This window comes from Eublepharis macularius, chromosome 8, assembly GCF_028583425.1.
Source record: "Eublepharis macularius isolate TG4126 chromosome 8, MPM_Emac_v1.0, whole genome shotgun sequence".
Taxonomy (NCBI): Eukaryota; Metazoa; Chordata; class Lepidosauria; order Squamata; family Eublepharidae; genus Eublepharis; species Eublepharis macularius.
Window position 1 is genome coordinate 70,357,559 of NC_072797.1, and position 144,179 is coordinate 70,501,737.

The window sequence follows — 144,179 nt, forward strand, 5'->3', positions numbered from 1 at the left end:
GAAAGAGACCTTGGGGTCATAGTGGATAGCTCAATGGAAGTGACAACCCAATGTGCTGCAGCAGTAGAAAAAGCAAACTATGCAGGGGATTATTAAGAAAGGGACTGAAAATAAAGCAGCCAGTATTATAATGTCCTTAAGGTGTGGCCTCATTTGGAAAACTGTGTGCAGTTCTGGTCTTTTAAGGAGTTCATAAATTTAATTTAGGCTGCATTCACAAGGGCCAAGATATGTTTGCTATTTCTGTTAGGATTGTGCCCACAGTAAGTTTTCAAGGAGCTTAAGCCCATTCAACTGTTTGTTGGACTTCACTCTTTGAAATACTACTTACTTCATATATAAATTTGCTGAAGATTAATGTGACGCAGGTATGATATATAGAAGGTATATGCTGTTCATATGTTTGATTTCATTACAATAGCTCAGTCCTCCAGTCTGCTTCTAATTTGTGTAGGGAAGAATTTAGATATCAGGACAAACTTCAGGAATATTTCACTTCCTATAATTAATAACCTAGTTATACTGGGTATGTTTCAATATAACTTTTTTGTTTATGGAAGAAGCAATATTCCTCTAGGCAGCTATCTCATTCAAATAAGGTAGTGTTTTCTTCAAAAAGTTAGCTGCTTTTCTTTGTGAATTATAGTCTTCTGAAGAAACACTCTCTGGTCTTTGGGTTTCTGGGAATCTTCTGGGTATTCTCTTTTGTACTGCACGATTTAATGTCTAATGCCAGAACTATCCCGGTAGGCGATCATCTGAATGCCTGCCTAACTCCAAATTTTCATCAGAACACCACATCATGAGAAGCTGGGAGTGCAGATCTGCTGAAAACCTGATCTTACCGTATTATGTAACCTCACTGAACCTCTCCATAGAGTTTGTCCGCAGGTTACTTTAGAACAGCAGAATGGCTGTTTTCACAAGCTCCATTGGTTAAGGTTACTGTAGTAATACTGCTCCATATCCTTTCTTCAGGTTATCCCTGAAACAATATACTCTTTATTTTGCAGGAAACTGAGCACCCAAATAGATATCAAGGTCTTTTGTTACTAGATACTATGCACTTCCATCACATAATTCATTAGCTAAATAGCTTGTTGTTTGATCGCTATGCACCTCTCCTGGACTTTTTTTCAATGCTATGTTCTGTTTTTGTCATACAGGGTACAGATTAAAAACATGAGCCTAACCAGAAATGAGGGCTGTCATCAAGCTATGAAGCTGAGGTGATCTTCATAAAGGTGGTAACATTATGCTGCTCGATTTGAACGGCTCTCGACAGCAAAGCAGATCCTTGTTGCTCTTCTCCCTGTGGCTAATGAGGCCTTCCCTCTGCCAAAGTCCTATCACTTCTCTCCTGTGATAACACTCAGGGCCAATTGCCCAGTGCTGGATCCGTCATGCATTATTGAAACTGATCCTGCTCCTTTTGGGCCTGTAGCTCATAAGTAAGAGGAGGCAATGCGGGCAACAGCACTGAAGTGGATGCAGCAGCTGCAAGTGATACAAACCCTAGCCCCAAGGCAGATCACCCTAAAATAATGCTGCACAATTGACTGGATTGCTTCCCTTGCTTCCATGGACCTTTCTTTGTTCCTCCTTGCCCTTCTCATTCCCCTTTATGCAACAGCCACTCCCATGCCTTGTCCTGTTTAGTCTTCCCATGCATAGTTGTTTGCTTTCCTTTTTGCTACCTGCAATCTTCATCCTCTTGCATTAGGGTTGCCACTCCTGGTTGAGAAATTCCTGGAGATTTGGGGGATGGAGCCTGGATTAGGCAGGGTTTGGGAGGGAGAGGGACTTCAGCTGGCTATAATGCCATAGAGTCCATCTTCCAAGACAGCCATCTTCTCCAGGGGAAGTGATATCTGTCACCTGGAGACCAGTTGTAATTCTGGGAGATCTCCAGCCACCACCTGGAGGCTGGCTACCCTAGATCAACTAATTGTTGAAAATGTCTCATTTTTAGAGGATTCTTCTTCAGAGCAAAGATAAAGTAAGGTAAAATAAGCTCTTAGTTGTCCATGCTACAAACATCCTGAGGCAATTATGAAAGAGGTCATGTTGTTAGATATGAGTTGAAAAAAATGTAAGAAAATATAATGCAGTAGAAAGCAGTAGAGAGCTCATGGGGTGGAATGGATCAAAAGTTGGCCTTAGCTGGAAAAGCTTGAATAGAAATTTTTACTTAGCCAAAAAGTTCACCTGGGACTGGTCAATGTTTATCACCTTGCTACTTCCACTCAGGGTTGGCATGATAATAAAATAAGGGTAAAGTTCCATCTATGCCATCCTGAACTTTATAGAGAAAGAGTGGGATATAAAATTTAATAAACATTCAGTAAAAGCAAAAGAGATTTCTATAACCAAATTGTCTTATGGCAACACTAACTGTACAATACTGTACAAACTTTCTTCAATTTAAGCCCCTTGCTTTAAATGTTTTTAGATTGGAATAACCATGCCTAGGATTGCACCATCAACCAGTTAGACAAAAGGAGACAGGAAGGATAGATGTCCTTAGCCTTGCACTGCCTTAAAACAACTATGTAATTTCTGCATTATTTAATGTATCATGTTAATGCCTACGCTTTGTTTCAACTCTGTTTCAGATTTCTGCAATTCAAACCTTAGTGAATTATTTATTGTTTATTCTGTTGTTTATATTGGCTTACTCTGTGTAATCCGCCTTGAGTCTCAGTGAGAAAGACTATAAAAAATAAATAATAAGCATTGTGAATCAGGTTAAAACTCTATCTATCAACGTTTCACTCTGGAAAGAAATGGGAGCTGCTTTTATTCTTCAAATTGCACTAAGAGAAACACTTTACATTCCTGGACCCAAATTATTCAGAATGAGAGTGAATTCACATGAGCAGTTAATTAATTTTACATAAATTATTTTGCATCCGTAGAGAGGCCTTTGATGGAAACTGTCAGCAGCCACAGGGAAATCCTCCCCTTATTAGGCTCAGAAGGAAATTAATGAAAATGGGGGTGGGGGTGGGGGGAGGTGTTCCTCACTGGAAAATTTGCTGCTGTAATTGGTAGCACAATATTTTCCTTCTGCCTTTTGCCATTGGCACTGCAACCTGGCAAGATTACATTGCTGAATTTCACCTTCAATCCCTTGGCACACTTACCTGGGAGTAAGCCCAATTGATCACAATGGCACTTAACTTCTGAGTAAGCATGCTCAGGATTGTGCAGTATGTATTTCTAATCTACTGTAGGAGACATTCAGTATGGAGATAAGTTGTTTCTGTAGATGCAGGGGCAACTGAGACTATAGTGCAATGGCTTCGTAGCGCTTTGCTGTATGTAAAGAAAGCAGGTTGGGTATGACTGGGGTCTCTCCAGGTGATCTACCAGCCTCTCTATTTATTTATTTATTTGAGAATTTATCTCGTACATTCATGGGCACCATAAATCTGAAGTCCAAAAATAAAATAATTTTATTTATTTACTTAATTTATACTCCACCTTTCTCCTCAAAGGGGACCCAAGGTGCATTGTGTGTGACTGGCCCAAGCTGACCTAAGGAGAGGGGATTTGAATTGGGTCTCCCACATCCTAGGCCAACTGTCAGGCCCCCGTCTGGGCACATGGATGCTTGGCACCCTGCTGTCTGTAGGGGGCTTCCAGTAAGCAGACTCACCCCGCCTCGGCTGCAGCATAGCTACCCTTGGCCCCTTGGCATCTAGCTGGGGTTTCAGGTAAACGGCCTTGCCCCGCCTCAGCTGGGGCGCCGCTACACAGGGCACTCTCGTGCCTGGTGGGTGCTTCAGGTAGGCTGCCCTGAGGCTTGTTGCCAGTGTTGGGTTCGTGAGCAGAGGGGGGGGGTATACATCACCCACGCACCCTCTCGTCCACTCCATTGCCTTGACTGCCTGCTGCCTCCTTTTTCACTCCCTTCCATATGCAGCTCCCACCTCCCACGCTTCTTTCTCTATCCACTCCTCAACTCCTTTCCCTTGGCTCCCTACTGAGCCAGCTTATATAGGGCTTCCTGCTCTGCTCTTCATGCTTCCTCTTCTGGGCTGATTGTTCCTGATTTTGGACAGCTGGGGAGGCTTCCAGGTGTCCCTGCCTGCTCTCCACCCTTCTTCTCCTGGGCTGATTGCTTTTGATCTGGGCCAGCTGGGGAGGCTCCCAGGTGTCTCCCCTCAGCTCCAGCCTCTCCCTTTCCCCTTATTCTCTACTTGAAGGTTGGGGCTTGTGGGGTCTTTCCAGGCAAGGCGGCCTGGTAGCCTCCTCTCCAGGGATATCTGAGCGGCTAGACAGGTCCCCTGGGCAGGTGGCATTTCTGTGTGCCTGACGCCCAGCTTGCTAGCTCCACCCAATGTGTGCCTGGGTGGGGGGATTTCCTGCCTGTCTACTTGCTTGTTCAGGCGTGTGTTTTGCCCCTTGGTGCCTTGCACCCGGGGAGAGGATTTTCTGCGGCTGCTCCTGGGTCTCCTGGCATCCGCGGGCTGCCTTCTTGCCCATCTGTGGTTCGCCCAGGCACCGGCATTCCACTGCTCTCTGCCTGCTGTGGCGGTGGTACACCTTCCACAGGTGCCGTGGCTGTGGTAAGTTCAGGGGGTGCGAACAGCTCATCTAACCACTACACCACAACCCAGAGCAAACCCAGTCACGAACATAGTCATACTAAAAACTATTAAGACCACTTTGAGAACAACCCCAACAATCCATATAAAATTTATTTATGTTATTTATTGTCATTTATAGTCTGCCTTTCTCAATGAGACTCAAGGCGGATTACATAAGAGAATGTAAAAGCACTCAGAAAATTCACACATTAGGAGAACTTCCTTACAGTTTCAAAAGTTTTATTTCAAAATGCATAGTAAGGGCAAAGAATCACTAGAAAAATACTTGGATACATTTTTCTTTCTCCTTGATCTCTCCTGTTTAGATATTACTCAGCAACAGCTTCTTGCTGAACCTTTGTGTATAGATGAAATTAAGGTAGTGATGAAGAATATGGACTCAGGCAAATCTCCAGGACCAGATGGGTTGCCTATTGAATGGTATAAAACATTTTCAGTATTTATAATTCCAAAATTGTATCAACTGTACAATGAGATTTTTGAATCCATTTTATTGTCAGTGTTGCTACAGGATGCTTATATTACTGTCATCCCAAAGTCTGGCAAAACCCATACATACTCAATGTGCAAACCTGTGATCAATATCTTTTATAAATGTGGATAACTGCCATTCTTGCTGACAGACTTCAAAACATTATTAGAACTTTGGTACATGTAGATCAGGTATGATTTATAGGGGCAGGCAAGGTGCTGATAATCTGATGTGATTGCATTAAATGGAAAAGATCTGATCAATTTACTGTTCTTTCATTTGACACTGAAAACGCTTTTTAATAAAATATACTGGACATTTATTTTTGCCACATTGATTAAAGTTGGCTTGCCACGTGAATTTCTGAAATGGTTTAGAATTTTTTATTCATCTAGGATACAGACAATGGCATCTTTTCTGTGCCTCTTCCTCTTGAGAGGGATACTGTACCTGGAATTGTCTATGTTCTGCATGCAATTCCTTTCCATATACCTTGTAGATATACTTTGTAGAAAGTCTCTCTTCCCCCTTCTGGGGAGAGAGGGTTTAAAAAGTCTTCTCTGCCTTTTGTGGTGTGGTTCATTGAGGACAGATAAAGGAGAGTGCTAGAGGTGAAGTTGCCTCTATCTCCTCCCTCTCCAAACCTCGAACACCCATCTGGCAGGGATGTTCCAGGTACAGTTTGACAGTTTGTAACTCTCAAAGGATAGTTAGAAATCAGATCTTTTCCTTTTCTTTCTGTTAATCAGCTGCTTACCCATATATACTAGATCTTCCTATATATTACTGCACTTTCTGTATTTTATATTCTACTGTAGTACAATAACGATCTTTCTTTGGTTAAATCAAGCTTTGTCAATGGTTTCTCACTCATAAGCCTCCTGTACAGCCATTAGCTACAACTTTGCACATGCATAAAGGTTCACCAGCTTCCCAAACAGCTGGTGAGGGGTTAAACCTTTTCAGTTTGTGAAAGCTGCAGCTGGGCACCAGCTTAAACAGATGAAAGGTGTTTCATACCACTGTATCTTCAACTATAGATCCTGATGCAATAGCATATCCAAGCTGCAGACCTGCTCTTTCAGATGGAGTGATTCCATCCACAACTCCTTGACTCCTGATTAGTTCTATCATTGACCGTGAGCACCTCCATCTTGCTGGGACTGAGTTTCGGTATATTACTCCTTGCCCATTACTGCTTCAAAACAGAGATTTAGAACATGTGCCGCCTCACCTGAATCAGATGAAAAGGAGAAACAGAGCTGGGTGTCATCTGTGAGTTGGTGGAACTTCACTCAAAATCTTTGGATAATCTCACCAAGCAGTTTCATAGAGATATCAAAAAGCTTAAGGGATAAGATAGAATATGCAGGTCCTTACAACACAAGAGACATGGACTCAGATAGCATCCTGCAGAAGCACCCTTCGGGTACCAATGAGCCAGATAAGACTGAAATCACTGGGGCCAAGTGGCTCAAATTTCCAAATCTTCTGATCTGCCTAGAAGGATACCATGGCCGATGGAAATGAAGGCTGCTGAGAGACTCTGGAGAACCAACAGAGATTCTCTCCTCCTCTCTTCCCACCCACCCTCCCCTGGAACATGTTATTAACAAGTTGACCAAGGAAACATCAGTTCCAAAAATTGGCCCTGCAACTGGGCTGTAGTGGTTCTAATTAATCATTTTCATCTGCAAAAGCCTGAAGACACTCAGCTACCACTCACTTGAGCACCTTGCCCAAAGCAGGGAATATTAGCAATAAAGCAGTAATTATTCAGACTCTTTGGGATAAATTTTTCATGAGAGGCCTTATTCAAAGTATCTGGAACCACCCCTCCTTTAAGGATGCATTCCCCACCTCTAATATACAACTAGCTAGCCTTGCCCAGCTAGCTTTTATAAACTGGTTTCCTGGCTTATAAAACAGCTTGAATATGCTGTTCTACCAATTTACTGGTCAATATCCTTGATCTGTAATCACCAAACATTATTCAAGAAATTGCCGTTTGATTGAACACTGATAACATTCTGCAACAGCACTGTCAAAATATTGGAATCAAAGTCCTGGCAGTTGCAGGTGAATTTTATCTGCATACTACCTGGCAGTCATGTAAAAGCCTCCTCATTACTCAGAACAGCTCAGTTGGCTATCTGTGTGGAAATGAAACAGTAGCAAAATTAACCAACTTCACTGACATCTGAGCACTGACATCACAGCCACTCAGTAGGCCTAAAGATTATCTCCATTAATGTCAGTCATTAATTTTCCTCCACTTAGGCGGTTTGCCTTCACGTTTCATTTCTGGAAGCTCCAAAGTAAACTAAGGTCCTGGAGTGCTGTGGGAACAAAGAAGGTGCTCATCAGTCTGTCTTCAGTTTTTATTCTTTGTAATTCTATTTATAAATTTTAAAATAAATCTGTTTATGTATATGAATATTTTACACCAGAAGGCAAAACTCATAGGGATCTTTGTGTGGAATATAATAAAAATATTTTTTCCCAGTGCACCATTGTTTTTATGCTCTGCTTTGAACACGATGCATTATAACAGCCCTAGCTGCCACAGTGAAGTCCTGGACTGGCCTTGGTGTATATTTTGAAGTCATCGCTGTCAACTATCCTTGGGCCCTCATCATCAAATCTAGGGGCAGTCTAGGAAAGAAGATTGTTGAGTAGTGGGCTGGGTGGTATACCAACAAAGTCCCCATTCTTTCAGAAGATCCCAGCATCAGGTACATACACTGATTCTGTGTGAAGGAGTACTTGGTAAGGATGATGGTAATTCAAACTGCCCAACTACTGGATCTGGTTGGGACTGCATGAAGAAACCCGGTGGCTAGAGCAAAGAAGATCAGCCCCTTCCTACTCATGCAGCCCAACCTTGGTGATACTGAAAGGAATAACAACAACAACATCACCACCTGCCAGGGCAGTCTTATTAGGGCCAAACTAGGTGTTATGGAGTCCATAAGTCTAGCAGTATGGCAGGACCAGAAGATCTTGTCCATCCTCTGCCTTTTCAAGTGCCAAAACAGTCCTCCATAGTTGTTTTGGAATTTGAAAAGGTGGGGGGGGGATCAGGATCAGGCCCTTGTAGCATTTTTAAATGGCTGAGTTCAGCACTAAAATACTGTCAGCGTATACCAGTTGGACCTGTGGATGCCATAACATCTAGTGTAGCCCTTAGACTCAGTGATCTGCTGACTTGGGTATCAGGAAACTGTTGGCTGAGAGAGAGATCTGAATGAGAGATGTGACATGCTGGGTCTCTTCCCCTTTTCTGAGCTACCAGCATTGTATTTACTCTGCCTCTTACTACCACAACACTGACACCTCTATGTCCCCCCTACCAACCACCAGGTACATAACTTTACATGCGATCAAACTACATAACCAACACGATTTTAACCTATTGGGTCCTGTCAGGTCTGCTGTCCACAGTCCCTCCATCTTTGTGATTTATTGCAATCATCTCCTGTGTGTGTCTGTTTTTCACATAAGATGTCCAGCTCCTGGGAAGGCTGCGCTTTTATCTGAGATGGCTCACCGCAGCGGCCTTGGGACAGTTCCATCCTACTCTCCCACTGACTGTACCCAGCTGGTTGGGCACCAAGGGTGGGGGGCTTACGTAGAGGGACTGAAACTTTGTAGCAAGCACTCCATACGTCATTCTCAACTAAGGACCTGTGTACAGCCAGATGCTTTTACTTACCTCTGTGTAACCTATGGACACATATATGCTGAAGCTATGATATCTCATTAAAGAACCTTAACTCAAGAGAGCTTGGATTTCTTGTTGCAAGGGGTGGGAGTCAACTTCAATGTATCCTGTTCTCCATAGACTGACAGGTCCTCTAGGCCCTCTGGATCCATGACTGTTTGGTCATGGGAGTCATGGAGACATCAGTGTTTTTGCAATAAGAGGCAGAGTTGGAAAGTTTCTGATAGAATTACAGATGACCTGACAACAATTCTTTGGCTCTCAGGGCAAGCAGCGCTTCCCCCCACCCCCACCCCCACCCCACCACACACACAAAATGAGCAAAACCAAACCAACTGCTAATAGGAATCAGGTAAAGAAAAGATGTTCAGCATATTGAAACAATTATAATAAAATCCTACTAATTCCAGTGCATTTCTTTCCAAGAATGTGTCTAGAAGATAGGTGCCAAATTGTAACTGGAGAGATCTTTCTTAAGCATTTAATATCAAGGCTACAAAAAAGCAGAAGGCTTCTGAAATGAGAGGGCCATGGGTGTATAAGTTCAGGTACAGTAAAGAAAAGCCCATTCAGTACAAAGACTACCAAGTTACTGGCACAGAAACCACGTGTTTTGCATCTGATCTCTCTAGATACTCCCTGAGACAATCTCTTTCCATATATCAAATGCCCATGAGAGGGAGTTCATGGCAGAAATATGGGTCAACTATGTAGACCAACATAAATATTTCATGCAAAACTGTCAACTTACTATTACATATTTATAAACAACAATACAAAGTCTACACCATAAATATGAAAGGCCATTACAAACCTCTCTTGGTAGTGGCATTAACTAAAGGCTGTGTTTTAAGGCATAGTTACCCCACCACCACCCCAAAAAATCCCACAATGAACTCAGTGGCACTTACTTCTGAGTAAACATGCATGGGGAGGAGATGTGCATAGGTGCAAAACAGACAACTGCAGATATAGTAAGAGTTAAAATATTAACTGGTGCTAGATGGGTTGGCTGAGCATACTAATTTGGCTGAACAAACACAAATAATAACCAAAGATTTATGGAAATGGCAAGGAGAGGAGTACTGTTGGGCAATTAAGTTGTGCCCCAGAGCTAAGGAAAGGCTTCTTTGAAGGTTTTCCAGCTTAATCAATTCTGCTTTTAAGTGCACCAAACAGAAGATCTCTCTAGATCACTCCATAAAGAGTAAAGGAACATTTTAAAAAGCTATTTATTTACATGATTTCATTATACCCCCACTCCATTCTTTCTGTCTTACTTACTACTAACCTGGTGGTGATGGAGTGCCTTCAAGTCATAGCTAACTTATGGTCACTCCTAGCAGAGTTTTCACGGCAAGAGACTAACAGAGGTAGTTTACCGTTGCCTGCCTATGCAACTCTGGTCTTCATTGGAGGTCACCCATCCAATTACTAACCAAGGCCGATCCTGCTTAGCTTCTGAGATCTGACAAGATCAGGCTCACCTGGCAAGAAGCAGTAGAAATTATTTACCTGATTCAGAGCAACTGCATGGATACCTAGCAGTATATTCTTATGATTCCATGCAGCTAAGAGCTGCATGTTCCATTAGCATGGCATCTGCAGAAGATCACCTGGTACTCATGGGATACAACGTGTGCTGATGGAATGGATCACTCTTAGCTGTGTACAGTGGTAGGATGCAGTCCAATCACCACTTTGCATCCACGCATTGTTGGATATTGTGTTTCGATTACACTACAGCAAATATTTGCAACTGGATTTTCCTGAGTAGACAATTCAATCCAATTTTGAATGATTGCTATAGTACAATAATATATTTATTCATTTCCAACATTTTTATGCTGCCTTTCCATCCAGTTTAGAGTTACCAAGGCGGCAAGGACTTAAAATATTGATTTAAATGCATATATATATAAAACAATACAACAAAACAAACACATGGACATGTATACAAAAAGTAGGAAGGGGGGATCAGTGAGGGTCACTGAGGGAACAGCCAAGCAAAATAGAAGACACTGGTGGAAGACCATGACAGTGGGAGACAACAGAATCTCCCTGGGGAGGGAATTCCATAATTTCAGCACTTTGACTGAGAAGGACTGTTCTCAGGTTGCTACGTCTCTAACTTCAGATGGTGGAGGCACCTAAAGCAAGGCCTACGACTATGGCCAGAGTGGTCAGTAAACACAGTATCCAATGATGTGTGGATTGAGCCTATGTTCAACAGTAAACTGGTTGGTCCCTTTATGAATGGTAAAAACAGCACAACAGGTTATCCATGGCCCAACAGCCTTCTCTATATACTTGGGGCAGTAAGGTTTGCTCATATACAAAGAAGACTTGGTAAGCTAACCCAAAGAAAAAAGAAATATAACCTCAAATCCCAACCTGAGGAGGACTAAATATGCTCCATAAATATGAAGTGTCACTTAAAGGAGTTTGTGTTGGGTATGGAATGATTGAAGGGGAGATTGGAGTGAAGGATTTTTTGGTTATTGCCCCCTCTTCCTACAATGGTCCCTCAATTGGAAAGGGCCTTACAGAACATCTAGTCCAACTCCCTGCTCAATGCAGGAACAGCCTAAAGCATCCCCAACAAATATAAGTCCAGCTGCTCCTTGAAGACTGCCAATGAGGGGGATCCCAACACATCCCTAGGCAGTCAATTCCACTGCTGAATTACTCTTAAGGTGAATATCCAGCCAGTACCTTCTTTCCTATAGTTTAAACCCATTGTTTCAAGTCTCTGTTGCCACCAGGAACTGCTCCCTTCCCTCCCGTGACAGCCTTTTAAACTCTTTAAAGAGATCAGTCATGTCTCCCCACAACATCCTCTTCTCCAAACTGAACATCCCCAAGTCCCTCAGTCTTTTCTTTTAGGGCTTGGTGTCTAGGCCCCTGATAATCCCGGTTGCTTTTGTCTGCACACGGACAAGAAGGAATCATTCAGGAAATACAGCACTTCGTAAGTGGGGCAAGGCCATTTGATAATGGTTTGGTCCCAAAGTATGAATCTTACTTCATAGAAGAAAGAGTCTCGCTTATCAGAGGAATCCTTGGATCCAACCCTATGGGCCTTCAATTAAATGACATGGCAAGCAGTTTTCAGTGGGACAAAGGGCTTGGGGACAAAGGAAGCAACTGCCCTAAAGAATTTCTCTGTTTACCACACCGTGGTGTATATCCAACCATCCATGCATGGAAGTTTTCCACCAATCCTCTCTGTTCCTGCATCCCCTTCTAATCTCCAAAAAGATTATTCCTGGGGTTACAGAGTCCATGCAGAGGTGATCTGGAGTGAGGAGGATGAGGAGATGTGCTTGCAGAAGAGGGAAAGGAGCAATTTCACCCTCTTTGTCCTTCCTTGCTCTATCCCCACCTAACTAGCACAGGTTCCACAACCCTAGGAATGGTCTTTCCAGGGGTCAGAAGGCACTGTGGAAAGAGTAAGGAATTCAGGAAACCTCCACAAAAAGAGTAATAGATACAATCCTGTGTAACCTACCCATGAGGTAGTTTCTGACAAAAATTAGAATAATAAGAAACCAAGTATCAAAATTTTAAAAGGCCAACAATAAAATGTCCAGCAATTAAAAATGTCTTTTCTTTAAAAAATCTCCTCAGCAGGGAGGAACATATTACAATATCCAAATTCAACACAATATACAACAAATACAACAGCACATTACAACATCCCAAATATAAATGGTGGAGGAGGGAGAATAACTGAGCTAGCATCAAAGAGAAACATACACATAACAACAAAAGATATGAAAAGTATCATAAATTACTAATAAACGTCCTGGGAGAAGAGTTTCTGCATCCCAAACTGGAAGGCTTGGTTGTTTAGGGCTTTATAGGTAACAATAAGCACCTTGAATTGTGCCACAAAACAAATCTTTCGCAATCAGCTAGATATGTTCATATATAAAGTGCACTAAGCAGATGAGTTTGCTGCACCTTACTGCATAGGTTGACACTTCTGCACAGTCTTCAAAGGCAGTCCCACTTGGAGCATTCTGCAGGAATTCAACATGAATGCAACAAGAACATGGAAAACTCTGGGCAGTTATATCTGTTATGGAAAGGCAGCATCCGCCATAATTGGCTAAAGGTGTCACATGCCACAGAGGAGGTCTGTGCCTCCATGTGTAGGCGCAGATGTCACTGCACCCCCAAAGGCAGGCCTGCTCCTTCAGGAAGAGTGCCACCTTTACAGAACAGGCTTAGACTAGAATAACTCTGCTTAGGGTTTCGCTGCAAAAGAATGAACAAAGCCAAGCTTCAGTCACTGCCCTCATCAACCCCATGACCACCTCCTCCCTCTTAGTGCATCACAATCTCACAGCCCTCCAGATATAGATAAGCTTCTTGATAAAGCTCTCAAAGGGAACTCTGAGATTCCCTTCAGCTATAGCTTTGATGTCTTCTGCAAGTAATTTAAAAGCATTTTTAATTTGGCAGGTGTTTGATGATTAATCAGGCATGTAATTATTTTAGCTTTGTAAATGTGGGTTGAGTTCTGGGCACCCAAGGCGGCCACGGCTGCTTCAGCTACCTCCCTAACATTTGCACAGATTCACACCACACCCCCACGCTCAGCATGTACATGGATCCATTTAGTCTCTGCAAACCTTTCAGAAATAGTTCCGTTTGTAGCAGTATAAAACAGCCCCAAATAAAGAAAAAAGTATACACTAAATTCTAGCAGCAGGAATATCAAAGCATTTTACCCAGATTTCCAGATTTTAAAGATTCTGCTTGAGCTTGGCTTATTTCTACCCAGAATACGGCTGTACCCCACCCCTGATAAGGAGTCCCTTTGTTAGAATTTAGCTTGACTTACACAAAAAAACTCACCTATATGAAATTGGCTCCATCATTTGCATTAGAAACTTACAGTTATGATCTAACTTTCCTCCTGGGAGTTCAATGGTAGGTTAGGTTACAATATAGTGATTTGTCTAAAGTCACCTAGTAAGTCTCACAGCAGTAGAGGAATTGAAGTTTCTTTCATTGACTCTCAATTGCCTGGATCACCTCACTACACTGGCTTTTCAGCTCAGTAGTGACAGAGTTATTTGCAGATGCAGCAAGACTATTTCCTTTATTGCCAGTTCAAGATATACCACTGTTCAAGTTGCAACCATGCCACACATGCCATCTTTAACGTTTTAAAAGCAGACTAAGACAGGCATTAAAGAGTGAGAAGATTTATAAATGCTGTATGGGGGATGGTCCTTGCAGTTACAGTCAAACATAGCCAACTCTCTTCTTCTCTCATATCATGCTAATATGCAACCCATTCCCTGTACAACTTTATGTGTGCAGTAAAAGATTCATCACTGCCTGCTTGCTTCCACCTCAAAAACGTTTTGTTCCCTGGTAGAATGCAAAGCTGTGGCAGCTGCAGAGAGAGGGCACGGAGGAGTGAAAGGGAAAGCAAAAACAGAGGGAATCCGAGCCAGACTTGGTATCAGAATAACAGCTGTGGCAGAACTTTGTTGCCTTTTTTAGAAGGAAAGTCATGGGAACTGCTGGTCTCCAACTGCATTCCATAGTCTGCATCCGCTCTTGAGAGAGACATACAAGAGACCTACATTAAATGTATCCCAATTCCAAGGCATTATCCACTGTCAGAGCTAACATGACAGAATGAAGATTTATATGAAATTGTAAAACTGAAGGTTACTATTTTGGTACTCTAGAAAATCAGGCCAGACATTAAAACAAAAATTTCTGGTACATGCAAAGAAGGGCTGTCACTCTCTCATGTAAATTCAGCAGTCGGCCACTGGCATTCCGATCCCAGCGACACACATCAAGCTGCTTCAGTTGCCTGTCCCTTCCTGGCAAACAGCTCCAAGGCCGCTCAGGTCATTTGCATCTACAGAATCACATTCAAAAGGCCACGGCATACTGTCAGAGAAGAGGGCATTTAATTTCACACAGGATGTTCACAGTGCTCGGGTTCAAATTCTAAGACTTTAACACACGTCCACTATGGGTATGTGTGTTACGGAGCCTCCTATTGACTTCATCTCTCTTTGAGTTTCCCATACTGAGAAACTGTTGTGTCTACATAATTATCTGCTTGCAAAGAAGCAAACACACACTAAAGAATCACTGAAGCTATTAGGGAAGCAATTCCTGTCGGTCCCACATATGTATTTCCCAGTGTCCACTTCCTTCTTCCCCATAGTGTCTCTTCTTTAAAGCACAGCATCAGTCTTGACATTCCTCTCTCTCTTTAGAGCAGAAGGTGCTTCAGAAAAGCCCATGACACATCACCTTTGTCTAAAGGGAGCAACCATTCAAAAAAAAAAAGATGTTTCCATAATAGGATATGTTGGACTCAAAGCCACCTAACATTTTGTGATTATCCCCAGCACCCCGTGGCAGCTATTTTGTGAATGCACCTAATGCCTATTGTCACCTGTGTGCTATGCTCCGTCTGGGTTCTGGCAAATGATACACAGACACCTCTTGTTGGTTGGAATGGCCACAATTTTATTGATTACAGCCAGATTGGAGCATTGGCCAGGCATATGGGCAACGGATCCTCGTTGGCATCAAAAGGCCCCTTTGCTGTTCGATGCACACCACTCCAGCCCCGTGCTGGCCTGCAGATGGCTAGTGTTATTCTGTTGCCAGCCATGCTGGCCGGCCCCTTGCCTCCCAATCTGCCAGGGTGAGCTGCCCAAATGCATTACTCACCCCCCTCAGGATCTGGCCGAATGCCTAAAAATCACTCCAGGAGGAAGGCCAGAGGCCTGACTCCCACCAACGCTCCAACTGCTGTGGTAAAGTTGGAGCCACACACACATCCCGCAGGGGTTCCCAACTTTGATACCCAGAGGAAGGCAAAAACCCCAAAGAGGCTCCAGTCAATCTGGCCTTTGTAAGGAAAAATTCCTTCTTGGCCCCCTCAGGTGACCGGCCCAAGGCCCTGGGGATCTCTGCTGCAACCACTCAGGGGAGCCAGCAGCATCCCCCCCTTTTCTTCCATTGTCCATCACAATGCTACAACCTCATGCCAGCTCAGCTGACTCCAATGGGGGATAACAGGACCTGTAACTAAAGCAGAGAAGCATTAGATCGTCGTCGTCCTTCTGTGCAGCCCCACATTGGGACTGCGCAGGCGCAGGCCAGCCGCGGAGAAGATTCTTTTAGCTTCTAGAAATGTGACGGGGACGTTCGGGCCCACCGCGCATGCGCGCCGGTGTTCCCGCCAATTTTGAAGTACAAGTACCCGAACGTCCCCGGCATTCCCTCAGTTCCTTTTTCGCCGCCGTTCGAAAAGGTTCTTCAGCTGTCGCTTGTGTCTTCCAACTTTCTTCTAGCTGTGAGTTGCCGTTTCCTTCTGACTGGGAAACGCCTCCACTATGTCCCATTCCGCTTTATTTAAAAAATGCCAACAGTGTGGCACTAAAATGACCCACTCTGATGGTCATGACCTCTGCCTCATCTGTTTGGGCGAGGGGCACGTCGTGGAGCGCTGTAAGTTTTGCATGGCCTTCACTCCGAAAGCGCGGAACGACCGCAAGGCCAGGCTCCGGGCCTTTCTTTGGGACGCTAACCTTCTACCGCCCAAAGCCTCTGTGTCGTCCGGGAGCAAGCCCAGCTCTGTCGCCCCCTCGCCGGCTCCTCATCACTCGTCGGAACCGCTCGTCTCGGCTCCGACGGAGGCGTCCGCTCCGGACGGGTCGATCGCCTCCGGTTCCGTGACTGCTCCGTCCAGTCGAAAGGCGAAGAAACGTGCTTCTTCGAAGCCTTCTTCGAAACCTGTGGCCACCGAGGCTTCTTCGGAGCCCCCGCCGAAAAAGGCAAAGGCCAAGTCAAAGGCCAAGCGCCGTGCTCTGTCGCCGGCCCCGGCCTCGTTGGCTGGTTCCTCTCCTGGACCGGCCCCTCCTCCTGAGGACGTCCGGAGTCTCCTCCATACCCCGTCGCCTCCTCACACACCTCCTCCGGTGATTCCCGACGACTGCGAGTCGATCCGTGGATTTTCGGACGCGTTCCAGGAGTTTGAGCGCTCTCTGCCGTGTGCTCCGGTTCCGGCGGAGGTCTCCATTCCATCGCAGCCAGTCTTCTCGGTTCCAGCGCCGTTTCACCGGTCCGTTCCGTTGCCTGCTGCTCTGCCTCCTTGGCAGCCTGTCCCGGGCCTAGGGAACGTGGCCTCCTGGCAGGATTTTGTGGCTTGGATTCAGCAGTCCGCTTCCTTTCTGCCTGGTCCTTCGGTGCCCCTGGCCACGGTTCCGGCGCCCTCCACTCTGCCTCCAGCTCCGCCTGCCACTCAGCCGCGTCGCCATCTTTCGGCACCCCAGCCTTCTACCTCGGTTCCGGCTGACCGCCCGTCGGTTCCGACGCAGACCCCTGCAGCTTTCTCCGACTCCGAGGATGATGAGGGCTTGGCGTCTCCTTCTGAGTACTCGTCGGACGCGGCCTCTGACCCTTCCCCTGATGATGCTGTGGGGGAGCTCCGCTCATCGTCCCCTAATGACGATTACAGGGTGTTTGCAGAGCAGATGGTCCGAATGGCCGCAGCACTGGAGCTCGACGTCGCCTCCACGACCTCCAAACCCAAGAGTAAGCTGTTGGAGCCGTTGTATTCGGGCTCTCCTGCCTCGGTGGCGTTTCCTCCTGTCGAAGATCTCGTCGACAATGCCCTGGCACTCTGGCAGACCCCTGCTTCTGTACCGCCTACGGCCAAGAAGGTTGAGAAATATTATCGCCTCAAACAGGAAGATTGCCCTTACCTCTTTGCCCATCCGAAGCCCTCTTCCATCGTGGCCGAGGAGGGTCAGGCTCGGTTCCGACGGGGCTCCTCTTCGGCTCCATCGGATCGGGAGGGGAGAAAGCTGGATGGAATTGGTCGGAAGGTGTATTCTTCAGCTTCCCTGGGGTTCCGGATCGCCCATTTCCAAGTAATAATGGGCTCTTACAATCTTTTCTTGTGGAAGCGTCTGTCGTCCTACCTCTCTGACCTCCCCGACGATCGCCGTCACTTGGTCAAGGCTCTCCAGGCTGAGGCTTTCCGTTTGTCGAAGCAACAGATGACGGCTGGCAAGGACGCTGCCGACTCCGCGGCGTGTGCGATGGCATCCTCAGTGCTCTTGCGTCGGCACGCCTGGCTTCGATCTACTGCCCTGCCCCCCGAGAAGAAGGCCAAGGTCGAGGATTTTCCGTTTGAAGGTCCTCAACTCTTCTCAGAGAAAACGGATGAGTCCCTTTCTCTTATGAAGAAGAACCAGCAGACGGCCAAGTCGCTCGGGGTTGCGCCTTCGGTTCCACAGACGGGTCCGAGATATCGGTACGGCAGGTTCCGGTCCTATCAGTCCCCCTACCAGCAGTTCCACCAGCGCCAAGGACGGTTCCCCTCCGGTCAATCCTATGGCCACCGTTCCTACTCTGGCCAGCAGCGCCACTCTTCGAGACGCTCCGGCCGGTCCAAGGGACGACAGCAGCCTCCTTCGCCCAAGCCCTCGACTTCAGCGCAGAAGCCCACGGTCTTCTGACTAGACCAGGACGCTTCCCAGTTGGTCTCCAAGGACGCTGTTAATGTCCTGTTCTTGGACAGGCTACGGCCTTTCTTGCCCCGTTGGCAACTCATTACTACGGATACCTGGGTCCTCTCTGTTGTGGCCCGTGGTTATAAGTTGTCGTTTACCACTGCACCCCCTCTTTCGCACCCACCCCGTTGTGCTTCTTGTTGTAATGTTGTGTTACAAAATAATGTTTTGGAGTTGGTTGCCAAAGGTGCTGTCCGGGTGGTCAATGTCTCTACTTCCCCTTGGGGGTTTTACTCAAGATACTTTCTTGTGGATAAGAAAGATGGGGGGTCTCGTCCCATTTTGGACCTTCGGGCCCTTAATAACTACTTGAAGGTGGAGAAGTTTAGGATGCTTACCCTGTCCCGGGTGTTGGAACTCTTAGAGTCAGGCGTCTGGATGGCCATTTTGGATCTCAAAGACGCCTACTTCCACATTTCCATCTTTGAGGGCCACAGGAAATATCTCCGTTTTACCTGTGGAGGCGCTGTCTATGAGTACACGGCCTTGCCCTTTGGCCTGGCCTCGGCGCCCAGGGTGTTCACTAAATGTATGGCCACCGTGGTGGCACATCTACGATCTAGTGGCTGTTTTGTTTATCCCTATTTGGATGATTGGCTCCTGGTGGGTCCCTCCTCTGACTCCCTCCGGGCCTCTATCGCCCTCACCTTGTCCGTCCTAGACGGTCTGGGGCTAGTGGTCAATTTGGGGAAGTCGGTCCTGTCCCCTGGTACGAGCATTAGATTCATAGGGGTCCACTTTGACTCTCTGCTGGGCCGGGCTTATCTACCCCCGGACCGCTTGAGCAGGCTGTCCTCCCTGGCCCGCCACTTCGTGCATAACCGGTTCCAAACTGCCCTCCTGATTCAAACGTTGTTAGGCCTTATGGCCTCCTCCACAGGGGTGGTGTGTTTTGCACGCCTGCGCATGAGGCCTCTACAAAATTGGTTTGTTCGGGTTTTCAACCCCCTCACTATGAGTCAACACCGTGGGTTTTCCGTCCCGAGGGTGATACAGCGGACATTGGTGTGGTGGACTGACCCAGAGAATTTGTCCAAGGGTTGTCCTTTTGGTCCCTTCCTGCCGGAGGTCACCGTCTTCACGGACGCTTCCAATCTAGGCTGGGGAGGGCGTTGTGGACACCTGTCTGCTCAAGGTGTTTGGTCCTCCCTTGAAATGGGCATGCACATTAACCTGTTAGAGCTTAGAGCGATCCGTTACTCCCTTGCTTCTTTTGCAGATGTCATTCGGAACAGGAGGGTTCAGGTCCTGTCGGACAATACCACAGCCTGCTATTACCTCAACAAGCAGGGAGGAACGGTCTCGCTCAAGCTCTGCAAGGAGGCGACTACACTCTGGACTTGGGCCATTGCCAACAACGTCCTGCCCAGGGCCATTCATATTGCGGGGGAGAACAACACGGCAGCAGACACGCTGAGCAGGGTGTTTTTGCCCCAGCACGAGTGGTCCCTCAACACGGTTTATCTCCACAAGGTTTTCCGCACATGGGGCACGCCTTTGGTCGACCTCTTTGCCACAGCCCACAACAGACAAGCCCCGCTGTTTTGCTCCCGGGCCGGGATTGGCCATCGTTCACTGGGGGATGCCTTCCAGATACCCTGGTCTCCAGGGCTCTTTTACGCCTTCCCGCCCTTCCCGCTCCTTCACAAGGTCCTCTCCAGGGTCAGGGCCTTCCGAACCCATTGTATCCTGATTGCCCCTCGGTGGCCTCGCCAGGATTGGTTCCCCCTTTTACTTTCCCTGTCACAGGGGCGGTGTCTCCCGCTGCCACACGCCCCAGACCTGCTACTCAGGGACGGAGTGTGGCATCACGATGTGGCGGTGCTAAATCTGACTGCCTGGCTCCTCTGCGCCCCAGACTAGGCCTCTCTACTAGGGTGCTTAATGTGATTCTGAATGCCCGAAAACCGTCTACCAGGTTGTCCTACCAGAGGAAGTGGTCACGTTTCTCTAGGTGGTTAGCCCCCAAAGGGGTTTCCCCTTTCACTTGCCCGCTGCCTGTCATTCTGGAGTACCTCCTGGACCTGTGCTCCCAGGGCCTGGCGTTCTCCAGTGTTAAGGTGCACATGGCTGCTATCTCTGCCTTCCATGAGCAGATTGATGGGAGGACTGTGTTTGCACATTGGCTGTCCAAACAGTTCCTGAAGGGCCTACTAAAGTCCTTTCCTCCTAGGGCCCATCCTATTCCTCAGTGGAGCCTGACACTGGTGCTCTCCCGTCTGATGCTCTCCCCTTTTGAGCCCCTGTCTACCTGTCCCTTGCCTCTGCTCACACAGAAGGTGGCCTTTTTGGTTGCGGTCACTTCCTCCAGGCGGGTTGGGGAGTTGTCTGCTCTGAGGTGTGACCCCCCCTTCCTGCAATTTTTCCCCGGTACGGTCATGCTCCACACTAGTATGCAGTTCCTGCCCAAGGTGGTTTCAAAATTTCACCTGCGTCAAAAGGTGGTCCTTCCTTCCTTTTTTCCTACACCCTCTTCCCCAGAGGAACGTACTCTACACACATTGGATGTGAAACGTGCTTTATTGTTTTATTTACATCGCACCAAGTGTTTCAGGAAGTCTCCTGCCTTGTTTTTATGTTACTCTGGCCCTCGCAAGGGCTCGCCAGCTTCTGCCCAGTCCATTTCTCGCTGGATTGTGTCTGCAATTAAACTTTGTTATCAGCAAGCTGGAGTTGGGTGCCCGTTGTCGATTACTGCTCATTCTACTCGAGCACAAGCTGCCTCTGCTGCCTTCCTGCGAGGAGTGCCGCTCCAGGACGTCTGCCAAGCTGCAACGTGGTCTACCGCTGACACTTTCATTAAACATTATTCCATAGACGTGAATGCACGCCGTGAATCCGCTGTTGGCACGGCTGTTCTGCACTCTCTGTTCTCATAGACACTCACACCCGCCCCCATTGGTGAGATGCTAGCTATTCTCCCAATGTGGGGCTGCACAGAAGGACGACGACGATAAACAGGGTTTCTCACCTGTAACTGTTGATCGTCGAGTCTCTTCTGTGCAGACACACATTCCCTCCCGCCTGCCCCGCTGTGAGTGCTTGGTTTACTCCATTGTTTCTCCGGCGGCTCAGGTGAACTGAGGGAATGCCGGGGACGTTCGGGTACTTGTACTTCAAAATTGGCGGGAACACCGGCGCGCATGCGCGGTGGGCCCGAACGTCCCCGTCACATTTCTAGAAGCTAAAAGAATCTTCTCCGCGGCTGGCCTGCGCCTGCGCAGTCCCAATGTGTGTCTGCACAGAAGAGACTCGACGATCAACAGTTACAGGTGAGAAACCCTGTTTTTCCTTCCCTTTCTTGATGTATCCCAAGTAAGCCCAGGCGGCTCATCACCTGACTGCTTGTCTGCGGTCTGCGGGCAGCCCTGCCTCTGCTGCTGTGGTGGCTGCTTTGATCCTGAACGAGTGAGAACCAGACACCCCTGTCGTGGGCCCCACTGCCCATGGTCTGGCCCTTCAAGACCGCTGTGAACTGAAACCTGGTGAGCAATTACATATCAGCCTGCAACAAGAACTGACCCGAGGTTGGGGGGCATGGGCCAATAGTCCCTGGAGGCTTGAACCAGGCAGAGGGCTCCTGCCCATTGGTCCATTTTTGACTGCCACACTGTGGCTCTTAAACTGTTGCTGTTGAGTGTAATGTCCCCACTGCCAAGCCCCTGCCTGATTGGCCCCCAGTGGGCTGCCATGAGCTCCCTCACTCAGATGGCCCCATCGAATGCCAGGGCCTCCTCCTAAACAGTACCACTTTGCAGGTGGAATGGAAGACTCTGGGGAGGCACCCCAGTAAGCTCAGCAGCCCGTTCCCAGTGCTTAGTCACCTGGAGTCTTTGCGAGGTGGTTCCCTTTGTGCCCAACCTGCTATGGCTCAACAGGCCAAGGAACTGTACGTTGGATCCGCCTTCCCTGATGCTCTGTGGAAGAGGGAAATGACTACCCTGTCCATCTTTTTGGTCATGGGGGCACCCCTTTCACATCCAGACTGGCCAGATAAACAAGTAAAGCTTCCTCTGACACCGTGCCCTTTTCCAACTGGCCATTCCCAAAGAAAACATGAAGGTCATAATCTCCACGGAGTACGCTCACCTGGTGGTGCTGCTAGCAAATTCAATACTCCCTGTATGATGTGTTGTTCCCTAGCTCACGTAGCTCTTCTGGGAAGAGGGTCTGAGTGGGGCTCGGCACCTTGTGCCATAACATGAAATCTTTCTCCTGAAAGCGAGATAAGGTGTCTGCTGTGTCATCATCACTCCCACCATGTGGAAGGCCTCACTCATGCCGTTGTGTTGCAGGCAAAGAAAGCAAACCTCGGCAGCAACCACAAAACCTGCTCTAAGCTCAAAGACTGCCATTTCCTGCTCCTGCTGCACCAAAGCTGGAATGGCACCGACCCCACTGTCACCTTGTGTCAGGTCCAGTGTGTATTTAAACTGTACTGACTCCATTTTCTAATGTTTCTAGTTTCTAAGTGCTTTCCCCGCAGGTGCACCAGTTCCCAGGCAGCTTTCCCACCGGAGGAGACTGTTTTGTCTAACACCGTTCCACCAAGCATTGGCCTTGAAGGAGAGCAGCTTCCCAAGACTGAAAGATGTTGTTTTGAGAACTGTGGGGGGAGGCTGATGCAGATGGGAACTGTTACTCTGTACCTCATGCTTTGCCCTTCATTGGTAACAAAATGTCAAGGCAAAGCAGCAGACTGGTATGTAGAACTATACAATATCGGGGCCCCGGAACTCAATACTCTCCAGGGGTTGGTGGATGCTATTCGAGCGCAATATGAAGACCCCTTAGAGGAAACCAGGGCCCGAACAGAATTGCAAGCCATTAAACAGGGCAGCATGTCGGCGAGGGACTATATTACGAAATTCCGACAATTGGCTGCCAAATGCCCTAGGTGTGAGGAGTCCACCAAAATCATCCTGTTCAAGCAAGGGCTAAACCCGAGACTTCTGGACAGAGCCCTTATGCAGGACAATCCCCCTACGTTGTTAGGTTGGATCCAACTTGCATGCGAAGTTGAAAATCGCATTTTGGAAGTCCGTTTGGTTGAACAACAACAACAAACGGGACAAAGAAGACCCTTGACTTTACAGAAGGGAGGACGGGGAGCTGGGTATGCCACTCGTGGAGCGAGAGATGCTAGATGGCAACAAGGGCTGTGTTTGCAATGCGGACAAGCCGGTCACTTTGCAGCACAATGCCCCTACCGGCCTGTGCAGAGACCTCCGCTTCAACTACGGCGTCCAACCCTTGCTCCATTTCCTACTCTCCAACGCCCGATTCCCGCGCCACGCGCGAACAGAGGCCGCGGCGCTTCCCAAAGGCCCGCCTCAGAAAGAGGACTGGAAGCGGAAGAAGTTATGGAATACGACCCCGCTTCCCCAAACGCAGAGGTAAATCCAGAAAGCCCCCAGTCGGGAAACGAGATGGATCTGTCGTAAAAGGGCCCAAACGACAGATCCACCCCAAGCCCGTCCCTGCGCGGAACCGGCCACCTGGGTCCATTTTATTCATGCCAGTGACTTTAATTAACCCGGAGAGGAAGATGCACATCCGAGTGCAAGCCCTCATCGACTCGGGTTGCTCGAGAGACATCATCGCCCCAGCCCTAGTCAACGGACTAGTTCTACCAACTCGTGAATTGCAAAATCCAGTGATTTTTGAACAAATGGATGGCACCAATATGAACCCTGTTACCACTGAAACCATTCCAGTAATTACCGGCATGGGCCAACACTGGGAGAAAAGGTCTTTTGTCATCAGCTCCACTGCCAAATACCCGTTAATTCTAGGCAGCAAGTGGCTATGTGATCACAATCCCTACATAAATTGGGCAGAAGGATGCATCACTTTCAGTCACGCCAACTGTAAAAACCATCGCTGGAACCAAAACTGGGGTAGTGATCCAACTCACACCGAGAAGGCTCTCCTCACCCAAGAAGAAATAAACCAAATACCCGAACCGTACTGGCCCTTTCTGAATGCTTTCTCCGTAGAAGAAGCTGATACTCTACCCCCGCACCGACGAACTGACTGTGCGGTGGAAATTGTACCTGGAGCCTCATTGCCCAAAGGACGACTCTATCCCATGAGTCTCCATGAACGGGAGGAGCTCCGAAAATTCATCGACACCAATCTTCAAAGAGGGTTCATCCGCCCAGCCAATAGCCCCCATGCCGCTCCGGTACTCTTCGTGAAGAAAAAAGATGGGGGACTTCGGCTGTGCACGGACTTTAGAGGACTTAATGCTGTGTCTACCAACAACGCCTATCCCATCCCGCTCATCCGAGATCTTCTCACCGTCGTGGCCCAAGGTAAGATCTTTACAAAATTAGACTTAAAAGATGCTTACTTCCACGTCCGTATCAGGGCAGGGGATGAGTGGAAAACCGCATTTAATACACCCCTCGGACAATATGAATATTTAGTTATGCCCTTTGGATTGGCAGGAGCCCCGTCTGTATTCATGTCCATGATAAATGAAGTTCTACACGAATTCCTCTATAAAGGTGTGGTGGTGTACCTTGATGATGTATTAATTTATTCGGACTCGGAGGAGGAACACGTTCAAATGGTGCAAAAAGTCCTGTCCACTTTGATGAACAATAAACTTCCCATTAAGCTGTCCAAATGTGAATTCCACAAAACTGAACTCACTTACCTTGGGTACTGTATCTCCCAAGAGGGGTTAAAAATGGATCCAGCCAAAATACAAGCGATCCAAGAATGGCAAACTCCCACCACCCGCAAAGAAGTGCAGTCCTTCCTGGGCTTTGCCAACTTCTATAGAGACTTTATAGCAAACTTTGCTCAAATCACGCTCCCCTTAACCGAATTGTTAAGGACAAAAAATAAAGGGGACCAGGCTAAAAAACCCTCCTCCAAAATACAATGGACATCCGATTGCCAAACGGCTTTCGAATGCCTAAAAGAGCAATTTGTAACAGAACCCATCCTCTGCCACCCCAACGAAAATTACCCTTTCATAGTGCAAGTCGACGCCAGCGATGCGGCGATAGGAGGGGTATTATTGCAGAAGGGGGAGGATGAGAAACTACGGCCTTGTGCATTCCTGTCAAGGAAATTTTCAGAAGCAGAAAGGAATTGGAATGTGTGGGAGAAGGAAGCTTTTGCAGTAAAAGCGGCCCTCACTAACTGGAGACATTGGCTGGAGGGGGCGCGATATCCCTTCGAGGTCTGGACAGATCATAAAAATCTGGAGGCCCTTCGCAGCCCTCGCAGACTGAATGCCAAACAATTGCGATGGGCAGAATTCTTTTCCAAATTCAACTTCACTTTAAATTACCTCCCGGGCAAAACTAACTTTCTTGCAGACGCCCTATCGCGCATGCCCCAACACAAGAGCAAACGGGAGGAGACTGTAGACACGGTCTTCTCCCCTACGCAATTGGGAGGCGTGGTAACCACCCGCAGCCGCGCAAGACAGCCCCTCCCGCATAACCAGGAGTGGAAATCGAAACTTAAAGCTGAGGTGGAAAAGGAGGGGGATAAAGCACCTAAAAGCAAACTGGCTCAATCCCCACAGGGGGACTGGCTAGCTGGAAGCAAATTTTATGTCCCAGACAGCCTCCGACGGGAGGTATTACAACGATGTCACGATGCCCCCACTGCTGGTCATTATGGGTATCTGAAAACGTTGCATCTAATACAACGGCAATTCTGGTGGCCGGGCATGCGCAAAGACATTTCCCAATACGTTAGCTCCTGCCCCATTTGCCTCAGCGCCAAAACCCGGAAAGGGAAACCTCCAGGCCTCCTACAACCATTGGAAACGCCTAACAGACCGTGGGAAATAATATCTATGGACTTTATCACTGATTTACCCCTTTCGAAAGGACATAATTGCATTTTAGTCGTGGTAGATCTGTTCTCTAAACAAGCTCATTTTATTCCATGTACTGCTATACCCACCGCTCGAAAACTGGCAGATTTATTCTTAAAACACATCGTAAAATTACATTCTTTTCCGTCCAAGGTGATTTCGGATCGCGGCGGACAGTTCGTTGCCAACTTCTGGCGGGAGCTTTTGCGAATGTTGAATATTGAGCAAGGAATCAGTTCAAGCCACCACCCACAAACCGACGGGCAATCCGAAAAAACTAATCAGATTTTAGAACAGTTCCTTCGTTGCTACATTAATTTCCAACAAGATAATTGGGTGGACCTTCTTCCTTTAGCCGAGTTCTCATACAACAACAGTGTGCATGCTTCCACTGGGGAGGCCCCTTTCAAAATTGTATATGGAACTCACTTCAATCCCTTCCCGTTGGACACTCCCCCCCTCCGTTCCTCTAATTCGCCTGATGTATCTTCCTGGTGGGGGGAGGCCACGCAGCAATGGACTCTTATTAAAAAACACCTCGAGAAAGCCAAACTGGATTACAAAAAGTACGCAGATCGCCATCGTGTGGCCGAATGGGATTTACAACCTGGAGATCATGTTTATATTTCCACCAAGAACCTGAAATTAGCTCAGACAAGCCGCAAACTAGCATTAAAGTTCCTTGGGCCTTTCCCTGTGCGCAAAGTAATCAATAAAGTGACTGTTGGTATAAATTTACCCAAGAACTTGCGCCATGTTCATGATACATTTCATGTCAGTCTCCTTAAAAGAGCTCCCACCGACGACAAGTGGCACATCAAAGCTCCACCCATTCCAACTTTGATAGACGACCAAATACACTACGAAGTGCAACAAATTTTGGACTCTAAATTCAAACGGAATCAGCTTTTTTACCTCATTAGGTGGAAGGACTTTGATTCTGGATACGATGAGTGGGTGAACTCTGTACATGTTCATACTCCTAGATTGACCAAAGCTTTTCATACTCGTTACCCATATAAGCCAGGGGGGGATCTATTTTAAGGGGGGCAGAATGTCAGGTCCAGTGTGTATTTAAACTGTACTGACTCCATTTTCTAATGTTTCTAGTTTCTAAGTGCTTTCCCCGCAGGTGCACCAGTTCCCAGGCAGCTTTCCCACCGGAGGAGACTGTTTTGTCTAACACCGTTCCACCAAGCATTGGCCTTGAAGGAGAGCAGCTTCCCAAGACTGAAAGATGTTGTTTTGAGAACTGTGGGGGGAGGCTGATGCAGATGGGAACTGTTACTCTGTACCTCATGCTTTGCCCTTCATTGGTAACAATGACTGTGTACCATCCTGAGTCTTCTATTCAGGACAGTGGACTATAATGGACCTTTTCTGCAGTAAAGTTTCCTTATTCAATCAATGGACTCTTGTTTGCTTTTGAAAGGGAACCTGTAGGAAGAGCCTTATCTAGCCACAAGCTGACACCTTGGAGGAGGACCTCCTGCTACTTCTCCTCGTCCATCTCTGCCATGCCTACACCACAGCCCGTGGTGAGCCTACAAGCTTTCATTCTCAGAACTTCAGAAGTGATAGACTCAACAATGTTGGGGACATTTGCCTTAATTGAGAAGCAGGAGACAAAGGTCAAGACATGCATTCCAGTCTGGCATTTTATATATACCTTCAGGAGAGCTTCATATTTTCTAACTGCATTACTGATTACAAGATTTGGTCTTTCATTAAGCAGCATGTGTGTGTCAATTTGGAAAACACCCCTGCACTATATTTTAAGATTCTTTAAGCTACATTGCAACATTCATCTGTCACTAATATAACAGGACATCCTCAACATCATACTTGAAATCCCTATCCTACCAAATCCTTTTCCTTGTCAGCAGCATATTTTAAGGGCTGTTAAAAGGTTGCATGGAAAGCAACATACTGGGGCTGCTTGCAGTTGAATACTGGGAGGATTATATGCTGAGGGATCAGAGATCAAGTTATCATTTGATGAACTTTCAGAGCTTGCAGTTTGCTTAGCTGAATCCTCCTACAATTTTCATAATGACCTCTCTGCCTTTGATTTCTAAATATAAGCAACAGAAATTGAATCAACGGAACATTCAGAATAAACTATCCTAAATAAACTCTAAACATTAATATAAAATGTGCTTTTGAATTATTAATTTCATTATGCATGCAAAGGAGAAAAATGCATGCAAACACTTCTAAAGCTCCATTTTCTTCATAAAAAGGAAATAATGACAACAGGTAAGTAGTAATGTTATTCAGCACTTCAAGGGAAAACAATATTTTATTTAAATACCACGCCACTATTCACAGCTTCAACCTGTTCATATAGTTAACCATCCAAGCAGTCAAATGATGCATTAAGAACCATCTGCTTCTTTTCCTAGATTTAGACATAAAATCCTTTTATTGAGTTTTTAGCTCTTCCTTGTTCATATTACAAACATTAAATGGTCAATGTATTGTCGAAGGCTTTCACGGCCGGAGAACGATGGTTGTTGTGGGTTTTCCGGGCTGTATTGCCGTGGCCACGGCAATACAGCCCGGAAAACCCACAACAACCATTAAATGGTCACTTTGTATAAGAATACAAATGCACAGAAAGTGAAGCTCATTCAGACTGAGAGGCTAATAAGCTGGATGCAGAAAATATGCAGAGAGAAAAAGAAATGACTGCTTTATTCATATTCATGGTGCCCCATTAAATGAGTGTTCATTCTTGGTGGTTGCCTAAATTGCAGTTTTCACCATCTTAAACTTGCATAACATTAAGTTCACTGGACATTGTCCTCTTTGTATATACCGCGTGTACTTCTTTGGATGATAACAGTTTAGGAGAAAATGTTGTTAAGTTTGGGATGGAGATTGCCTTTGTTTTTCTACTGCTCCTATATACTACGGTAGACTTTTCATTTTTAAAAAAGGCCTTGAACACACAGCTGCACATTCCTGCCATATTTTATGTCAAACATTCTGCAGATTTGAGCCAGGCATAATCACCACCACAGCCTTTCTGAACAAGGCAAAAGACAGGCTCATATAGATATTCAATTGCCTTGCATGTCAAGTGGAAATGGGGAAGGGAGAGCCCACAGGCAGATCAAAGTGGCCTGCAGACATATGGTAGAGGAAACACAGAGTTACACAAATACACACAAGGTGTATCTTAGATCCAGAGTAGTGTTTCTTTGAGCACACCACAAAGACTTATTTCTATGGAGCATCATTTTCTTGCTGCCCCCTCCCACAAAAAGAGAAAAGAGTGCCAATGTGGTACAGTGGTTATGGTGTTGGACTGGGAGACTCAGGTTCAAATCCCCCACTTTATCATGAAAGCTCGCTGGATGACCTTGGAGCACTTACACATTCTCAGCCTACCCTACCTCACATGGCTGTTGTGAGGATATAATAGAGGAGAATATCGCGTGCCACTTTGTGTCCTCATAGGGAGAAGGACAGGGTAGAAAATAAACACTAGAGCCCCAAATACTGTTTTTGAGGGGCATTTGGGGTTGAGACAGGAGTGGGTAGGTGAAAAAATTATGCTTTGCATGCATGAGAAAGTCCTTGCACCCATGGAAACACTGGTCTGGATCCAAGCCTGTGCAAGACCATAAAACAGAGAACTATACTGAAAGCCTTTTCCAGAACTCATACAGACAAATGCTGTTTAAAAAACAGCTTTGAAGTGTCTTAAATTTATGCTAAGCTCCATTCTGAAAGAGATTTTTTAAATAAAGTAATGTATCAATAGTATATATCACCAGAGAAATTAGCTAAAATGTATGAAAATATCTCAAATGTATGTTGGAAATGTGAACAAAATGAAGGGACATTGTATCATTTATGGCGGACCTGTATTAAAGCCAAATTTTTTTGGATACAAATACATTAATCCAGAAGATTTTAAAGACTAATGTTCAAATAAAACCAGAGGCTTTTCTTTTGGGACTAATGGACAGCTAGAAAGTCATGGAACATTATTTTTATATATGACAAGAGCAATGAGATTATTATATGTGCAAAAAAGGAGAAAAATGGAGAAGTTTGACATTACCCACAACAGAAAAATGATTGGTGAAGATGATAGAAGTTGTAGAGATGGCTAAATTTACTTCTTTGAATAGAGAAAAGACATTAGGAATTGGATAACAGGAAAAGGAGGGCCTTACTTTTTGTAATTATAGAGTAAGCGTTAAGCTTGTGATTTTACTTGTGTTTGTTGTAGAGAAAACCAGAAGTCACTTTATATTTCTTTATATTTTAAAAAAATATTCTTGTTTTGTATTTCTATCTTTTTTAAAAAAAATTTTTTTTATCTTTTAGCTCTAAAAAATCTTAATAAAATTTAATTTAAAAAGACACCTTTGCCTAATATTCCAATGCAGCTGTTCTCCCTAGGATGAAGGGAACAAAGTGATACAAACTTACAAAGTAGGAGAGAGGTTATTGGGAAGGATCAAAGAAATTGGCTAATGTCCACAAGACACTGCTATGTCCATCCTTTCCACCTCACCTAGCAAGAAAAAGCTAGAAAAACAGTTCTCCTGGGAGCAGCACAGATTAAAACCACTTTCCCAAAACTAAGGACAATCATTGGTGACAACCTTCCATATTTCCTGGCAAATATTACAGAGTTCTTGCCAGAAGGTGAGGAGCTTCACCGCAGCTATCTCCTTCACCTCCTACAGCCTGTCATTATAAAGTTCTAAATATACAAGACTAGGGATGTGCATTTCGGCTTTCTGAAAGCCGAAAGAAAACCGAAACAAAAGTGTTTCGGCTTCTTTCAGGTTAGCCGAAACGTTTCGGGCTAAGCCGAAACGTTTCGGCTAGCCGAAAGAAAAAAAGCCGAAACGTTTCGGCTTTAGGCTTTTTCAATGGGAAAATGCCTCCGGCGTCTTCCCGGACGTCTGGGGGAGGCATTTTCCCACCGAATCAGCCCCAAATTGGTGGGGACCTTCCTCTAACCCCTCTCTACAAACCCCCCAAGTTTCAGACCGATTGGACTTTGGGGGGCCATGTTATGGCCCCCCAAAGCAGGTCCCCCTATCCTCCCATAAGAAAGCGAAGGAGCAGCATATTGTTAGCATGCTGCTGCTCATCTTCTTCATTATTTCCTATGGGGAAAAATGAAGAAGCAGGTTTCCTTTGCCAGGGGTGGCATTTTGCATGCAAAATGCCCCCCAACCCTCTGGGGCCCTTCTCCCACCCCCCACCAAGGCTCAGACTGCTCCCACTTGGGGGGGCCATTTCATGGCCTCCCCAAGTAGGTGCTCTCATCTCTACCACTGACAGCTGGGGGAGGCTTGTCTTGCCAGGGGTGGCATTTTGCATGCAAAATGCCCCCCAGCCCTCTGGGGCCCTTCTCCCACCCTTCCTCCCACCCCCCACCAAGGCTCAGACGGCTCCCACTTGGGGGGGGCATTTCATGGCCTCCCCAAGTAGGTGCTCTCAGCCCCCAAAGTCCACCCCCTACAGCCCCACACAAACCCAATTCCCCCCCAGCTGCCACACACAGACCCAAATCCCCACATTAGCCCCTCACAGACCCAAATCCACCCCCAGCAGCCCCACACCCATAACCCCAGGAACAGGCTGGCAAAGGCCAGCCCTCTCCCTTTGTTCCCTATGCTGGGAACTTCTAAACTCTCTTTCCCTGGGCAATTCTGCACAGCCCAGGGGTGCCACAATGGTGGGCACACCTCTGAGTGCCAGCTGGTCCCTGTGAAAGAGCACCTGAACCACAGACACCCTCCCTCAAATTCCCCCACCACCTACAGAGATGGCTGGCCAGCCAGCTCCATTGTTCCCTATGATGGGAACCAACTGCACAACAAAGAATAAAACAAGAACAACACAAAATAAAGTTTTTAAAAAAATATTTTCTCCCTTCCAAAGTACAAGTAGGCAAAGCATTATGACACATTACACCAGCAGTCCCCCACACAGAAAAATAACACAACTCACTTAACATCAGAGAATCACAAAGCACGATTCCTGTCAAAAACACTTTATTTCTTGAACAGCTTTAGGTTACACAGCAGGGGGGAACACCAAAGGGCATGGCAGCAGTATCTTACACAAAAATAACACAACTCACTTAACATCAGAGAATCACAAAGCATGATTCCTGTCAATAACACTTTATTTCTTGAACAGCTTTAGGTTACACAGCAGGGGGGAACACCAAAGGGCATGGCAGCACTATCTTACACAAAAATAACACAACTCACTTAACATCAGAGAATCACAAAAACACAATTCCTGGCAAAAACACTTTATTTCTTGAACAGCTTTAGGTTACACAGTAGGAGGGCACAACAGGGCATGATAGCAATGTACTACAAAAAATAATACAACCCACTTCACCGTTTTTGACAGCAATTGTGTTTGTGTGATTCTCTGATGTGAAGTGAGTTGTGTTATTTTTGTGTAGTACACTGCTTTCCTGCTCTGTTGTGCCTTCCTACTGTGTAACCTAAAGCAGTTACAGAAATAAAGTGCTTTTGACAGCAATTTTTGGGGTGATTCTTTAATGTGAAGTGAGTTGTGTTATTTTTGTGTAAGATACTGCTTCCATGCCCTTTGGTGTTCCCCCCCCCTGCTGTGTAACCTAAAGCTGTTCAAGAAATAAAGTGTTTTTGACAGGAATTGTGCTTTTGTGATTCTCTGATGTTAAGTGAGTTGTGTTATTTTTGTGTAAGATAGTGCTGCCATGCCCTTTGGTGTTCCCCCCTGCTGTGTAACCTAAAGCTGTTCAAGAAATAAAGTGTTTTTGACAGGAATCGTGCTTTGTGATTCTCTGATGTTGTGAGTTGTGTTATTTTTCTGTGTGGGGGACTGCTGGTGTAATGTGTCATAATGCTTTGCCTACTTGTACTTATTCTTTGTTGTGCAGTTGGTTCCCATCATAGGGAACAATGGGGCTGGCTGGCCAGCCATCTCTGTAGGTGGTGGGGGAATTTGAGGGAGAGTGTCTGTGGTTCAGGTGCTCTTTCACAGGGACCAGCTGGCACTCAGAAGTGTGCCCACCATTGTGGCACCCCTGGGCTGTGCAGAATTGCCCAGGGAAAGAGAGTTTAGAAGTTCCCAGCATAGGGAACAAAGGGAGAGGGCTGGCCTTTGCCAGCCTGTTCCTGGGGTTATGGGTGTGGGGCTGCTGGGGGTGGATTTGGGTCTGTGAGGGGCTAATGTGGGGATTTGGGTCTGTGTGTGGCAGCTGGGGGGGAATTGGGTTTGTGTGGGGCTGTAGGGGGTGGACTTTGGGGGCTGAGAGCACCTACTTGGGGAGGCCATGAAATGGCCCCCCCAAGTGGGAGCAGTCTGAGCCTTGGTGGGGGGTGGGAGGAAGGGTGGGAGAAGGGCCCCAGAGGGCTGGGGGGCATTTTGCATGCAAAATGCCACCCCTGGCAAGACAAGCCTCCCCCAGCTGTCAGTGGTAGAGAATGAGATTAGAGCACCTACTTGGGGAGGCCATGAAATGGCCCCCCCAAGTGGGAGCAGGCTGAGCCTTGGTGGGGGGTGGGAGGAGGGGTGGGAGAAGGGCCCCTGAGGGTGAGGGGGCATTTTGCATGCAAAATGCCACCCCTGGCAAAGGAAACCTGCTTCTTCATTTTTCCCCATAGGAAATAATGAAGAAGATGAGCAGCAGCATGCTAACAATATGCTGCTCCTTCGCTTTCTTATGGGAGGATAGGGGGACCTGCTTTGGGGGGCCATAACATGGCCCCCCAAAGTCCAATCGGTCTGAAACTTGGGGGGTTTGTAGAGAGGGGTTAGAGGAAGGTCCCCACCAATTTGGGGCTGATTCGGTGGGAAAATGCCTCCCCCAGACGTCCGGGAAGACGCCGGAGGCATTTTCCCATTGAAAAAGCCAAAAGCCGAAAGCCGAAAGTAAGCCGAAAACCGAAAGCCGAAACGGCTGGCCGTTTCGGCTTTCGGCTTATATGAAAGAGAATCCTCTTTCGGCTTTCGGCGAAAATTTTTGGCTTGCACACCCCTATACAAGACTAAATATGTAGTAACATTTTTATGACAAAAAGGCCCAGCAATGCTGCCACTAGGAAAGAGGGCTTAAGGACTGGTAGCTTCATAGATGTCTCCTCTGTAGCCTTAAAAGAAAATCTGGGTCACATTTTGAGAATTAACTTAAATGGAATCTTGAGCAATGAAGCCTCTCTGAGAAACTCCAGAATATATCCACAGCAGGGTATTACAAGTTTGATGGTTGTTGTGGGTTTTCCGAGCTGTATTGCCGTGGTCTTGGCATTGTAGTTCCTGACGTTTCGCCAGCAGCTGTGGCTGGCATCTTCAGAGGTGTAGCACCAAAAGACAGAGATCTCTCAGTGTCACAGTGTGGAAAAGATGTTGGCAGGTCATTTATATCTACTCAGGAGGGGTGGGGTTGAGCTGAGTCATCCTGTAAGAGTTTCCCAGGGCGTGGAATGCTAATGGCGGGAGGCTTCACTGTATCCTGAGGAGGTTCTTTTGCATATGGATTGGTGCTTGATGTGCGAATCTTCTCTGCAGGGCTATTGTCGGGTATAGAGTGTTTTGTTAGCCTAGTGTTTTTCAGAACTGGAAACCATGCTCTGTTCATTCTTAAGGTTTCTTCTTTCCTGTTGAAGTTTTGCTTATGCTTGTGAATTTCAATGGCTTCCCTGTGCAGTCTGACAAAGTAGTTGGAAGTGTTGTCCAGTATTTTGGTGTCCTGGAATAAGATACTGTGCCCTGTTTGAGTTAGGCTATGTTCAGCCACTGCTGATTTTTCAGGTTGTCCAAGTCTACAGTGTCTTTCATGTTCTTTTATTCTTGTCTGGATGCTACGCTTTGTGGTCCCGATGTAAACTTGTCCACAGCTGCAGGGTATACGGTATACTCCTGCAGAGGTGAGGGGGTCTCTACTGACTTTTGCTGATCGTAGCATCTGTTGTATTTTTGGGGTGGGTCTGAATACTGCTTGAAGGTTATGCTTTTTCATAAGCTTTCCCATCTGATCAGTAATTCCTTTGATACATGGCAAAAACACTTTTCCTGTAGGAGACTGTTTTTCCTTGGTTGTTTGATTCATCCTGGGTTTGATTGCTCTTCGGATTTCATTTCTGGAGTAGCCATTTGCCTGAAGTGTGTGGTTTAGATGATTAATTTCCTCATTGAGAAAGTGCAGCTCACATATCCGTCTTGCACAATCTACTAATGTTTTCATTATGCCTCTTTTCTCTCGGGGGTGGTGATTGGAGTTTTTGTGTAAGTACCGACATATGAATTAGCTAGACATCTGGCCGATCTCCTGCAGGACCACATCGGGAAAACCTCGTCTTACATCAAAGATTCAGCATCAACAAATCAGTTCTCTGAAATTCAATCCACAAGACATACTTGTCAGTTTTGATGTTGTATCCCTGTTTACCAAGGTTCCAGTAAAAGACACTATTGCACTTATTAATAAGATTTTCCCAGAGGATGGAACAGCCTTATTCCATCATTGTCTGACAACCAGTTACTTCCAATGGGATAACGAATTCTATGAACAGATGGATGGGGTGGCCATGGGGAGCCCTCTCAGCCCAGTTATAGCAAACTTCTACATGGAACATTTTGAAAAAAACAGCTCTAGAATCAGCACCCCACAAACCCAGTGTATGGTTCCGGTTTGTGGATGATACATTTATCATTTGGAGCCATGGGGAGGAAGAATTGATGGGGGTTTTGAATCATCTCAACAACATCCACCTGAACATACAGTTCACAATGGAGAAAGAAATTGAGGGAAAACTCCCATTTCTGGATACCTTGGTCATCCGCAAAGCAAACTTTCAGTTAGGTCACAAGGTCTACAGGAAACCAACTCACACTGATCGGTACTTACACAAAAACTCCAATCACCACCCCCGACAGAAAAGAGGCATAATGAAAACAGTGGATCGTGCAAGACGGATATGTGAGCCGCACTTTCTCAATGAGGAAATTAATCATCTAAACCACACACTTCAGGCAAATGGCTACTCCAGAAATGAAATCCGAAGAGCAATCAAACCCAGGATGAATCAAACAACCAAGGAAAAACAGTCTCCTACAGGAAAAGTGTTTTTGCCATGTATCAAAGGAATTACTGATCAGATGGGAAAGCTTATGAAAAAGCATAACCTTCAAGCAGTATTCAGAACCACCCCCAAAATACAACAGATGCTACGATCAGCAAAAGACAGTAGAGACCCCCTCACCTCTGCAGGAGTATACCGTATACCCTGCAGCTGTGGACAAGTTTACATCGGGACCACAAAGCGTAGCATCCAGACAAGAATAAAAGAACATGAAAGACACTGTAGACTTAGACAACCTGAAAAATCAGCAGTGGCTGAACATAGCCTAACGCAAACAGGGCACAGTATCTTATTCCAGGACACCAAAATACTGGACAACACTTCCAACTACTTTGTCAGACTGCACAGGGAAGCCATTGAAATTCACAAGCATAAGCAAAACTTCAACAGGAAAGAAGAAACCTTAAGAATGAACAGAGCATGGTTTCCAGTTCTGAAAAACACTAGGCTAACAAAACACTCTATACCCGACAATAGCCCTGCAGAGAAGATTCGCACATCAAGCACCAATCCATATGCAAAAGAACCTCCTCAGGATACAGTGAAGCCTCCCGCCATTAGCATTCCACGCCCTGGGAAACTCTTACAGGATGACTCAGCTCAACCCCACCCCTCCTGAGTAGATATAAATGACCTGCCAACATCTTTTCCACACTGTGACACTGAGAGATCTCTGTCTTTTGGTGCTACACCTCTGAAGATGCCAGCCACAGCTGCTGGCGAAACGTCAGGAACTACAATGCCAAGACCACGGCAATACAGCCCGGAAAACCCACAACAACCATCGTTCTCCGGCCGTGAAAGCCTTCGACAATACATATTACAAGTTCCTCAGATTTTAGCACTGAGGAAACACTTTGTAGGATATTGGTCCAAGTCCTCAATCTAGACTCTTGGAAGAAAGTCTTTGGTCCCATCACCCATAATACTGATGTGTTTATACCATCTCTAAAATACTTACCAGGAGAGCCAGTTTGGTGTAGACGTTAAGAGTAGAAGTTCTGTAATCTGGAGACAGGTTTGATTCCCCATTCCTCCACTTGCAGCCAGCTGGGTGACCTTGGGTCAGTTATAGCTTCTTGGAGCTCTCTCAGCCCCACCCACCTCACAGGGTGATTGTTGTGAGGATAATAACACCTTTTGTAAACTGCCCTGAGTGGGTAGTTTGTCCTGAAGGGTAGTATGTAAATCAAATGTTGTTATATTGACTTGTAGATGAGGTTGGTAAAGGGTGATACCAAGAGATTGTGGACAACCTCTGGTGAGTATACAAATTGTGAACATGTAAAGTAGTCCCTCTGGCCACATTGTAGTCAGTAAGACCAACTGCCTCCTAACTCCTAAAATGAGCTACAGATTTGTAGACTGTAATGTTCTTGAGAATAGTGTGTGTGTGTGGGGGGGTTTCCCCTGGACACTAGGAGTTTGAACCCCTTTCCCCCAGTCTACTTTCTGGAAGCTCAGCTAATCTGTTTTTGAGTTCAGTTATCCCTGCAGATGTTCTGCAAGATGGGAGGTTACATGTGCTTCCACCCATGAAAAGCAGAGAGATTTTCCTGTGTGGACATAAATGGAGATAGTCTTAACACCTGTGTGGATACATTGTGGGTTTTGTGCAGGATTGCCTCATTTTTCTTATGTTCAGAGCTCCCCTCTCCCCAATTCTGTTTGTTTTCAAAATCTCAACGATACAAACAACTTTTACAAAGATAGGTATCTATAAACAATTGTTACATTCAGTATGTTTTCTAAATTATACACACATTCATAAATAACATATATTTACAATTCACATTTGATCATATAACGATTATATTTTACTCTATTGAATATCCATCCTCTTATGTGCTGTTGTACATGAGCATGTGGAAGTGGATGTGTATAACTAGTAGTGAAGATATTGATAATAGTCATGTTTTGAGGTGATATAGAGGAATTATATAGAGCAATTATACAGTCCTGTTAATGCCCATGTGTTTAGGAGCAAGGTCTCTGGCTAAAAGGGAATATGCATGCCTGTGAGTGTTTTGATTTTGTTTAGAATTCCTTCCCAGAATGTTGCTACTTTGGGACAGTATAGCCAGCAGTGAAGGTAATCTCTTATCTCACCAGTTTCCAGCAAGCTAGGCTGATGGCTGACATCAGTTAATTTTGGGGTATCATGTACCAGTGCAAGATGATTTTGAATGCTTGTAAACTTTCAGTTACAATAGGATATTTAAATGGGGGTAGTTTCCAAATAGATATCCAGTCAATTTCTGTCAGTTGTGTGTCACAGATTTTTTGCCAGCGTGCTTGGTATGTGAACGTACGTGTTTTATTCAAGTCAGATAATAATATTGAATAAATATTTCAACCAAATAAATGGCTGAAATAAGGTGTTTTTTGACTTGTGCGCTTTTTAAATTATGACCTAAAGTCTGTTAAAGGTTGCCCAGGAATGTTTTGCAAATCTATTTGAGAGCACATATGCATTACCTGAAGATATTAGAACCATGGAACTGATGTACCTAATTTGTCCTCTAGGTAGGTAAAGGTAGTGAAAGCACTGAGTCATTACTGACCCATGGGGGGGGGGATGTCCATGCAATGTTTTCTTGGCAGACTTTTTGTTACAGGGTGGTTTGCCATTGCCTTCCCGTCATCTACTTTACCCCCAGAAACTGGGTACTCATTTTACCAACCTCAGAAGGATGAAAGGCTGAGTCAACCTTGAGCCAGCTATTTGAACCCGGCTTCCGCCAGGATCGAACTCAGGTCATGAGCAGAGCTTGGGCTGCAGTACTGCAGCTTACCACTCTGCGCCACGGGGCTCTCAATTTGTCCTCTAATGGTATCTTATTCATTAATTTATGACTGATTGCGAGATCCTGAAGTAGCAGGATCTTGACCCTTCTCCATTCTCAGGAGTTATTGCCCAACCCTGGTGAAAACCAGTGCCGATTTAGAAAGGTTTGTAATCTGGATTTGTTTGGTAGTAATTTTGTTCTAAATTCATCCCAGACCTCCAACATTGGGGTTAGAAGTGGGTAAGATTGTATTTTACTGGGTCTGTCAGCTGTTCTTTGCCATACAGCTTCATGTATTATGTTCAGAGCCTTTGAGATTTCTCCCCATCTTTGAGAATGACTGCTCCTGAGACCAGGGCTGCTCCTGAAGTATCCAGTAACAGTGTCTGAAACAGTTCCTTTGTTTGCTTAGACAAAAGATATTTTTTGGTAAAATTACAAGTTGGCTTTGTGGATTAACAGGTGGACGGCTCTTTTTTAAAATTAGAGGACTTATTCTCTCACTCACACTCACCCTTCAGAAAAACTTCTGCTGAGCCTTTAGACTTAGAGGAATTTACTCCTGCTGGCATGAAACAACTTCCTTGAAAGGGGATCAAGTTCACACCTTCTTTTCTTGATAACTTCACCTTCTACCTGTCAGAAACTTCACAGACCTATGAATATGCACCTGATCTAACAATCCTGTGAAGCCCAGTAGAATGTTCTGGGCCTCTGCATCCTAGAGGGAACAAGAACCAGCCAGGGTTCTTCCAGGACAGATTTGTTCCATCTATCTATGAAAAGACTGGTTTTCCTCCCTAGCTTGATTGGGGCTGTAGAGACAATGATGGCTGTTTGTTCATGTGCCACAAGAACAGATGCTGATGTGACTTGGGTGGGAGGGGCTATCTTGGAATGAAAGAACCACCCCTTGCACCTGGCCACTCTCCTGTGTTCAGCTGCAGTATCTTTTGTAAACTCCCTTCTGAGCATATCACTGATATACCACTAGAAAATCATTTTTCCCGTCCCTCATACAGAATTGTTCAGGGCAGAAAATACACATTTTGTAAGTGAAGTACAGAGACGTTTAACAGAATTCAGCATTTTTCCTTTCCAGGCATAACAGAGTATCTAGATAAGTATTCTTGTCACATTTCAGTTTACTTTTGTCCCTCACTATCCCAGAATTAACATTTGTGCAATTCTTGTACATGTGAATTACCTACTGCAAAAAATGTGGGATTGAATTTGTTTTTAAACAGAAGCTGGATTCATGCAATTGCATCTATGGGACTCTAAACTTCAAAGAGATATGATGTAATTTGCTAGAAAAAGGGGTAGATTTGATATGGGACAGCAGAAAGTGAAACCTAGCTGCTTTGCTAAAGGAACAGGCAAACAGTAGTAGATTTTGTGAAGAACAGCGTGGAAGCAATAGCATAATTCCATTGTTAAAGAGGGAAAAACCAGAAAATAAAGGGCCCATCAATAAAGGAGAAAGGGGAAGAGGACAATACTCAGCATGACAGGTGAGAGACTTGTGGCTTGGATCCTGCCTAGTATTTCCATGGGAGCAAGGAGGGGGACTCTTTTTGCCATTTTCTCCTTCTGCAGGAAAACTCTGATCCCCACAAAGATATTCCTGAGCATCCACATCACCCAGGAGCAGCATTTGGGGGAATGGTTGTGGCAAGCCCTGCCCCCCAGTACCTGCAAAAATCCCAGGTGGGATCAGAGCCTTCTCTCCATAGCACAGAAACATGCAGGGTTTTCATGAGATACAAGATACTGTTCAGCACAAAACAAGAGACTATGGTCTATTTATCTGTTGAAATTTGATTCTGCCTTTCTTCCAAGGAGCTGAGGGTGGTGTACAATTCTTCCCTCCTCCATTTTACTCTCATGACAATCCTATGTGGTAAGTTAGATCCAGAGAAACTAACCTGGTCAAGCTTATCCAATAAGCGTCCATGGAAGAGTAGGGATTTAAACCTGACCTTAGTCAGACATTGTAGCTTCGACATCACATTGGCTCACAGAAAGCACTACTGGTGATGCCAACTCCTATCTGCAGTTTTCTGCAGCAAAGTCCAGTAACTGCCATACCAGATAAATCCCCAAACCACCAGCAGCTTTCCTACTAGTTGTTTCTTTTTTATGATTGTAGTACATCTCACTGAAATTTCAATTTGAAATATTCCTTATTAAAATTTGCTTTAGACCATGTATGGTTGTTACCTTAAATTATTATAGTACTAACAAAATAGCAAAACACATTGGTTCAGTATATAATGAATAAAATAATTTTAATTTATTTTTTTACAAAGGTTATAGAGTTGTCATCTACCTTAAAAGGACATCCTTTAACAACCCAGACTTAATTTATAAGTTTTTATATGAAGGCTGTGTCAAATAATCTCAAAAGATTAAGTATGAAAATATGTAAATACATTTTGGATCTCCTTTTAATTATTATTATACTCTGCCATTGCACTGTTTGAAGTAACACAATATAACTAGTCATTAACTTTGCCTTGAAGAGTCTTAAAAACAGTAGTCTGTTGCAGTATTTGTAGGGGCAAGCAATTTCTTTTTAATCCATCCAGAATAATTGGCTAAAGGCCAGTTGCTGTCAAAATGATGCCAGTAATATGAATTTGATTGTATGATTCCAGCACTTTAAAAAGCACATTGGTTATACATGGCTTTAACCTTAGGCTACAACTATGCTACCAAGCTCAACTGGAGTCTGAATCAGTCATGTGGCTATGTGCATATTATCTGAACACTGTATAGAGTCCTTGGTTGCCCAGAGTTGATGAAGGTGCTGAAGGCGTTCTGAAGTTCTTGTGCTTACATTCAGCGCAGGATGAACCTTACGAATGCCAGACTCATCCATTAATGACAGGCCACAGATCCCAAAGTATGCATGCAGAGCATCTGGAATAGAAACCAATAATTTAGGTCACTTTCACATCATCAAGGTTCTGGTCACTTACACACAGGTTGTTTGTCCTGAGCCCTAACTTGGATGTACTGAGCAGATTTCCCCCGTTACCACACAGCAGTGTGATGTTTTCATGCATCTCCCAGGTTTTCCCCACCTTTCCTATGATGTTCTCCAAACCTGCTTCACTGCGATGCTTTGGAAAAGTTCACATTAAACCCACGGTGGCACCCACATGAATGGGAAATTCCAGATCTTTCCATTCCCTCCCACATCAGCACCATTTCCCCTGCACCAGTCCCCCACAGCAGCCACATGCTCCCATAGAAGGGCTTTTTTAAAAAATTAGCAATTGAGGTTTTCTGAATTTTCAGCTCTCATTTTTCAAATAAGACTTCAGCCCTTTTTGTTGCAAAGATGTAAGGGAAAACTTGTTTGAAAAATGAAAGGTGAGAATTCAGAGAACCTGACTGACAGATTGTTGCAATGTCACAATGCAGTAACAGTATTTTATTGTCATTTTTACAAAAAAAACACCAACAACTGGAAAAGCCTTGAGATGCCAGGAAGAAATGGCCACTGCCATGACGGAGAAATCTGCCACGTGGAAGTCTCATTGCCACTGTGCTGTACTGGCAGCTGCAAAAGCATTGGAGAAATCATATATGCCTATCGCCATATGTGGAAAACATCTTTTACTGAAAATCAATAGCTAATTCAAGTTAATCATGTTAAACAAGAAAAATTCATACTGTAGATATCAACTATCCAAGGCAGCATGAATGGCAGTGCAATCACCTGAATTCACTTGCAAATCTTTGTGGAAATAGCTCAATCTACTGTGGAAGATAATTTTAAGGGACTGCCTGGCGAATCCCCAATCTCTGCCTCGCAATTTTTTTCTTTTCTTACATTTATTCATATCCCTAATGGCAACATGCTCCACTCACATAATCCTGTAGAAGAACGTGCAAATATATTTTCAACTTTTCAGTGGAAAAGGGTATAAAGGGAAGCAGTTGTCTAAAACATTCAATTGCCATTCATTGTCACATATCTCTAGTCACAGATTCCCAACAGCAGGTATGTGCCAGGCGTTTTAAGTTCACATGAGGAAAATTGGAAGGAAAATCACAGCGCCAGAAGATTTAGAAAATGTTTCCCTAGCCCTAATTTCCTCATTACTCTCCTGAGGCAAATATATACATTGTCCTCATAGTTAAAAATCTGCACTAGCGCCTAAAGCCGATGCAACTTTACAGGAATTTGCATTAGCATCTACATGCCAGTATAATTCAGTGACATTGAGAAAGTATTGTCTGAATTGTCTGAATGCTACCATTTCTGGCCAGATGCTTCTGCATATGAAAATTTCTTCCTGCATAACTATGCCTACAACTTGCCATTTATACACAATGTTCACTAGGAAACCATCAGACCAGCCAGATTAGATCCCGCTGCAAGTCTCTACTTCTCAGTCTTACAAACACTTGAAAGCTGTTTCATTTTCCACGCAGCACTGCAGCCACAATATTTTTCAATAATCTCTCATCTACTCTAGCCAAATATCTGAGCCTTATTGAAAGCACAAGCCAACTCCCAATTACTGCACAAGCAGAAAACTTCTGACATATAAAGATCCTTCTACCTAACCCACCTAAGTATATCAGCCAAAGACTGCTCATGCATGCAACCCTCCCAAACCTACTAGGAGTACCAGAGAGACAATGCAAGCATATTCAAAAGTCTCTCCTACAAACCAATAGACATTAGAGTAGGTTAAGCTAACTGTGTGAACTGTAAAAACAAATTGACCAATATCAATGTCTGTGTTGTTCGCTTTGTACCTTGGTAACCTGAACTTTACATTGATTTTTATTTGTTCCAATTAAATCTTAAGGGGTTAAAAAAGATAGCAATTCTAAAGCCAGCTTGCTACAGGAGAGTGAAGGTAAAGTATTTACGACAACACTTTGGTCTTTCCTTATGGTACTAATTACTATGTAGTCGGGGTTTGGGTTGTAGTCTACAAGCCATGGGATTTGACCCAATGAATGAAAAAGTTCCATTTGGTTATATACATAGATCACTTCCTTAAAGCACTGCCTGCTTTTAAATTGTTCCCTGTGTGTTTATTTGAAGATTCTTCTCAATTTCTATGGCTTTTTATTAAAAAATGACAGCTCTATGCATTTAAACTTCTTTAACAATCTTACACAAGGCACATTAACTTCCATGGTGGTGGAAAGTGCTGTCAAGTCACAGTGGCTTATAGTGACCACACAGGATTTTCAATGCAAGAGATGAATAGAGGTGGTTCATCATTGCCTGCCTGGACTTCCTTGGTGGTCTCACATCCAAGTAATAACCAGGACTGGCTCTGCCTAGCTTCCACAGCCAACAGTATATATATGCCCAGATGCACACTGGATCAATTCAGATTTCCCTACCCAACAGACTAAGTTATTTACAGCTAGTCAACCAAGTGCAACTGTAATTTCCAACATCACGCATGTTGGCAAAGGTTTTAGCCATAGCTAGAAAAATGAGGGAACACTGGCGGCAGGGGGGGGGGGGCTTCAAATGCCACCATGCCTTTCATTCAGCTCAGAAAGTCAGTTACATTTTACAAGTAGCCAGCATTATGTACAAGGAAGATCACACATTGAACCTTCTGAAAAGTTCAGAAACCCCAGCCCCTAATGCTAAAAAAGGGGTTGCTGTAATTACTCAATGAAGGGAAATATACTGTTCATGCAGCTGCTTACTGCATAACTGAGGCATTGTCCTGTACAGAGGATACTGGTTCAAAGCATGACACCAGAGAACACTGGCTGAAACAGAAATGAAACTGACTATTGCTACTGTTTTCATTCTAAAAGCTAGCTATTTAAATTAACTTATTCAGAAGCTAATCTCTAGCAGCAGCAGATTCTATCCTACCTTCCTGTAGAATAGCAGATGTCTGGAAAAGACGCTACCTGGAACTGGCAGAATGTCCTTCTATAGTAGCAGAAGATATCAATACAGAGGCATTGATATCAGACTTTAGAGGCTCCAAAGCTCAGCCCTAGCAACTGAAACCACATTCCAGAGCTAAATTCTGGCACAAAGTAAGTCCTGCAAAAAAAAACTTTTCTAAGATTACAAGCCTTGGGCAGGTGGATCACAAAGCTTATCACAGCTAAATGAGGAAACATTAGAATCACACCCACCCTTTCATTTGATGTGTTCAACTTCATATGCTGGAGGTCTCATTTGCAAAGAAGTCTACACATATAAATCACAATGTACCTAAATACCAAATGTGCAATCCATGGCCTGGAAAAACAAGTCCCAGCTCTCACTTTGAGGACATTGGAACACTCAGAATTCTAAAAAGATATTTAACAGCAGCATTCAGAAAAGAACCAGGTCCTTGCAACTATCTTGAGGTTCAGAAATCTTCAAACTAAACTGACAATGCAACTGTAGTATATCCTGGAAACTGAGAACCAAGGGACATCCAACCATCTATTTCTAGAAGGTTAATTTTTGAGATTTTTTTAATTAATCAGATTTTTGAAGGCCACTCAAGGGCATTCCAGGTATGCCAAATGAAAGAGAACACAATGTACTTCTTACCCAGTCAAAATCAAAGTAAATAATTAATCTTTGGTCTTAGCAGACTCAAATCTTACTTAATGGAATAACTTTGGTTATTCCATATTGTTTAAATCCTTCCATACAGTTGAGTGTTTCTACAGCTTAACTGTGGGTGGGGGGAAATAAATCAAATACTCTATCAAGATTGAGAAAGAAAAAGAGCACATTTGTGACTACAGCTATACGTAGTATTCTACATTTTATATAATTCATAAAAGCAGCTATAAATCAGAATATGGTTATTTGCCAGGACAGCCTAACTGAGGGCTAAACTACACAAAGCAATGTACACAATTCTATCACGGGGACTCACAGTCATAGCGCGGCTGCAAGTTCCTGGTAGCACTCCACTTAAAAATGCCATGGGGTGCCAATTCAGATCAGGACTATGGTGCAGGGGTAGAAAGGGCCTCCTGCCTCCCCCTGTGTCATTTTCTCAAGGCAAAACAGCACTGGGGGGTATTTAACCCATCAGGGGGCTCCATCTATACTGAATACTTGCATGTGTAACCTCTCAATGGGCAACCAAGCACCCTGATGCCATTTTGGCTCAGGAAACCAGCACAGGGGAAGGTAGGAGCCCCTCCTGCTCTCCCCATACCACACTGTTTCCAATATCACCCAAGCAGAAACTTCCAGGAAATATACAGCAGGGCACAGATAACAATCCCCCCATCACTGTTTCCAGAAACTGGTATTTTATATACTCACAGAAGTTCTATTTTACCATTGTGGATAATAGTCACTGATAGATCTACCTTCTGTGGCTGACTCTAATCCCTTGTAAAGTCATCTATTGCAGTTACTACTTGAAAGTAATTATGCATTGTGTGAAGAAGGGGAAAAGTGTAAAAGGTATGGGGGTAGACATGGGCACGAAATGGAAAAAGCCCGAAATGAGAGTTTCGTGTTTCATCGCGATCCACGAATCGCAAATCACATAACTTCACGAAATTGACACATTTGCCAAAATGTTAGTTTTGTAATTCATCAGAACCTGGGGCATTTCAATGGTCCCCTTCATACCTAGAGATGCCAAATTTGCAGAGAGACTTCAGCAGGCTCTCCTCCACCCACCCTGTTTGCAATATGTTGATCAGGAAGGGTGGGAAGGGAAGTGCTGCTAGAATGCATGACTGAAACGGGTACTGGGAGTTGCTGGATCAGAGGAGGATGAAGGACTAGCCGTGGTGGAGCTGGGCCAGGAAAACATAGTGGGGGGGGAGGCACCCTCATCCAAAGACCTTCCCACAGCAAGGCCAAGAGCTGGAAATAAGAAGTTTCTTTCATTATCTTTAAAACAACAGCAGCCAAAAACACAATCCCAAATCCTTCCACACACACACTCCCATTCTAATCCCAGCAAAATGCTGACATAGATCAGAACAGGACGTCTGTGGTTGTCTGACAGACCTTCCTAACAGGGTATAGAGGGGTGAGATTGGTGTGCCCATGGCTACAGAAGGCCCACCTCCTTGGTTGCCTAGGGAATTGACTCCTGGCTGTATAGGTCAAAATGGAAGCTCTCCAGATGGCTAGGAGCGCTGCCAATCAAGGGTAAGTGGGCTATGATTGGGGTTTCCAATGGCAACAAAAGGTCTGGGCCCATTGTTGCCTAGGGAATCAATGGATCGGCGCCTGCCTGACAGCAATTACAAATCGTTTATGAAGCTAATGAAACAGGCCAAAAAGTTGTGAATTTCGTGATAACCGCGGCCCCACAAAAGGCTGTTTCGTGACACATGAAACGACCTGTTTCGTGACAAAATTTGCTTCGTATTTCGATTCATGCCCATGTCTAGTGGGGGGTGGGGTTGTGCCATTTTCTGTACGCTGTATATAATTTTATAGAGTGCGCTCTTCAAAAATCTGCTTGGGTTTTCACTATTCAGAATAATCTGTTATGATGCACAAATCTGGCCAACCTCACTGTTCCCTTGGACTCAATATCAAACATTCATACCCACCATTTCACCTCTTCCATTACTTTGTTGCATAGTTTCTGCTTTTGCTGCTTGCCATGTAAAAACAGTGTTTCTTACTTGTAACTGTTGTTCATCTAGGTCTTCCATGCAGGCACACATGGGGACTGCGCACGCGCAGGCCTGCCGACTTCAGAGACTTTTACAACTTAAAACCACTAGGGGGCGTCCCCGCCTCCTAACGCACATGCGCAGCCATCTTTCCCACCGAAAATGGCTCCTAAGAGGCAGGGCGCCCCCGACGTACCCTCAGTCCTCTTTCACCGCTGCACTACAAAGTAAGTACCAAGAGAATTAGCGGGGAAGGAGGGAGGGTATGTGTGCCTGCACAGAAGACCTAGATGAACAACAGTTACAGGTAAGAAACACTGTTTTTCATCTGCGGTCTTCCTGTGCAGTCCCACATGGGAGATTACAAAGCTTAAATACCTGGGTGGTAGGTACTGTTGCATCATAACAGGAAGATTGATTGAAGGACTGCTGTCCCCACTATGGTTTCTTTCCTGTCCAGGACATCCAGAGCGTAATGTCTGACAAATGTGTCCGCTGAGGCCCAAGTCGCAGCTTTACACATGTCTTGCAGAGGGACACCTCTCAGGAGCATCGCGGAAGATGCCTGTGACCTAGTAGAGTGAGCATGCACCTCCAAAGGACAAGGTAAGTTAGCACATTTATAACATAACAAAATTGCTTGAACCACCCAGCGAGCCACAGTCTGGGAGCTGGCAGCTCTCCCCTTCTTTGGGCCCGCAAAACAAATGAAAAGATGGGAATCCTTCTGAAAGGGTTTCACACTATCTAAATAAAAAAGGAGGGCCCTGCGAACATCTAGGGCATGAAGGGATCTTTCTGCTTCTGAAGAATGATCCTTAAAAAATACTGGTAAGGAAATCTCTTGAGCCAGGTGGAACTTAGAGACCACCTTGGGCAAAAATTCCAGTTTAGTCCTAAGCACCACCTTTTCAGGATGAATACTCAGGTAAGGGGCTTCACAGGATAGAGCTGCCAGTTCGCCTACTCTCCTGGCCGAAGTGACAGCGACTAAAAACACTACTTTGAAGGTAAGTAAGTTCAGCGGACAGGTGGCCAAAGGCTCAAAGGGATTGGAAATGAGCCTAGTCAAAACCAGAGGCAAGGACCACTGAGGTACTAGTACCCTAACCGGAGGAAACAAATTGTTGAGCCCCTTCAAAAACAACTTCGACGTGTAATGGGAAAACACCGTCCTGCGATCAACTGGGGGGTGAAAGGCTGAAATAGCAGCCAGATAAACTTTAACAGAGGAGTTGGATAGGCCAGACTGCTTCAGTCCCCATAAAAAATCTAAAACATCAGAAAGGGAGGAGGGTCAAAGGGTCTAACTCCCGCCCCCTACACCAGTCAATAAACTTGTTCCACTTCAAAGAATAGGATTGCCGGGTCGATAGGCGACGGGCATTTTGAAGCACATGCATCATTCCGTCTAGGGATGTGCGTTTCGGCATTCAGAATGCCGAAAGAATGCCGAAACAAAAGTGTTTCGGCTTCTTTCAGGGAATGCCGAAACGTTTCGGGGAATCCCGAAACGTTTCGGGTAGCCGAAAGAAAAAAGCCGAAACGTTTCGGGATTCTTTCGTCTTTCATTCGGCTTTTCAATGGGAAAATGCCTCCGTCTTCCCGGACGTCTGGGGGAGGCATCTTCCCACCGAATAAGCCCAAAATTGGTGGGGACCTTCCTCTAACCCTTCTCTAACAACCACCCAAGTTTCAGACAGATTGGACTTTGGGGGGCCATGTTATGGCCCCCCAAAGCAGGTCCCCCCATCCTCCCATAAAGGAGCATCTTCTTCATTATTTCCTATGGGGAAAAAATGAAGAAGCAGGCTTCCTTTGCCAGGGGTGGCATTTTGCATGCAAAATGCCCCCTTACCCTCAGGGGCCCTTCTCCCACCCCTCCTCCCACCCCCCACCAAGGCTCAGCCTGCTCCCACTTGGGGGGGGGCATTTCATGGCCTCCCCAAGTAGGTGCTCTAATCTCTACCACTGACAGCTGGGGGAGGCTTGTGTTGCCAGGGGTGGCATTTTGCATGCAAAATGCCCCCCAACCCTCTGGGGCCCTTCTCCCACCCCTCCTCCCACCCCCCACCAAGGCTCAGCCTGCTCCCACTTGGGGGGGCCATTTCATGGCCTCCCCAAGTAGGTCCTCTCAGCCCCTAAATTCCACCCCTTACAGCTCCACACAAACCCAATTCCCCCCAGCTGCCACACACAGACCCAAATCCCCACATTAGCCCCTCACAGACCCAAATCCACCCCCACCTGCCCCACACCCATAACCCCAGGAACAGGCTGGCAAAGGCCAGCCCTCTCCCTTTGTTCCCTATGCTGGGAACTTCTAAACTCTCTTTCCCTGGGCAATTCTGCACAGCCCAGGGGTGCCACAATGGTGGGCACACTTCTGAGTGCCAGCTGGTCCCTGTGAAAGAGCACCTGAACCACAGACACCCTCCCTCAAATTCCCCCACCACCTACAGAGATGGCTGGCCAGCCAGCCCCATTGTTCCCTATGATGGGAACCAACTGCACAACAAAGAATAAAACAAGAACAACACAAAATAAAGTTTTTTAAAAATTATTTTCTCCCTTCCAAAGTACAAGTAGGCAAAGCATTATGACACATAACACCAGCAGTCCCCCACACAGAAAAATAACACAACTCACTTAACATCAGAGAATCACAAAGCACGATTCCTGTCAAAAACACTTTATTTCTTGAACAGCTTTAGGCTACACAGCAGGGGGGGAACACCAAAGGGCATGGCAGCAGTATCTTACACAAAAATAACACAACTCACTTAACATCAGAGAATCACAAAAGCACAATTCCTGTCAAAAACACTTTATTTCTTGAACAGCTTTAGGCTACACAGCAGGGGGGGAACACCAAAGGGCATGGAAGCAGTATCTTACACAAAAATAACACAACTCACTTAACATCAGAGAATCACAAAAACACAATTCCTGGCAAAAACACTTTATTTCTTGAACAGCTTTAGGCTACACAGCAGGGGGGGAACACCAAAGGGCATGGAAGCAGTATCTTACACAAAAATAACACAACTCACTTAACATCAGAGAATCACAAAAACACAATTCCTGGCAAAAACACTTTATTTCTTGAACAGCTTTAGGTTACACAGTAGGAGGGCACAAAAGGGCATGATAGCAATGTACTACAAAAAATAATACAACCCACTTCACCGTTTTTGACAGCAATTGTGTTTGTGTGATTCTCTGATGTGAAGTGAGTTGTGTTATTTTTGTGTAGTACACTGCTTTCCTGCTCTGTGGTGCCTTCCTACTGTGTAACCTAAAGCAGTTACAGAAATAAAGTGCTTTTGACAGCAATTTTTTGGGGTGATTCTTTAATGTGAAGTGAGTTGTGTTATTTTTGTGTAAGATACTGCTTCCATGCCCTTTGGTGTCCCCCCCCTGCTGTGTAGCCTAAAGCTGTTCAAGAAATAAAGTGTTTTTGACAGGAATTGTGCTTTTGTGATTCTCTGATGTTAAGTGAGTTGTGTTATTTTTGTGTAAGATACTGCTGCCAAGCCCTTTGGTGTTCCCCCCTGCTGTGTAACCTAAAGCTGTTCAAGAAATAAAGTGTTTTTGACAGGAATCGTGCTTTGTGATTCTCTGATGTTAAGTGAGTTGTGTTATTTTTCTGTGTGGGGGACTGCTGGTGTAATGTGTCATAATGCTTTGCCTACTTGTACTTTGGAAGGGAGAAAATAATTTTTTAAAAACTTTATTTTGTGTTGTTCTTGTTTTATTCTTTGTTGTGCAGTTGGTTCCCATCATAGGGAACAATGGGGCTGGCTGGCCAGCTATCTCTGTAGGTGGTGGGGGAATTTGAGGGAGGGTGTCTGTGGTTCAGGTGTTCTTTCACAGGGACCAGCTGGCACTCAGAAGTGTGCCCACCATTGTGGCACCCCTGGGCTGTGCAGAATTGCCCAGGGAAAGAGAGTTTAGAAGTTCCCAGCATAGGGAACAAAGGGAGAGGGCTGGCCTTTGCCAGCCTGTTCCTGGGGTTATGGGTGTGGGGCAGGTGGGGGTGGATTTGGGTCTGTGAGGGGCTAATGTGGGGATTTGGGTCTGTGTGCGGCAGCTGGGGGGGAATTGGGTTTGTGTGGGGCTGTAAGGGGTGGACTTTAGGGGCTGAGAGGACCTACTTGGGGAGGCCATGAAATGGCCCCCCCAAGTGGGAGCAGGCTGAGCCTTGGTGGGGGGTGGGAGGAGGGGTGGGAGAAGGGCCCCAGAGGGTTGGGGGGCATTTTGCATGCAAAATGCCACCCCTGGCAACACAAGCCTCCCCCAGCTGTCAGTGGTAGAGATTAGAGCACCTACTTGGGGAGGCCATGAAATGGCCCCCCCAAGTGGGAGCAGGCTGAGCCTTGGTGGGGGGTGGGAGGAGGGGTGGGAGAAGGGCCCCTGAGGGTAAGGGGGCATTTTGCATGCAAAATGCCACCCCTGGCAAAGGAAGCCTGCTTCTTCATTTTTTCCCCATAGGAAATAATGAAGAAGATGCTCCTTTATGGGAGGATGGGGGGACCTGCTTTGGGGGGCCATAACATGGCCCCCCAAAGTCCAATCTGTCTGAAACTTGGGTGGTTGTTAGAGAAGGGTTAGAGGAAGGTCCCCACCAATTTTGGGCTTATTCGGTGGGAAAATGCCTCCTCCAGGCGTCCTGGAAGACGGAGGCATTTTCCCATAGAAAAAAGCCGAAAGAATGCCGAAATAATGCCGAAAGAATCCCGAATCCCGAAAGAGATTCTTGTTTCGGCTTTCAGCTTTAACGATAGAGAATTTTCTTTCGGCTTTCTACTTTCGGCTATAGCCGAAAATTTTTGGCTTGCACACCCCTAATTCCGTCAGAAAAATCCTGTCTTGAAGGATTAGCCACGCCGTCAGTTTGAGTGTATGTACTCAAACTGAAACACCCCCCAGAAAGACAGTAAGTCCACTTGGTTGGGGAAGTGATGCATCTGACTGTGGAGTCTCAGGAGTGAGTGGAACCATGGTTGCCTCAGCCAATAAGGTGTCACTAGGATGGCTGATGTTTTGTCCATCTGAATGTTGGAAAGTACCCTGGCTAACAGGGGAAACTGGGGAAAAATATAATGAAGGCGACCGGACCAATTTAACTGAAATGCGTCCCCAAGAGACTCGAGGCCGACGTCTCCTCTGGAGCAATAGCGGGGAGTCTTGCAGTTCTCTTCTGAAGCGAAAAGGTCTACGTCTGGGAATCCCCATTCTGAAAAGACAGGACGTAAATACTTGTCGGGAAGGGACCACTCATGGTTGTCACCCCCTAGTCTGCTAAGGTGGTCAGCCATAACATTGTCAACACCTGGTATATGGACTGCCAAAAGCCATACTGAATGATCAATGGCCCAATTCCAAATCTTCACTGTCTACTCGCATAACGCTAGAGACATTGTGCCCCCTTGTTTATTCAGATAAAACATCATGGCGGTGTTATCCGTTAGGATCTGGACTACCTTATCCTGAGCCAAATCAGAAAACGAGATTAGGGCATAATAAACAGCTTGTAACTCGAGAAGGTTAATGTGTTCTTCACTCTCTGACTCATCCCACATACCATGGGCATACGAACCCTGACAGTGAGCACCCCACCCCGGCTGCCTAAGGCCAAAACTGATCCCTCTGAAGAGGTTGGAGTCTTGCAACCACCAGTCCAGGGACAGGAGGACCCTCCGTGGAATACTAAGTTTCCTTTTTTGGGAGTCCCTGTCAGGGAAATTTTTTTTAAAAAACCAAAGTTGTAACGGACACATTCGAACTCTCGCCAAAGATACTACAGCCGTAGTGGCAGCCATATAGCCCAAAAGCACTTGGATGAGCCTAGCTGGTTGGAACCTGCACTTTTAAAATCTTTTTATGAGTGCCTTAATTTTATGTGCTCTATCCATGGGTAAAAACCCTGCATCCCGGGATCCATCAATAATGGCCCCTATAAATTGGGTAACCTTAGAGGTGAAAAGCTTCGACTTCTTTTGGTTGACAAACAACCCCAACTTCAAACAGGTGGACAAGGTAGTGGAAATCTGGGTGTTCACATCCTCCTCTGACTGACCAACAATCAGCCAGTCTTCAAAGTAAGGAAAGATACAACAGCCTTGCATTCTCAGGAAGGCAATCACCACTGCCACACATTTAGTAAACACCCTGGGGGCAGTGGATAGACCAAAAGGAAGGACATGGTACTGAAAAATACAAGTACCATAAGTGAAGCGAAGGAATTTTCTATGGTCAAGGAAAATAGAGATGTGAAAATACGCATCTTTGAGATCTAAAATCCCAAACCAACAGCTGGAGGGTATCGAGGTTAGAACCACTTGTAACGTGGTCATCTTAAACTTTCGGACTCTAATGGATTTATTGAACTCCTGTAGGTCTAAGATAGGGCGGAACCCCCCATCTTTCTTTTCCACCACAAAAAGGTTAGAGTAAAAACCAAGATGAGAGGAAGTATCTACCACCTCTTCAATAGCCCCTTTTAGCAATAGGGCTGAGAGTTCGGAAACTACCCCTGGTTGAGGTGTTTGAGGAGAGAAAACAGGGAGCCAGAGACCAGGCCATTGAAAAAACTCAATTTTATATCCAATTTTAACTAACTGTAACACCCAAACATAGAATCATAGAGTTGGAAGGGGCCATACAGACCATCTAGTCCAACCCCCTGCCCAGTGCAGCATCAGCCTAAAGTGATACGGCACCGAAGTGATACGGCACCACTCAGAGAAAAAAAGAGACAGCTTGTCTCCAAATGAAGGGTCAGGTCCCTGTAATTGTCAAAATTGTTTTTGGGAGTGCCCAGAATCTTTAGGCTGGTGTTGGTTATTTCCCTGCCTATTCTTATTGCCTTGCCTCCTCTTCAGGAAGGTAGATTGAGGGCTCTGGTACCGGCACTGAGATTGGTATCCATACCCATAATAGGGATGGTAATGTTGTTGTCAGCTCCTAGCATATGATCTATACTGAGGACGAGCAGACTGGTGTTGATGCAGGACACCGTAAGATCGAGCCGTAAATCTATCTTTACATTTCTTAGATAGATAGTCATCCGTTCTATCGGAGAAAAGGGTCTGTCCCTCGAACGGGAGGTCCTCAACTTTACTCCTTGTCTCCACTGGTAAGGCAGTGGTCCTCAACCATGCAAACCTTCGAAGGACAAGTGCTGACAGAAGAGCCCTGGCAGAAGTATCTGCCATATTCCTGCTTACGTTAATTTGATGGCGGGACAATTGGACCGCCTCCTCTTGGATGACTCTAAGAAAAACTCTTTGGTCTTCAGGCAGGTGAGGCACAAATGTTGCTACCTTCGTCCAAAGTAGCAATTGATAGGCGGACATCATCGCTGCATAATTGGCGATTTTTATGCCAAACGCTGCGGAGGTATAAACCTTTCTAGCCAAGGAGTCGACTTTCCTACTGTCCTTATCCAATGGGACAGAGACCCTTGTTTGGGTTTTGCTTGCATGTCTTCTGTTACAAGCGAAGATGGAGGCAGATGGAGGGATAGGAACGGACACTGGTCATCCTTCACCCTATACAAGTTTTCCACTGTTTTATTAGTGGCAGGGGTTGAAGCAGGCTTTAAGTTCAGGCCTGAAAGGAGTTCCACAAAGCCTTCAATCATAGGGAAAGCAACCGTTGGAGTCGACCCCGAATATATATGCTTCAATATCTTATCAGTCGAACGTGGTTCCGTAGAAGCCAGTTCAATTTCAAGCGCCTTCGCCATCCACTGAAGGAGTTTGTTGTAGGCGCGGAAATTGTCCGTCGGAGAAGCTTCCTCTGATGGTCCGATCACCCCATTGGGTGAATCTGAAGGAGGAGAGTCATAAGGTCTCCCATAACGAGCAAAACCCTCATACTCCGTCTGGGGTCCGTCTGGATCCCACAGAAGAGCCAGCGTACAGAGAAGGTGACCTCGAGCGCCTCTTCGTTCCATGCTGACCATAGGATCCTTCTCTGTAATAGCGGCGTGACGGAGGACTCACTGCAGTATGATGTCGCCCAGAATAAGGGCTGTATCTCTCTGCCCGGCGTGATCTCGAACGACCTCTATCTGCGCGAGAGGAGCGAGAGGACCATGAGTCCCAAGGTGAGCGAGGTATCCCCAATGGAGTTGGGGGTTTATCGAGCATAATAACATCCAATTCTCGAGACCTTTCGGATCTCGGGGTTCCCCGAGGGGAAACTCCGTCCCCGGATCCACGGTGCCTCTTAGCAAGCAGGTCGGATCCAGAAGTGACCTGTTTGTCTGCTATAGGTTGAGGAGTAATGACACTCTCGAGGACTTGTTTATTGGATTTGGAAGGCTGACGTTTCTTTTTCTTTTCTTTTTCCAGAGTCGCCCCTGATGGTTCCGAGGAGCCTTTTGGAGCCGAAAGTTTCCGCAAAGTACTGCGGTGATCCGACTTCGATCCACTCCAGGGAGTTCTCAGTTCCAACAAGTTCGGAGTCACGGAACTCTCCCTCCTAGACTGATCACCCGACACGGACCGTGGCGGTTCCGAAGCTGGCCTCAACTCCAAAATCGGATCCAATGGGACGGGAACGGTCGGTTCCGAGGAGCTCCGAACCAGTGTCGTCGGGCTCAGCAGCCGTGAGTCGGTGTGGGTGGGTGACTGGCGGGAACGAGGTGACTTCTCCGAAGACTTCGAAATTGGAGTGGTAGCCTTCCCTTGCGCAGGGGATTTTCCTGTAATCGGGTCAGTCACCGCCATAGCGCGTTGCCACAGATAGGCTTGAAGTCTACCCGCCCTTTCTGCTCTGGCCTTCGGGGTGAAGGTGCGGCAGTACTTACAAGCCTGTGTGTTGTGGGTTTCTCCCAGACAATACAGGCAAGTCGAGTGGCCGTTGGATTTTGTCATGTTTCTATCACAAGAGGTACACCTCTTGAATAAAGCTTTCTCTGACATTTTTCAGATCACGGTGAGACGCTTTCCGAAGTAGAGCTAGCAAGAACCTCTCAAGTCGGCAGCAAAAGAGGAACTGAGGGTACGTCGGGGGCGCCACGCCTCTTAGGAGCCGTTTTCGGCGGGAAAGACGGCCGTGCATGCGCGTTAGGAGGCGGGGACGCCCCCTAGTGGTTTTAAGCTGTAAAAATCTCCGAAGTCGGCAGGCCTGCCCGTGCGCAGTCCCCATGTGGGACTGCACAGGAATACCGCAGAGGAACTAGTGTTACAGGTAGCTTTATCTACTAAACCAAAACCACATTTTCAGCAGTCATTTATAAGCATTTGCACTGCTGAGAACTCATTGACGTTTTACAGCAACCTCATTCCTGTACCTATCCAAAATGAAATTAATTTCATTTTTTAAGTATTTAGATACTTCCCCCTTCCGTTTTCTTCTCTCCCCTTGGGCAGTTTACCTGGATGACTATCTGGCCATTTAGCAAATCCACCAACAAGACGATCTTGAGTTGATAATATGTAATTTCTGTTCTTTTCATAGTTTGTATATTGGAATATTTTCAGAAGCTGAAAGAGAAGCCAATTTTTTAAAAAACCATCGTTACCATAAAAATATGCTCAACTTTAAATGGAATTAGCAGTAAAGCAGAGAATCATTTTAATGCATTTTATAGCTTGACTTCTCATGAGAAAAGCAGAGAACTGTCAGAATAATCCCAGAAAAGCATCCCTATTTTCATAGATAAGAACAGTGACACCTGTTGGTGGTGCTTTCAACCCAAGAGTTTAGAACTGTGGCACTAATGTTGCATGTTGCCCGGGTAGCAGCCTGTTTTGTAGAAGCGCCTTCTCCAAAAGCTGATGATCATATCACTTTTATATTTTCAAGGGGGCTTCAAGATTTTATTTTCCCTAATTTATAGGTAATTATTTTAATTTTACAGATATATAGATTGCTTTAATTGCATGTGTATTATTTTTATCATGTTGTTCATTATGTTTTCCAATGTTTTAGACTGTTTTTCCATATTCAAAGCAGTTTAACATTAGCTACAAGAAAAATATTGCTAGAATTATAAAATTACACTTATAGAATAACATGTCAAGCCTACATGGAATAACATTATACAAATGGCAATGAACCAACGTATATACTATGGATTTTATTTTTACTTTTTATTACCTTAAGAGTTGCTCCTACCCAAAATGAATAGCAGGTGTCTACAGGCTTATTTGGTCTGCCATGATAGCCATTCTGCTGCCTCATTATGCACCATCTTCTTATCCTGTCAAGTTCTCTTTCAGAGAAGACTTCTTCCAGTTTACCCATCAGACACAGTGATGCAATACCACAGAAAGTAGAGCCACCTGTAAGATGCAAGGTTTTTTAGTCCACACAAAGTTACTAATGAGTCTCAATCTGAACAGTATACACAACTTTAATACAAAACTATTGAAAGGTAGTATAGGGTAATGTGAAATTTGCAATATGGAATTATATTGACATTTAGCTGGGTATCTATTTTGTGAAGCAGCCTGTTTTGTAGAAGCGCCTTCTCCAAAAGCTGATGATCATATCACTTTTGTATTTTCAGGGGGGCTTCAAGATTTTATTTTCCCAAATTTATAGGTAATTATTGTGAAACACAAAATAGATAGCTGAGCAACAGAATTTAATATTCAAGCGAAAGATCAGTAAATTGCTCAAATATGTTACAACCTTTAAGCTAATAAGCTGACATCCCCAAGGCTACTTGTCTGGATGTCAATGATGACAAAAATAGTTAACAAAAACACACCAGATTTCATTAGAATAATTAAGCTTATTAAAAAACCACTGTTTCCCAATTCAAACTGCTCCATCTTGGAGCCATGCTTCAGCCACAGAAAGCTTTATTGCAATCATTCCTACCACCTTTCACATTATTACTTTTAGAACTGTAACTTTATCTACAGTTTTTGGCACTACGTAGATATAAGGAGTTAATGTAGTATAGTGGGTAGAGTATCAGAATGGGATACCTGGATTCAAATTTCACATTGCCATAAAGCTCACTGGATTCATTATTGTTTCTAATAGCTGTCAATACTGATTTAATGCTTATCCAGGAACACCCCTAAACAAATTAAAATTCTTCTTCCTATCTCACATTGCTGTTGCACGAGTATCACATCTACAAGCTCTGGGTTCCAACAGACTCTAACTCAGCTTTATTGATGGGCAAGTGGCTAAAAACACAATAGCCCCAAATGTGGATGGAAGCTGACAGTGAGGAATGAGCAAGGTAGCTACTGTTCTCACAAAACTGAGTCTTTGCAGATCCAAACATTTAGTTGGCATTTCAATATAACATACAGTGTCGCTTTACAACCAGGATGAAAAAAAAAACAATTTTACTGGATTGCTGCAATCATAAAGAGGCTGATATCCACTCTTAACATTCTTACCATGAGATTCAAGTCCAGCGCCTTGGGCAAGTCCATTATCATAGGACTGAAAAGCAAATAAAAGGAAAAAGTAATAATTCATGTGGACTCTTAACACAAGTATTGCATAAGCTTTTAATAACAGCCTGTAGCTTCTGCTCAAAGTTGATTCCTTTTAAAATTATCTCCTAGATTATAACACTCGAGAGGATCAGTGTGAACTTCAGACATATAAAGCAAACCAGCTTAAATCATTTCATTATTATTATACACATTATAAAAATGATACTCATTCAGTTGCTTGGGAGCCACGTGTGGCTCTTTGACATGTCACATAGCTCTTGTAAGTACTGTTCTTCAATATGCTGCCATTCAGTGCTTCAGGAAAGTGGGCGAGGCTCTTGTCCCGGTGGGATTGTGGTTTCGAGATGCTTCCCACCTTGAAATAGCCACAGACGGAGAAATGGGTAAGCTATGAGCCTCCCTGAGGTGCAGGCCTCATGTCAGGGATGAAAATAAATGTGGTTCTTTGGGTTGATGGTAATAGTAAAAGTGGCTCTCCTCAAGACATGGTGTGAGTATGATGGCCTTATACTGATGGCAGTATATCACTTGTCTTCTGGCATGGTTTGAATTACACTGAGTTATAAGTATTTTTACATATCATATTCCATTGAATGTTCCATGTGCCTGTATTAAGAACTGTTTCCCTATCCATTTTATTTCTTTTTGATTTGCCTTTCTACTTGACTTCCCTGAACAGCAGATAATTCCCAAACTACTTCATACTTCCCATGAAATTTCTACAAGCTCATTGGTTTTTTGATTCCAAAGAGCACCTCCATTTAATATGAGCTGAAGCAAAACTGCAACATTATGTATTTAAGATCCTATTTGTTTTATGAACTACAGATATATTGTATCCATCTGTTCTCAGCTATCTATAAGCTCAGACAGTGGAGTGCCACATAGTGTGACAAATGGAAGTGATGGATATGAAGCTGTACCTACTCTAGTTCGCTTACACTGTGCCACTTTAAGGATCACATCTGACCTATATTGTACTTTGTGCAATGAAAAAACTACTCTCAGATATCACTGCCCTCTTCTCTCCTCCCACTCTGTCCACTGCATTTTTTGATGAGTGAAATATGTGGATTTCTTATGCTTTGTGTAAATACACATTCTTGCAAATAAGTTACGCCAACCAAGATAACTGCTATTATGAAAAAATCACACATAAGCTGCTGATTTACAAACAACTGTGACTGCTACTTTGATGACAGGGTTGGGAAGGAGCAGCAAGAAATCACGCCCACTCTTCCTTAAGAATCACTCAGTTGCCCCAACATGATCTGAAGCATACAGACAAAGGATGTGCAGACGATCTGATATTCAATAAAGAATGAAAATCAAAAATCACCCCAAGAAAAACAGAGTTCATCTGAAGGGTAGACCTAACAGATATATCAGCAACAACTGAAATACCAATCTGCCTAAAGGTCTAAGAAACAGTGGTTTTATGTTCATAAGCATATGGTAACTGTCCATTGTAATCCTTGCCTATAAAATAACTGAGAACTAAGTCCCTCTAAAATGTGGAAGCACAAGCCTCCAACCATCTAGAGGTTCAGAGTCTTGGCAGATAGGCAGAGCTTTGGGGTTGATTGTTAAATCCCTATCCCAGGAGGAACTATGGTTAGTGTTGCATGGGAACGTCTCATGAGTTTTAACTGATAAGTTACAACATGAAAACCGTATAAGAAACGCTAAACAAGAATGCTTAGAACATGACCAGTAACTAGCTCTTTATAAACAGGAAGCCTAGAGTTTGATAAATCTATAGAACAGTATTGTCTTCTGTATTTTGTAGCCGTTAGCTAGTTATATTCAGCAGACCACAAAGAAACATCAATTGTTGTTGCTTAATCAGACTACATGAACTTTCCCAGTATGCCAATTTGCACAGTTGAGGAAAATTCTGGCAAAGTACAGTGAAGTGGCGTCTATTTACTATAGTGAAGGGGACCCTATTTAGCCAGAAAGTCAGTATACAAATGTTATAAACAAACAAACTGGACATATTCACTGAACTGAGAACATGTAACTTCTTCAAGACTCATGCAAAGGACTCAGCAGCACTTTTGGGATATCTAAAATGCTTTCATGAAGAGGGAGAATGGCTATCTGGCACAGTCAGAGAGAAAAAGACAAGCAGTAACAGACTGATGCTGTACCACAACTGTTTCAGAATTTAAGATTTCATAAAGAGTTTCAAATTGCCAAGACCATTAAATAATGGGGTAATCAAGACAAGCTATTGGCTTTGATTTCCATGTCATTTTTAAGAGAAGACCCGATGAGCATGAAGTGTAGAGAATCTTAACTCTGAATGCTACAACACTGCATTTATTGACTTGACAGAATTGTTGCTGCATAACCAAATTACATAAACTTCCCCAGTATGCCAATTTGTACTGCCAAGGAAAGTTCTTAACCTCATTTTCTTGCAAAATAATGACGTAAGATATGGAGAAACAAAACCACATTTTTGTTTGTTGTAACAACGATGTGCATTTGACCTGTAATAAGGAGGCATATCAGAACAATCTAGAATTGTAGAAATACCAACACAATTATTTGCATCAATGTTCTATTTAGTCTGCACCATAGTGAGATACAGGTTCCTCAGATATTCAGAAACATATGTCTGACAGAAATATTTTTCATTTTCTATTATCAATACTGCCTTATCTTGAGAAAAGCTCCAGTTGCAGGGTTTGAACGCAGTTGCCATAAGGAACAATAATGTACTAAAACATTACTACAAGTGAGTTCAAGAGCTATTGTGCTTGCTCAATAATAAACAGGGAGACCCAAGTCTGTTTAAAGTAAAAACTCCAGTGAAGTAATATAGTATTAGGAACTGCGAGATCTCAAATATCACTGTTACAAATACATTAATGCTCCTCACTTGATCTGTATGTAAAAATTACCACTGCATATGGAAGATACCAGTGTAATTCAGTCTAGTACTCCAAAGAGGAGGAGAATGAAAATTCTAATGAGGGCATCCAACTACACACTCTATCTAACCTATTGAGCTGGGAAGCAGGTGGAACATTAATGTACATATTAAGTCAGGATGGAATAAGATGTTCAGTGGTAAACAGGATCTCCAACCCTGTGAGTGCCACTGACATACAAAAAGAGGAAGATGGGGCATCTGCAGGGGAGAAATACGACTGAGGGGGCATTTAGCCCTTCCCTGCCTAATAATTCTTTTCCAACCCTTTTCCTTACCAGCCTAGAAACTGTATTTTGGCTGTTTAGCTGGAAGAAAACTGATTTAGGGTACAGAGAGTGTTTACAGTAAAAAAAAAAAAACCTGTAAAATGAGGGGAAAGCATGTACCTCTGCCCATTATTTCTCTCCTGCACACTAGCAGCAAACATGGGACAATATATCAAACATGGGATTGCCAATCCAAATGCTTTCCAAACACCCATTTTTGACCTTATTCAGTTAAAACAAATGGCTCTAAGTGTAAGCAAACTGCAAAGTGTAAGGGACTGGGTTATACAACTGTATGAACTGTCCCACTACTCCTCCCTTTCTCATATCAGTGTGTCCTTCCCCAAACCACCACTGAACCCAGGTTCAACAATCTCTGTGACTATTTGCTTCTGCAGGAAGCAGAACCTTTTCAGTTCTATCCCAGGTTTCCGGAATGTTGCTTCTGCAGATGGCCATCTTAGTTCTGTCATAACAGTCTACAAATGAATATGAGCAAGTAAAATAATTTTGTTTCATTGTGCTTTCAACAAAAGCAGGAAAGAGCTCCTAAGAACATTCTTGTGTTGCTTGACAAAACTCACCATGCTTCTTCTAATATAGTCTATGGCTTTCTTCGTATCCATCCCTGACCAGTTGTTGAGCATGTAACATATACAAGAAGCGCAGTATATAAATCTCATGTCATTTTCACTTCCATCAAGGACCGCACAAAAACTGAAATAAATATTGAAGTTATACTGAATATGTTTGCAACAATTATTGCTGAGTTAGAAGCACTGAAATCAGAACACTTTATTTTACTTCATACAAAACCCAGAAAAAAGCAGTTTGGTTTTCTAAGAGATAATTCTGTTACAAGGCAACACCAGGATCTCTGCCTATTCAGCTTCAGCTACAGAGGCTTCTGTTTTGACTTGGTGATGCCAGTGGAATGGCAGGGCCTACACAGGGTTCTGCATCTTCCCCACTTACATACTCCACTTCTAAGGCCAATGGAAGACCTTTATCAATGGAGGTGGTAAGATCAGGCACCTGAAGCTTAAGCCAAATAGGCCACCCTCCACTCTGAACCACCTTGATTTTATTCATCCCCATCCAATCAAGCGGGTGTGTATCTATGCTTCTTGGACACATACCTATTTTTAGGGAAACTAAGCACCATCACAGAGTTGCCCAAAGACCTGGAAGAAACAGGAGTGCCTCTTATTTTCTGGCTGCAGTCCCATCCAAAGGGACAGTTGAATAATTTCTAAAGTAACATGAGCATACATGTATGAAGGCACTATAAGAATATTCATTATAACCCACAGTTTTGATCCTTTTGATATTCTGCACAATACATAGAGAGAAGCAAAAGAGAAGCTCATACAACTTATACAGATGAATATCTAGTTGCTTGTATCAATAGTTAATGAAAGGTTTTGTTATATGTATCCTGATGTCTGCTGTTGTATCACGTTGCTACAGATAAGTTACTGTAACGAATCGATTCATCAGAATTCTCATCTAGCCGTTTACCCCAGCAACTTGTGCTAACCTCAGTGGAATACAAGTAATAATTTACATTTCAAGTGACCAACTCTCCCATTTTGTTCAAATTCAAGAATACATTAAACATTATACAGAAAAGCCATGCTTACAAGGCAGTATGCAAAAAATTAGAGCTGATTCGTGTTACAAAGTCCACTTATCCTCTCTGTGGACTTTTGAAAGAGACATTCTGGGAGCTTCCCACTATGAATTTAATTCCCAAGTGCACGTGGGCCTGACTCAAATCAGGTCCGCAACGCACAACAGAAAGGGGCTTAAGCCTTCCTCACCATTTTCTCTACCTGAAATGTCTCTGGAGAGCCCTTCTTCGTCTATTAAGAGACCTTATGTGTACTGAAGGCTACATGCAAGTTTCCACAACAGGCCAACAACAGCTCCCCAGAACTGTTTCAAGCCAAGAAAATAGTGTGTGGGGGGGTTAAGTCCTTTATCCTTACATGCCACAGTTCCAATCTGAATCAAGTCCCAATGCACTTGGGAACACATCTGCTCCAGAGTCACCGTGGTAACCTCATGTCTGCCACAAGTGAAGTGGCTTTTAGGAAGTCCAACGTGTAATTTTCATTGTTTGTAACCCTGAAAATAAGATTTTTAGCTTTTTAGTGATTTTAATAATAATTTTAACTCCCTCTCAAGAGCTTTCAGATACTACTGGATGCCTGCAGTCAACATTCTGGCTTGTAAATATACACAAGCCCCATCTCATCCCAGTTCAAAACCACCCAGACTCTGAGAAAATCCCTTTTTCCTGTGCACCCCCAACAAATTCCTATTGCATGGTCTTCATGTTACCAGTCTATTTCTGTCCCATCTACCTCTATGATATTCAAATCACTTAAGGTTAACACAGTTAGAGCAACAGTGGAAGGATACAGATCAGACTACTGAGTTCATTCTGAGCATAACTATAGAATGCGAGTTAGGAAGCAAATCAGATGCTAATGCTGGTCTGCACCCAACCAAGGACTTAATATCACTTAGGTTTTCTTAAGAGGTGGTGGTAATTTCTGACAACTCCCTCCTCCCACTGTTGCCCACTGAGTCCCACAAAGCATTTGTTCTAAGTGATGTTAATGGGCCCTGGGGAACTGCATAGGGGCAAAAGGAGGGGGAATCGGGAGAAGCCGATTCCTCTTCTTAAGAACAGAAGTATCCTTCAGTATTCAGAATGTGTGGTTTGATACAGGCGATTTTATGATTTCTATAAACCAGTATTTTGTTGCGTAGTTATTCCTGAAAAGGTGTTCAAACTAATCAACTGGCCAGTCAACCAAAAAATATTACTTCCCCTAAGCTTGTAAAAATCTTTCTAAATTTATATAATAAAAGCAATTCAAGTACACCTGCAAATGCCATAACAAAGAGTGGCTATGGTTCCATTTAAAAACTCAAATGCTAGAAGATACAAATCTGCATTTGATTGTTAAACTTGTATGTCTAGGACATTACATGCACTTTTGGCAAACTAACCTAATGACTTTTAATACGTTAAAATGAAATATATTTAGTTTCTCTCTTCAAATGTTTTTTTCAAGCATCAGTAAAAGCTGAAATATGGGATCTAAGCCTACCGTTTGAGGGGAAAAACTCTTTTTACACTCAAATGAAAAAAAAATACCATGATATTCTAGGGAAAAGAATGCATTCCACAGAGACAATCAGAGGAATTCACTCAACACAATATGGAAGACAAATATGCATTCTCTCTTTGTAAGGCTCTCCTTTTCTATTTTATCACCAAATATCTGCTTTACTGTCAGTGGGAGAACTGGCCTACTGCTGAAGTGCTAAAGCCTGAGAAATTCAAGTAATGCCAGGGATGAGCGTGGGGATTTTCTATAGCCATATGCTTTCTCCAACCAAATCAAATCTATAGGCTGTGAAAGAAGTCTTGTGGAAATAGATCATACCAGATAGATGAGCAATGACAGGTAATGTGAGCAATGAGAAGGAGTTGGTCAGTGTGAAAGACAAGCCAAAAGATCAGGGCCTGGTGTGGGTAAATGGGGTGCATGGCTTACCAAGAGAGACTCCAGTTGGTATAAAACATTGCAGCTTGGCTGTTATCAGGAGCAAGCAGCAGCATGCATATCACTCCCATCTTGCAGTCACTCCATTGGCTATCAGTTACTGTGCTCAGTTCAAGGTATTAGCTATCACATACAAGGCTCTTCATGGCCTTGGTCCAGCGTACCTACGGCAACGTCTCTCTCCCTATGTCCTTTCACGGCAGCTTTGCTCATCTGAACAGGGTCTCCTACAGGGGGGTGAAATCAAGAGCTGCCTGTACATGTGCACTCTCTGTGGTGGTCCCTGTCCTATAGAGAACAGTTTATTTGTGATTGTGTGTGTGTGGGGGGGGGGGTATTCACACTTCCACATGTGGGTTGTTTTTTCCCCCCACCCCAGAATATATGTGATTTCTATGTATCACATTCTTATCCTCAGGGCCACATAGTCCCACAAAGGAGCCTAACGCTTGGGCTCATTATTCAAGGGAAAAAATTAATTAGTATAGAGCCCCAACTCTCCTGGCCTTCTGCAAACAATGCAAAAATGAATTATTCAATTCAATTCAGCAACCTTTATTGGCATTACAACTGAATTATTCAAAAAGGCTTTTTTACACAGATAGGATGGCTGTATTGTAGGGAGATGATCTCAAAGAAATGCTTCACTAATGAGTTAGGAACCACAGACCTCGACACCACTATGTTGCCCTATGCACTATCTGCTGCTTTAAGTATGTGCTTCTATGTACTACCTGTTATGTTAAGTATGATCCTACTGGGTGCTTCTATGTTATCTAATGTCAGTCCTAGAATTGCTTATGCTGTTTCAGCATTTCTTCAACTCTGTATTGGACTTTTGTTAATGTTATATCTTCGTAAACTTGCATTTATTTACCCCATAGTATTGTTTACTGAAATATCCTTGATACTGACTGTGCTAATCTCACACTATGTAATCTGCCTTGAGTATCAGTGAGAAAGGCGAACTATAAATTAACATAAATAAATATTTTTAAAAATTTACATCACCAAACCAGCTAAAATATAGTCAACAGTAAGTTGCGCATATTAAAGACAGCATAATTGTTTATTCATTCATGATTTCTAGAGCATCTGACTACTGGGGCACATGGACTTTCCAGCTTTAGTGTAGAGAGACTCAAGATGAGCTAAAATAGATTGAACATATATACTATTCAGCCCCAAAGTAACTCTGTTCCACACAAATCCTCCCCCTCCCCAATATGGTACTTAAAATTAAGTAAAAGCTGAAGAGGGAACAACCACTCCTCTTAGAGTAGTGCCCTGGTCTCAGTTTGTGTTCCATAGAAGGGAGGGAGATATAAATAAACATGTGAAAAAGAAGATCCCTCCTCTTGTCTGTAAGTCTGCCTGATCCTCCCCAGAGGAGGGGCTGTGGCTCAGTGGTGGAGTGTCTGCTTGGCATGCAGAAAGTCCCTGGTATCTCCAGCTAAAAGGCTCAGATTGTAGGTGATGTGAATGGTCTCCGCCTGAGACCCTGGAGAGCCACTGCCAGTCTTAGACAGTAGTGACCTTGATGGACCAAAGGTTTGAATTAGTATAAGGCAGCTTCAGGTGTTCAATGACTTGTGTGTTCAAAGTAGATTCAGTTTGGTTTATGCATTACATATTTTGATCTAGTTTTTCCCTTTCTAAAGATACATAATTCCCTGCATCATGGAATTCACCATACCTCCCATCTTCCAGCTGGAGAGCTCTTAGTCCTGCCAAGCAGGCTTCCTTATTTACTCGGCTCAAGTCATCACCAAGAATTATTAGGCAGGAGAGGCCAGTGTAAGTCATTGCTATGTGCCCACTATCATAGGAATGGGAAACACCAGGACCCTGAAATACAGAAGAACGCAAGTTTCAGTTTACCACCAGAATAATGACTGCACGCTGGAAATATCAGTGTCTATTTTAGAGACAAATCATGATCATTTCCCGGAACTATCTTTGGACATAAGGCATGCATCAAAGAGACTTGTCTGAAAGGCTATATATAAACACCCACCTCGACATGACCCACACAAACCAGCAGCTGAGCAAATGGACTGCAGAAAGCATGACATCTATTTTAAGACAAGGGTAAGTTTCTGACACAAAGAATTTTTCACAGATTTCCTACAAACTGTTGGCATTTTTATTTAGTCCTGTAAGACAGACCTCAGTCACCATAATCCTTTATGCCTAGATAGTAATTTGAGAAGTACCTTCTGCAAAAAAAAATTACAAGAAAAAAATAGTCAGTGACACAGCTATGGATAATACACATCCCTGGAATCTTTACTGACTCAAACTGGAAAAATGAACTTTTCTCTTTTTGCAAGTATCCACAGACAGACTTGAGTAAATATTTTAAAAAGTAAGCTAAGTTCACAAAAAAGGCATTTTCTTGCAATATGCTCTAAGATTTACATAAAATTTCCTATCTACAGGTTTCTGATGTTAAGTAACAAACAGAGGTTTTAGAAGTTTATTTAGCGAGATAACTTTTAACATGTTTAGAAATAAGATCATATAACAAGAACTTGCAGTCCTAAAACTCCATATGGTTTTTCAGGACAGTTAAAAGTCACCCAAGATTGCTGGCTGTCTTGCATTCATTACTATTCTGCCATGTAAATATTTTTCTGTGTTTTATTTCAGCTAATTAATGTGGGGTTTGACTTAGGGGTGTGCACTTTGGGTTCCTGGTTCGGGGAAAAAACCCCAAACTGGGCCCGATTTGTAAAGATTCGGAATTTCCGAATCAGGGCCAGTATGATGGCCCTGATTTGGAAATACTGAATCAAAGCTTCCTGAAGCAATTCGGATTGCTTCAGGGCATTAAAGGGTGCCCAGCCTCCTGCCCTCCCACCCACCCTAACTTACCTGGCGCAGTCTTCTGGCAGCGGCACCAGCAGTACCGGCAGTGGCATTCACTCCCACCCTGATGGCCGCCGCTTTGGCCTCTGCGACGGCACAGGCAGTGCTGCTGCCCTGTTGGCTGCTGCTTCAGCCTCTGTCGGTGTTCGCTGCTGCAGAGGCCAAAGCAGCAGCACGGGCACCGGCTGCAGCCTTCCCCGCTGCCCTGCTGGCTGTGGCAGCGGCGGCAGAAAGCCTGCTGTGGCCTTCAAGGTAAGTGGGGTTGGGGGAAGGAGCAATCAGGGGGAGGTGGGAATCTCTCTTCAGTATGCTCCGGATCATTTCGAAGCATAACGAAGCGATTTCCGAAAACCTGAACCCAAAGCGGCTTGCCACTTCGGGTTTTGGGTTATTCTGAATCGTTTCCCGCTTCGGATAAATCCGAAGCGGGAAAACCAAATCTTTTCCCAGCTGTACACCCCTAGTTTGACTGTGTATTTACGGTGGTTTAAAATGCATGCCTCTAGGAGAAGAGGGTGGGCTGGATGGGTGAGTGAAGTGTATTATGATGGGATGGTAGCTGTACCCCAGGGAGCAGAGTGAACTGCAGTTTAGTCAGAATTGTTCTAAGGAAAAGAGTTCAGCCTGTTGTTCATGTGTTGATCTGAGCTGTTCTAGGAAAAGAAGGAAAAGGAGTGAAGTACTGTTCTTTTCTTTGTGTATATTATTAGCCTAAGTGACAGCTGGGGAAAAATAAATTTTTGTGATCGGGTCTGTTTAGAAATGTTTGAAGACTTATAACTCTTGAAAACAATATGTTTATGAATTACTTGGAAACCATTATGAATGTGTGCTTGTCAATAAACTTAATTTCTGTTTCAGTAAAATGTCTGTTTAATTTAGAATAAAGAATCCCCTTTTACCTTACAGCTACTCCCATGTGCTGACTATTCTGTCCATCTACCAAATATAACTAAGCCTTCCTATACTGCAGGTCAAAGTGAGAGACAACTAGAGCTTTTGGTAACACCAAAAATCTAAGGGAAGACTAGGAAAGGCAGGAAGGCAGTATAATGCTTGTCTCATAAAGAGAGCAAAATGCCACATATGTGTTACATCCAGGAGTTTATTATGCAAGTATACAACATATCTATACATGAGGTAGATTGAAAACCTAGCTTTTCTTTTTAAAATTTCTAACACAAGTGTAAAGAAAAGTTCAAACACATTAAATTGACAGGTAGCTAGGGCCATTTTATCATTTTATGATGTTTATATGTCACCCACAAAAGACACATCTATCAGAAGGATACCACAGCAAGACATAAATGTTTGGAATGGAATCTCGGTTAATAAACCAACCTGCTAGCATACTGTGTCTGATATGCTAGACCCAGCTGGCTCCTCTGACCTTGTAAATTGGAATCTCTCCTTTCTGCCCTACTATAGCCTACTTTCCATCCCATAGCCTGGACTTCTCACATACAAGTCAAACTGTTCTCTAGATCTGCTCCAGGAGCAGACTGGGAAGTTAAAGCAACCTTGGAAATATGCATCACAGTTGCTCCCTTGCATGTTTCTCAGTCATCAAAGAAAGGGCAGTGTTGAACAGGTCAAAGGCTCCAGCACAAGCATAGCCATATCTTAAAGTGGCTCCCAAAGTGGAAGCTTGGCATATTATGCTTCATTTTTCCTAACTGTAAAGGGGCTCTTTAGCATGACTATAAGCAGGAAATAGGACTTTCTGAATACTGCAAAAACATTGCGCAAAATAACGTATCTACTTCAATTACAGGCATATAAAGCTTGCTATGCTGGGTTTAAAGAATCTTGGGGAAGCAAAGAGAGTAAGGAACATTAATTGCAATGGCAGAACCAGAGGGGACAATGGGGGTGGGCAGCCACAGCAGGTGGCCTCAGTCAGCACCTCCTGTTGAGCAGCCAGTGTGAACTATTATCAGGTAGCAATAATTTATGCCATAAATTACCACCTAAAAACACTTGAAAGTGGAATGGGAATGAAGGGGGGGAAGAGATGATACTGTCATTTTGAAAGCCAGTAGACTTTAATATAATGAGGTTGCACTTACCTTCAGCTGTTGTTTATTGAGGTCTTCCGTGCAGCCACACATGGGACTACTCATAAGCAGGCCTGCTGATCAGCAGATTCTATAGATAAAAATTCCTCTAGGGGGTGGCTGCCCCTTCCCAAAGTACAGGTGTAGCTTGTTTCCTGCCGAAACAGCCCGCTGTCTAGGAGGAGTGCCCCCCCCCTAACCCTCAGTTTATCCTTAGACACCAGACTCTCTAGGTAAGTAGTTAAGGGCCCACAGTGGGGAAAGAAGAAGGGCATGTACGCCTGCACAGAAGACCTCAATGAACAACAGTTACAGGTAAGTGTGATCTTGTTTTCATTTCAGTCCTCTGTGCAGTCCCACATGGGAGATTAACAAGCCACTTACCCTTGGAGGAGTGATGCGCTCTTCACAAGGACAGGATCTGTAGGACTGCTTGACCTACAACTGCTTCCTTCATCTAGGACATAGTGCCTGATGAAGGTATCAACTGAAGTTCATGTTGCAGCTCTACAGATGTCTTGTAGAGGAACACCTTTGAGCAGGGCTACTGAAGATGGCTGTGACTTCGTAGAATGAGCATGGAATACCAGAGGACAAGATAAGTCAATTTGTTTATAACACATCCTAATAGCCTGAACTACACATCTGGCAATTGTTTGAGAAGCAGCCTTTTTAGTCCTATTTGGGCCTGCATAACAAACAAAAATCGGACATCTGACCTAAACAATGTCATGTGGTTTAAATAAAAGAATATAGCTTTCCTCACGTCCAGAATATGTGGTGTCCTCTCTGCCTTGGACTAGGGGTGTGCACGGGGAGGAGATTTGAGTTTCCCACTTTGGGTTTACCCGGAACGGGGGGAAAATTCGGAAATACCTTAATTCCGAAGCGGCAAGCCGCTTCAGAATTAAGATATTTTACTCACTTCGGTATGCTCCATAAATATTCGGAGCATGCTAAAGTGAGGGGGGGAACTCCCCCCCACTCCCCCCCAGGGCAACCCCTCCACCCCCCCACCTTCCTGGGGAAACCCCTCCACCCCCCACCCACTTACCTGGTGGGTCTTTGACAGCTGGGTGGTGGCAGTGGCGGCAGCACGAGGCTGCAACAGCCTGGAACCAGCTGGCTCAGCTCCTCTGCTGCTGCACTACCGCCTGAGCCTGCGGGGTGGTAGGGAATGCCAGAGCTGCTGCCTCCAGTCCTTCCTGCCCCTCAATTGACTGCAGCGCAGCAGCGGCCATTTGAGGGGCAGGAAGGGCTTTCTCCACCTCCTACGGCCCTTCTTGCCTCTCAATTGGCGTGCCGCGGCCAATTGAGAGGCAGGAAGGGCCGGAGGAGGCAGCTCCGGCCTTCCCCACCACCCCGCAGGCTCAGGCAGCAGCGTGGCAGCAGAGGAGCCAAAGCCACCGCTGCCACCGACAAGGTAGGTGGGGGTGCGGGTGGGAGGATGGGGCTGAGGGTGGGATGATGTTTAAAGGGCCCTGCCACTGCTTGCAAGCAGCGGTGGGGCCCTTTAAACTCAGCCCCAAACTTTCCAAAGCATTCCAAACGCTTCGGAAAGCTTTGATTAGAGATTTCCAAATTGGGGCCAGCATGCTGGCCCCGATTCAGATATCCCTAATCTTTACGGATCGGGTCCAATTCGGGTAATTTACCCGAATCGGAAACCCAAAGCGCACACCCTTACCTTGGACACAGGAGAAGGAAAAATAGAGGCAGTATTAACTCCTATAAGTTGTGAAATTTAGATACTACCTTTGGTAAGAATTCCAAGCTAGGTCTCAGTACCACTTTTTCTGCATGGATCTTCAGGAAAAGAGAATCCATGCGTAAAGCTGCTAATTCACCTACTCTCCTAGCGGAGGTGATGGCTACCAGGAATGCTACTTTAATCAAAAGGGACAAGTGGCCAGGGGCTCAAATGGCGTAGTCATCAGTCTTACTGAAAACAAAGGGGAAAGGATTTTAAAAACTCAACCCAAAATGAAGAATAAACTAGGAGGGTCAAGCTAACATATGAAAGTGTTAAAAAAAATTCAATTATTTATTATAAGTTGTGCACATAAACACCATAAAAAATCTAAAGGGAAAAAGGTTTAAATATCAGAACTCCTAATAAAAATACAGGTTAAAAATTCCATACAAATTGATTCGGTTTCGTTTTCTCAGCCATGTCGGACGCTCCTCTTCGCTGGCTCGAGAGGAAGCGGCCGAGCACCCTGTCCGGGCGGCTGATCTGCGAAGATTAGCCCCCAAAACTCCCAGTGAGGGAGGCTGGGTCCGGGACGCTGCGGGAAGAGCCCCCTGGAATCAATGCGGGGGGTTAATTGCCCGTTTGTCCCTACGGAGGCCGGCGGACGTGCGCGGCGCCTCGAGTGCTGCCGGGCCATGAGAAACGGCAAAGAGCAGAATTAGGCGAGAGCCTACAAGTAAGCGAATTCCTTCTGTTATTACAAGCGTACGTGAAGGAGAGGTGAGATCTGAAGCCAAGAGGGCTCACTCTTCCCCTTTGCTGAGTCTCAAAATTTGGTTGGCGCCCCCCCCCCAAAATGGCAACAAAGAAACAAAGTCCTGCCCTTGGCAAGTCAGTTTCGGCTGCCTTAAAGGGAGAATCGTTGGAGGAAATTGTACGGAGGGCGGTTGGTGAAGCTATAAAACCCTTTGTTGACAAGCTGAATGAAACAGATCAAAGGGTCGGCTTAATTGAGAGCGAAGTGAAAACCATCAAGGAAGCAGCGGGGGGGGGCAGAGAAGTCTGCTCGGGAAAGTGCGTCACTCGTGAAGGCTACGAATAAAGAGCTTAAACTGGTGGAGAATCAGTTGATCGGGCTACAAGTGGAACGAACACAGACAATTTTGCGCCTCCAGAATGTGAAAGAGGAGGAAAACGAGGACTTACGGGGTCTTGTCTCAGAACTATTGGCGACACCCGCGAGGGCAACTAAAGAAGAAGTTAAAAGCGCCATTTTGGAAGCCCGTCGGGCTACTTCAAAGTATGCAATGAAGCGTCAGTTGCCGCGCGAGATCATCATCGATTTTTCATCTAAGAGGATCCGGGACACTATCCTATACAATTCATACAATGCGGATTTGGACTTCTTGGGCAACAAAATTAAGATATTGAAAGACGTCCCATTTCTAGTCCGGAAAAGACGTTTTAAGTATAAAAAGTTCGCAGCTCTTCTGAGAGAACGTGGAATAAAGTACAAATGGTTATTTCCGGAAGGAATCTGGTTCACCCATAAAGATCAAGCCTTTAAGATATTATCAGAAGATCAACTAAGGGATTTTGAGGACAGGAACCCAGAATTCCAGTGCACCAAGCAAGACGAAAAGGAGAAGTCTGAGGGGGAGGGGGAGGAAACGAGCAATGCGGCTGCAGTTGCGCAGAGAGAACTCCGTCCGGGACCCAGGAGGGGAAGAAAAATTTAACTTGAAATTAAATTGTAATTTGCATTTAGTAAGGTCAACCACTCCATCAATATAATATAAAGCTTTAACTTTTGAATAATGGCAGTATGAAGGGAAAACAGAAATGTAGTGTTTAGTGTTTGTAGGGTACCTTCCCCTTTTTTTCCACCCCTCCCTCCCTCTCTCTTTTTTCTTTCCTCTTTCCTATCCCTTGTGTTATTGTAGTCTTTTGTAGTTACTGTTTTGTAGGGTATGTATGTATGTAGTAGTTGTATGTTAGATATTGAAAATAAAAAATTATATATATAAAAAAAAAAATTCCATACAAATTGATGGAGAATCCAATGACCATATACATACATCAAAATCAATACTATATCATGAATACTATAGTATCTAAAAATAAACTGACCAGACACGTTTCGGCCCATGCCGGCCTTCCTCAGTGGTCATTAAAATCCTATGTAAAACTACACACATCCAGGAATTAAAAACCAGGTGTTGGTGTTAAAATAGCTTGTATAATGTGTAGTTGTGAGGATTTACACATAATACCATGAATAAATTCTCATGCTTATTTCACTACACATTTGACAATGCCTTCAATATTATTCTGGTATAAAGTGATACCTATCACCAGAGGTGTGAAGTCTCCACCAAAAATAGTAATGAAAATCCGCCTACTGCAAGAATCAACCATGCCGTCAGTCTGAGTCTCGGTATGTCATGATATCTCACCTCGGTATGGTATGGTATGGTATGGTACGGTACGGTACGGTACGGTATGGCATAGAGATAAATATTCATCACTTTTTGAAGAGAATAATGTCTCTCCCTCAAATGGTTAATCTTCTCGTCTCAATAGGTAGAGCCATGGAACGGAGCCATGCATGCCTCTGAAGAACTACTGCTAATTCTAGAGTCCTGGTGGAAGAATTGGCCATGTATCTTCCTGCATTTATCTGTTGCTTGGAAAGCCTGATCACCTCCTCTTGGATCACTTTGACTAGGACTTTCTGGTCCTCTGGCAGATGCTCATTATATGCCACCATCTTATGCCAAAGGAATATTTGGTAAGCCCCCATAATAGCAACGTAATTAGCAAATTGTATGTTGAGAGTCGCAGGCATATAGACCTTTCATCCCAGGCTATCCAGCTTTTTCTCCTCTCTGTCAGCAGGCATAGAATGGTGACCTTGCTTGTGTCTTGATTGCATCTTCTCTGTAAGTAATGATGATGGAAGAGGATGAGTAAATAGAAAGGACATTTGTCTTCCTTGGTCTTATAAAGCCCTTTGGTTTTCTTAGATGTAGGGAGCATAGAAGCTGACTTCTGGCAAAGTGTAGATATCAAATCTATGAACCCTTCAATCGTGGGGAATGCAATGTTGGCTGGGTTCACAGAATAGAGGTGTTGCAGTATTTTGTCCTTGGGTCTTGCCTCAGAAGAAGCCATGTCTATGTCTAAGGATTTTGCCACACAGAGCATCTGCTTGGCATAGAGTTGAAAATCATGCATGGGAGAAGCAGGTTCTCTGTCTCCCACGGCCTCATCTGGTGATGCTTCAGATGGCAGACTTGGGCTCCACTGCCTCAGGGAGGGCTCCGAGTCTGATTCAGGTAACAACAGCAGCAACATTCAATTTATATACCGCCCTTCATGGCAACTTAACATTCACTCAGATCGGTTTACATAGTATGTTATTATTATTCCCACAACAAACACCCTGTGAGGTGAGTGGGGCTGAGAGAGCTCCAAAAAGCTGTGACTGACCCAAGGTCACCCAGGTGGCTTCAGGTGGAGGCATGGGGATTCAAACCCAGTTCTCCAGATTAGAGTCCTGGCACTCTTTTTTTTTAAATTTAGGAAATAGAAAAGAACAATAGTAGTGCCTAGAGCCTTATACAGAAAGATATTAAATACATCTAACAGATTATGTATGCTGTGAAATGCATTGGATAATAATAATACACTGCAGTACCTACAAAATATAAGTAAAATATATGAACTATTTTTTCACACCCCTTCCTCAATTTCAAGCAGATAGTCCAACGCAATACAGATTATACTTCCACTTATTGTTGAGGATCCCACATGAATGAAACTATAAACATCTATATGGTTAATCCATTAGAAATCATAATTAAAAGGATAAAATAAGGACAATATATGCAAATATCAAAACAAAGCAAAAAGGAAAAAAAGGAATAGAAAAACTTAACAGTTACTCTAGGCAAGCATAGAAGTAACCAAATATATAGACTACTATAAAAAAAGAGTTTTCCCCTCTGTCAGCAATGAGTTAATTCATTTTATTTGGTTATTTAACTTGAAATTAATAAACTAGTCTAGTCTTCAGTAAGAGAATTAGCTATTATGTATTTAGTATATTAATCCATTAACACACAAGGTAATAAGAAATTACTAAGACACATGGTATTTCACAAAAAGAGAAATGATATTCCAACAGGGAGAAGAAAAAAATTCTTTTAAATTTTACGTTTATCTAAAGATTCCCCATATTTTGATTTCAACATCTTCTCATTCTAAAAAGCTGTTAATGTAAGTTGGTATTCTGATATTATTTTGGTTATTATATATAAGGCAAATTAATGACAATTTTGCACACAATATAATAAAAAGTTACTTAAAATGGTATTTCATAAAGAAAGAAGTAATATTTCAGAAGGAAAAGAAAAATAGAAAGAAAAGAGGGGAAACTGACAATTACTTTAAGAAGATATGTAAATAAAGTGGCAGCTAGAATTTCCCACTCCATCAAAAATAAATTGGATCTTAATAAATTACCAAGGAGTGACCTATAGATATACGCTCTAATTTCGCTTATTATATATCAGGTAAATTGATGGCAATTTTGCATGACAGTCAACCATAATTGCGTATAACAGAATGTATGCCCTTCAGTGTCTCTTTCACACCTGTAATTCCCCCTCAGTAGGGGGGAACCTCCTGGGTCAAAGTCCCTGTTGATCTTCACAGTAATCCTTGGGGGTCTCACTGGGGAGGGCCTCCTGGGTCAAAGTCACCATAAATCTTCACATAGTCCTCCCAGAAGCCGAAATGATCTTTTTCTGAGTTCGAAGACTGCTTGTAATAAATACATGAACTCAGTTCCATTTCCCACATCAGTAATTTTCTTGAACTGTTCCTTAAATTCTTGGATGGCTTGATTGCTTCCTTGAGATGGGTGATTTATTTTGGGCAGACCGAAAGGTGATTCAAGCCCATGGTCGTGTTCTTCAGAAAGTCCCATAGACTGATCAGTTTGCTGAGACAGCAATGCTGGTACGTTGTCTTCTGAATTTGGTTCTGAAGAATCCAGGTCCTGTTGACAAATCTTAACTAAAGTATTTCCATAGTCTTGTTTTACTTTGCTTAACAAACTTTCAAATGTGCTTAAAAGGGAGGAGGCTATCCTTCGGGTTTGCTTAATAACTGCAACCATTTTTTAATCCAGCAGGTGGTAGTAACTGATGGAACTATGCAGTTAAAAATCCACCATCTTCCCCCTCCTTTTTTTGTTTATCTCCAAATGTAAGAACTTTTAAGTCCTTCCTTTTAGGTAATTTGCAGTCCAGATTAAGCTGATAATGAAAAGTACTAAATTCTATTGTCTTTTTACAAAATCACTTGTCTTAATTCTTCTTTTAAAAAAAGTTCAATAAAGCAAGGCAAAAGTGAAAGGATAAGGAAAAGAAATAATCTGGCAAAATTCCCAAATTCAATTAGAAGAGTTCTATAAAATATTGACTGAGTTCCAAATTCGATTAAGAAAACCTTACATTCATTTTTGGTCTTCTGTGCAGTCCCATATGGGACTGCGCATGCACAGGCATGCTGACTGGTAGGTTCTATAACTAAAAATTCCTCTAGGGGGCGTCTGCCCCTTCCCACAGCACAAGCGTGGCTTGTTTCCCACTGAAACAGCTCTCTCTCTGGGAAGAGCAACCCCCTGAACCATCAGTTCCTCTTTTGCTGCTGGTTGGAGAGGTTCTTAGAAATTTTCCATCTATTTTATTCTTTGCCTAGACAAACAGGAGTGGGGGGGTCAGAATGTCAGAAAAAAACTTATTTAAAAATGCACTCAGTGCAATACAAAAGACTAAAATGGACAAGCACTTTCTTTGCCTCATCTGTTTGGGAGAGGGGCATAATGTTAGCTCATGCAAACACTGCCAGAGCTTCACTCCTAAGACCAGAGCAGAAAGAGCTACCAGGCTCAAGGTCACTTTATGAGAATAGGCTGCAACTAGCCCATTTACTAAATTGGCTAATTCCTCTGCTCTTGTGGAGCTTACCAATCGACCGGTTCTGACACCACCAGCCATCACATTCTTGGAGGCTCCAGCCGCACCATCTCGGATCCAGAAACATCGCTTGACCTCGGGTGCCCAGAGCTCATTGGATCCGGCTCCATCTCAGATCCACCAATCAACTTTGAGCACCCTGATCCCTTCAGATCCCTCAATGCCACAGATCCAGCAACACCACCAAGTTTTGAGCTCTCGGAGCCCATAGGCTTCAACAGCTCCTCGAATCCGACAACTCTCCAAATCTAGAGAGCCATCAGATCAAAGGGTATGAAATCTGTGTATGACACCTGCCTTTATAGATCCACATCTGGCTTCAAACCCAAAAGGGCATAGATCCGAGAGAACTGAAGGGCTGACTATGGAGTTTCTAGAACCAACCAGAAAGAAGACCAAATCTAAATAAAGGCACTCCAAACATGAGAGCAGTTCTCACAGGATGCAGGTCATAGACCTGGAGACTGGAGATCTGAAAGTAGTGAAACTCCCACATACCCCTTCTCAGGTTCTGACTCAGCTTATTCCTCAGAAGAGGAAGGGGAATTATCCCAAGAAGCCTCTTACATGGCCCTTAAGGGGCATGAACAAATTTCATACCAGTGCTGCTGTGCGCACAAATGTCGAGCATGTATCACATATGCATTTGATGTTGAGGACAAGTGATGGGTGCATGGATGGAGTCAACTGGAGTGAACCCTACAGAGCAGGGTCTGTAGGATCTGCATCCGATCTTACATAACCTAGATGCACCATTGACAGTACTCCGTTCCGAAGTTGTCCATGGCCAGTTTGGTGTAGTGGTTAAGAGTGCTGGGACTTGAGACTCCTCCCCCAATGGAGACTGACAGAGGCTCATTTTTATGAACTCTCCTTCTTTCTGCTTTTAAGGACTATTATAGCCAGGTAGGACTGACTGCAACAGTCCAAAACCAGTCTCTTATCAAGAGGCACTCAGCGTGCAATATCAGGTGGGTTGGGGAACTGTTTGGTTCTCTTTAATTAGAGAGTTGGATACTCCCCGACTCCTGAAGACACAAGAACATCTTGCAAAGCAGAACTGAGGTGGCCAAAAGCCAATTAAGTCAGCCTGGGGGACTTTTGTAAATATAATTCAACTGTCTATCTGTACTAGGACCTATTCTCTTTTTCTTTCCGTGCTATTCAAGAGGAACAATATTGTGCTTTATTTTCCCTCCTTTTTCTTTTATTTTCCACCTGCGGAAAACAACAAAGATGTCTGCTACTCATCTCAGCATCAAGCAAGTTATTTAGTAAGTGACATATAAAATAATTTTGATTTCCCCTCTGACCAGCAAGCCACTGATAACTACAGAGTTTTCCCCAGCCTCCATGCCATCACATGATAGTTTTTTTTCCCAACAACGGGCAAAAAAAAAATTTGTTGACCACTTGCATCTAATCAGAAAGTACACAAGAATAAATCTTTGAAAGGGAAGGACAGTTGCAGATACACAACATAGGAACAGTAGAAGGCCCCTGAGAACTTAACAAGATAAGCAAAGAAGACATGTTGATCCATAGCAAAATCCAAAAACATTTTTTAAGACCAATCAAAAATAATACAACACACTGCACAGGCTTTCAGGTTCTTCAGAATTTAATGCAGGCTGGATGTTTCAAACAAAGGAGAAGGCGATCGACATTTTTCTCCTTTCCTCCACCATAAAGAGCTTTGGAGAATTTAAAAGTTTGTACACTGTGTTGTGCTATTTTGGTTGGTCTTTATAAAAGTTATTTCATAGCTTTTATTTTTAGCTAAGCAAAAGATTCCTTGTTATGGAGTTTCATTTTCTTGAAAACAGTTCACAGCAGTAATAATGGTTTTCTCCAACAACAACTTTAGGAAATTTTTGTTGAGCTTTCTACAAAACAAAAATGAAGAAAATGAACCTTGCTATTCTATCCAGTTATTAGAAGTATCCTAAGAACACTTTCCTGGGAGTAAGTTCTATTAAATAAAATGGGATTTGTTTTGGCATAGATATTCTTAGGATTATTTATTTATTGTCCACCTTTATCACTGAGATCCAAGGTGGATTACACATTGCAAGTAGATATAATATAATCAATAGCTAGGACATTCACTGAGCAAAATACAATATAATAGTAAGGACATTTAAAAAACCCAGATACAATAGGGTATGGTATACAGAAAAATCGAAAACTAGCATAAAGTCAAACAGAGCTGAAACCTTTCTGAAATAAAGTGTAATTAACATGACATCTTTAGCAATGTGAAACTACCCAGTAGGGTCTTACCTACATCAGAAGGCAGTACCCAATAGCATAGTCTATATCAGGGGTGGCCAAACTTGCTTAATGTAAGAGTCACATAAAATAAACGTCAGATGTTTGAGAGCTGCAAGACATAACGCTTTGAAGTGACTTCAGAAGAAGAGGTGGGTTTGGAGGAGTGCCCTGAAAGTGACATAACAGTAAGGGGCGGGATTTTGGTGCAGTATGCTGGAAGTAACAACATCGGAAGGGGGTAGAGCTTTGGAAGTGTCATCACCTGACCTTTGACCTGGAAGTTATGTCACAGGGTATGACATCACAAAAGTAGCATCACATCCTTGCTAGTGATGGAAGTGAATTTAATGGACTAGAATATTTTCATGTGCCTTTCCTATTTTCATGTAATTGAACTGTATTTTTACTGTGCAAAGCAGAGAATGAACACTGGGGTAAAGTGCCCAGGCAGATGACGTGCAAACGCCAGTCACTGTGAGGTGCCTGTTATTTGAAGTTTGGTGAAAGGCTACCCACATATGTATACTGGCCTAGCTTACTGGAAGTAAGATGCATCTGTAACCACTATGTACTATGCCATATGTAGCTGTAGAATAAGAATAGAGAAAAGAGAAGGACCAGCTGCAAGTAGGACAGCCAGAGGGAGTTTACCTTCAAGAAACAGAAATAGCAGGCACTGAACTTTGTTCTAGAAAACAAGGACGCAGAGAAAAGGACTTGTGTCCTTTCCCCTAGATCAGCAGGATGTGTCAAGGACGTGAAGAGCTCCCAGGTGTCAGAAGGGAGCCTAAGTAGCTTCAAAAATTGTATTTTGCCTGCAAAGCACAACATTTTGCTAATAAAAGGAGATGTTCCTTGACAAGATAATCTTGAGCTGATAAGCAATGACGTACAGAATTGTTCTTCCAATGTGAGATGGGGTGGTCACTTGCTTGGACCAATGTAGTCCCAAGGTTATAACTTATATAACTTATGGTAACTGACCAAAGGTATAAAATCTTATGTTGTAGCATCATAGCTCCGAAGAACTGACCAGTTCAAGGAGCCTTCATCCTGGTAACTGTGTTATTCTTCCTTGCTTATAAGCAATAAAGGCCTATGTTTATTCTCTCATTGGACTCCAGTATATTCTCCTTTACTAACTGAGCTAAAACAGGTAAATAAGGTACAGAATTATATACAACACTAGGCACCACCCCCAAAGCCTCCCGGCTCCACCTCCAAAGCCGCCAGGCATTTTCGGAGTCTGACTTGGCAATGAGACTGCCAAAAATGAAAACAAAAGTTCTCTTTATTCCCAGTTGGAATAAAGAGGAAGACAGACAGACAGAAAGACATGGAAAGACAGAAACAAAGGCAGACAGAAAGACATGGACACAAAGGCAGAAAGATATAGAAATAAATAAATAAATAGACAGAGACACAGAAACATAAAAGAAAGACATGGAAAGAAAGAGACAGAAAGAGACATGGAAGGAAAGAGACAGAAAGAAAAAAAAGACAGAAAGACATGGAAAGAGACAGACAGAAACAAAGGCAAACAGAAAGAAGGAAAGAAGGAAGGAAAGGATATTAAAAAGCATGCATGGTGGGAGGAGGAGAAGAGAGAATAGAAAAGACTTGGTAATGAGAGAAAAAAGAAGATCACAAGGCATAGTTGGAGAGAGACACAAAAGCTTGGAAGAGCAACAAAAAAGCCTCAGATAGGTTCCTGCAAATGTAGCCCAGCCACCAACTCGACACCCTCCCAGCATTTCCTCAAGGGAAGGGAAAGGAAACCATACCAACACATACTACAGGTATTTCTCTCCCCAACCCCACTTGTTCTGAAATCGGACTCTCCCCCCGCACTCACTCATTCTCATTGCTTGCCTTGTCTGACCACTCGCTGCCTCCTGGCCTGGTGCCACAGCCACATCTCCAGTCCAGCTGCCCAGCCTGGGTAAGGGAAGGAGTGTATGCGCGCCCCTCTCCCTGGCTCACCTATTGCTTCTGCTGCTGCTGCAGCTGGACATGTGGAGCCTCGCTGATCTGTGTGGCTATGCACTCTCTTTTCTCCAAGCAACCTCTGGTGGAGGGGAAGAGCTTGCAAGCTTGCCTATTTCCTCCCCTGCTAAAATAAACTACAGCACCAGCAATGCTCAGAGACCTACAGGAGCCGCATATGGCTAGAAGAGCTGCATGTGGCTCGCGAGCTGCAGATTGGCCACCCCTAGTCTGTAGTCTCTGTCCTTTACCAAGGTATCTCTTTGAGCTATTTCTTATGGCACTGCCCTATAATCTGAGTAGAAAGCCCTCCTGGATAATTCAGTTTTTCACAGTTTGCAGAAACCCAAGGGAGTGGGAACCTTCCTGACCTCTTCAGGCAGGCCATTCCATAAGGTGGGGGCTACCATAGAGAAAGAAATATACACAATTCAGTCTGTTGATTTAGCCCAACTGCTGAGCAGTATCTGAAGAAGGCCCTGTTCTGATGAGCAAAGCTGCCATGGTGGAACATAGGGAGAGATGTGGTTGCACAGGTATGAGGGGCCAAGGCCATGAAAGTCTTTGAATGTAATAGTCATGACCTTGAATTGAGCCCAGTAACTGATGGGTAGTCAATGGAGTTCTACAGAATGGGAGTGATATGCATGCTTTGTCTAGCTCCTCAAAGTAAATGAGCTGCAGCAGTTTGCACCATCTCAGATCTCCAAGTTGACACTGATGTTACCATTGCATAAATCCAGATAGCCAGATCTGCCATTTTGAGGTAAAGGGCTATCTTCCAAGCTAGTCTGAGTTGGGAGACGACCTTTTTGGCTGCTGTATTTAATTGCTTCTCTAGCAGTAGTGCTGGATCCAATATAACCCCGTGGCTCTTCACTGAGGCAGCCAGGGTTAACTGGACCCTATCAAAGGTCAAAAGCACTATGTCCTTCAAGATCTTTGCTTTTCCAACCATCATCACTTTCATCTTGTCGAGGTCTAATTTTAATTAAGATTTCTATAGCACTTGAATGTATTTGCTTTGTTTATACTCCTCCTTTCTCGCCAATGGGAACCCAAGCAAGGTTACATCATTCTCCTCTCCTCTATTTTATCCTCACAACAACCCTGTGAGATAGGTTAGGTTGAGAGTACGTGACTGCTCCAAGGTCACCCAGCAAACTTCCATAGCAGAGAGGGTATATGAATTTGGGTTTCCCAGATGCTACTCCAGCACTCTAACCACTACACTACACTGGGTCTCGTGGAAGCTTTAATGAAAGCAAGACATTAACAAACCCACTTGCATGGGCCAGGGCCGGTGCCAGGGTTTCTGGCGCCCGAGGCAAGATACCTACTTGCACCCCCCCCCCCCGCTAATCAATTTTTAAAAACAGACGAAATGTAGGAAAAATGAAAAGCATAAAACTTGACACTTTTTACATTTTAAATTTAATTTTTATTTCTTAATTTAGATTTTAAATTTTTAAATAAGTGTGAGAATAACAACAATCTTTGTTTTTCTTATTGTGAGCCAAAAATCTATTTTGTGAGCAGAAACAGCAAATTGCATTGAAGTTTTGAGCACACCTCCTTTTGTGTGTGTAAAAAAGTTTCCCCTCTCTCTTTCTTCCCACCTCTCTCTGAACCCAGAGACTCTTGGCAGTTGAAGGAGGGCTTCTCTTACAGGGCCCACTTGGAGGAGAGAGATGCTTGGAAGGGGGACTGAGCTAAAGCCTTCTCTTTCTCTCCGACCCTCTCCAAGCCTTAAAATATTGATCACCTTTGTAAGAGATCCCTTTTGGGAACTACCCTCCATGCTCATCCTTCTCCCCCACCCTTGGGTTTGAAGTGAACGGCAGCTGACAGCCAAGCATGTGGTGTATACATATTGAAATAAACTATTGGGGGAGAGGGGGAAGGTAGGGTGATATATGTAAACTAGAGAATGAGAGAAGGTGATAAAAAGGGGGGCACAGAGTGGGTAGCTGCTCTGCTGGAGTGAAGGGGGAGCAACATTGAGATCAGAGAATAGCAAGGGGGAGGGAGAATGAAAGGGAGAAGGGGATTGGAAAGTAATAGAATTTAAAACAACTTTAAACCCAACAACAGTGATTTGTTCCTACCTGTCGCACAGGGACTGAAAGGGAATTGTGTGTGTCTCACCTCACTTCCTCCTTCCTCTGTGGCAGTGCACACACAACCAGCCACGATTTCCACCAAAAGCAGCCCCCCCCCAAAAGCCTGAGGAAAGGTGAGAAGTAGAATTGATGCCGGCTGGGGAGGGGGAAAGGGATGTACTAAAAGGAATGACAGGATTGCCCATTGGAAATAATGCGAGAGGCTTGAAGGCTCATTGGAGAAAATGGGAGCCAGGAATGCCAATTTACTTGCATGAGCTCCATTGAAATGCATTACAACACAAAAAAAGTGCAAGAGTCCAATAGTGAAGCTGTGGCTCATGAAAGCTCTTATATGTGCTACTGGACTCTTGCTTTTTTCTACTGCTACAGACAAACACGGCTACCCATCTTGATCTATCAACACAGGCCCCAGAGTGGAATGACAGTCCCTGAGAGAAGAATCAATGGACTGGGACTGGAATGGCAGTGCGTATGGAATGACAGGTGGTGTCATTCCAGTCCCAGAGCCCTGACTCTATTCCCAAGAGCAGTCGTTCCACTCTTTGACCTGTCACTCCAGTCCCTGAGCACAGGTTCTGTTCCTAGGGCCTGTCATTCCACTCTGGCGCTGTCATTCCAGTCCAAGAAAACTTCTTGTTACTCCCAGGGGCTGTCATTCCATTGTGGCGCCTGTAATGCCACTCCAAGAATGCTTCTCTACTACCAGGGGCTGTCATTCCACTGTGCAACCTGTCATTCTTTCCCAGAGCACAGATTCTGCTCTGAGGGGCTGTTCATTGCACTCTGGGAGCTGTCATTCCAGTCCCAGAACACTTCTGCTCCTCCCAGCGTCGGTCATTCCAGTCTGGGGCCTGCCACTCCAGTCCCAGAATGCTTCTTCTACTCCCAGGGGCTGTCATTGCACTGTACTCTTGGGGCTGTCCTTCCAGTCCCAGAGCACCGAGCCTATTACAAGGACTGTCATTCCACTCGGAAACCTGTCCTTCCAGTCCCAGAGCACAAACTCTACAGCCAGAGACTGTCATTGCACTCTGGGGGCTGTCATTCCACTCCCAGAATATTCCATCTGGTCCCAGAGACCTTTATGGAAAATCCATTCCACATTTTCTTTGCAACTTTTTTTCTGTTGTGATGCATTTCAATGGAGCTCAGGCAAGTAAATTGGCTTCCCTGGCTCCCATTATCTCCAATGGGCCTTCAAGTCTCTCTTATTATTTCCAATGGGCAATTCCCCTGTCATTCCTTTTAATACATGGTGGGAAGGGGGGAAGCAAGAAAGAAAGGAGGGAACAAGGGGGACAAAAGGTCAGATGGGAGCTCACTGCTCCCCAGCCAGCTAGAGTGTCTCTTGCTCCCAGAAGCTTTGCCCAAGGCTTAAATTGAGAGAGGGGGAGGGAGAGGAAAAAAGGCAGAGAGAGAAATGTCCCTCGAAGCTCCTTGGGCGCTGGATGAGCAGGAAGACAGGGCTGCCCTTCTGCACTCCAGAAGAAATGCCTTGCGCCAAGAGAGGAGAATTCCTGCGTGAGTGCATGGGAGCACGCACACTGCAGAGAACTCCGGTCGTTGGGGGGCCGGCACGGTGCCTCCTTCAGAGTTCAGCGCCCGAGGCGGGGGGGGGGAGCTCCGCCTCAATTGAAGAACCGGCCCTGGCAAGGGCAGGGGAGCTCTGCATTGCAAAGCCAGCTGTACTTGCCTTTTATTTATATCCTGCCACAAGGACTCAAAGCAGCTCATATTGTTTTACCCTTCTCCTCACAACTACCACCCTATGAGGTAGGCTGTGCTGAGAGATTTTGACAGGTTCAAGATCACTCAGCAAGCTTCCACAACAGAGTGAGGATTGAAACCTGGTTACCCCAGTCTGACACTCTGAGCCAGCCAGCCACACCCTGTCCCCACATGCCTCCCAGCATGGACTGGAAACAGCTGCAAGAGGGTGTCATTAAGACAGCACTGTGTGTCAGAAAGAATAATAACATTGATAAGGGCTGCCAGCAAGATCTTTATCTTGTGCCGTATAGGAAGAGGGAGCTCAGCAGCCCTCCAGGATTTCTCCTGGTAACGTAAATGGTCAGTCCATCCTGGTCTGCTTCCCCCAATTCATTTCCTTCTGACATCCTAACCACTGAGGAGATCCTGGCTATTACTAATCTTCTTTGGCCTTTAACCCTCTAGAATCTGTACTTCCCCAAACCCTGTACCCTTTCCTCCAGAATGCCTCTTAATGGAACAACCTCTGAATATTACTTAGTGCTGTTCCCAAATACAGGAAAATATCACAAATCAAGGAATCCTGCTTGTTGTTTCTGTCACAAATTTCATCTCACAGGCAAGTTAAATGTAGTCTGACAAAAAAGGCTGAGATTTCAATTTTAAACATGAAAGCTTTTTTTTGGGACATCAGCAGAACTGCATAGTTGATTTCATCAAAGCAATGTTCTCCAAGTAGAGCATACTCTGATTTGCATTAAACTAATTTGCATTAAACGGATAATACGCTAAGCATTAAAGCAATATAGTAACATCTGTGCCTGCAAAGATCCACTCAGTTCAGTGAAAGAAAGAGTGTGAGTACTAGTCTGCAATACTAGGGTGATAGAAATACAAATGACTGAAGCAGAGACAGGCAGTGGTTCAGTATTTTAAAAAAGCTTCATCAGTTACATAGTAACATTTATAAACCTCCCCTCCCCATGAAAGGGGGAGGATGAATCTTCTGCTTATGCTCTAAATAACTTAGAGCAGGGACCCCCACGTGTAGCCTATGGGTGCCCACTGAGGATTTTCTGGAACTGGGTGTGGCCAGATGGGGCTTATGCCAAGAAGGACTTGTTCTGCTTGAACATCTGCAGTAGAAGGATTTACTTGAAGTAAATCACCAGGGCCTAGACCCTAAAAATGATCCTCCTTCCCTCCCATTTAGCCTGACAGGAGAGACAGAAAAGCCCCTTTTCCCACCCCAAGTCTGCTGCCCCAAGTGGTGCTGCTGCAGCTGGGGAGAAGAACTATACGGTCACTACATGTAAGGGAAAAAAAAGCAATTCCTGCTCAAATCTGGTAGCAGCGCTCAGGATAGGAGGAGGATGGCTGGCTTGAGAGGACAAGTGAAGTCCCCCCCACAGCCAGCGCCCTTTCCTCCCAAGCAGCAGTGCTCAGGACGCAACAAGGCTGGATGGCTTGAGCAGGGGGGGGGGAGGAGTGAAGCCCTCTCCCTCACCTCAAGCTAGCCAGAGCCCTTTCCTCCCAAGCAGCAGTGCTCTGGAGTTTAACGCAGGTCAGGTGTAGTGAAAGCTAATAATTACAGCAAATTTGAGACAAGAATTTGGATTATTTTAGAAAAATAATAACCCAGAACAGTCTTATTAAGCATTGTGTGTGTGTGTGCGTGCGTGCGTGTGAGAGAACTTATTATACACAATTCTCAGATGTTTCCTTTTGCTTACAAAGGCTTTTCATAACATAGGTAAAAGGTAAAGGTGCAAGCACCAAGTCATTACTGACCCATGGGGGTGACGTCGCATCACAACATTTTCTTGGCAGACTTTTGTTACAGGGTGGTTTGCCATTGCCTTCCCCAGTCATCTAATTTCCGTCATGTAAATTAAAAGCCTGGATTTTATCATATAGATTGTACAACAGGTAAGCATGCATCAGAGTAAATCCATGCCACAGAACACAAGTACTTACTTATACACTTACTTCAAACTGAACATGCTAATATACATTTTTCTTGTGGAAGGGGAGAATCTTACCTCTGTACTTTCAAATTCATTGTCATAACCAGTTACCACCATGACAAAACTATAGCCTCTAATTCTGTCTTTGCCTCTTTCAGGAGCCTTTTTGTAGTTGGCTCCATCTCTTCCAGCATCCATTTTGTGCTTGCGCTCTCAACCCTCTGGGATTCCAAATGTACCTACAGGCCCAAAAAGGCTGGGGACCTCTGACTTACAGCACCCTAGCAGAGGAAGCTGGAATGAGATTTCCACATTCTCCCCCTTTCTTTCCAATTCTTCACATGCCCCTATCTTGTTTATTTTTAATCTTCATTAGGAATACTGCTCCCCACTTCCTTACAGAAATTTTGTAATATTTTGAGGGTTTTTTGTGGGTAGAAGTCTGGAAAAAAAAACTTTTTAGCTTCAAAGATGCCTCCTGGGGCAATGTACACCTCATAAGCTTATTCATAGTTCCGGTAAAGATAATACTGAAAACTATCAGAGACACCTCCCCCCTTAATACAGAATTAACTAACCTTGGATGGATTAAATGGCATTCCCAGATATGAAGAACCACGAAATCCACAGCGATGCAGGTTTGATCCTGGGGAAGAAAAAGGGATGATACACATTCATTGGCATAAGATAATGCATTTAACAAAAAACTACTAGTACTTAATCTTCTGCATTACTCAGAACTCCCACTACATTAAATGGGACTTATTCCCAAGTAAATGTGCACAGCTTTGTAGCCTTACCATCAACCACTCATGACTGAAATTTAAAGATTTATTGCGGCGTTACTGATGACTTATTATCAATTTATTTATTTATATGAGACAGAGGTAGAAGACAACCATCACCACCCAACACCATACAAGCAGACACCTTTAAAAGGAGAATGCCCCTGCTTGTAGGGATAGGAGAGGAAATCCTTGAAACATGCTTCCTGTGAATTTATAAAAAAAACAACTGTTTTATTTGTTATCATTAAGACATAGAAAGTTTATAGTTTTAATTAGAATCATATATATTAATTAGTTAATTATATAATTGATATAATTAGTATTAAGAATAATTTATGATATAATATCTTACATATGTCTTACATTGGAAAAGTCAATAATGTTTGGAAAAGCGGAAGGCAGTAGGAAAAGAGGAAGACCTAAAACGAGATGGCTTGACTCAATAAAAGAAGCCACGTCCTCCAGTTTGCAGGATCTGAGCAAGTCTGTTAATGACATATTTTGGACGTCTGTCATTCATAGGGTCGCCATAGGTCAGAGGCAACTTGACAGCACGTAACACACACATATCTTACATATAATTAGTTTTAGATGTAAGCGAGGTTTATTAGTATAGCTTTTGGAAATGTCTTTAAAATGTGCTTGCCTTTTCTGAAGTAGCAATTATAATGTATTGATATGTTATGTGTATCTTGAATTATGTTAGTGTGTGTATCTTAAATTTTCTTTAAATTTTTAAATTTCCATTTCCTTTTTTCTGTACCCTTATTTGTTTTAAAATAAAAAAATATTTAAAAAGACATAAAAAGAAACTCAATTATGTTGCTACATTATTTATTTATTTATTTATTTATTTGCTTTTGACTTTTATTCTGCCCTCCCCACACAAGCAGGCTCAGGGCGGATTACATTTATAAAACAGCTTTAATGAAACTTACACCTTAAAACAGTTTAAAATCAGCCAGAACACACAAATAAAATATCAATTTAAAATACAGATAAATCAAACAAATGTATTTATTTTTGTGTTATTTATAGTCCACCTTCCTCAGTGAGACTCAAGGCACATTACAGTGTAAATCAATATGTAGCATGGCTAGAACATCACATACACAATGCAAGAGATTACAGCAACAGGACCAGAGCCTGCAGTTCCTACCCCTTTCCCAAAGTATCCCTCTGAACCAGTTTGATATAGCAGTCTTCCTACTTGTGTAAGAAAGCCCTCATGAATAATTCAGTTGTGCATAGTTTGTGGAAAGCCAGCAGTGCAGAGACCCTCATAACCTCATCAGGCAGGCCATTCCATAAGGTGGGTATCACAACAGAAAATGCATGTGTATGGACAGTTGTTGATTTTGCCCATCTGCAGGGTGGCACCTGCAAAGCTGCCATAGCGGAGTATAAGGTAGTCCAGCGGATATGAGGGACCAAGGATATGAAGGGCTTTGTATGTGATAGCCAATACCTTGAATAATAATTTAAACAGCCCAGTAACTGATGGCTAGCCAATGGAGTAGCTGCATTAAGGTTAACCCAAACTTCACAGCAGAACAAGTAGAAAAGCAGTTTCACTTGCTCATTAAAAAATTATCAAACTCCATTCATTTAAAAAAATGAACTTACACATCCATTTTTAAGCAATTGGTATTACTTGAAGAGGCCGTTTATATTTCTTGGAAATTAATCCTTTATAACACTTGCTTTACCTTAGATAGACTTATTTTGTACATTTTTGCTCGACCCTTTCTCCAAGGAGTTCAGAGTGGTATACGTAATTCTCTCCACTACTCCATTTTATCCTTACCTTATATAGTAGGTTACGCTGGCAGAGAATGACTGGTACAAAGTTATCCATTAAGTTTCATGGCAAGTGGGGCATTTGAATCTGGGACTCCCAGTCCTAGCTGCACACTCTAACCACTACACCACAAACTAACTCTTTACTAATACCTAGCTAATAAAACTCTCATGTAATAGCAAATCACAAACTAGCTACCTGCCACAGAGAGAATACCTGGTCCAACACATCTGATTTATTTTCTTGATAACAGAAAAAAAAAACTTGATATTGGATCCTCTAATCCAGTGATCAGCATGTGAAGTCTTCAGAGACAAATCCAGCTTTCTTAAAACCAGAAGTTTGCTCATCCCACCCCCAGACGCCACCTAAACCAGTAAAAGAGGTTATGAAAGATGAATGGTAAATTAAGAGATTAACTTGCAGGAAAGAATTTACTCTCCCCAGGTGCATTGGAGGTTCTAGGCCAATCTGGTCTCTGGACTCCTGTTTCTGACAGCACATCAAAATGTTGCAGCCTCACATTAGAGAGGTTCATCATATTCCCCACAGGTTGCAAAAACATTTTGAGCTGGGCTGCCCAGCCTAGCTATCTTCATTCCTTCAGTTCATCTCTATAAACATTAGACTTTCTCAAGATGATACAGTTTTTCCCTGTTCTCATTTACAAAGTACCCCAAGTTTATAGTAACCTGAAAAGTATCCATGGATGGCATATTTGCACAGGGTTTAGCCTCGGTTTTTAGATAGTAATGGTGGCATCTAGGCCATATTTCACGAAGTAGTAGAGCATATTTCAAGAAATTCTCTACATCTGAACCTAGTTCATACATAAAACTTTCTTCAATTAGCAACCACAGATCTTAAGGAATGCCAGCCATTTTTTTTAAAATGAAGCACACAAATGCCTTTACTGTGTCCTTGTAATGCAAGTCCAATTGATGGCTTTGCAGAAAAATCTGGCAATCATTAAAAAACCCTGTTTAACACTGAGAACACTGCAAGGCACATACACTAGTGAAGACTCTGGCTGCTTCCACACACGTTGGATAATCTACTTTCAATACTCTTTAGTGAACATATGAAACTGATTTTCCATGTGTGGAACAAAAAATCCACTTCTAAAGGATTACGAAAGTGCATTGAAAGTGCATTATTCAACGTGTGTGGAAATGGCCTCTCTCAGCAATTATTTGTAAGCATGGGCCTCATATCCACGTCTTAGAATCATGTCAAGTAATAGTGACTATGGAATTTGTCAGCATATCAGACTGGGAAGGAGGGCCACATTCCCCATCCCTTCTTTAAACCAGGCTTGAAGAAAGTATTTGCTAATAAGTGCTCTAGCTTCGCTCATGAACATAGTTTCAATGGAGCAGTAACCAAGAGCAAGACACCAAATAAAAACTAATGTTTTAACAATGAAACTGCACAGAGAAGGCACAGCATGAAGTAGCATATACATTTTTCTCCATATGAAAGTTCAAATTACTATGACACACAGTTCATGCGCAAAGTAATTATTCTAGTTTTTCCAATTACAGTTCTTAAGACAAAGAACTATTAATTACTAATTAATTACTAATTAACTATTACTAATTATTATTATTATTACAGGACCAGCAAAAATCTCATTGGAACTGGCTTCCATGAACATGTGCAGACAGAGCATTCAACCTGAACAATACATAGGCCTTGTTATTTTCAGCCTAACCTGAGACAGACTAAACAGATCTTATTTTTATATACCAATAGCCAAGTAGCCTTGGATACTTAAATTTGGAGAATAGAGCCATGAATGACAAGACAGATCTTCCTACAAACCTGAAAATGGCCCTAGGTTTGCAGTAAAATCTGAAATCTTAAAAAAAAAAATACATTGGGGTGTTTAAAACTTACCTGTAACTGTTGTTTGTCGAGTTCATTCTGTGCAGACACATATTGGGGACTGCGCTTGCGCAGGCCTGCTTCAGAGAGAGATTTGTAGCTCTAAAAGCCTTGAAAAATGGGCAGCCCCCACCCAGTGTATGCATGGCATTTCATGCCCAAACACAGCACAGAAAGGCGGGGCACCCATTTTGTCCCTCAGTTCTCCTATGCCGCCGGAGGTCAAACAATCGTATACCTCCTCACAGCGGGGTAGGAGGGAGGGAATGTGTTTCTGCACAGAATGAACTTGACGAACAACAGTTACAGGTAAGAGCAACACTGTTTTCGTCGTCGTTCTTCTGTGCAGCCCCACATTGGGAGTATAGCAAACTACTCACCAATGGGGGCGGGTGTGAGGAACTTCTTTCTCATCTTTTTCTTAATCTTTTTAATTAATTAATTTCTTGTTCTTACTTTTTCTGATTCTTTTCTTTCTTTTTTATTATTACTACTTTTAGGCAAATAACAACTGAAGAACTGCATCCCCCACCGCAGAATCCGATCTGGAACTGGCGTCTACTGCATAGTGTTTGATGAATGTATCTGAGGACGACTACGTGGCGGCTTGACAAGTCTCCCGTAAGGGTGTTCCCCAAAGAAAGGCCGCTGAAGAAGACTGCAAGCGAGTAGAATGGGCTCTGTCCATGCCCAGGCAGGGTGTTCCTGCTACAGCATAACACCTCCTGATCGTTGCCACGCTCCACCTAGAAAGGGACTGATTAGATGCGGATAAGCCCAAACAAGGGCCCACATAACAAACGAACAAAGACCTAGTTTTCCTGAAGGATCTTGTCCTATATAAATAATACAATCCAAACTTACATCCAAACTGTGTAATGCCCATTCTGCATCTGAAGCAGGGCTAGGAAAGAATACTGGAAGTGACAGCCTCTGATTCAAATGAAATAGAGACACCACCTTAGGGGTGAACTGAAGGCTAGGGTGCAGGATTACCTTTTACGAGAAAAACTGTAAGAAAGGGGGATCTACCGTCAAGGAAGCCAACTCATCCACTCTCTTTAAGGAGATAATCACTACCAGGAAGGCAACCTTCCAAGATAGCAGGGCAAGTGGGCATTGCGCTAGGGGTTCAAAAGGAGGAAGCATTAACTGGCCTAGAACCAAAGAGAGACTCCATTGAAGAGTTGGGGCCCATCAAGGAGGGAACGTGCGGAGTACCCCTTTTAGAAATTGTTTTGAGGCATGATGAGAAAAGAGTCTTGCCGTCCACCTGTTCATGGAAGGCTGATATAGCAGCCAGGTGGACTTTAACTGACGAAGCCGTAAGGCCCCTATGTAACAGGGAGACGAGATAATCAAATACTTCGGGCACCAGACAGGAAAAAGGTGACAAGCCCTTCTTTGTTGCCCTTTTAGCAAAGGTATTCCACTTAGTGGCATAGGACTTCCGAGTAGAAGGTTTCTGAGCATTCAACACGATCTGTGTCACTTCCTTAGAGAATACTACAGCTTCGGGAATAGCAGCCATGCTGCTAGACTGAAGGAATTGACATCATGATGTTGTATTTGTTCCCTGGGGTCTTTGGAAACCGATAGTGTTTGCCCCTTGCCATTTGCCAGAGAAGAAGAAACCACTCCCTAGGAGTCCAGAAGGGTGATATGAGAATACAATGAGTTTGGAAATGCCTGATTCTGCACAGGACCTGAGGTAGCAGGGGTATTGGAGGAAAAGCATAAAACAACCCCTTGGTCTATGGGATCTGGAAAGCATCCACAATAGAATGGCTGTCAAGACCTGCCCGTGAACAGAAAAGCCTGGCCTTGGCGTTCTGGGAGGTAGCGAACAGGTCCACAACCAGAAACCCCCAGTTCCAGAAGACTGGACGTAGAAATGTGTCGTTGATCGTCCATTCGTGATGCGGTCTGAAGAACCTGCTCAGTGTGTCTGCTCTGGAATTTTAAAGGCCAGCTATATGAATCACTGGGGACAGGTGTTGTTGCAGATAGCCCATAGCCATAGACATGTTGCCTCTCTGCAGAGGGTTAGGGAAGCTGTTTCACCCTGCTTGCTGAGACAGAGAGTGGTAGTGTTCTCTGTTTGCACCTGTACTCTCTTGTCCCGCACCAATTCTGCAAAAGAAGCAAGGGAATAGTGTATGGCTCTCAATTCTAAGACATTTATATGCATCTGTGACTCAGCTGGAGACCAAGTGACTCGTACGGAAATATCCCCAAGGTGCCCCCCCAGCCCTGGAGGAAGGCATCAGTAGTTAGAGTAACATCTGGGGGACGAATCCCAAAGGAGATACCCTTGAGCAAACTAGTCGGGTCTGCCCACCATCTTAGAGATCTAGTGATTGACCTAGGGATAGAAAGGTTCTTTAACTGAGAATCTCTAATAGGATCAAAGGTACTAATGAACCAGTTCTGCAGTGGCCTCATAAAAAGGTGTGCAAAAGGGACTACCCCGGTAAAGGAGGCCATAAGGCCCAACAACCTCTGAATGAATCTTGCAGACTGAAAATGCTTCAATTCCACCTGTTTCACTAGGGATTGAATTATTCACATTCTGTCAGTGGGAAGGAAAGCCCTACCTACGGTTGCGTCCAGAATAGCACCTATGAATTGGATGGACTGTGATCGTTCAAGGTTGGACTTCTTCCAGTTAATAAGGAGGCCTAGCCTGGAGATGGTGGTAGTTGTGATGTGTACATGTTCCAGCAGAAACTCCTTGGACTGGTCCACAAGGAGCCAGTCATCTAAATAAGGGTAAATGGTGCATGCTCTTGACCTTAGGAAGGCCACCACCACAGCCATACACTTAGTGAAAACCCTGGGTGCTGACGACAACCCAAATGGTAAGACAGTATACTGGAATGTTTCTTCCTCATAACAGAAACACAAGTATTTTCTATGGGCGTGGTGTATAGATATGTGGAAGCAAGCGTCCTTAAGATCAAGGACAGCAACCCAGGAACCCTCTTCCAAGTAATGAATGACACTAGAGAGAGTTAACATGTGAAACTTCTCAACTTTAATAAATGTATTCAGGTGTCTTAGGTCAAGGATCGGTCTGACTCCACCGTCCTTCTTTTCCACTAAGAAGTACCTTGAATAAAACCCAAACTTAGAGTCACTGGGAGGAACTCTTTGTATAGCTCCTTTCTGTAACAGCTCAGAAATAGCAAGTTGCAGTCCCTGTGAAGGTACTGCTGAACTCCCAGAGCAACACAAGGGAGGAATGTCTTCAAAATGTAAATGGTAGCCATTACGAACGATGGCCAGAACCCAGGAGTCAGAAGTGATCTTTTCCCATTCCTGAACAAAGGGAAACAGCCTGTTCAAAAAGGAGTAGGGTTGCTCCGAAACTGGGACAGTCAGTCAGAAAACAGGCTTTTGAGGTTGAGGGTGTTTCGGGGACTGCAGATGGTTCTGTTTGGATCTTGACCTGTTGGGTCGTCTAGATGAGCCCCTTTGGTAGGGTGAGTATGCCTTATACTGATGGTAAGGTTGATTACTGTACCTCGCATTGCGCTGGTACTGTTGTCGTCCTTGGTTGCGATACTTATACTGCTGCTGCGGTTGTGAGTGGTGCTGCAGTGCAATGACCCCCAGAGAACGCGCTGTTTGTCTGTTATTCTTTGAGTTAAAGAATCGTTTTTTTTACGAAAAAAGGGAGGTGCCCTCAAATGGAAAGTCCTCTATTTTGCTCCGTCTGTTGGGGGTCAATGCCGTGGACCTTAGCCAGGAATGACGGCAGAGCATCACTGCCAAAGCCATGGCACCGGCTGAGCAATCGGCTTCATGCTTAGCAGCCATCATTTGCTGCTTGGCCAGTCTAGAGGCCTCCCCCTGCAGAATTAGAAAAACAGACTTCTTGTCCTCTGGGAGGTCTGCGATGAATGACGAGAGCCATCCCCAGAGGAATAAATTGTAAGACCCCATAATAGCCTGGTAGATAGAGATGCAGAAATTCAGGGCAGCCAATAAATAAATCTTCTGCCCCAGCTGGTTGAGCTTACATCCTTCTCTATCACTTGGTGATGAGTGCAGGCCATATTTACACTTAGGCTGTATTTCTTTTGTCACCAGAGAAGAAGGCTTAGGATGATTAAAGAGAAAGGAGCAATCCTGCTGTTTCAACTTGTAATAACTTCCACCTTGCGCGATGTGGCAGGGACGGAGGCTGGTTTTTCCTACACTCCATGAGCAATGTCCAAGAGGTCTTCTACTGCAGGTAAGGCTACCGAAGCTATGGAATCTGAGTACAGTGCCTGGAGCACCTTACTCTTGGGCTTTGAGGAGGTACTAGATACATATAATTCTAGGGTCGCAGCATCTGCTCTGCAAAAAGTCTGTAGTCCTCTGATGGTGAGGACAAAGAGGGATCCCCCACAACTTCCTCGGGAGACAGATCAGAGGTTATATCTGATATCTTCTCAAAGTGAGACGCAGTCTCGATGTCCTCCTCCGACCCCAAAGTGGGGTCTATGTTTGTGGGTAGATGGTGTCTGGATAAGCCTGGGTTCTCAGATGGTTGACGTTGCTCTGGAATGAATTGAGGAGGAGGCGGTAATGCAGGTGCTGACTGCAGCCATGACATGAACTCCTACCAGTTAGGTGCCTGCGGTTGGTAAGGAGTTGGATATGCCCAAGCTGGCCCTGGAGCAAAGGACATCGGTGGAACCAAGGTTGGAACAGCCATGGGTACGGTGCATGCTGTTGCACAGGTTGGAACTGAGACTGCAATTGTGACAGAACCATCACAGTTGGAACCGGCTGTGGCTGAGACGACGTTCTTTGATCCGAGCAGGCAGGGCTCAGATCAGGCGCTGTAGAAAAAGCACGTTCCGACTCATCAAAGACTCCCTCCCCTTCAAATTCCTGGTGGAAGACTGGGGTGGGTGGAGGGGATGGCATCAACAGCAGGTGCAAGATTTCCTCCTCTATAATGAGAGAGGGGGTAGAAAACATCGATCGATGTTTACCCTTGTGGGAGGAAGAAGAGGCGGACCACTTCAAATGCTTAGTCTTCGCCTTGGCCTTTTTTGGCAACGGTTCCGAGGAGGCACATTCCAAGCCGATCGGGTCTGGGGGAATGCTAGGGCAGGGGAAGAGGGAAAGGTGAAGACAGGGGCAGACAAAGGTCAATGGAAAGGAGAGAAGGAATCAGGAAAATGGGGTAACTACAACTTACTAAGAACTAGAAAATGACAACTAACAACAACTCTAACAAACTATCACAAGAGGTTAAAGCTAGGAGAATTGAGCGAACAACCTCTCTCACCAGCAGTGAAAAGAGAAGGGAAAAATGGGCACCCCACCTTTCTGTGCTGTGTTTGGGCGGGAAATGCCACGCATGCGCACTGGGCGGGGCCGTCCATTTTTCGAGGCTTTTACAGCTACAAATCTCTCTCCGAAGCAGGCCTGCACAAGCGCAGTCCCCAATGTGGGGCTGCACAGAACGACGACGAACCCAACATGATAAAAGGAACGCCTGTAGCTTTAAACAGATGCCCTCGCTGGCTGTTGCTAAGCAGTAGTAACAGTTTAGCCAGTATTTCCAGCATGGTTTCTGTCAAGAAAAGACAGGCAGAAGAGTCAGGGCCCTTTCCAGGGCTGTTTTGGCCTTTGAGGGAGGACTTATTGAGGTCAGGCCCAGAAGTAACCAATGGAAGATTTGATACCGCATGATTTGCATGACTCTCCCATGCCTTGCCTACTTGCTACTGTTCAACAGCAGCATCCCCAAAGGCAGTGTAGTATAGTGGTTAGTGTTTCAGAATAGGATCCAGGAGACCAAGGTCTGAAGCACCACTGTGCTATGGAGATCATTAAGTGACTTTGATCCAGTCACATACACTCAGCCAGACCAACATTGCATGGTTATTGTGAGGATAATAGGGAGACAAAGAGAATGATGTAAGCTGCTTCGAGTCACCATTGTGGAAAAAGGTGGTATATAAATGAAGTAAATTAAGCAATATAGATGAAGATGAGGGGCACATAAAAGGTAAGTTGTTTAGCAGGCTTGAAGGAGAGAAGGATGTAGGGGAAAGTGAGGATATGGAGGTTGCCGGGAAAGAGGAAATAGTGTGTGGCAGCTGCAATTTCGTCCAGTAGCTGAGCCAACTCTGTCACAGTCCTCGGTCTCTGAGCTCTAGCAAGCATAGCATATTCTGCTGGAACAACTTTATACATCTGCTCCTTCAGCATCAGGTCAAACAACCCATCAAAAGTGTGGACATTAGCAGACTCTACCCACTTAACAGCCATCCTCTGCAATCGACTTGCAAACAGGCCATACGTCTCTCCATGCTGGGGAGTAACATTCCTGAAGTCTTTCCGCAGCTGTTCACTGGACCTGCCGAAATGCTGTAAGGCCAAGGTCCTGAAGTAACAATAGTCTCTAGACTGTTGGACTGTTAAGCCCGCCATCAATTCCAATATTTCTCCATGCAAGGAACGTCTAAGGACTCCCATGTATTGGTCCTCAGACAAGCCCACATCTTGAGCTACTGCCTCAAAGTGATGAAAAAAAGCACTAATATCTTCCCCTTTCTGATATTCTGGGAATCTCATACGTGCCCAACAGTTCTGCTGTCCTGCAGTGACTTGAGTCTGAAGCAGTGCCATTTGTTGGGCATTCTGTGCCAACACCTGAGTCATCAGGGCACAAAGCTGCTGCTGCACTGAGTCCTGCCCATTCCCTGGAGCTCTAGCCTGATCTTGTCCCCTCAGGGTCTCACCTGCTGACGCTCTGCCTTGGGCTGTTCCATGCAGGCTGGAGAACGGCTGACTACTTCCATATGTCCGGCTGCCCTCCTGAGCCGTTGAAAAGTGTCTAAGCGGGGAGCATTCCAGCATCCCTCCAGTTCTTGTCATTTGATCCTGCCACAAGGGATCTCTTCCCAAACGTAAAACTTCTCCATTATAAACACTTACTGAAGCCAGTAAACTGTAATCCACAGGAGCACCTCCTTCTGCTCCGACAATATTCTCAGGAAGCAAGTCAGTTCTAAGAATTTTCTCTCCAGACGAGGGCTGGTCTCCAGTTTCCGCTTCCAACGAGGACTCGGCCCGGTCAAGGTCTCTGTCCTGACTCATCTTATCTAACCAAAATAACAAACCTGCCAATTGCTATGCAGCAACTATAGTCTTGGAAAGAGTACTGCTGCTGTGCCACACCTTGTCCAGCTTCCCTTCCCACCGCTGCCACCATGTAAAGAGTGGGCAAACCCTCTGGGCCTGGTTCTGGTGCTGATAACAGCCACACAGTACCCCAGAAGCTCTCCCAGAGTAGTATGCCCCGCCTGTTTATACCAGACTCACCGGTTTCAGGGTTCTTAGCTGGAAGCCCTTGTGCACAGCAGGCAGACACTCAAGACACAGGAAGGATAATTATTTATTAGCTCAAGAGAGCAGTCAAATTAACAATACTCACTCTTGAGGCAAAGCAATGGCAATAAAAAAAAAGAGCTTGACCTAATCTTAGCTAAAACAAAGCCCACTAGACAAATAGGTACCCAACCTCCATGCTCCTGTGATTCAGCCTCTTCTTTTTTTCTTTTCGATCCACCCAGCCTTTTCTTAAGCCTGGGGGAGGAGCCGCCTAATCAAGGACAACCACCAGGTGCACTTAATTAGCCACTTATCCACTGTTCTAGACAGGGAGATACAGGGGAAAGTGAAGTAACCTCCCCACAAGTTCTTGCAGGTGCCCCACCATGCAACTGGGCCCAGCTCAGCCATCACCACACAACTAGGCCATAGGGGAGAGGCTGCTAGGGCAGGGGAAGAGGGAAAGGTGAAGACAGGGGCAGACAAAGGTCAATGGAAAGGAGAGAAGGAATCAGGAAAATGGGGAGAGGCTACAGGGGGCAGGAAAGAGAAAGAAGACAGGGTGAGAGCAGGTGAGATCCCCCCCTATGCAACTCTTTGTGACCCCCCCACTTGTTTACTACATATTTGATCTTGGAGTTACTGCAGCACCTATGCTGCTTTTAATATTCAAATGATTACAAATAGTACTATCCTAGATCTTCCCTACGAACTGTACCAAACTCCCAATAATTTGATGTTTATATTCCAATTACAGAATTTTATTCCAAAGCAGTATGACCAAGCGTAACTGAATTAATTTAAATCCTAATAAAAACTACATATAAGTAATAAAAATGTTGCTTCCTTTTTGACTAACGTATTTAAAATATTACCAAAACCCTGTTGCTATTCAGAACTATTGTGAGGAGACAGGTGGAATGCTTCATCAAAGACAGTCCAGGTTTAACTATAAAAATCACTCAATAAGTAATGTAAACCAGCATATACTGCTAATTTATACAACACAGCCAGTATGACCTTTAAGACTGATATAGTGCTCACTAAAAGGTGAAAAGAGAAGAATGAAAAAAACAAGGTTAAGGAAAATGAGTTGTGGAGTTAGAAAGAATTGTTTGGAACTTTAGCTATAATCTGGTAGAAAGCTGATATTCTGAAAAATAGTTTTTAGGAACCTATCTGATTAAGTGTAAAAATATAAGAATAAATTCAGTAAGATTCAATTTTAGATGTAATTTTTTTTGCTTTGGCGATGCAACATTTCTCGTACTTTCAAGCAATCTCACATCCTATGTTGTCAATAGGCCAATTTCCAATATTGTCTCTTCACAGTTATTATTTAAGGTTTTCATAATTTTTAGACACCACAATATTGATTCATTCTTCTTCCTGGCCTGGCAAAGAGTTGCTTTGTTCCTGTTGAAGGCTAATGTTCCTTGATAAGGGGCTGTTGACATTGGTTATTTTTGTGATGTCTCAGGGAAGCCTTGGAATAGGATGAGAACACTGTACTTTTCTAGAGATGCTTTTGCTTTAAGATATGATGCAAGGATATAAACCAGAAATATCAGTCTGTTGCAGTAAAAATAAAGATGTGTTGCATCTTATGCCCAGCAAATGTGTTATGCCAGGGGCTCTTTTCAGGCCACAACCTATTTTGGCTGCTGCACTAAGCATTGTTCTTGGTCGACAAAATTTTTACATGCATGAATAAAGTTTTTTTTTTTAACTGTTAGCCGAAAGGCCATGGAGTAGCAGTGGATCCATAATATTTTTATGCAGAGTTTAAACATAAACCACATAAGGAACTGAACCATTTACAACAGCCAACACGCTATTCATATTACATCTCAGCTTTTATAAGAGCAGGCTTCTTGACTAGTTACAGAAGTCATTAAACACTGCTACATTAATGAACAGGTTTCCACCTGAGTGTCTGTGTTCTGTAAAACATTTCTGAAGCTGTCTTTAAGGTGGCTAATATTTTTAGTCCATTAATGGGGCAGATATCTTTAAAACATTGTCTTGTAAAGCAATTTTATATTATATAATTATATCCTACGATCTACTATATCTTAATTCAAGCACTCTACAACACGGACTGCCTCAAAGGATACCATACTCAATTTAAGAAAAGGCCATACCCCAATGCAGCGCCCGATCTAGGCCGGCCACCTTGCGCACGCGCTCCCCGTGCTGTGTGATGATGTCACTTCAGTGACGTCATCACGCAGGGCAGAACAGATGCTGCATGCGGGGCTGGGAAGCCGCCCATGCCATTCGCCTCCCTGCAGGCGAATGGCGTGGGCGGCCTCACAGCCCCCCACGCTGCTTTCGCCTGCCCCGCAGGACAGGGGGCAGCCAGCTTGCCGTGCACCCCCTGCCCTGCAGGGCAGGCAAAAGCAGCGTGGGGGGCTGCAAGGCCACCCGCACCATTCGCCTGCCCCGCAGGACAGGGGACAGCCGGCTTGCCGCGCACCCCCTGCCCTGCAGGGCAGGCAAAAGGCAGCATGGCCACCCACGCCATTTGCTTGCCCCGCAGGACAGGGGGTGGCCGGCCACCCCCCGTCCTGCGGGGCAGGTGAATGACGCAGGCAGCCGCGCTGCCTTTTGCCTGCCCTGCAGGGCAGGGGGTGTGCGGCAAGCCAGCCGCCCCCTGTCCTGCGGGGCAGGCGAAAGGCAGTGCGGGGGGCTGCGAGGCTGCCTGCTGCTCCCACCCTGGTGGCGCCGGGGGCAGAGTACCCCCCCTGTCCCCCCTCGATCCAGCCCTGCTCCAATGTATTATCTAGCAGCTTTAAAATAATAAAAGAGTTCAATTGCCAGAGATGAAGTTTTATAGCAATGCACCAGAAAGCTGACCTAAGCTAATACTAGAGTGAAGTTCCTGGCCTTAAAAACAGATTTTGAGATTTTAAAAGCAAGTAAAAAGCTTTTGGTTTTGTTAATGATATTGCATGTTAATGGTATGTGCCACATATTTTTTTTAAAAAAATCAAGGAACTGAAGCCAACATAAAGAAAAAAAACTTTATAGTCAGTTAACTGCTTAAGACAGGTACAGCTACAAAATAAAACTGTCAGACATATCAGAATTAGCTTTACACTACTTCTGTGGCACTGCAACAGATTGCTGTACCTGTGCCTTAATAAAGCTTAAAAACTGTCCAATTTTGAAATGTATATCTCAACTCTGAACAGTTCCACAGGCTTCACATAATAAAGTCTTAAAATCAGAGATCTCTATTTGAAGAACCTGTTGCTTAGTACAAATAATTTGTATTTAATTTATTTATTTATTTAGAATTATACCCCGCCCTTCGTGTGAACAGGCTCAGGTGGCTTCCAACCATATTCCAATAAAAACACAATCTAAAAAACCATTAAAATCACATAACTCAGATGACAAGAAAAGTTCATGTGCCAGTGATCAAATCAAGCTACTATAAAATCACTATAGACCATGGGCCACTGCCATGATGTAAATCCGGGGCGGCTGCAGAAGGAGGACATGATGATCAGAAAGGGGGACACAAAGCTGGCCCCTAATCAAAGGCCCAGCAGAATATCTCCCTGTTTTAATGGGTTCTCCTTGTTTTAATTCTTCCCGTCAAGGCACAAAGAGACGTGCTATAAACGGAAATATAAAAACACGTAGAAAAATATGATTGGTTTTAGATTTAGCCGATTCTTTAGATTTTCAATCATGTGATATTCTACGTACCCAAAAAGTGATGCCATGTTGCAGGTGCAAGATAAACTGCATAAATCATTAGAAGGTGACAGGAAAGTTAAATGAGCAGATCATGATTGGTCCATTTGAGCAATTAGAAAACCATTTGTCTACTACTGTCCCCTAATTTTAATTGGTTGTCAAAGATAAAAGGAACATCTGTGTGATTATACAACCTGTTAACAAACTAGATTAAAGTTCATACACAGTTCACTAGAACACACGTGTATAACTAGTATATACTGTGACCTAATACATATTCCCATTACAGCACAAAACCAACATCAGACTGCTATCATCTGAAGCATTTTATTTAAATTCAGTTAGCACCATCTAGTGTCAGCTCTCTAAATAAACGGCACTACAACTGAAAAGTCTAAAATGTTCACAAACAGAACAATGACTTGAGTCAGACATTATTATAAAGCTAACTGAAGAAATTTCAGGGGAAGGAGTATTTTATAGAGAAAACCTTTCCTTTATTATTAATTTCATATGACCAAAAGTCTTGAGCATAAAACTAGAGCATAAAACCAGTACATTGCAAAAGGATAAAACAGACGCTGTAAACCATGGCCAAACAAACAAAAGAAAGATACAGAACAATAAAATATATGTGTCTTATAAAAATTTAAAACATGTTGGATAAAATAAATGAATGAGCATATACAATTTCTCATGTGATCAGTAGGATAGAACTCATTTTTAGCAGTGTTTTAAAGAGACCACTATTGCCAAATATTTTACAGTATGTCTTAATTTTTACATTATCATGCAAGTAATCAGAAGAAACTATTATCTAATATATACACATGCCTAGTAGGTGACCCTTCAATTATGAAATGTAACACTTTTCAACAAATTTTGAGCCAGAATTGATATCTAAAGGTACCTAGTGAAAGATTTTTGCATTCATAGGAAATTCTGTATTAACAGTGGGATGAAAGAAAATGTTTACAAGATAATATACCATGGTATATTATTACCAAAATAATATACCAATGTTATTAACTGCCCCTCCCCCGAATCTAAACCAAATATATCATACTCCAGGGCTTTTTTTCTGGGAAAAGAGGTGGTGGAACTCTGGGAAAAGAAGTGGTGGGAAATGAGGGAGAAACACACAACATTCTTTGAAATAATATTATTTTCATGCGCCATAGACTTTCATCAACTTTAAAGCAGTCTCCAAACATGTCACCAACTTCCTCAGTTCTTTTTCAGGTCTTGCTTTTGGTGTCTACCACTTTGATTGATGGCTATTCTGGAAGGTTGATTTACATTCATATTTCAGCTTGCCTGCAGCTTGTAATACTTGTGTGATGTATTCTATGTATGTGCATGTTATGTGCCATTAAGTTGCTTCCAACCTATGGCAACCTTATGAATGAAACATCCTGTCATTAACAGCCTTGCTCAGATCTTGCAAACTGGAGGACATCACTTCTTTTATTGAGTCAAGCCATCTCACAGTGCATTTTTATCCTGGCCTTCCAAGCAGCCTCAGGGTGGTGGTATATGCATTTTTCCTTCTTCTATTTTAGTCTCACAACAACCCAGTGAGGTTGAGAGAGTGACCAGACCCAAGGTCACTCAGCAAACTCCCATGGCAGAGTAGGGATTCAAATCTGGGTCTCCCATATCATAGTCTAGCCTCTAACGACTACAATACAGTATCTTTACATCCTGCTCCTGGACTTCTTGGTGACATCTGGTAGGACACTGAGGAAAACAGGATTCTAATTGAACTTTTGGAGCCAATTCACAGCAAGGACTCTTCTTAAATTGTTTATTCAAACATATAGCTCCCCACCCACCCCCCAAATAAGTATGTGTAGGATGGCAGCTGGGTAGCATGGATCTATAAGTGTTACCAACTCCAGATTGAGATATTCCTGGAGCTATTGAGAAGTCTGGGGAAGGCAGGGTTTGGGGAGGGGAGGTACCTCATTAGGGTATAAAGGGGAACTGATCTCTGTAGCCTGGAGATGAGCTGTAATTCTGGGAGATCTCCAGCCTCCACCTGGAGGCTGACAATGCTAAGGCATGTTTACCAAGTTGGAAGTCAGACCTGAGTTCAGTAATGCTTACTCTCAAGGAAGTGAACATGCATTAGACTGTTTCAGGTGGGTAGCCATTAGGGTTGCCAGCTCGTTTGGAAAATTCCTGGAGATTCTGGGGGTGAAACCTGGAGATGGCAAGGTTTGGCGAGGGGAGGGATCTCTGCAGGGTAGAATACCAGAGTCTACCCTCCAAACCAGCCATTTTCTCCAGGGCAACTGATCTCTAGAGCCTGGAGATCAGTTGCAATTCCGGGAAATCTCCAGCCACCACTTGGAGGCTGGCAACCCTAGTAGCCATGTTGGTCTGCAGTAGAAAAAAAAAGATTCGGGTCCAGTAGCACCTTAAAGACCAAGTAGATTATTAAGTATCTGAAGAAGTGAGCTGTGGCTCACGAAAGCTCATACTCTACTACTAATTTTGTTAGTCTTATAGGTGGCTACTGGACTCTTACTCTTTTCCACTGCTAGACTAACACAGCTACCCATCTTGATCAATTAGGCTATAAGCTTTTCATAGTCAGAGCTTTGACCCTCTAAAACTCATGTCCTGGAAATCTAGTTGGTCTCTAAGGTACCACTGGACCCGAATCATGCATAAGACTGGTGGATGGTCACCTCCCTCTTTTTCCTGCTTCCTTCTCTAGGAATTTTCATGTGCGCACGTAGAAATCAGAGTAGAAATCTCGCCAGCCTACTGACGTCTAAAATGGGGATCGGAGTGTGGGATTAAGAAGCCTGGTATCTCTTGAAGAGCACAATCGCTCTTCCCTCCACTCCCCCTCCCGGCTTTTGCTTTCTGCTTTGTGTTATGCAAGGTGGGGGTGCTGAAAGAAGAGGCTCTGCACTCTTTTTATCTTTGCTTTGCTTTAGAGCCAGACTTCCCCCCCCCGACAATGCTCTAAGTAGGCCAGAAGGAGCAAGAGAGGCTGTGGATTTTGCTCTATGATTCGCACTCCTTTCTCCTTGGGGGAAGAGCAACAGTGAATTCCTCTCCTCCTTTGCCTTGCACATGTTACAATGTACAATGACTCCCCCTTTCCAGTTGCTGCAAGTGTGACACACAAAAGAGAGCCTTAAAATTGACTTGGATTACTGGATTTCCCTCCTCCCACTTTTGCTCTCCCACCTCCCCTCCTTCTGGCCATTACTTGCTGAACTCTCAGGAGATCTTTATCAGCCCGTCTGATAGATTGGGAGAGAGATCTGCCTACCCGGAAGAGGCAGCAAGAGCGCGCAGGGGGCTGGAGTGGGGGGGAGGAGTCTCTTCGGCCTCGCCTTCTGTGTTGCTGGCGAAGCTTTGCACATCCAAGGGAGCACTGGAACCGGGGAGAAAAGTCCTAGCTGGAATTGCTCTTCCCATCCCAACTCCTTCTTTTCCTTTGCTTTAGGCTCCACTCAGGAAGGCGAGGGAGGGAAAGAAGCAATTTAAAAAATGGTGCATAACCAAGGCGATTTTCAGCCGTTTTTTTTGGAATGCAATTTTGATGGCTACAACAGACCAGCTTGGCTTTTCCCTCCTGAGCCCCTGCATGTAACCCTGCAGGCTTTTTTCTTTCCCTTTTCTCCAGAGGAGTTTCTATGGAGTGAATTGTTTGCTGCGTCTGAGCTGGTGGTAAGAAGGGAAGGATGCGGAGTTGAAAATTCTCCCCCCACCGTCTTTTTTGGAAATTGCTCCCCTTTCCTCTGAGCTTTGGTGTCAACGAAGCCCTCCCCTTTTTGTTTGCAGTTTTCCTTGCTGGAAAAGGGGAGGGGGTGAAGAAGGCAGGATATGTTTTTTTTTTGAAGTGCAAAAGTCTTACAAACTCACCCTCCCTGTAGAAACTACATTTCCCAGAATGCAGCGTGATCAGGGGGAGGGGAAGGCCGCCAGACATGTGAGTATTTTCAAGAGCTGCCAGAATGCTGTTCCACAGTATTCCAGCTGAAAAAAGCCCTGTATGCTGCAAATGTGATCATAATAATATGAATTTTAAGTATGTTTTGGAAATGCACAGTAGCTGAGAGATTTGGGGGCTGAATTAAAACAGCAGCACATATAATTTCAAATAAACCAAAGAGTTTTTATTCTTAGTCCTATTATTTGACTATATTCCAAAATATAGTCAAGACATAATTCTTGATTTACCCACTGAAGCAAAAATTGTACTTGTACAGAACTGGGAAAAGGCAGAAAGTTTTGAACATAAGATCTTGGATTAATGAAATCTGGGAGATAATGAAACTTTCTAAAATGACAACTGGTTAAATTAAGAGATGGCTGAGTTCACTGGTTCTATTTTTCAGTCTTCTGGGAAGCTTTCTTTGATTTTTGGCAAAGAGAACTCCATTTAGAACTCTGTATTTTCTACTGTGCAGCTTTTCAGTAATAGAGTATCAATGAGCATTTGTGAAATTTTACACTACCAGTGGTAACAGTTTAGTTGTAGTAGTATAACAATTGTTTGCCTGTTGCTCTAAGCAACAGTAAATATCTATTTACTGTCTGCTTGTCTCACTGAAAATGAAAAAGGACAAAGGTTATAAGTTATTTTATCTTAACATTCCACGGATTTATAGAAATGTAAATAAGATGTGTGCTTATGCAATTACATTTACTGAGATTTAGAAATTGTAACTTGAAAGGTTTTTCTGCCTCACTGTTTTTAATATGTTATTACCAACCATTATTTCTTGGATAGTAAGGATTTGGAATAGTCAGAATATCTGACAACAGATGCTGGAGTGGACAACACCCTGAGCTCTGACAGACAAATACACTTTGAATTTCTTTGACATTGCTCCATTGAGTTCTCACAGGAGAAAAAGTTTGGCTTAGCATTTATAACGTAATTAATTACAGCTCTGGCAAATTATCTTCTTAGCAAATTACATATATTTCCTGTAAAGCTAGTCTAACAAGTCTTAAGAAAGAGCAACCATTCAACAAGAAAACACTTTAATAACCCATATTCTGTAATGAAATTTAAAACAGCTTCAGAAACATTTTGAGGGAATAGAGGAAATACCTTTTAATTTCTCAATGTAGAAAAGATAATGACTTCTAGAGTTTCAAAGAAACAATAAATAAGACTCTTCCTCTACTTGAACACATCCATACACTACCAGCAAAGCACAACACTCTTGCTGAGGATTGCTCTACACCTCCTGAAATTCACATAACAGGAAACAGCAATTTTAGAACTCAACCATATTTACTGATGTTATAACTGAAATATGTATTTGCAAATTGCTCAGCTTACCATTCTCAAAAGCAAAAAAGGTACATATAAGTATAATGAATAGCTACAAAAGAAAAGTTAAAAACTCACTCACTGTCTTCTGTGGGAAGGACCTGCAGAGAATATATCCATTCTATTATATCCTCCTTGTTCACCACGTCTAAGGAATCCAACATATCCAAACCAGAGAGTGCAAAAAAAGCAACTGTCAACCTGAAAATGATAAAAGGCAGTTTTTACCACCTGCCATCAATAACAAATAGATTGTTACATATAAACAGTCATACTTCTGAACAGTCTGAGCCATTCAAAAGGTATTTGCATGTATGTTAATTTCAGCACAAACTGAGACCGACACAAGTGCTATAAACCTGATACAAAGCTTTAGAGAACTACTCATACACTGTTCTGTAAGAAAGTGGTTGTGTGGTTCAAGTCCACTTTTAATCAGAGTGAAAAACTGATAGCAGCAGCCTCTTCCTGACAGGAGAAGCAGATGACACTCATAGGCAGCAGAACAGTAGGAAGCTGAATGATGAATAGCTCACTGAGCTATTCTACACCACTGAGAGCTGCTTCAGAAAAATAGCACAAGACAAACAGGCACAACTAATATATGTATCTTACATTATTAAATGGGGGGTTTTAGTAGTACAAGTCATATATGTACAGAAAAGACAGTAAGGCTTTAAATGGAAGCTGCTTTCCCATGATGTAATGAAAGGCATGTAATTAGCTATCTGTGAATGATACAACCATATGAACGGAGTACATTGCACAGCCATGGGAGATTGCATGAAGAAGTGAGCGATTCGTGTGGTTTGTTAAAGGATCTTTTAGATCCTCTTTTCAGAAATCCCATTATGAGCATACACCCAAGCTAAAAGTACACAGATATGTAAGGAAACCTTGCTTTAATGTCTAGTTCTTTCGCCCTTACTTCTGAGATAACCTGCAGGTCAGCTAGGTCTCAGGGTAGTTGAGACGGGTCTCTGAGCAAAGTGTAAACATCCTATTGTTTTGGTTATTATGATTAAGATTTAACCTTGGATGAGCTTCTTTCCAAAAGTAAAACAAAAATATGGCTCCAGCTTTTGAAATGTTTGTCTGATTCATTTGTCACTCAAGCTTTTCAGGTGTCATGCATTCTGGGAAATACATCATTCTGAAGGGATGTTTGTATTGACCTTTTTGATGTTTTATCCCGTAAACATATGTGCTAAGGTATATAAGGTTCTCTGTTGTAACTGTTCTTTACACAAAGGACCCTGGAAGGGGTCATATGTGTTTTAGCTTTATTTAAACAATAAAACTCATTTTTGGTAGGTCACACCAAACAGTGAGGTTATTGGCTGAAGGGGTATGTGAACTGGCAAGCAGAGTACTCTAAAATAAATCCCCTTCATGATTCTATGTCTAATCTATATATATATAAAGACAAGTGTCCTGACTGACTCATCAACGCCCAGCCCAAACCCCTGGATCAAGAAGTGTGAAATTTGGGAAGAACGCTCCTTTTTGTGATGTAGAGGCTCACTAAGAAGGAATTCTAAGAAATTCGCCCCCTAAGGGGGTCAAAAGGGGTCAAATGGGGGTCCAACTCCACCTCACACATCTTGCAGCCATCACCTCTTACTACCCCCAAGAAGCTTCCTGGCAGACATTGTGCAAGATATACCAATGCTAAAAGGAGAAAGCAACTTAGAGATGTGGCAAAGAAATATGCACATCATACTCCTGCAGTGCACTGAGCAGCAGAGGGCAAGTACCAGCAAGTCCTGAGTCCAAGGGGAAGGTGACCATCCCTGCAGGCCTGGGCACAGTCGTGATGACCCTAGCAGACCTAATAGCCACGATATACCCTGATATCGTCACTATCATGAAGAAGTCTATGGACGGGCTGTGCAAGTGTGCCACTCTGACCCCCAAGAAAGACAAGGCTGCCATCATTAAAGAAACACAACTTAACTCCCTCGAAGGGGCAGAAATGGAGTACAGATCTGTGGACTCGGTGGTGCAAATGGATGTTGCGATCCACTATCCTGTGGAATTCCTCAACATGCTCAACCCTCCTAGCTTCCAAGCCCACAAGCTTTTCCTCAAAGTGGGGGCTCCAAAGTGGGGGGAAACCACCAATGAGGTCTACAAAGAGGTCCTTCAGTAGAAAAATAAGGTTGTACGTATTTTTCACTTTATTTCTTGCACTACAATCTTTTCCTTTTAAAAATCTCTTCAATAAATGTTACATTTCGAAATTCACTTCATCAATTTTAGGCATCAATATGTTTCACTTTATTCAAACACTTTTGTGAAGTTTGGGTACTACGCTATTACAAAACAAACTCAACCCACCCACCCCAAACCAAAAACATTGCTTACCCATAAATATTATAACTGGATTTAAAGTAGTTAAATATCATAGCGAAGCATGGGCATCAAGCTAGTTTATGATAAATCAAGACTACATTACATAGCTGTGCTTTGCTCAAGGTTTAACACAATAAAAACTACACTAAAGGACTCTTGCTTAACCAAGTCACACGTGAGACAACGCAACGACCAAGAGACACTATTTCAGATGGTAGTAGTAGACCCACAAATGAGTTTAGAAGCTCTGAGTGCCTTTATATGTAATTCACCAAACTACTCTGCACCATATAAGTTGTGCAATAAATAGCATAGCACTATAATATAATCTTTTAATTCTCTAACTACTTCTTATGTTGTCATACTCATTTGACATTATTCTATACTAACTATATAAGAATTATGTTGTTTACATGCCAGAGAGCTGAAGTAGAAATCATACTATTTAAGACCCTTTGGCTTAGTAAGCAAACTGAACCTAGTAAGATTACATCTAATTAACTACACAGCAAGTTCAATACAACTCCTACTAAGAAGTTCTAAAACTTCTTAGTTTCACTTTGGAAGCTTACATTACTCATGAGATAGAGTAATGAATTAATGCTTGGGTGAGGCATAATTAAAGCTTTACAGTACTTCAAACAACAATTATAATTAAGCAAGATTTGTCCTTCATTTTGCTACTTTAGATGTAGGTGTGACTTTGTTTACCAAAGTTTTGCAATGTGATAAATATCAAAGCACATTCATGTGTGGTATACATCTTTACTTGCAACTATTGTTGTATTTCAACATTGGGACCAAATTTAGCATAAGACAGAAAGACCTACTTATATACTACATTATTGGTAGCATTATAATACTACTACTAATATTTTAATATAGTAATATCATCACTATACTAATAATAATACTATTACAATATTACTATTACTAGTAACAATATAATCAGTATTATTAGTATTATTACTAGTACTTAATTATATTCCTTGCATAATTATTAAGGAAGACAGCATAATGAAAAATACAGATTACATGCTTCAATGTGGCTTATATACTGTAAAGCCACTCAAAGTGCAAATAATATTGTACAAGTCTCAATGAAGAGGATGACATATATCCAAGAGGCATTTTATGATTAGTGGTAGTATATCTACAGAGTAGAACATGAAAACCACTTGTCCTTTATTCTTTTATAGAAGCTCCAGTAAGGAATAAGGGAGATCCTCCTTGTTTTTAAGTAATTGATCAGTAGAATAAGTAGAATAAAAAAGAATCTCAAACTGAGCTGAGCTGTGTGTGTTACATATGGCACGAGGTTGGTCACTGCTGTTCTAAATAACAGCTGACTGAGTTGAAGAGAATATTTAATAAAGAGGCTGCCCTAGTTGTCGCAATCCTAAGCAGAGTAACTCCAGTCTAAGTTTACATGCATGTCATACTGTTTCTAGTAAAACAAGATGAAGTGTAGTACACACTACACTAATTCTGAGCACCCCTGTTACAGTTCCAGAGTCTGAACCCAATTCTTCTTTCCAGGTCATGTGACATCCCCCCTTAACGCGCTCACAGACACATTAAGGCAACAGGAAAACATTGTTCAGACACGCTCGGTTTCTATGACAGCGTTTTCAGTTGCTACCAAGCACGTGAACAGAAATATCTCTGACCATACGCAGAGTAAATTCCCGTCAGTACTCAACAATCCGAGCGTGCTCTGCAACACTCCTGCCGCCTTCGCATCACAAAGAGCCAAAGGCAGCCAGGCAGAGCAAAGGGTTCCCCGATAGAGAAAGCGGGCCAGGTGCTCGGTCACCTCACATTTCCCGGGCGCCCCCCGCCTGAGGCGCCACTCGAGAGATCCCGCCCCTCCAGGGTACCTGCTGGTCTCCAGGGATGAATAACGCTCCGGCAAGATCTGGAGGCAGCGCTGGAAGAACCGCACATGCCGCTCTTTGAGGAAATCCAGCCGCTCCCCGTCGCCGAAGCCCCCTTCCTCTTCGCCCAGCACAGCGCTCGCCGCCATGTTGGCCAACCGCTCCCTATCCTCGCGCGCAGCGTCTGACAGGCGTAGCGCCTGGTCACGTGGCACGGCCTGAGCGCTATGCTAATTGGGCCGTCAGTGCCCTCAAGGAGGGGCAGCTGGGGGTGGAGAGAGTTCGGCCCCGCCCCCTGCGGCGGGGGGGGCGGGACTTGGCGTCAGGGACGCTGAGTAGAAGTTGCTTCAAAACTGCTCGGCGTTCGCTTCTGCTTTATGCTGAACGCTGCCATGTGGAAACTTTAGGCAGGGCTGCCGCGTTCGTAAGTCTTTTCAACTAAACAGCGGAACAGAGGCCAGATCAGCACAAAGCACTGAGACTTTCGTAGGGTAGCTGAGAATCTTTGCTGTAGGTAGGTCTCGCAGAGAGGCCAATCTTTAGGTTTATCAGCAGGCTCATCTTTTGGGACTGGACTCAAGCTCTCTTGTAGACTTGTTTCTAGAGTATCCAGTGAATTTAATGAGCCATGTACAGCACTAGCTTTCCCCATCTACAACTTTGTAAAAAAAAACAAAGCTTTTCATTTGTGTCATTGAGTATACGCGCCTGGTTTTCTGCTTTGAAAAAATCTCCCATTAGACTTGAGGGGGCATCTCACACTATGTCCCTTTTCCCTTCCCTGAAACTCCCTATAGCTTCTTTTCCTGCTTCCTTCTCCACTTCTCACCCGTCAGTCCCATCTTCATTTCTCTCTTCTCCCCACAGCAGCCTCTCCCCTACCGCCCAGTTGTTTGGTGCCACCTGAGCCGGGTCGTTGCATGGTGAGTAACCTGCAAGGATATGCAGGGGGTACCTCACCTTACCTACATCCTTCTATCCTTCAAACTGACAAAACAACTTACCTTTTATCTGTCCCCCACATTAATCTAGATTTATTTACTTCCATTTATATACTGCCTTTCTCCACAATGGGGAACCAAAGTAACTTGCATCATTTCCCTTGCCTCCATATTTAGGGTTGCCAGGACCCTATACCCTCTCACTGGGAGTGGGGGGGACCTGCCATTTACCTTGTGCCGGTGGCGAAGTCTTCTTCACGCATGCGTGCTCCAGCACCTGCGTGATGATGCCCCCCCCCCGAAAGTGATGTCGTGTGGCTATGGAAGCACTCCCACGCTCTGTGCAGGGCCAATTTGGCCCATTTGGGCCCCAAATGAGGCACAGGAATGACACAGCCAGCACAACCACGTCACTTCTGGGGGTGACCTTGTCATGCCCCTTAGGAGCGCTCACAAGTGGCACACATTCTTGGGGTGCCTGCCAGTGGCGGGCAACCTCCAGAAGCTTGCCACCTCCCACCAACCACTGGTGGGCAAGGAAGCAAACCCCTGGGAGTTTGCCCGCCACTAGCAGCCACCTTGGAACGCTATCCATATTATCCTCACAACCCAGAGAGGCAGATTAGGCTGAGAGTATAAGCCTAGAATACTGGCTAAACTGTTATTATTGCTTAACAACAGTCACTGAGGGCATCTGGTTAAAGCTACAGGTTCTCCCTTTATTGTTTTGGGTTTTTAACTCCCACCAATGTATTTTTTTAGATTTCAGATTTTTCTGCAAACCCGGGTCATTTTTCAGATGTAGGAAGACCTATCTTGGCTCTTCACAGCTCCAGTCTTGAGATTTAAGTATCCACAGATCAGACCCCCTTAGCTATTAGTGTATAAGGTGATAACTTCAAATGTGCTCTGACCAGGATAGTCCAGGCAAACCCAAATTCCTCAAATCTCAGAAGCTAAGCAGGGTCAGCCTTGGCTAATAATTGGATGGGAGACCTCCAACAAAGATCAGAGTTGCTATGCAGAGGCAGGCAATGGCAAACCACCTTCGTTAGTCTCATGCCTTGAAAACCCCAAGGGGATGGTGGTTATATGTCAGCTATGACTTGATGGCAGTTTCTACCACTAATGAAGAAGGCTAGTTAAAGGCCTGCACATAAAACGTCTGCAAACCAATAAACAGCAACCTAGCAATGTTTCCTATTTCTCCTCTTCACATATATTCAGTTTGGCAGTGCAAAATGACTCCAGTTTTAATTCAACATTCCATCAGTGTTTGTTGTGGGAAAAGACCCTCTGTACTTTGCTGTTTCTGATTACTTGGATCCTATCATATGGGAGCTCAGTTCTACTAGCAGAACATACCAGCCCCTACATCCTCCTTCCTGCAACCCTTGTAACAAGTCTCCATAATACTCTGGAGTGTGACAAATACCTGCATCTAAGAGAAAAGGTGTGTGGCCATCAGACCCCCACCCACCCATCTCATACAATCAGAAATGGCCTCTGTTTAGCCTAGGCCGCTGTTGGATTTGACCCTATCTTGCAAGCCACCAGAAAGTGCACCATAAATCACAGTTTAGGAAATCTTTCTCTACAAAATTTAAAACTTTTCAAAAAGTATGAGAAATTGTTTCTGCTCCACAGCATTCAAAATAAAGCAGCACATTTGATATAAACTGGAATCTGTAAGGAAAAACTGGCAACATAACACTTGGTCTCTTTGTTTCACTGAGATAAAACTTGTTTTGGAGGATGGGCAATCAGGAAGTAATTCATATTTTCCATAACACTCATTTAGGGTGATCTACCTCATCTCTTGCAAATTCTGAGTTCTGAAAAATGTATTTATCAGCAGCTTGAATTTCTACTGTAAACTGAGGTACAACCAATAAACCAAGATGAAGAAGGAATAAAGAACATAACAATCTTTATTTTGCAAAATACAGTGCATCAATGAGAAATATGTTTCTAAATGTGGGTTCCAACAATAAGAAAGTAATATGCAAAGAACCTAAGAAATAACTGATTATTTATTATCTATACAGACTTTACATTTGTGTTTGATCTTCTGTTGAGCGTAACAAAAAAATCACATTTACATAACTTCACCCTAAATACAAAATGAAATCCTTTGTCACATAAGTCTGACAAAAAAACAAAATGATCCAATAAGATGCTTTACACATACATTTGTGCATCTTCTAGTAAAACTGTATGTAGATATCCAACTATAGCCCTTGACGCCAGGTTGGGACAGCCCTATAAAAATAAACTAGGATAAGTATCTTGTAATAAAACAAAACGTTCTTTGTATATTGTAATAAAATTTTCTACCTGTGTGGAATATGCATAAGTGGCTCTGCACCCACTGGTCCAATCTCTTTTGTTCGCTCCACCCAAACTTTTGTAGGTTTGTACAGCCTACATGGGTCTCGAGGTACATTAATTTCAACCTATTTGATAGTGAATTTTTTTTAATTATCAGAAAAAGCAACTATAAAAACCAATTTGGTATCTCAATTAAAAGACAAGATGCATGCATGAGCTTAACACAAGTGTAAACTAAGAACACTTTCCTGGGGAGTAAGTCCCACTGAATAGACTTGAGTAGAATTCTGCTTACAATGGTACTGTGACTTCATTATAGACACAGAAGTTCTATCAATCAATTTCTTATGCATTTAACTTTTGTACACTTGAGCAGTGATCTACAGTTTCCAGATTTTTTTAAAATCATGGAATATAGGTTCTCTTCTTTCTGGAGGTAAAAACTCTGTTCCATGGTAGTGGCGCACACTGCCTGCCTACGAACGCATTCTTGAGAGTAAGCCCCACTGAATAAAATGGGACAATTCAAACAGACATGCTCAAAATTGCTCCCTAAGCCACCTTTAGTATTTAAATCCAAAAATATGCTTCTAGGAAAAGTTGAAGGCAGTAGGGAAAAAGGAAGACCAGCACAAGATGAACTAACTCAATAAAGGAAGCCACATCCTTCAGTTTGCAAGATAGGCTGTCAATTATAGGATATTTTGGAAGTTGTAAATTCATAGATTTGCCATAAGTCAGAAGCAATGGGACAGAACATCATTTACGCACAGCAGAAAGCTCCCCACAGTACAAATCAGAACGCAGAGCATTATGTGCTGTGCAAGAGCCTCCAGCAGTAGGATTTCACCTACAAAGATTTCCTCACTGGATCAGGATTAGGGTTGCTAAATCTCCAGCATGCCAAACCCTTGGGCTCATGGGCAGGAATTGCTAACGTCGAACTGAATAGCATTAGTAATTGTAGTACTTCCATACACCTCTAGGAATTGAATTATACGGTATTTGTGACTGCGCATGGACATATATTTGCCACACATAAACATAGAAAGTTACTTAGTTGTTAGTACAAAATTTCTGACTACCATCTTCAATTTGCATATGCAAACAGGCAGACACACGAGCATTATAAGCATGTGAGCTAGCTAATGACCCTGAGATTTCAACCTTAAGACTGCCCCAAAACCTGAGTATCAGAGCCAAAGCCTGAGACCTAGCAACCGTAACCCACATTAATGTGCAATATCTCTTTAGAGAAAAAGCAATAGAGGTTGAGGAAAAAGGCCTGTCTAGCCTTTAAAAAGAAACAATAACTAAACTTTAACAAACCAGTAGAGTCAACAGAATTTGTGTAACACTAATTCTGTGACTACATAATTAGTTTTACATATTCCATTGACTCTCTGATTGTAAGCTTTTCCCAAGCCCTGTTTTCCCTCTAACATCTCTTTAGAACATAAAATTCCAAATAGTACTCTTTTACCAAAACACATCTAATAATGATTGCAAATATTTAAAACAGAAGTCTAGCTTTTAATACTACAAAGTCATCTTGGCACAGAGGCCATTGTGATAATTGGGGGGGGGGGATACCCCTTCAAAATAAGACCAGCTGCAAAAGAAGAACAAGAAGAGTTATAATTCTTGTGCTTATGAGGAACATTATGTTCTGCCATAGACTGAGCATTTTCTCCCCTTTAGAGGGAAAAAGTGAACAGGATTTTTAAAAATCTCTAACCTTTTTGTGACCATATCCATATAGTTTCTTTCCTTTGCTTAAGCTCATTAAATGCACTCCTGGGTCTCTCCACAAGTTGCTATTTAAACAGCAGGACTGGGTCACAAATACCCCATACTGCGAACTTGGTGCCTTCAAAGAACCTAGTTGTTTCATATTTTCTCAAGGAAATGTTCCCAAGTTAGATCACATCTGCTCTTTAAAATGCAATGTAATGGAAAGGATCAAATAATGCACAGTTCAGTGTGCCCTTAGAAATCATGCAGAGGGTAGGGCTGCATAACAAATTAGAGTTACCTTCTCTCTCAACTTGGACAATCTTTTTTCTTTTTCCATCTTTTCTTCTTTCTTTGCCTGTTTTTCTAGAATTTTAAGCTCAAGTTTATGCAGATCCTTAAAAAAACACAACAAAAATATTTACTTCTTGGAAAAATAAAAATAACTCTAATGACATTGTGTGTGGCTCATGCCCATCACAAAAGTAACAAAACTAGACCACTTAGAGGCAAGGCTGGAATTTCTACCTAAGTCAGGGATTACTAAACTATACAGAAAAGTAATACTTTGTAATTTAATTGTTTTTAATTAAAATTTACCTACATATAGTTCATGTTTGTTCAAGTCTTTCAGAGTATATTTATGGGGAGAGGATGGGGAGAGGTTTGGGTGTATGCATCCATGGACAGTTTTCCAAATCAATTATAGCCCTCCATTGTCATGTGTCCCCCATTTGTCTGATATAATACCTAGCTACTTCTTATGTTAACACTTAAACAACCACAAGTCTGGCATTTGTTAAGAATAATTTGCTCTAAAGAAACTGCTGTAATATCTCTATTTGGACGATTTCACTTCTGCTTCCATTAAGAAAGTGACTAACTCATGTTTTCCCAAAAGTAAGTCCTACTATGTTCAACAAGGCTTACTACCTGATAAGTATGCACTGGATTACAGACTAGGACTGAAATCCTAAGCATGCTAAGCAGAAAGACAGTCCAACCAAAATCTGTGTTTCAGAGCAGGCCGCAATCTTAAACATATCTGCAAATGAGCCTCAACCAAAGGAACAGGAGTTACTTCAGATTAAACATGCTTAGGATTCATGTACACTGACTACAGAATGGGTGGCCACTTTAAGACCCAGATACATAAACTAAAAGTAACTTATTTCAAGTCACAGAGAAACAAATTACAATTGTAGTCTTGTACTACTAGAAGAGACTATTGGACTAGAAGGAAACAGGTCACAGAAATTTTAGATGGAAAATATTTTTCATGCTTTGCTAGCCTTTTGATTTAAAAAAAACTAGATGAATCGCCTTTGAAGAGGAGAAGGCAAGACAGCACAGTGGTTAAGCGGTTGGACTGCAAATTAGCACTCTGCTGGTTGGAATATCACTACTGCCATGAACTCTGCAGATGGCCTTGGGTAAAGCACTCCTCTCAGCCCCAGCTGCAGTGTGGAGATAATAATAACACTAATTTGTTCACCGCTCTAGGTGGAGCAGTAGAGTGGTACATAAGCACGGTTATTATTATAAATGACTAGCTTGATACCCGTGCTTTGCTATGGTATTTAACTACTTTAAATACAGTTATAATACTTAAGGGAATGTAACTTTTTTCCACCTTAGGGATCAGGTAGCAATTTTCCACAGGTCAGTTTGGCTAGGGATCCTGGAGGTGTTTTGCCATCTTCTGGGCATGGAGCAGGGGGTCACTGGGGCAGTCGGGGGGGGGGGGGTAGTTGTGAATTTCCTGCATTGTGCAGGGGGTTGGACTAGATGACCCTAGAGGTACCTTCAGTCTATGAAGGGAGCACAAGTATGTCTAAGCAAAGGTCCACATAAACAGACCTCAGGCTACTCAGACCTACTTAGGCATTGCACAGCTTGCCTGCACAACTCCGAGAACCACGCTTTACACTACCATCCATTTTCATTCCTGTAGCAGGAGCTAGGGAGCAAGGCAAGGAAGAAGCTCTCACTGTACCCACTATTGTCACTTGTGACATCAGCAAAACAGTTCACAGAATTGCTATCTCCCTACATCAATGAGTGCAGTAACCCCCCATTTCTTTTCCAAGAATTGTGATTGCATGGAGTAGTGATTTTAAATGATATCCAGTATTTGATATAGACAGTTAAATATTATTAAATCCCTATTAATTCTGTTACAGCATAAGCAAGACTACTCACTCGCTCCTGAAACTTAAGAATTTCTTCTGCAGCAGTTCTTTTTCTCTCTTCCCTTTCAGCTTCCTCCCTTTTCTCCTTTTCAAGCCTCACAAGCTCTTCCTGTTCCTTTTTCTGCCTGCCATACTCTTCCAACAGCAATTTCATATGGAACTGCCGCTCTCGTTCTTTCTGCTTTTTCTTCTCCTTCTCTTCTTCCTCTTGGAGTTGAGCAGCTTGTTTCATCGCATGTTCTATTGCTCTATGTCTTCGCCATTTTTCAAGGTCTTCCAAACGCTTTTTTCTTTCTTCTTCAGCTTTACGTTTCTGTGCTTCTTTCAACTGAAGATTATGTGAAGAGTGCACTTTTTCTGGGCTCTCTTTCTGGGCTAAGATATTCTCTCTTTCTTGTTGTTTTTTTGTCTTCCATCTTTTAATAGACTAAATTATAATAAAACCAAATTATGTTGTCTGAAAGTAAAGCTACTATTTCAAATTCTTAGATGCCATCTTCATTTCTTTAATAAATCTAAGCAACTAGGCATTTAGGTATTTGCACAGCCATAAATACAGTGGACAGGCTGAGACAGATTCTTGATAGAATGTCATTAAGAAGGGTTTTTTAAAAATCTTTCTGCCTGATGTATAAAATGATAATATTTACCTGCCAATCTCTATGAGCACTTGTCACTTAGGAGACATTTCAGTAATTGGCTACATGGTTGTAATGCTCTTGATTTTTTAAAGAAGGGCTAGAATAGCATAAGTAGGGTGTAAGTTTATGTTTAGCTTAAGGCAAAATGATACTTCTTATTTCAGTAGCTTCAAAGCCTGGCCACTGCTTCTCCTTTGCAAATCGAGGCAAGGAGAGCATGATTTGTAATGGAGACGCTTTGGTCAGGAGAAGGGCATTTAATCCTCCCTCTACATTCCATTTTTTCTTCCCCCAGCTGTTTTCCTCCACTGCAGATTCTAGAGCCTTATTATGTGTGCAAAGTGCCCTTCCTCTGTCCAAAGCTTCATTGTTGCAAACTACTCTATTCCAGCTCCTTTTTGCACAGAAGACAGCAGCTGACATTTAAACATACAGAATGTGTAGTTCCATCCTCAAACTGCAAATCTAATAGAGGCCTTTGTAAATGGCTCAGCATGGTGAACATGAGTGTGTGTCAAGCTATATACATATGTAGTGTGCAGTTGGGACAATTTTGACTGTATAAGCACAAATCTTTCTTTTTTAATATAAATTTGTGCTCAACACTTTAACACAAAGATTGTCCCAAAGCCTTTTAGATGTCAATGGAACTTATTCCCAAGTAAGGCAGTGGCCATGATATACAAGCAAGCCCTTAATCCTTTGAAAATGTTCATGATCAGAATAACAAACGATTACACAAAAATAGTGCATACACGTTGAATCATGCAATAGTGTTAATATGATCCTTTGTTTAAACTTTTTTTCATTTTCAAAATGTTTGTTTTCATTGATAAAATAACCAACCTGCTCTTTTAGCATCTGCCTTTCTATCAATAATATTAGTACAAAGTAAGAAAGTTGGCGTGGCCCATGAGATGCCTCCCAGTTTCAGATAGCCCAGATGCAAGTTAACACAGGCAGTCAAATATGGTGGGGTTTCTTCACTAGCAGGCAACAGCAGCTTCTGCATTGAGCCTATAAAGGTGCAGAAGTATCTGGGAGACAGCACAAACAGAGCAGTAACCACACAGCACTCCCTCCTAGGTGGAGGCGAGGTATCAAAGGAGCATTAGTAACCACAGTTCATCATTATCCACCACAATAAGCAAAAGAGGGTCAAAAGGGACAGGAGGAAGCACTGACCAGTGAAGTAACAGCAGTAAGAATGGTGGCAACACCAGTACCTGGCCTATGGAGTTCTGTCAAGGCTCAGCAGCTTTACAGGAAACAGCAAACACTGGAGCCTCATAACCAACTCTCCTAAAGACATGGTTATGTCAGGAAGCACAAAATGATATTTACCTGTGGCTAGACCTCTCAACAGAGATGCACTCCAGATGTACATAAGGACCAACACCACCAGCAAAGGCACAAACTCACTAACAATGGTGAGTGTTCAGGTTCCTGGGGAGCTGTGCTGTCTGTGGGTGCAAAGATGGGGCAATGGATACTGGGGTGGGGCACTAGTGTGTTCCTCTACAGAGCTCAGTAATTTGCCCAAAGAAGGGGTAATTCATTGCAAGGGCATAATATGCTCTCATCAAAATGGTACAGCAATCTACAATCCTGTTTACCGGCTGAAGTATAAAAGTCATTGCAACATGCAGAGTTAGAGAGATGCAGAAAAAAGTGTGACCTTTCCGTCTCATTACCAACTCATATTCTGTTAAAAATGCAAGCGCAGCTTAGTAAAGTTCTTACCTCCTTTTTTCTTGCTTCTAAAACTAGAAATTCTTGATACCATTTTTCATGCTGCTGAATGTCCTCTCTTGTTCTTTCAGAGAAATAATCATGGGCTTCCTCCATATACGATGGTTTTCCTTTATGCTTCATCCACAATTTCAGAAAAAGCTGATGATCATATTCATCCCACCCTCCATATTTCCCTCCTGTCTGCTGGAAAAACCTTTCAAGTTCAATTACTTCATCGGGCAGATGACTTTGAATCTCTTTATCTACTGAAACTTTGCCACGCTTGAAAATTTTTCCTGTGGCTGAAGTACCTAGTGTCCATATTTCAATTTTTCTCTCCAAAGCATTAAGCTCATTAGTAGAAATCTTCTCTTCTCTTATAAGCTGCTCATATCTGTAAAACAACAAAACCATAAAAATCAAAGAAACCTTTGATAAGCAAAATAATTATTTAACAGTCCTACCAACTAGGGCCAGAATCTAAAGAAATGTAAATAATTCTATGAAGTGATGTCCTGTGTTTCACTAACTGCAGCTTCCTATGCTGCACACCAAAACGACTTCAAAACTGAGAGATATTTGAAATAGCAGATAGTGGCTGTTCAGTCAAAAATCCCACCAGGGTGACAAAGATTTTTTGGTGTGTATAACATGCATTTTTGGCACTGCAATCTTAAGCAAAGCTACACCCTTCTAAGTGTGTAGCTTCAATGGACTCAGAAAGGTATAATCCTGGCCAATAAACTCCTGAAATATTCAGGATTCAGACAGTACGTAAGCCAAAGGAAATATTTATTCCTTTTAAAATGGTCATGTACACTACTTACCTATAAAAATTCAGGAGAACACTTTACTGAAAATTCAGAAATTGAGCAACTTTATAGATTTAAGCTAAATGTCCTGAAATATGGGGAAAAAATCAAGCCTTACATAGCTCTTTCAGAGTTTTCCACATATATTATCACAGTAATACTCACAACAATCTTGCAAGCATGGTTGCCAGATCCCTTCAATATAAAAAGAGAAGTCAAGGAATTGCAGGGTCACAACAGGTACTTACCTGCACATGTGGGCTCACATCCCTGGACTACCTCCCCACCCCATTTCCCCTTGTTTTCCCCAAGCAGCCAGGTGAGTGGTGGTGTGGGGGCAGAGGCTGGGGACTGGCAATTCTGCTTGCAAGTTATGTCAGATTTAGTGTTTCTTTATTGCAAGATAAGAGAATGAGACAAAGAACAGGTTTACTTGCAGAGGTAACAGAGGAACCAATTACTTCTTGGTTCAAAGTTAACTCTTAGCCTCTACTCCACAGCTCTGCATAGGAAGCCTAATCATTTTGAAAAGGGTGTGGGATACTTCTACAGCCTAGTTTGATAGTTAAAGAGACCACACATGAAAATTAGACCTATTCCTATAAATATATACTCTGATTTCTTCCATTCAAACATTTAAAACTAAATAGTAATACCAAAGAAAATAAAAGGAAACCATATTGCAAGATGTGTATGCACGCACACACATATATTAGTGTTTTAAATAAGCATTTTGCAAAACAACTATGTTTTAATACTGCAATTAGGTTTAGAACTAAGGAAAGCAGTGTACATTTGTCGTTGTTCTTCTTTGAAGTTGTTTATTGCATTTTCAATTTCCTCCATAATTTCTTTGAGCCTGTCAAGAACTGCAACAGTGGAAAAGTAACATCAGTAACATCGAAGTGCATCACCAGTTCTCTTGAAAGATGCTACAGAAAATGTAACTTATTTTTAATTTCAGCTCAATTAAAATAATAAAGAAATTCTAGATAAGCAGGAAATTCTGGTTTACACAAACATCTCACAGTTCTTAATATCCTTCAGTATACATTTAAATCATATCACCAAATAAACTCACACTAAGAACAGCTAAGTCGTCATCAACAGAAACCCTAGCATCAAGTCATAAAACTGTAGATAAAGAAATAATTCTTCCATGACATCTAAACTAAAATGTATACAAATTAGCAATTTCCATTAAAAATAGATTGCTCATGAGATAAATCCGTGTAAGCCTTATCCATTAGATCCCTTCAGTATTTAACAAACTGACTTAACTACATACCCATAATATATTTATTGTTAGTTATTTGTTTAACCTGATTGGACTACATGCTGTATTTTGGTAAGTATTGTTAGCTCACTGGGGATTGTTGTGTTTTATTCTGTTAAAAAACAAAAACATTCAAAAATAAAGAGTTAAAAAATAATAGGTGGATAACATCCTGCAGCTCAAATTACGTTCAGTGTGATCCTAAACATGTTGACTGAGAAATAAGCCTCAGTTTTCAAAGGGATTTTCTCCATACTAGGTATGCATGGTACCACATCCTTTCAAGGTACAATCAGTCATCTGAGCCCACACTGAAAACTCCTTCAGATTTAGAAGCTAGAGAAATGTCAGCAACACTTCATTACTAATGCAGACACTCCAAACATTTTTTTTTAAAACTTGCAAACGCATATATATGACTTACATTCTGGGGTTGGTTTCACATCTTTCAATTGCCGCTGAAGTCCTTTAACATTATTATGAATTTTTGCCAGCTGTTGCTGGATTTTAACTTCTATGGAAGAAAATGTGTTTTTATTTTAACAATCTCATTATCACTTACATTTATTGCCTTTCATACTTTTCAAGTCTGATCACTTTAAATATCTGTTTCATTTTGCTTCTCCTGATGTTTTATCATTGTTAGCAACTTCTGTTCACTTTTCACGTAAGAAACATTTCTCCTTCTACGTTGCACCTTTTCCTGCAACATTATTTTATTACATTTTACTCCACTTTCTATCCTCTCAAATGTGGCAGCTAAAACAGCATAAAGAACTTAAAATCACATATAAATATCAACTGAAACAATTTTAATGCAGTCTCGGTTAGGGCATGCTAGAAAGCTGCTATGAAATAGGGTGTGACCCTCCCATGGTGTTCAATCACAGGCACAATCAAGTCATATATTCCAATAAGTGCATAAAGAAAGTGAAACAGTGCTAATATACAATGATTACAATAAATAACCAGGTTAAAAATAACAGTCTGAATATATCAAACATTCAATACAAGAACCAAGACATCCAAGATACAGTACATAAACTGAATTCAGAGTTCAAACAGTCATGTAAACAGCTGATTATAAAGTGCTGAGCTAAATAATTTTTCTGATTCTCTCTTTTCCTTCCAACAGGCTGCTTTTCACTGAGCCCTTTTCACTGAGCCACAGGCCCTTTTCACTGAGCTTTCTCAAGGGTGTCTCAAGCTGCAAGAAACCTGGCAAGGAAGTAGACTGATCAAAAACATCCTCAAGTCTAGCCAATAAACAATTGAATAATAAAACAGTATAAAATGCCTCTTACGTATGTATACCATTCAAACAAGGATGTCATGTTCCAAAAGTGTCAGGATGAGCAGCTGCTATGAATTCCCAGTCTAAACACCACCCTTATGCAGAGCTACATGTAACCGGCAACTAAAGCATTTAAAGGGGCTATCCTCCCCTATCAACCCTTAAAGTGAAAGGACCTGGTAGTGATAAAGGGTGCTCAAAGATAACAAGTTAGATCCCAATCCTGGTTAAGACCTCTTAGTGCCCTGGAATCAAGTTAAAAAATCCAGAAGGCCTCCCGTTGTAATTACAACCTTTGTAAATCCATTGAGCGCTGTCTCTTGGGCACCTCTAAAACAGAAGAGCACAACTCTCTCTCATTCCTATGCTGTTGTTGAAAGTGAGTTGCTAATGGTGCTTCTGGATTCTGGTTCCTAATCTTCGACAAGTGTTCTTGGATCTTAACTCTTACTGGGCAGGTAGTGCTCCCTACATACACCATCAGGCATGAGCACTCTATGATGTAAACAACACCTGAGGTGTTACAGGTGGAAAAGTGTTTTTACATTATTAGCACAGCCAATACTTGTCAATCTGAAATCTTTTCCTACATCCGCAAGTGGGCATACATTGCAATGGCCACTAGGGCAATCTTGGCTGTTGTCACTGCTCTTAAAGTCAGAGTGTACCAGCATGTCTCTAAGACTACTGGTCTGTATGAAACCAATGAAAGGTGCCGCTGTACAACCGGGTATTTGATCCACTAGGTGCCTTTGTTACCTAATGATCTTACATAAAGTTGAAACCGGCAGGGTGTACTCAACTGCCCAATGTACTCTATCCTCCTTCTTTCTTGGTTTAATTAAGCACCTGGGTAGAGGCTCTGAGCCTGGCCCGCTCCACTACTTGCCATGGATATCCTCTATTGAGAAAGTGGCCCAGTGAGAGTGTAGAACTCCTATCTCCATTACTTATCATATCATCCACCACACTTACAGACAAATATACCATATGGCCAGTTCTTGCATATCAAGAAAAATTCTTCCGCTAGGCAGGATTACCAGAATTACTTTCTGAGCCCATTTTATTTAGCTCAGCAGCACTTTATAATCAACTGTTTACATGACTGGTGGGACTCTGAATTCAGTTTATGTACTGCATCTGGGATGTCTTGGTTCTTGTACTGAATGACTGATATATCCAGACAGTATTTTTAGGCAGGTTATTTATTGTAATCATTGTATATTAGCACTGTTTCACTTTCTTTATGCAAATCCATGCTGCTTGCTTCCACACAGCTATCCCAGTCCTGTGATTCCGTGAGGGCACAGGAATTCCAAAATATACATGAGAGGGATGCACAGGTAGAGCTGCTCCTCCATTAAAATAAAAAGGAAAACCAATGAAGATAGTTCCTCTGTGGGCAAATCTTAATGCACATGGAATGGATAAAGAACAACCATTCAGGATCAAGGTGTTATTATCTAAAATATCAAACAACTCCTGTGGAACACTATTATGCAACTATCCATCATGCTGCCAAATGTTATGCTTATTTACATGTCCCTCTGAGTTTTCACTATTACTCTGTTAGGACTGTATACATACATATACACAAACACATACTTTCAGTTGAGTTTCCAATAACTTGTTTTCACAATTTTTGCAGTTATAGTGTTTAAATTCTCTCTCTACTTCTAATAAATCATCTATGACCCCCAAAGGATACACTACCAGAAGACAATCTTACAAATCTGAGTGACTAGGCATACATCTAGATGTTAAGATATTGTTAATATCAACGTCTGTTTTCAAAGGGAAGGGGTTCATTCTTTTAAACTCTTTGGCAAAACGATTATATATTAAGTGTGGAAATATAGCTCCAGCATGTTTAGTCACAAGACATACAATGTAGCATGAATAAATTTGAATGAAGAAAAGAGTATTTTTACTTTCTGCTTTCCGGTTTTTAGTCAGTTTGTATTCCAGTTCTTCTAGTATGCCATACTCCATTCTGAAGTCACTTTTCTTGTTGAAGAGAAGGCTATTTTTATCCTTTTCAATATTCATAAGTCTAGAAAAACAGGTTTGGTTCAAATAGCCTATTTGTCAAAACATCTATCTAATTTTTATTCCATTTTTCCTCCAAGAAACACTAGGTGGCACACATGCCTTCCATTTTATAATAATATTTGTTTATATAGATGAAATGAAAATGCAAAACTTTTTTTAAGGTTTAAATCTTATTAAAAGAATACAGACAATAAGAAAGAGAAAGGGAAATAAAATAATACATAAAACTATCTTTGTTCTATTAATGTGATAACCACAGCACAATCTTATTAAAACCAAGGAACCATGAGGAAGATTTTAGAAAGTAGTTGCAAACCTGTGCAATCTATTGCAGCAGCATTTATAAACAGTTGCCAATCACTTGGCTAAGCATTTCTAAAAAGACACATTTCTACTGTGACCATTTCAAAAATTATCTAAGGTATGAAATCTGTACTGATGAAACAATTGCATCTTTCCAGTGAGTAACCCGTTCCATTCTAGCTTTATTAAAAAGAGCCAGAATAAGGTCTTTGCTTTTCAGGCTGATCATTCTGTTCATAACAATGTTTAGTCCAAATTTACGTCCTTTGCTATTATTTTACTTATTTTATTAAAACACACACAACCCAATATGTAAAGGCTTTATTGCACTGCCACCTCACATGGCATAATGTGCCTAATAATAACCAACAGGATATACTGCGTAATACTAGCAAAATGAACAAATTATTGCAATTAATATGAAATGTTCCATATTCAATATTTATTTACAATAGTCACAATAACGATTTAATGTTGAAGCTCGAATTTGCAAGTTATTTGCTTAAAATTATTATGAACCTTATTATTTTTTGTCTATGGCTATTGTAAATATTGGATATAGAACGCTTGATATTAATTGCAATACTTTGTCAATGTGTTTAAATTGTTATAATCATATGCTTGTGTCGGAGATGTTGTATCTAACGCTGTTTAAACCTTAGTTCTAATTAGCCTGTTTTCATGGTGGGTTGTTTATTTTACTGGTATAATGTGCCTAGCAAACCCCCCTGTACTGTTATAATGATAAGTCTACCAGATCGTCTGAATTCCCAGCTTTAATTTTTTTTTTAAAAAGTGTCTAGCTTTTGTCATCAGGGAGATACACCTTTTCCCCTCATATCTCTGCAAAAAAAGGGGTTAGGGACATTTTTTTCTTTTGAAAGCTGGGAATTCAGAGAACCAAATAGATAATTATAACATAATGCTATAACAAAATATCAATTATTTTTTTTTTAGAAACCCTCCTGGTGTCACAAAGTTGGCAGGAATGGCCACTGTGGAGAAGGGGGAGCTGCCTCGTTCAGAGAAAATTCAGGGAAATCTGCTGTGTAGAAGTCCTGCTGCCACTTGGCCTGAATTACAGGAAGGGAACAAATGGCTCTTGCTAATAACACCATCTTAAGAACAACAGCTATTTGGGCCCATCTCTAATCAAAGGTGCAGCGCCAGCAAGGCTACTGTACGCAGCTTTTTAAAATTTTATTTTCTTTACATTATTTATAGCCTATTTTTCTTGTTAAGACACAAGGCAGATTACACAGTATGAGTTAATACAGTTAACAGGATGGGACATCCGATAAACAGTGCAATAAGATTTGGTTTGCAGAATATGAAACTAAGCAGAAATCTGAAGCAGAGCTAATCACAAAGCATGGGACTTTCTTCCAACTAAGTTTGTACAGAATCAAACTATTTTCTATAATTCATATAAATCACATAGACGTCAATGTTATCTAAAGTAGAACTTTATGAAGATTAATTATTAAAGTTGTTATAACCATATACAGTTAACAAGAATGTCAATCCACATTTAATCCTAAAGCATGAACCCTTTTTCATCTCTGAAAAATATTTAATTTTGATTACTTTAGTAATGTTTCTCTGCTATTGTAGAACATCAATACAAAATCTAAACTTACTGGGTTTTTAGTTTTTCTCCTTCTCTTATGAATTCGGCTTTCTTTATCTGTTCTGCTTTCCTCTGCCAGGACCAAATATTTTTATCAGCACCTGAATTACTGAAAGAGCTGTCATTCTACAAAAAAACATAAAAAAATATTTTAGTCAGAAAACATATATTAATGTTGACAGTGTAACTAAAACTGGGGGAGGGGGGCCAGCAAAAAGCCTAATTTGGACTTTAAATTATTCATATTTCACAGCAATATTGTGCTTTTTGATGACATCACACAAGTGTAAAAACAATATAGAAATGGATTCTGTAGCAGTCACATACTAAAATGCCTTAACACCTCCTAGAAGTACTTTCATCATCATAATTTATCTCAGATATGCTACAGCAGCAGAAAAAAATTCATTAATGAAAATGAAGCAGCTGAAAAATCCAGGCAGCCAGGCTGGGATGCAGAAGACTCTGAAGGCACAGGCACTTCTGCAAAAAGTTATGCTCCTCTGTTCTCTTCACTGCGAGGCAGTCCTGGGCACGGTAGACATATACAGAGAGCCTTTCCTGACATTAAAAAGAATAGGCCAACCCCCTCCTTATGCAGAAATTTCTATAACAGGGATGCCTGAGATCGAATGTTTAATGTCCCTAAGCAACATTCGGCAGTCCTTAGACTGCAATGAGCTTAAGCAGGGACATATCTAACTTCCTACATGGGTTTTCGAGATGCATCTAAGCGGTGCGCAAAGAGAACGAAATGAACATTGCCGAATACAAATAATACAGAGAGGGGACTTGCAGGAAAGGGGAAGGGGAAGACGGACGTTACCTCCTGTAGCCCAAACCTCCTCGTAGGCACCGCCGTTACCAGGGCAGCCATCTTGGAATCCAACGAAGCTGGCGTGTCTACGTCACGGCCGCAAGAAAGCCTTTCCATGGCTACGTAGAGCAGGATGGGCGTCAGGCAGGAGGCGGGGCTGGTTGCCTTCTGGGACCGCCCTTTCGTGCACGTGCAGTTGCGACTCTGGTTTTAGCGGATGCGCCTCGTGAGTTAGTTCGCTGCGAGCGATTGCGTGAGCGGGAGGGCGGCGGCATGTTGCTTTTCCGTAGTGCTTCATCCTGCTTCTTTCACCGAAGGTGAAATCCCTTTGGCTTTAAAGCGGCTTGCCCTCCGGAGCGCTTTTGAGTGCCATGTGGACTGGGAGGTCAAAACCGCCCTGGGAAAGTCCCCGCTCGCTCTCGTCGCTTCCCCGTTCCCTCTGATGGAGGGCTGAAGTACTGTGCGGACTCTGGAGCGAAAAGAGGCGTCACGACGGGTCTTCTCGCTGGCCGCACCATGCCCGTGCTGGCAGGATAGGCGTTGCTACGGGCATCCGCCTTGCCACCATACCGCCGGCCAGTATTAGGCTCTTCGGGGGCGGGGATGCTCAAGCCAGCATCCTCCAGGATTTTCCCTGATAAAGAGAACAGGCGCTACAAAGCCCTCGCGTGAATCACGATAAATGAAACTGGAGAGCCTCAGGGATTGCACGGGCTTATCCACGCATTACAATTTTTCTTGGGTAATTTTAGGTGGGTAGCCGTATTGATCTGTAAGCAGGAATTGAGTCCAGTGGCACCTTAGAGACCAAGATTTCCAGGATATATCAAGAAGACTTGCCCTGCCCTTTGTTGAAAAAGCTATACCCTGCACTCTCCCCCCATCAGAATTTTGTTTCCTTAGAGAAGATAAAGGGGGCTCAGAGATGGCTTTTTCTAGCAAGAAATTGATAAGGGACAAAAGAGCATACATATTCTCCCCTCCACACTAGTCATGTTCATAAAACAGTCTTTATTGCAAAAGAAGAAAACCATTTAAAACAAACATGGAAAAGATTTCAATGTATTGAATAGTAGGCACATATGGGAGTAGTCTTGCAGTGTAGATGGTTTGCTCCCTACAGCCAAGTATTTAGGGCCACTGCTACTTGGGAGAATGAGGCAATGAAACAAATACCCTTTTTAGATCTGTGCATCTCACCATAATGGCCTCTCATTGCAGCATCTGAAATAAGAGGCCTCAGCTCCTCTCTCTCCTCTGGTGAGGACCTGATCCTTCCTGACTGGTGGGTGCCCATCTTTGCAAAGTTGTTCACCCAGATCAATCAAACTTGTGTTTTTCCCTCAGGGTGGAAGCAAAGCATTGTAGTCCCAGTATTTTAAAAGGGCTGCAATTTGGTCCCCCCAAATTATCAACCAATTAGCCAGCTTGTCATAGCCTCCAAGTTGTACAGCAAATTTTTGCTGCGCAGACCGGGAGACCACTAATAATGTTCTCCTGGCCTTGACCAGGGCCCTGCAGGATTAGTTACAATTCTACAGGACCTGTAAGACAGAGATATTCTGCCGGGCCTATGGGTGAGGTGTCAGCAAAGTGTCCCTCCCTGCTGCCCGTGCTCTTCCTAGGCCCTGCAGTTCCATTCTGCCCTAGATGTGATTGGTGAATCCATGTCACTGTCTGCACGTTATGGTTTTGTTACAGCTTTGGATTTGATGACTGATGGCATTAACTGTTTTTTTAATGTGATTTACTTGTTTTAATATGTATTTTACTTATGTATGATTTATTTTTGTTGTGATCTGCCCTGAGCCTGCTTGTGGGCAGGGGGAATTTTAAAAACCCTTACAAAATACATTATCCATCTGCGCAAACAGGGTTTAGGAAAGGGGTAAGCACTATTGATCACCGATTGAATCTTCACCAGCTGGTGTAGCGATTATAGATCTGACAGCTGCCTTTGATTCAGTAGATCAGAATTGACTGTGTGTGAAACTAGCAGGCATTAATATAGATAAATGCCTATTTTTCCTGATTCAGGAATTTCATTCCAATATAACTTACAGAGTTAAGGTAGGCCCCACAAATTTTTTAACAGAGGAGATTCCAGTTACTCAGGGGGTCAAATGGGTGTGTTTTAGCCGCCTTGCTCTTCAGTCTGTACTTAAACGACATAGTTCCAGGCTTGTTAGGCCCTGAGTTCTTTCCACCATCTTGGGGGGAGTCAGAAATTATTGATTCTCCTATATACAGATGACATGATGTTAGTGTCCCTAAACTGTATTGGTTTAGGGAGGTTGGACAATTTCTGTAAGGGTGAGGCCTTGTGTATGTGAGGGGGTTTCAGGGCTCCTCTCTTCCCCCGCTTCCCCACACAGCAAACAGGCGCCTGGCTGCTGCTAGTGGGGCTTTGGGCGGGACTGGTCGAAGAGGTCAGCAGCAGACAGGGCACCCAGAACGTTGCTGCATCTTCTCCCCCTCCCTGCTCACCTGGCCCCCGCCTGAAGCCACACAGCCCGGAGCTGCATAGCCCGGCATCACTATGCGGGGGCCGGGCAAGCAGGGGGGGAATGCAGCGATACTCCGGGTGAGCGGGGGAAAGGCGCCCAGAGCGTTGCTGTATCTTCCCCCCCGCTCACCCGGGTCCCACCTGAAGCCGCATGGCCCCGCATTGCATAGCCCAGCGTTGCTGTGCAGGACCGGGCAAGCGGTGGGGGGAAGATGCAGCGACGCTTCAGACGAGCAGGGGAAAGGGAAAGCGATGCCAGGCTATTGAGCTCTGGGCCGTGCTGATCTCTTCGCCCGGTCCCACCTGAAGCCCCACTAGCAGCAGCCAGGCACCCTGTCTGCTGTGTGGGAAAGGGGGGGGGAGAGGGGCCCTGAAAGCCCCCCCACACACACAGCGGAGGGGAAGGGGGCGCCCGGCAAGAGCCCCACGCCTGCACTTCCCTTCCTGCTGCTCTGTAAACCTTAAACTTAAAGCTGCAAGGACCTACACTTCCCATCAAACCTTGAGCTAAGCAGACGTATAGAATTCTAGTAACTCGTGTTTAGTTCGGCTCTAATTTTTATGTTTTTAGCATTACAGTTTTGTCATGTTTATGTTTTGCTTATGTGTTTCATTTAAGATTTATTCACTTGATTGTGATGGCCTTTGGCTGTATGCAATAAATATTCTGGTTTGGTAAGTCTCGTAGTGCTTGTAATAGGATACGGCTGTGTTTTCATAAGGCCAAAATAATTTTAATTTAATTTAATTTATCACATTTATATTTCGCCCTCCCTGCTTTCGCAGGCTCAGGGCAGATAACAAAAATACAAATGTTAGTACCATTAAAAACATTAAAAAACACTATATCTAATCATTAAAATTACAGGAATTTAATTTATTACATTTAAGGCATTTCTATCATGGTATTTACTGATTCCACAAGATGTGTTTTGTATTTGCATTGCCCCTAGTTATTCATTACAGGGTCATTTTCATATATTAGCACTTTGCTTCTTACAGTGCTTATAGCTTGGTGAACATAGATGATGTTTTGCCCTGGCGTTTGGCTATGACTCTCCACATAGCTCTTGTTGCTGTTAAGAATAAAAGGAAAGCTGGGAATTTAGAGGATCGTAGTTTCAGGTGGGTAACTGTGTTGGTCTGCAGGCGAACAGCAAGATCTGGGTCCAATAGCACCTTAAACACCAAATAGATTTTCAAGGTATGAGCTTGTCACACATACCTGCTGTAGGACGCAGATGTTGCTCTTCTGGTGGATCATAGTAATAAATCATTATAATGTTACAATGTTATTGTGCTATAAGGATCTAGTAATTGCTGATTTTTAAAAAAGGCCCTGAAGCATTCACGGCAGCAGTGGAGCATCTACATTGCAGCCCATCTCCCTTCCTTGCCTCAGCAAGGAATAGCAACTGCCATTTCCCATTCTCCACAGGCTGTGTAAAGATTGACAACTGGCAGATTGCTGAAGAACCATAACATAGTGATCTGTTGTCAGCATGTCGGATCATATTAAACCAGGGCTGTTTTCTGTGGAAATTATGCTCTTCCTTGGCTTCCCTACAGCAACAAGGTTTTGAGGAGTAGCCACATGACATTGTCCTCTATTTATTTTGTTTTTGGGTTTCCCAGATTTGCTGCAAATCTTCCTAAGATGAGATTGTTTTAATATTTTTTGAAAGATTGCAGTCAAAGTGCATTTGGACCAGTGTGGATGGAAAGATACATATTTTTGCATCTGCACCATTTTCTTTACCTTAACACCCTGTCTGTCATTTCCCCAGGCCCTCAAAGGGCTTTTGGGTTTTTTAAACAAAATGGTAATTAATAGCTCACTATAGTACATTAATGTTAAAGCAATCTGTTGCAAGAATGTACTAGTTTCCAACTTGTTTTAAAAGGAAGTCTGCAGCCCTTTTTGTTGCAGTTATAAGGGGAACGGCACAGCCTGCACATTGTTGTAATAGATGATGATAAGTTTACTGCACTATAGCAATCTGTTACTTGCTATAGCAGCCAAAAGGAACTGAGGTAAATAAAGTGCTGAAAATATTGCTGTGTGAATGCTCCTTTGCAAGTTTGACAAGACAATAGAATCAACCAACTTATTGAGTGATTGCATGTACAGTGGTAAATCGCCATGTAGCAAAAATGTATTTGGGCATGGACTGAGGCACTTTTGGTACCTATTCCTTCATTACACCACAGCCTCACGTAATTTCTGTGTCCCACAAACCTACAGCACAGGCCACTGTATGCAGATGATCCCATCTCACCATACCATCTCATGTATCATGAAAGAGAAATTTCTTCTCTGTTTCTAAAAAGTTGTAAATATATTATTAAAATAAGAAGCTTGCAGCCCCACCCCAACCCCGCCCCAAGCCTCCATGTCCCAGTAAAGTCCTATTCCTTCCCACCAAAAGATACATAGAACTAACTCCAGTTTAAATAGTTTGTGGACTGCAGCCTGTGGACCCCATTGTGTTTGGAAATAGGGGTCTGCATTTAATTGTGTATCAACTCAGAAACTGCATTTCTAGTAAAAGGAATATTCCATTTCTACTCCCCAGTAAGTAGTTTGTGAATTATAACTCCAGGGAATGAAGACTGACATATTTATTATTAATAGTAATAAGAAAAATATCAGCCCTTAAAATCAAGACTTTATGTAAATTGTATAGAATAATGGCTTTAGTTTTCTCAAAACTATTGATTTAATTTTTCCATTTTCACAGAGCATTCTGAGTACTCTGAATAAGACAATGAACATATTTCAGAGATCTCAGTTACAACTTGCCTCTCTGCTAACTCACAATAGTCAAATGTTCCCAAGAACAATTGAATCTCTCTATGTGTATGAATTTCACCAAGCTGCCATGGTTAGTAGCGCTTGCTGTGTGGGAGGTTAAGTGCATACCTTTTGAAAGACCACTTTCCACATTATGTGCCTGCTTAGTGCTGAGTGCGACCTACCTTATTTATCCTGCAACTTGTGGGAGTCTAATACCTAGAGGCTCCTCACAAATTACTAGCACACGAAAAAGATTTTAAAATATTTGTTTACTTCATTTATGCCCTCACCTTTCTCCCCAATGGGGACCCAGATGGCTTACATACATTTCTTCACTGCCTTTTTAATTTTTTTAAATCCTCACAAACAACCTTGAGGCTAGGAGCATGTGACTGGTCCAAGGTTACCCAGCAAGCTTCCATGGTAGAGTGGGGATTCAAACCTGAGTCTCCCAGATCCTAGTCCGACATGGTAACCAGAATACCTTGCTGGCTCTCTATGTGTATGTGTGTCAGTTCAGAGATGTTCTAGTTCACAGGCTCATCCCCAATTTCATTTGTGAATAGGGTTCCCAGGTGCCCGCTGGTGGCGGAGAAATTCCTGGACGTTTGCCACCTTGCCCACTGAGCCACCAGTGGTTGGTGGGAGGTGGCAAGCTCCTGGAAGTTGCCTGCCACTGGCAGGCACCTCAGTAATGCACGCCATGTGCACGCTCCCAACAAGCATGGCAACATCACTTCTGGAAGTGACGTTGCGCCGGCTGCAGGAACGCTCCTGCGTTTCATTTGGAGCCGATTTGGACCTCAAACAGGCTGAATCGGCCCCGCACAGAGCGCAGGAGCGTTCCCACGGCCGGCACAATGATGTCACTTTCAGAAGTGACGTCATCACGCAGGTGCTGGAGCACGTACGAAGATCTCACTGCTGGCATGAGGTAAGTGCCAAATCCCTCCTCCTCCTGCCAGGAGGGTATAGGGACCTGGCAACCTTATTTGTTTAAACAATTGCCACTATTATTTAATCAGCAGTTTTCAAACTATGCTGCCTCCAAACGTCTTCAAGAAGCTTAATTTCTTGCAGTCTTTCAGTAGGGTTGCCAGGTCCCTCTGTCCTCCCCCTGGGAAGACTAGGGACCTGGCACTTATCTCATGCCAGCAGCATGTTGATCTTCGCATACTCGCTACGAAGCTGGCATGATGACATCAATTTCCAAAGTGACGTCACCATGCTGGCTGCAAGAGCACTCCTGCGCTCTGCATGGGGCGGATTCGGTCCATTTGGGGCCAAAATCGGCCCCAAACAAAGCATGGGAACACTCCCATGGCCAGTGTGACACTATCACTTCCAAAAGTAACACCACTATGCCAGCTTGAAAGCACTCTCATGCTCTGCATGGAGCTGATTCATTTGGGGCTGATTTGGGGGCCCAAATCGGCCCCAAACAAAGTGCAGGAATGCTCCCACAGCCGGTGTGACAGCATCACTTCTGGAAGTGACATCACCATGCCAGTTGGGAGCGTGCACGCAGTGTGCATTCCTGAGGTACCTGCCAGTGGCAGGCAACCTCCAGGAGTTTGCCACCTTTGCTGATCCCTGGGCGTTTGGCGGACGAGGGGGCAAATCCCCAGGGGTTTGCCCGCCACTGGCAGAGACCTGGGAACCCTATCAGCTTCACAGGATCTGATGTAATCTTGTACTGAATCAGTCAAGAAACTCATTTGCTTAGCTCATTTCTTGTTCAGTTCAAACACTTTGGTTCAGGCTTTTGGCCTAACTAAGATGCAGATGGATTTATTAACCCTGGGGCCTAACTAAGATGTAGATAGATTTATTAGCCCTGCAGAAAGAAGTTTTCTTTTGGGAGACGAAGGCTGAATTGTACTGTCAGTTCCCAACCACTTCTATACTTTTTATTTGCATTTTGTACTTCCTTTAATAAACTTTATTAATTATACTTGTGTGGAGTTATTGTGTTGTTACGGCTTCAATCTGAATCTAGTACCTTGGCCAATTTGCCATATTGTTTTCTGGACACTGCTTGCGAAAGCCTACCTTGCAAGGTTGGTTTCTATTTGTTAACCCCCAGAGGGCATGAGGCTTGCCTCTTGGTCTCAAGCTGTGGGTTAGAAGAGAGGCTGGTGGTGTCATTCTACCCTGGCCAGTGAGGATTCACTTGCGAGTCTATGGATTTTGCTTTTTGACGCTCCTGGGAAAATGACAGCCCTCTTACCCCACCCCCGCAAAAGGAGCTGCTGCCTTTCTCCTACAGAACCTGTTCCTGAATGGTAGACAGTGTATTATCCTACTAGATAGGTTGATTGATTGATTGGTAGCCATAGGCCATAACATCCCTACATATATACTAGCATAAAACAATATGTCACAGCAAAAGGATAAAACATTTACATAACTTTAAAACTAAGAAAAAATACAAAAACATGAAATGACATGGAATTACAATTTAGCTAAAATTCTTACTAATTTCTTCTTTTATTTATAGATAAGAAAATAAAAATAGCCACTTCGAGAGTAACGTTGAAAAACATCAGCCAATAAAAAATTAATACATTCCTCATCTAAGCCAGAAAAATTTACAAAAAAATTGATTCAGCAATTTATTACTAATGGACCCATAAAAGGGGCAATGTAAAACATAGTGTACTGTGTCTTCCACCTGATTAAGACCACAAGGACAGACATGCTGTTCCACAGGTTTTTTTTTGATATCTGCTGTGAAAGTATTTGGATGGTGTAGTTTGAAAGCACTAGGAAATGCCTTTCTTAATGGGGCATTAGAAAGATCAGCTAAATATCAAGGGAAGAATTTGTTTTTCTTGATGCAAGGATACCACAAAGAAAATCTAGATTTTCAGACTATACCTGTATCCCAAAGGGCATCTTTTTCTAAAAGCCAACTACGAATTCTGCTTGGATCCCAAGGCATTACAAAGGAGAGCAAGGAGTATAACCGCAAAATAGGGGACAGCAAGTTGGACCACTTATTTCCTTCCTTATAGTACCAAAAACAATATTTTACCAGATGATTTTCAGTAATGCTATCAAGATTCTTGTAATAATTTCAAGTGGACTTCTATAATACAAGGTAGTCTGGCTTCTAACCTTAAGTGTACAGCAGGAGTTCCCTGAGGGAGACCCAAGATTTTCCTTAAGCAGCTGTTCTGAATGAGCTGATCCAAGTATTTCCTCATTCCAGCCCCATATTCCAACCCATACAAGAGCTGCATGATAACTTTGCCCTGGAATACTTTGAGGGCAGGGGCTGGCCACCCTTTGAATGTAAAAAAATTAAAATAGTTCCCAGTGTACAGCAAACAGTTGATAAATTGGTATTAAGGTGTTTCTGCCAAGACAGACCCATGAAATACTATCCTAAAATATTTTAAAAGTGGTCATTGTTCTATTTCATGAGCATTGATGGTTCATCAATGCTTTGATCTGTTTTTGCAGAAAATTTTAGTTTTATTGTAATTAATTTAGTTCCTCTCTACCACAATAATCAGCCAACCTAAGTAGCATCCTACTGAGCCCAATTTTGATGAAAGGCTATCGATGTATTGTATCATTATTTATTATCTAGCTATAGCCCAGTCATATCCCTCAGGACAGGCAACATTATTTTCCTGTGTGTACAGTAAATCATCCTTTATGCCTTTGAAATAGCAATTTTCCCAAGGCTACTCAGTCAATTCATTGCTAAGGCTGCAGTCCTATGTACACCTACTTGAGACAACTCCAGTGAATTCAGGGGCACTTAATTCTGGGAACCAGTTATCTGAAAGTGGGCTCTGGCTCACAAAAGCCAGAATTAGTTTGTCTTTCAAGGGACTCAAGATTTTATTTTATTTTATTTTGTATAGCAGATGTATGAATGCTGAAGATTCAAGCTTACTTTTATCCAGATCCATGTCTATCTGATTGAACCACAGAGGCTGAAATAATTGAACAATAACAGAAAAGTAAAGCTAATTTGAACAATCAATCCCATGTTGTGCTTGATATGAAGTCTTCATTGCAAATCTATTGCATTTGAGTACTCTGAACATCATAATGCCAGCTTCTAGAGGAAAGACACACCAAGATATATCAGGATCTATCAATCTTTTATGTTTACAGGGACCATCCATTCAGAAATAACTTCCTTCACCATAGGACAATAGTCTGCTTGGGATTTTTGACATTTTGCAGAATGTCCTTATGTTCTGTAGTTGTCCTGCCCTTGTGGCAGCCGTTTTGTGGTGGTACCCATTCCCTTGCTCAAAATTCCAAACACTGCTATAGGAATACAACAATGGCTCTCTAATCATATGGTGCTACAAGAAAAAAAATTAGTTTATATTTTATTCATTACATTCATACCCTGCCTTTTTGCCAAAGGGGATTCAAGAGTGGATTACGTCATTCTCCATTTTATCCTCAGAACAATTGTGTGAGGGTAAGTTAGGTGAAAATGTGTAACTGACCATAGGTCTCCCAGCAAACTTACATGGCACCGTGGGTCTCCTGGATCCTACAACAAGGAAGAATAAGGGAGTGGGGGGGGGAAGACCCTCACAAACTCAACCCAAACAAACGGGAAAAATCTAAAATAAAATATATTCCAAGAGAGTATAAATGTGCACAAAATACAGGTTAAAAACAAGTGTAAAACATAAGGCCTGAATGGCAGGCTACATGCATATGCTAAAAATGGCTAAAACATTCTCCATACACAGATGATGGTACAGTTCAATGGCCAGCACAAAGACAAACTATGGTACAGTTCAATGAACAATACAAAGACCGACCAGACGCGTTTCAGCCCTAAGGCCTTCCTCAGTGGTCAATTGTACAATATTTATAATCAAACACGCCCACACATTCAGAAACCAATTATGAAATCCTCCCAATGCTCTATGTAAAACTGCAACAAAAGAAGAAGGGGGGGGGATTTTTTTAAAAAAAAACTTTAAAAATATATTTAAAACTAAATATTTTTCCTTTATTTATAATAAATACTCTCTTGGAATATAATTTTATTTTAGGTTGTAACTTGACCCCTCTATTTTTTCCTCTCCTGGATTCTAGTCTGATACTCTAACCACTACCCAACATGTTGCATTCCTGTTATTCTGCTATCCTCTTTCAATAGCATCATTAATATAAATGTGCTCCAGACAGAACCAAGCGGTGGGGCAGGAGCTCTTTGTAATATTGTATCTGTTAATTTTCTATAGGGTGACTAGGGTGTTAGTTTTGGGGGTATTTTTCCTCACTTCCTTTAGGTCAATTAAGCTTGTTATCAGCCAAACTTTCTGCAGAAGATGAGTTTTCAAAAGAAAGACAGTTCTCAGAAAACATTTTAGGGACTTGGTTTTCCCAGCTGTAGAACACATAAAGCATTCATAAGTTCAAACCAAACGACCTGTGTTGAAGTCGTTTTATTGTCTGATGGATGTTTTTCAGAGGACTTTCCTGCTGTATTTTTCCCTTTTGTTTGTGTGACTGCAATTATGTTTGATTCCTTTGTGCTAGTGATTTTTATGTATCTCAGAATGAATAGGAATTAGCAAATAGTGGGGAGCATTCTAAAGCACGCAAATAGTCTTCATAGTACATTACAGGGAATTGTTCTTATTGATTACTTCCTGGAGGGGATTGAAAATATTTTTTATTCATTCCTTTCAGTGCTATTTAATTCTTTGTCTTAAGTTGCCATGCTGTAATGCCAGGAGAATATGCTGTACCCTCTGATACATTTGCTTTATTTTTCATACTGAGTCATCAACCATTCTGTGCTAAGATTATTATTGTGCAAGGGTTTTCAAACTTGATTATACTCAGCCTTGCTATATCAAGGGGGGGAAACCCTCAAGAGTCTTGGATTATACCTAAAACAAAACAATGAAAGTTGCTTCCACATGGTGACAATTCTTCATGTAGCTTTCCTTGCAACTGCAAAGAATTTGTATTGGTATAAGCATTTATATGGGAGTTTCCCCACACTTACTTTGGCTCAGTCTCCCACAACTGTCACCCCCCATGTGCCACCACTGGGTTTTTTTCTAGCTTTATTTAAAAACTGGTAATGTAATAATGTTACAATGATCTATTACTGCAAGCTACTAGTTCCCTCCCTTGTGGAGGGAAAATACTGTGTGTGGCAAAAGTGGTGGCTAGAGGGCCGAGGCAAGGAAAATGGCCCTGATGTGGGCAGGCCCTTCCTGTCAACATGGTGCTCAAATGTAGTTTGACTATAATCTTTCAAAAAAAGACCATACCAAACCAAGTTTGGGAAGGGTTGCAACAAAGCAGGGGAAAACACAGGAATGAGACAGAGAGAGAAAAATGTTATGTGGATGCTGCTTAAAATAGCACTGCCATAAGCAAGTTAAGGTGGAGCAAAGCATCTAGGTAGAAGAAACCTAAATGACAGTGTGGGATACCAAAGATGGCGCCGCCGAGATAAGCACCCATTGGTGTTCTCCACAAGTTATTTACCTTTTCACTAGTATTTTCTTGTTCAGCTCTTCAAGCAATTACTGCGCTCTCTATCCTTGCCTATGAAAAACTGCAGTCAACAACATAGGCTCTGAAATCTTATCCTAATTCTTATGTGGGAGGAAACACCCAGCGTTTTAGACACTGAGGAACGCAGAGGCTGGGACGTTGAAGCTGTTGCAAATTAAAGCTATAAGTCACAGACTTAAATAATCAACTTCTTCTTAGTCTTTCAAAGCTTTTATGCAACGTATTTTGTCAGTAGAAGAAACCTGCAAACTATCTAAGACAGAGTTCTAGTAGAATAACCAACAATCACCAGCAAGGCTGCTTAGCAGTCTAAAATAGCAATGAAGACATGCAAGTGTTATAGGACCCAGAGGACATAATTACATCCCCTGCATGCAAGCAAAAAAGAACTGAAGACTAATTCTTAACAAAAGAGACTACTGTAGTTAATATCCTCACTGCTAATCGGTACGCACTCCTAGCTGATGCATCTGCCCTTTAGGGAAAGCAAGATGGAGACACAATGGCAGACGACACCATCCCACAAGCAGAGGGGGAAAATGAGGAAACTGACAACGTTCTGAAAAAGCTCTCAATGTTGACTTCTAAGACAGTGGATTTTATACTCACATTCTTGCACCAAATTAACTCAAATATTAAGCAGCTTACAAGAACAAGAACAAAGGTATGTGGACTAAGGAGCCCATCAACTGAGATGTCTAACGAAGCCCTGACTGGTAGCAACCTAATGTCAACAGGATATAAGCCACGAGCAGGTCTGAGACAACTCAGCTCAAGGGAGGAGCCATTTAA

At 43.2% G+C, this 144,179-nt stretch overlaps 2 protein-coding genes across 2 annotated transcripts; both read right to left on the bottom strand.

Moving 5' to 3' along the window:
* Positions 1-41,411: 41,411 nt before the first annotated feature.
* Positions 41,412-113,969, bottom strand: PGGT1B (protein geranylgeranyltransferase type I subunit beta). Its single transcript, XM_054987216.1, has 9 exons — positions 113,803-113,969; positions 109,650-109,768; positions 89,304-89,371; positions 67,691-67,842; positions 62,995-63,127; positions 59,138-59,183; positions 57,873-58,057; positions 57,148-57,256; positions 41,412-42,071 (listed from the first exon to the last, which is right to left on the bottom strand). Exons 1-9 carry the CDS (start codon positions 113,946-113,948, stop codon positions 41,890-41,892), a joined length of 1,140 nt encoding a protein of 379 aa, XP_054843191.1. The 5' UTR covers positions 113,949-113,969; the 3' UTR covers positions 41,412-41,889.
* A 2,684-nt stretch (positions 113,970-116,653) lies between these two features.
* CCDC112 (coiled-coil domain containing 112) lies at positions 116,654-131,624 on the bottom strand. The gene is made up of 10 exons (XM_054987552.1): positions 131,566-131,624; positions 130,750-130,865; positions 128,686-128,807; positions 125,885-125,974; positions 124,978-125,053; positions 123,382-123,766; positions 121,008-121,424; positions 119,107-119,202; positions 117,078-117,196; positions 116,654-117,002 (listed from the first exon to the last, which is right to left on the bottom strand). Exons 1-10 carry the CDS (start codon positions 131,614-131,616, stop codon positions 116,972-116,974), a joined length of 1,503 nt encoding a protein of 500 aa, XP_054843527.1. The 5' UTR covers positions 131,617-131,624; the 3' UTR covers positions 116,654-116,971.
* Between the last annotated feature and the right edge of the window lie 12,555 nt (positions 131,625-144,179).

What these genes read in the sequence shown, in the direction of transcription:
- PGGT1B (XM_054987216.1), bottom strand. Translation starts at nt 113,948, where the DNA reads ATGGCGGCGAGCGCTGTGCTGGGCGAAGAGGAAGGGGGCTTCGGCGAC. An exon ending in CGCTGGACTTGAATCTCATG is followed by an intron (nt 58,058 to 59,137) that starts GTAAGAATGTTA and finishes TGCATCTTACAG; the next exon opens with GTGGCTCTACTTTCTGTGGT. An exon ending in GGGTAGGAGCAACTCTTAAG is followed by an intron (nt 57,257 to 57,872) that starts GTAATAAAAAGT and finishes CTTCTCTTTCAG; the next exon opens with CTTCTGAAAATATTCCAATA.
- CCDC112 (XM_054987552.1), bottom strand. Translation starts at nt 131,616, where the DNA reads ATGGCTGCCCTGGTAACGGCGGTGCCTACGAGGAGGTTTGGGCTACAG. An exon ending in TAAAAACCGGAAAGCAGAAA is followed by an intron (nt 125,975 to 128,685) that starts GTAAAAATACTC and finishes TTTCTTCCATAG; the next exon opens with AAGTTAAAATCCAGCAACAG. An exon ending in TGTGAAACCAACCCCAGAAT is followed by an intron (nt 125,054 to 125,884) that starts GTAAGTCATATA and finishes CCACTGTTGCAG; the next exon opens with TTCTTGACAGGCTCAAAGAA.